Source organism: Acanthaster planci, unplaced genomic scaffold, assembly GCF_054643075.1.
Source record: "Acanthaster planci isolate LZ-2023a unplaced genomic scaffold, COTS_SCS Contig15, whole genome shotgun sequence".
Classification (NCBI taxonomy): domain Eukaryota; kingdom Metazoa; phylum Echinodermata; class Asteroidea; order Valvatida; family Acanthasteridae; genus Acanthaster; species Acanthaster planci.
In genome coordinates, this window is record NW_028257639.1 from 1 (window position 1) to 144,179 (window position 144,179).

A 144,179-nucleotide genomic window follows, 5' to 3' on the forward strand; every position below is an offset into this window, starting at 1 on the left:
GTTGCTGTGAAATTTCTACCCAAAGTTGTTAATCTTAAAGGTACAACTAAAAAAGGAGAAAGGAAGGTCTGACGTAAACAAGTCGTAAGTTTGTTTTCGTCATTTTGTGATGGGATGTGATGAATAAACTAGGACTGGTTTGTTTGGTGATTATTTGACTGTTATAGTGAGAGAGATCACCAATAATGATAATGTTGCACACCCTCAAACTCGATCATTACTGGAATTCTATAGTGTCCCCAAGTTTAACTCGTTCTCATATCATGCATTCCAGGGTTTCTTATCTAGCTTAGAATTATGCATATTCAACAGCCTAGCTGAGATGACAATTTTCTATCAATTTACTCATGCTAGAGTGTGGCGTGATTAGAATGCTCCCTTACTCCGTTGTCTTAGTGATTCCTAGGAATTTTGCGTATTTAAAATCTACCCTCCGGGTGGCTGGGCGTGGCTGGGCGTAGTAAGGTCTCCTTTGGTTGAACTTTGTAAATGTCAATCATTCTTCGAGACAACTTTTATAAGCCTAGAACTTTTATCCACTCGGCGCTGCATTCTTTTACACGTGACAAATTATTCCGTTTTTCAACTTTTTACACACAAACCTTAAACTTTTGCCCACGACCACAGGAAAGTTACGTGACTCCTTGGGATGGAAAATGCCTGTTGGTTTAGTCCATTAACCACGCTGATATTTTATTAATCTCTAAGCTCTTGCAAACCCACAATAGGGCAGAATTTCCGCAGCTCAGACTAGTCAGGGGCGGTGGATAAAAACCTTGTTCTGCGATGCCTAACCGAACGTACAGCGCGGCAGACAGATCGTTGTGCGGCTCCATATCGTTCTAATGGAGAAGTCAGTGCGTTTGAATATCCAGCTATATAGCCCAGCACCGCTACAACCCGACCATTGACCCAGACAGACACACCTGAGGCGTGCACCTCACTAGTTCTACCGGCTAGGCTAGCCTTGGTCCTTCTATTGAGTAAATGATACAGTGCCTCGATCAGATCACTGCGCTAACCACGTTCTAGTTCGGACAGTATTGGGGCTACAATTAATCCCCTCACGTTCAAAAAATTGTCAACTCTGAATGTCACTCGCCAAATAACTAAATAATAGTCATGCTACCACCAGCCTGATATTGAGGGACTGATATCGAGGGAACGCAACAGTTATTTTTAGAACTCCGTATTCTGCCAGCGGTTGACAGTTTATCGCTTTGATATTTTGGGGTTATTTTTTTACCCCGAATTGTATAGTCTAAGGTGGCGTGACGTTTAGATAAAGGATGGGTTCAGGGTTACAAAAGGAACAGTGTGTAATGTTACCAAAATACCAATCATTGGTTCAAAAGAACCACTGATATCATATCCCATAAGGAGTATTTCTGTGGTATTACGTACCCTGATGATGATGAGCACGTTTGTGGTGAGTCCAGGTGTATTTGTCGCCGCTGATGCCGAATCCCTTGGCCTGGTAGGTTTGATGTTCTGCCTGGTCATCCTCCAGATCTATCCGTACCCTCCACCTTTTCTCCGATGTTAGCTGACGAAGTTTCTCGTTTCCCAGCCAGAACTCGCCCGTCAGATTGCCGAATCCGTTCCGGTACTCGGTCCAGTTGCGAGCGAAATTCACCGACCCATCAAACCTCTTCTGAAACACCTTCAACCAAACATAGTGTTGAATGAATGACTGACAGATTTCCTTCCGTCTAAGAATGCATTGGTATAGTAATATGTGTGTTTGCAATTCCTTTCATACGCACGTTTTATTGCCTTTCAATATAAGAGTTTATCGAGCGAAGGTGGGGATTTCTTTCCACTTGTCGGCGGTGTCTTGGGTCTTTTTAACCGTCCAAGGTTAAAAGACAAAAAAAAAGAAAAGAAAAGAGGACTGAGTGCAAACAGCAGAATGCTGTTTATCTTGTTCATAGGATTTAATCACCCTTCCCATAGCCTTATTTGCCGCTATAGGGAGTAATGCATTGCAATTGCAGAAGACTTTTAAAGACTGGTTTTCTCTTATTCGGCGAGTTTATAGTTATGTAAGATCTAGATTTAGTTTCCCCATTTTCTTCAGATTCTCATGGCATGAAATTTATTTTGAGATTTTGTACTTTTTAAATCTGTTTACCAGTCTTTAGAAGAATTGCGACCGATCGAGTAGTATCAATCAGCTACTAATGTGATCGTTTTGGTAAGTTCTTTGTTAGCGAAAACCTTGGAACGAGTCACTTTCTTTGGATATTTACAATTCTTATTAGAATTAAAGTTCTTTGTTTTATGTAAAATGGAAACAAATACAGCCTTATCCACTGAACTATTCTTAAAACACTGACATAATAAAAACACATAAATGTAACTTGTCCAGCTGTTTAGTTTGCAACACGTGTTTTCTCGTAAGCGAGTTGTCAACTCTATATCTTCACAAAATTGTTTCGGCTCTGGCACTGATTACAAATCCTACATTTGAGGGAAAATTCAGCCTAACAATTGGGCTAACCTTCCCTAAAATGATAAGGCAAACTTACAATCCAGCCTCCGGATGCAGCATCCATATCACAGTAGACCTCCAGGCCGTCAGGGTATTTTGACGGGTAAATGGTGTACACACCACTCTGGCGGATACCACGAAAATGTAAATGACGACAACCTGAGAAAAAGACGTTATGTATTATAATAACAGCATGTACGCAGGTTTAGGATGGGGGAGCAAATTTCTTTTTAAAACCGAAACTTTTTTCACCCATTAAAATTTATCTCTGCCTCCTGCCAAAGTTGGTATAGTAGTAAATTGTTTAAATTAATATCGCTATCAATTCATTCCAACATTGCAACATATTTTCTGGGGGAAACTTCTACCCAGTTTCCCTCCTGGATACGCCATTGACTATTAAGGACACCATTACGTTGTAACAATTAGCTGAAAGAAACAGCTTTTTGTAAATTTAACAATATCCATTGCCGATATTGATGGATCTAAAACGTGGCCACATACACGGGCGCCAGTGAGTTTTAGAACGGAGTCCCTTGGTTTAATACAGGCTCCTTTTCCGCTGTCTTTTCACATCGTCTGAATTTCACGTGGTTTTCCTCCACTACATCCCATTAAAGGATTCGTGATTTTTATGTCCTCCTTAGGCCTCGTAGCCATGGTAATGAGAATCGTGTGTAATTGCTCTGTGTAGTCGGCCAGGTAGTTCGATGATAAGGTGAATGAAGCCTTGATTCATGCGTGCAACATATTCCACCCAACTGGGCATCATGAGTTCCTGACACTTTGGGATTACTTGCATGTCACAGGTCTGAGCTTGCTTTATTTCACTGTTGTATAAGATCAAGAAAAGGAAATTTCGGTTTCAACGAAAGGGTTGTCTTCGCAGTGTGTTCCCATGAAAATGGGTGCACATTCGCGATAGCGAGCACACTGGATAAATAAGACCTTTACACCCAACACTCTGGGATCTAATGATGTGACCGGGCAAGCTCCAATTCACTGTAATGTGAAATAAGAAAATATAAGCTTTGGTCTTACCTTCAGGTCTTCTCTGGCAGTGTTCACCTCTGAAACCGGGTGCGCATTGGCAGTATTGGCGAGACTGCCGTTGATAGCATGTTCCTCCGTTTTGACAAAGGTCAGAACTGCAAGGATCTGGACAAAATCAGACAGGAAGTAAACATTTGAATTACTTCTTGGTTGGAAGGAAATTAAAGGTCTGAGACCCCCAAAAAAATCTTCCAGTATTGAACAAACCACAAAATGTCAAACTCTGATAAGAACGTAGCAACTAGAGTTACATCTAAATACAATTTAATAGCCAAGTAAACGATTGAATGATTTAGGATATCCGTCATCGTAAAATCATGTATGGGGCCAGTAGGCTTACACTGGCAAAAACCAGTTTTGTACGCCAATCAACAATACTCAAGATTATCAGCATTTTTCCATACAGCCTTTTTTAACACACAGTGGCTAAAATTAACCAAATGAAAAATAGCGAAGATTTTGTCATTGAAAAAATACACGTCAGGCAACCGCTGAGAAAGTCTATCCTTGATAATGTTATGGCATAGCCAGCGGCGTAAATATGTGCCAGATATTGGGGTGGGGGTGACTTGCCTGGCCATGGAAATTTGAAAAGCGCCAAGAGATGTCGACGCTACGTGACACTATATAGGGGGCGGTGTTCATGATACAGGTGTATTACATTCATGCAGAAGTTCACATCAAAACGGCTTAGCATGGCTTTTTTTAATTGTTTTCCATTTCTGAGTGATAATGAATACATTTTGGTTCGTTGGAATGTCTAAAAACTTGTTCACAATCTGAGGAAATTCAATCACCGACCCCGGTTAAAAAGCAGGAGGATGCATACCTCCATTCCCCGCGGATTTACACTGATGGACATCACCATTGAAATTCGTTCACTTGACTGGTAATACATAAAACGTAGAAAGTGATTGAAGAAACTTTCTGCACGGACTACAAACTTGTACAATTTATGTGGGCACAACCGCCATGTGTAAATAAAGGTACAATATCATCACTGAGAACATCAGCAAAGCATTTAAAAATGCCGTATATGACATTGAACGTTGCGTTACCATCTGAAACTAGCAGCAACGTGGCTGGAATTTTTAAAATTTATTTCACACATCTTAAGAACATCATGTCATCGTGTTGGCACTTGTAACTAAAAGAATACCGATACTTTCGAATGTGTAAATATCAGGAATTCGGGAAAATCGGGTGAATGGAAACCGCCAAAATCTAGGAATTAGTAAAAAGGACATTCACTGAGCCAAGAGATATATGCCAAAGCAGAAAAGTGAAGTATATTGCGCGTGACTGGTTCTTCGTTACATTTGCTCCGTGCAATCCAGCCTCCAGATGTATTATCCATATCACAGTAAACCTCCAAACTGTTAGGGTAATTCCTTGGGTAGATGGTATATACACCGCCCTCACGGACACCAGACAAAAACAAGGCATCACAGTCTGAAGAAAGAAATATTGTATGCATGCACAAGTATGTTATTATTGTATGTCAAGAGATTGGTGAAGGAAACAACACTTTTAAAACAAAAACTCACAAAACTTGTCGAAGTTTGGTCTACAATAAGGCCACGTTTATTCATCATTCGTTTTGCTTATTTTTTTTGTTACAAAAACAAGCATTAAATGCCATATGATGGTCTTTGTCTGACTTCTGCTTTCCGATACCCCGCCTCTTCAGTTTCACACTATATTTTTATTTTAAAAGTTATGATTCTCGTGTCCTCGTGCCATGTAGTTTCACTACAAGGAAAACCTAACTGCAAGTTAAGTATGCTCTAGTCGGTATGACAGTCTCTTGTGGTGGAAGCTAAGAGGCGTGACCAGTAATGATAATCGTTATTTAAATTACCACTAATAGGTCACTAGGGAGACATTCCCATAAGAACGTGCACAAAATTTTCCAACTTTATTGTCCCATAATTCAATATTTCCTAATCTGATCTGAACAAAACTTTGTATGTTTTCATTTTAGACCCTAATCTATCATCTCTCAAAATTTTGGACGAAAAATTTGGCCTCCTTCGGAAGTTAGGAGACACTGAAATGTCTCCCTAAAAGCCAATGTCTAGCTACATAATGGGACAAAACAGGACTAGGGAAGCTTTACTTCAGCATCATATTATTCAATTACCCAATGGTTTGTCCTCGCAACATGTACTGTTGAAACCAGGTTCACATTGACACTGGAAAGAGCCGCCAGATGGACTGCATGTTCCTCCGTTTTGACAAGGGTTAGGACTGCAAGGATCTTGACACAATCAGACAGGAAGTTAATTCTTAGTTTACATTCAAATTACTTCTCAGTTTTGAATGAAATAAACTGACTGAGACTACGAGCCGACAGTCACACCAATCTCGAAAGTCAGAACACGTAACAGCACACCATAAATGCGTCTTGATACAGTTCAACAACAGAGTGAAAAATGATTGCAGGCTTTAATGAGACCATAGGTCGGTTCATAAACAAGCGAAAGGGGGGTGAATTTGACGTCACGACAAATGTGTACATTTCGCTGGAGTGGAATTTTTTTTTCAGTTTACTCTTATTTAGACAAATTATTTGAAATTAAAGAAAATCCAAGCGATCAATCTCTGTTTTTTGCCTAATTAAAAACTCTTTCTGCAGACTACCAAATTAGAAATTGTAGAAAGCCAAATGAAGAAAACAACGGAATGTATCTGTGGGGAGCTTTAATGCATGACATTTTGTGTATTTGGAAAACTAGCTGCGTACACATCTGTACGTCAGTTTCTTTCACTACGGTCGGAGTTTTATCTAATGAGTTTAAATAATTGAAATAAGAATACGAAAACATGCCAATTTCCTTTTTAGCAGTGTAGCCTATCTAAATCTAATGAGTTTAAATAATTGAAACAAGAATACGAAAACATGCCAATTTCATTTTTAGCACTGTAGCCTATCTAAAATAATGTTGATGAAAGGAGGGTGGAAAGTGAAATAAAAATTTCGGAACCTGAAAAACAGTTGAAGGTGCTAATTTCATCGTCTATGAAATAAACATGGTTGGGGATATAAATTTGCTTAGCATATGAGTTTACCTGGACTAAACCAGGTTAGCAACCACAATAATAATGATATGTCAAGTGTCTTGCTTATGATAGTTGAGCATTGGTTTCTGCTTTGCGGCACGAAAGCTAGAATCTTACCACGGAACGTTTTACAACTTCCACTGCTAAAATATATTCACAACGGAAACAGTTTTGACAAGGGTAAGCACTGCTTGCATCTTGACACAAAATGAAATGAATACTTGATGTTGGAAACAGACAGACGAAGAATCCCTGACCTAATTACTCTGCACCTCAGGAACAGTTTTGCCAGCAATAATATGACCCTATCGGCAAATTATTTCACCCTGCATGTCCAACACTACCCACTGTCAGATGATGTTTGCCCTCTGTTGTCTTGCTCTATGGTCAAGGCGACCGATACATTACAAGAAAACACAAGTCATGGCAGGCCCACGTTGCTGTACTGCGCGTCAGCGTCCGTTAGCAACGCGACAAAACTGTCGGCAATTTCTTTCTATTAACCGCAACACAGCATACACAGACTGAATGTTAATCGTGCCCAAAATGATTATTTCTACATGTATCTCCCTCCTTATACATCTTAACCTGTAACACATAAGCTGTAATTACAAGTGACCCCAAACATGTTCTCCCAACATTGGGCGAATCAAGAAAATTCAAACAAAGTTCAGTGGAATTCTTCGACAAACTTTAGCGAAAAGCAAAACGTGCAAACAAGAACATGGCACAACGCCCTCTAGGGTTCATAAGAAATCCCCGCTCTGACGTCACCTTCATTAGAATAAGTGATGGACGTCCGCTACACTCACCACCCTGAAAGGTTATTTGGGTAGGGGAGTCCCCTATAGCCTCAGGGGACAAAAATATATGTAGCAAAACATGCACAAAATGTATGGCCCTTGAAATCCAGTACCAAGAAATGGGCTTCGATAGGTCGGTAAAGGGTGCTGGCTGTGTATTTTATGTCAGTGCTATTATATTGAGATTTGTTTTCTCAGACCCGGGGATTGGCAAGGGAGTAGAAAATAGTGTTGAATAGAAGCCCATAAACGGTGGTTTGTTTATTTGGGGTGGGCAGAGCTTGGAAACGTCCATGTCTGAAGAATCTTGTGCTTTTATTCTTATTGTTAGAATTGTAATTGTTATTATCTATTTTGTATAATAAAAATAGTCTAGAAATTGACTGTAATCATTCTGAAACTATAGCGATAAAGGCTACATTGAAAGCTACCTACCTCAATTTGAAACAATTAATTAAAGATCTGTATTTAACCTACACGCAAGCGCATTGGTGTAACACGAAATTGACGGTGAGACTAAGGGTTTTAATTAAAATATTGATAAGCCTAAATAGTGTTTAGCCAATGAACATAGGATACAAAATGTTCAACTTTTAATCGTGCTCACAAAGTGATACGCCTAGTATAAAACTGACTAAATACAAAACACAAGAACAGACTCTTTCGTCTATCAATACTCCACCCTTCAATCACATATTGACAGAATATCTAGTACAAACGATATGAAATCGACTATAGGCCTACGTATACACAAACCGTGGCAGTCAAAGTAGTGATAAATCTTGGTCGCTGGTAAAGATTGGAGTATCAGCGTAGAACGGTTCCTGTGACCGGAAATTAAATGTCTTGATGCTTGTGACAGTAGCATCTTATTATGTACTCGGCCTCGACGGATATAATTATGCACATTATTATAATTATACCCATGTTCATTTGAATCTGTGATAGACTTCGCTCAAGGCGGTTATAACATAATTAAGTTACTGAATCAACATTTCTTACTAATATCTTAATGTCTCATCAGTTATTACTTAGTTCCGCTTTTCACAGCTGGATAGGAACAAATTTCTCTGTGACAAATCGCTCATGAAGCTGGAGCAAAATGTGGCAAATCGCTTATTATATCTGGAGTCTCTTGATATAGTTTCGGATCGAAATAAATTTATGACAATATCGCTAAAGACAATAGTAGTTCTGTGATCCAACTGCGGACCGTAACAAGAATATTTTAGAATACCGAATAAGAACTAACGCGTACCCAAGCTGCAACAAACAAAACAAATTTTAATGTTCTTTCTCTGCATCGCGTTTCTACCGTCTCCGTATTATGGTTTGATAAAAAAGCCCTCATAAAGATACAAATGATTGTACTTTTGGAAGAAAAGGGAATTTTGATCCCTGACGGGTGTGTATTAGTGTAGTGCAACCTTAACAAGATTATACTACCCCCGCCGAACAACACTCACTGCGCTGGCAAAAATTCTTACCGCCCAGTGCAATGACTCTCATTGCGCCGTGTGATGCGGCCTGAACAGATGTTTCAGGCCCAGTCTTGATTAAATGTGAGGGCTCTTTGATTCAGTCTAACACATGCAAACGGTAGCCACGGAACTGGCAGGGGGCCTGTTACGAAGACTGTTTTTTATCTATCTGTGGTGTGCTATGTTTATAAGCTGAGCAATGACGGGAAGTTTTTATCATGAAGGAATCTGGAAAGGCTTCATATGGCCCGTTCCTGATGAATTTTTGGTTTGTCTTTCGTTATAAGCCAACTTTAAGGCTATCTGTTAGCAGGCGTGTTGAATGCTTTTGTCAGCTATTGTCTGTGTGGTGGGAATTGTATTCAAATCGCAAAATCTGCATGTTTGGCCGAAACAGCTGTTATTTTCACTAACCGTGGAAGTTGTAGGCAAAGTGCTTGACCGACGTTCTGTCGTCGGTTCAAGTTGAGGCACAAAATGACAACCAGAACACTGAATCTTTGACAGCAAATATTCTTGATGATTTTTCCGAGTGAAATAACCAGATAAATTGCATATTAATAAATGATAGGCCTTTTTAAAGATGGTTGCAACACAATGAAATTGCTGAATCAACATTTTGACTGATATCTTTCATACTGTTCCACTATCCGCTCTGCGTCGGACGGAAACACACTGCTCCGTGACAAACGGCTTAATGTTACATGATCAAACTGTGACAGGATTGCAGCTAGACGAGATAGCTTCTGATTGGTACCGGTACAAAATTTGACAAGATCACGTATGATAAAGCGATTCCTGATCTAGCGTTGGACTGGAACAAGAACTTTGCTTTAAGTACTCAATAAGAATAAGCGCTCATTCAAGCCGCGAGGACCAAAACAATTTTGAATGCCTATAGGCCCTGAGTCTCGTTTCTTGGGTCCCGATGTATTGTGCAGAGATATGTAAAAATGAATAATAATACGAACGATTGTAATTTTAGAAGCAAATATGGTTTCTGTGCCCTGAAGTTTTGACCTATAAATCGCCAATTGCCAATGAATTGGCTTATTTTCTCTTTGGATCACATTCGCTCCCTCGCAATATCAGCAGAAAAAGGTTCTCTGATCAAATAATTTGAAAAAAGTACGTTCTTTGTAAAAAATGCATTTTTCAATGAATATTAACAAAACCATTAAAGGGTCTGTGTGAGCACCAGAAATGGAAACAAGATTTATGTGGACGGTTTGCATTTAGAAAGAAAAAATGAAGAAAGCACAGAAACCATTTTATGGATTTCTTTTGAAAAAATCTGAAGTTATGTTATTTTTTGGTATTCTGGAAACATGCATATTGTGTTAAGATGTTTTCGATGTTTTTCAAAGCTTTAGCTGGATTGAAAGTATGGAAATCGACAGAGAGTGACTTTTTTACAAATTAAATGCCGACATGTGCTTTAATTTAATTACAAACGAAAACATGCATCTTGGTGCGGTTTCCTATGAAGGAATGAAATTTGCTTCACAATTCTTGATTTTTTACCCAAAAGGAAAGATATATTTTATATCGTTTCTATTCTCAATTATAAATGTTATTAAAGTTATACTCAGATACGTTAACCAAGTCACAACGTCAAGGGACCCAAGAACACAGTAAAAGGGATTAGAAACTTGAAATGTATATTCATTAATTCTCGTATTGTCTGTAATAAGATGAATTGAACACAATTTTAGAATTTTAAAGACGCAAACATTGTGTGCATCAGGGAATCTCACTTGTTGGATAATATAAACTCGAGTGAAATTTTTCAAGACAACTATGGTGGTTTTAGGAAAAACAAACAGGCAAGAAGGAGGCGTCCTTGTTGCGTTCAGAAAAGGTCTCTCTGTTATACATCGGCCAGATCTTGACTCCGATTGTGAGATTTTGTGGTGTGAGGTAATGTATAAAAGTAAAGGTTCAATTTTATAAGGAGTTTTTACCGACCGCTCAGCAGTGGGGACCGAGGTCATCGATGAGCTAAGTCTTTTTAAATCACTAAATTAGAATTGGACTAATCATAAGAAAATTATTCTCACTGGCGATTTCAATTTACCAGTTTTCTTTGGGATGACGGCTACCGAGTCCCATAGTCAGTTCTGAATTGTTAGTGCTCAACACTGTTTCACTGATCGCAACTTTTTATTTCAGCATATTAATGAGCCTACTAAACATTTGACAAATTTAGCAAAATTTTAGATTATTTTCCACCAAACCGGCTAGTGTCGCTGATTCTTCTATCACACAAACTATAAAATACATCACTCTCTGTAAACGCGCGAGTGCACCCTTTAGATTGCCCTTGTTTTGTTGTCATGCGTGCGCGGCCGTGACCGATTACGCGACCGGTCCATAGCGTAAATGTGTTCACGAGTTGCCTTGGATACGAAGTGTCTTCTGTATGCAAATTGGATGAAACAAACTTTAGGCCGAAACAATGAGCCGTTGGATTATTAACATTTAAAGTTAACCATTGTTGGAACTCACAACAATTTTCTTTTTACTGTTAGAGTTTTGCCTACCGCAAGTTCGGCGGTGGCCAAACAACTCGGCTAGCCCTACCGCAAGGACAGCGGTGGGCCCATACACAAACCAATTAACGTCAGGTTTTCAAATAAGGTTACACCATATTAGATTTTTAGTAAAATACATCGCAAAGGTACATATTCTAACTCAGTCCGTATCCATGCCATCTTGCATGCATATATCGCATGCAGGGCAAGTCGTAAAATAGCCTGTTTTATTTAATACCACTGTTCACTTATGACAAGCGTGTCAGGTGTCTAGGGAGAGCGCCTTGACTATTTTGCACATGCGTGTAAGTACATTGCTAAGAGTATAATGCCTTGGTTATTATTATGGTAAGCATGCCATTTTTGCTTTTACTTTGTAATTTTTGTTCCAAGAATTGCGTTTCTTGAACTGTTATCATTTAATAATTGGGTCAGTGTGCTGATCAAGTTTGCTAGCCAATGAAGTAGCACTACTGTCCAAAAATACAATTAGCCTGTCTGCCTCTTTCGTTTTTCTGGGAGTAATGCTGATTTATTCCAGCTTTATTCCAGCTTAACACAGCTTTATTCCAAAACTGATTATTTCATAATACAAAAAGAAACTTAAGAAGTGCGGATGCTGACCAAATTGATGCAGTCCGGGAGGATAATATGCAAAAACCCTGGTTATTTTGGAAACATTTCTCGATGTTGCTGATTCCAGCATTCTACCCTTTCCTTGAGTCACGTGATATTACATTATTGATAAGAAAATGCAACAGATCCTTTCAAATTGCTAAGCATTCAAATCACTTGGCCTCACGATGAAACCTTTCCGCTGGCAGTGACTCTTTTGCGTTTGGCCAAGGAAACTCATAACCCAATTAACATATCAGGCGTGCCAAGGCCGTACTAAAGTTTCGATCGAAGAAGATCATGTCAAACTCGATCAAACGCTTTTGAAAAATCCCCAAATCTGACATCCCCAGTGAGGTCTGCATGTGAATAACTACTGCAATCGTGAACAGCGTCAATTAACTGTGTTTCACCAGACCCCTGGGGCGGTAAAAACAATGCTGGTTATCATCACGAATTTTATTGGAATCGAGAAGAGCCGTAGCTCTGCCACAAACAATTTTCTTGAGGATCTTCCTTACAGTGGACATAAGTGAAACGGGCCTGTAATTTCTGGCTTCGTTACGTTTGCCTTTCTTTAATAACGAGACATTTGCTGGCTTCCAATCATCAGGCACATCCGTGTTCTGAGAGAAGCATTAAATAATTTGGCCAGTGGGAGCAAGATATTTAGCTCCCTGCTTCAGAATTCTCGCAGGATTTCCATCAGGGACTTGCGATTTGCTGACGTCAATGTAACTGGTACACCTCAAATGAAGTAGGGGTACATTCAATGACAGGCATGATTTCAATGTCAGATTTCAGCATCTAGCTCAGGCGTCTCACTACTAGAATGGTTAATGAAAGCAGAGAAGAATTAGGTATTCAACGGTAATTAAGAGTCTTTCTCTGAGTATCTTTAAATTGTCGCTCCAGTCGCATCTTATCGTCTTACGTGTATTTTGTGTGTTTTCTTACTGTTTTGATTTTTGTGTTTGTATAGAATGTATTTTAACACCTTTTTTTTCCTGCTAATCTTTTCAGTTCGTTAGTTCCTCTCTTATTGTTATTAATCTTTACTGTTTTTAATTAATGTTTTATTTATAATATTGGTCTCTATTTTAGACCATTTTTTTGTTTTCAATGTATTTGTGCTATACACTGTAAAACCATGTGTTTAGAATCTAAACACTAATATAAACGCAAAAACGTAACACTTTATAAACACTGTGACATGTTTTTTAGTAAACTGCGTTTAGTGTTGTAACATTTAACATTTAAACCCATAAATGTTTTCTTGTAAACACAAACATATTCACAGACTAAACAATTCAACACGTTTATTATTTTCAAGAACACGTGAATGTTTATTTCATAAACTCACTGTGTTTACGTTGTAAACATTTCGACATGTTTATGAATTATTAATTTGTACCATATTTAAACGTTAATGGCATTTAGCAAGTGTTTAACAAGTATTTAGATGTTTACCTATACACACTCCGACATGTTTACAACCTGTAACACTTTTTAAACACTGTGACGTGTTTATAATCTTATAGGTGTTTATGTGCTTACTGAAAATAATACGTATTTATTCTTTAAACACTCTCAGTTTAGCTATAAAACGCTAAAACATTTCCAATTTACCGAATTGTTCCATTAAATCTAAACATAATTAGTGTTTAGACAGCTTTCATAAGTAGTTAGATGTTGACATGCTAAGGTTTGTAACACTTTTAAACATTGACTTGTTTACAGCTCCTAAAAAGTGTTAAATGTTAACCTTCAATAATCTGTAACAACAGTAGACCTTAATAGTGGCAGGCATAGACACATTGAAATGGAAATCCTTTTCAAGAAATAAAAGCAGGCCATTTTCCTCTTTGCCTCCTCTTAGTTCGATTAAAATGGAAGAAAACCAAGATGACGTCAACCACAATGTCTGATCGGTCTACGATATAACTTTAAATACTGGCGATTAATTATTGAAACTGCATAACAAACATTGAACACTAGGGACACTAAAAAGCACCCACGAGAATGGAATCTTTTGGACCTTCTTCGTTGATGTCATTTTTGTAGGTTGTTTTTGCCTTTTTACATTTTCCAGCAGTATAAAATCAAAGCAAAAGCAAAATTACCTTTATTAAGGTCAAAAACGATTTACAGAGTAGTGTCTGTTTGAAATAGCATCATAATTATCTACATCCAGAGCAAACAAGAAACTGCATCCACTAAACTACAGCTGCTCGGTACCCAGCCAATCATTCTTTTTAGATTCAGTGACCTACCTCAAACCCAATTTTTGTTTTTCTTTACATCAAAATGTGTATGAAAGAGAACAATTTAATTAACCTTTTAGAATGCATACAATAAAGAATTTAGTATGCCATGTTATGAACCATTATATGGACTCAGTTCTCGCTACTGCCCATTATATGGACTCAGTTCTCGCTACTGCACCGTTTCTGTGCCATTTTTTTGACAAGCGAGTTATTAAACGTGCGGTATTTGGCACTTTTTTTGCCTTCGAAAGGAAGTCCTCCAACAACATGAGTCTGAAGGATTCCAAGGATCTGAGAGTATATTTTGGGGTAGTCAAGGTTGAAAACATAATATACTCCCAACAAAGTGATCACTGCATTTGCCACCATACTGCCCTTGCAAGATATGTGGACCCCATCGCCAACAATGAAGATTGCAGTTATCTTGTCATCCCTCTTGATTATTACCAGCTTTGGCGGATCCTTGTCCCCAGTTTTCAGGGCCACTTCAACCTCGTTGTCTGGAATGTCCTGAGAAATATATAACAATGATATATAACGGTTACCTTGTTGTAAACATGTGTTCTCCATGTATCAAAACAACAATGTAAACATTTGATCTAATTATTGACAAAAAGATGAGTCAGGCAAATGGGTCCTTGAGCTGAGCCATTACATCTTGATCGAGTCAAAGCTACGGCAAAGATGGAGTCTAAGGTTAATCCTTTAGCATTGACAAGAGTCTGCTTGATGCAATCGAGTCAACTCGAGTCGCAGTCAATGACTACAGTGACTAAAGCACAGCTGAAGTGGTGATATGTATGGGAAAGTGTGGGCCTAGAGATGTAACAGTTTTATTACCTCTATGATGGTGATGACTCTCTTTGTTTTGACACCCTTCCCTTTGTCAAAGGCTGTTGCCTTCTCTACCTGTTCGATGATCTTAACCATTCTCTCAGGTTCCTGAAGTTAACAGATTTAAAGGGGTGAAAAATGGTCAATATAAAAACGAATGTGGTCCTGTATGTACAAATTGGAAATATTCTTTGGCTCTCCTAGGACATCTCAAGCAGTAATATCGGGGGGGGGGTCCCACTTGGGTGTCCTAAGTCTGCTTCCCCATTTCTAAATGAATTTACGATGAGCACAAAGATATAGAACAAAAAAATTACCTCTGTTGGCGGCAAACGCAAGGCCTCCTCGACGGCAGCCATAAACATCTTGGTGTTGTCCTGAAGTTTGCCGAACTGCTTCTCCCCAATAATCCTCTGAAACTCAAGAATAATCTGTTGATAAATCATAAAAGGTAACAAAACAAGGAATATGAGTAGTGGTACAAGCAAACTCCAGTTACAATTTGTCATTAAACACAACCGGTCTGAACAAGTGAAAGATTGTATGAAGCGTAGCATTTTTGTCTAACTTGAGAAAATCGTCTGGTTTGAACAAATTTATATACCTTGTGAAACACTGTTTTGAGGAAAATATTTTGGAAAATTACAAAAAAAAAATGATTTCCTCCTTCAACAAGCTGCAAATACGTATAGTTTGAGTGTCTGACTATACCTGATTTTCCATTGCAGGATTGACATCCGGGGTCATGGCAACAGACTTTGAAGGTCAAGGATCACACATTTACACCATGAATTAATTGGGTTTTGAATTTTAGTAATATATGTTAAATCGTACTTACCATCTGTCCATCTTCATAGCATGGGATCTTTTCCAAAATTGGCTTAATCTTTGAGTCTGGAAGCCCTTTGATCCACTGCTGGTTGGACTTGAAACATTCTGAGAGCAGAAGATTTAGATGAGCATCATTCTTCCTCTGCCCCTTGGCCCACTCGACTTGAATTTCAGAAAGGTGTTTCTCGTACTCTTCCGATGTTAAATCTGAAGATCCATCTGAAGTGCAGGATATATGGACTACTCGAGGTTTCTTGGTAGTAGGGGCACAGTTGTCAGTTCCACCACCTCTGTTCTCGGTTGGAGTCCTCTTCCTGTCTGTCCATCGAATGTGCCTTATTCTTTGGGAGAGGCACTTTGTGAAAAAGGACTGTATAAAATTGAAAATACAAACAAAAAGAGAAACCGAAATATATGTGAGAGTGTAACATACACCAAGGATAAAAGAATTTAAATGCTTCCATGCAACCCATCTGTCAGCAACATTTTGAAGTGAATTACATAACAAACACATTTTCACAAGGGTAAATACAGGATGTTTCAAAAGGGGGGGGGGGAATTTTCCAAGCAGCGAATTGTAAAGGCAAGTTGTTGCGCCCACACTTAGAGCGTGTCTGCCCACCCTGCTAGCGGGGTCTGGGTGTGTTTTTGTGTAAGCTACAGTAAATTTGATCCAAAATTGTGCAACAAACATATTTTTATCATACGTTTATTTTTTTTTCTGGAGGAAACCCCCCCCCATGTCTGCCCGTTTCAAACAGACTACTTAGTATGTCAAATCAGGATCCTGCAATTTGCGTTTGTACAAAGTGACAAAAAGAATTAATGTTGATTAATGACTGAAACTCCAACCATGTACATGTGATGCTGATACTTCACTCTTGGAGGGGCAAGGCAATCTTCCAAAAGCAAAGGGGCACTTGTAATATGAAATCCAATTGTTTATGGGAACATGATTTCCAAGGACATTTCAGCAAAGACCATGGGCATCGGAGACAATATGCCTTTGTTGCCTCCGTGAAGAATCAGGCCTGCACTTTCACTGATTGCAAATAACTAACATTAATCAGTTCATACCCATTCATGCTCTCCTTCCCGCTGTATGGATGGATAGGTGCAGAACATTTTACGACCAATGGCACAATATTCAGAAGTACTACTCAGCTGTGGATGTTTGCCAATGTAGTAGTTAGCTGCCTCACTTATCAGTTCTCTCCACACCATGTGCTCCTTCCCTGACCGTAGATGCTCCAACACCCGTGGGCTAAACACCGGTAGAGATGAAAACTCGGTTACTCGATGACTAGAAGACACTTGAGCTTCAGGTGAACACTGTGACTGTGGGGTTGGAGGAGTTGCGTCATCCACAGCTGGCTCTGGTATCTTGTTTTGAGGTGATGTGCTTGTGGCAGGTTTCCAGCTCTCACCATTGTTCAGTAGCATGAACGTTGTTCCACCTCCCAGCTCCTGTAAGACCTCGTCGTCTTCAATTTCTGTGCCATCATCTTCAGTCACAATTCGGTGCGAGTCAAACTCATTGCCAAGGTTGAACTTAGCTTTGACTGTGAGGATTACAAGAACAAATTACAATGAAAAGAGAAAAATTACGAGTCTCGCTGTTTTTAAGGTCATCTAAAAATGTCAAGGTCAAGAAATAAGCATAATATGCTTTTTTCTTTTCTTTGACATTGTTAAGACCCAACAATCACCATAACCATATTTGTTATTGGGCCGAATGAAAACCTGTAGAAGGCATTAGACCGGTCTTTAATGTTTTTTTTTTTTCTGGCTCGGATAACAGGATGAGCTCATAGGTTGGCCTTAACACATGTTGAATCAAATAAATTTAGCCAATCAGAGCAGTTGTGCTTTCTCTTGCCACACTGCTTCACCAATCCTATACTATATCTTGATTAGTTCATATCAATATGAGGTTTGGACACAAATAACATGCATTTTGTCTTTCTAGCACGGGAGTTGGTCCCTTTGATCTAATACTTTGTTGCTTTTTCGAGTTTTATTCTAATTATTATTCAACAAATTACACATGACACACAGATAAACTAGTACATACCTTTCACGATCATCTCTTCAATGCTGATGGCTACGACACTTTTGCGCACATTTCTGTCACAGTTCCAAATTTTATACACTGGCATGATCTCTCAAAATGTTTAACTGTGTCAACAAGTGTAAAGGCTGGATACTGCAGATAATTTACAGAACGCAAAATAGATAAACCTCATGATTTCAAACAAACGGCAAAAATGTAATCAAAAGTGCATGCAATTAATGTATGACTTAGTAAATAATAAAGTGTGTATGCATTTGGAGAGATAGCCACTGATTGCAACACAAGTGTGCCCAATCCTAACCCTAACCAAATTTCATAAAGCTGCTCAGTTGAAATAACTACTCAACAAATTTACTTGCTGAGTACAATTGAGGAGGAGACCAGTCACATTTATCATATGGCACTCTGGCTGGTAAGCCATACTCTGTTTATGTACAACCATTTAAAAACAAATTTAACTGACTGTACACCATTAGTCCTAGTAAGTAAAAATGGAAAATGCATAAAGCATTTCAACTATAAGAAGCACCCTCTGTTGGTCACCATTAGTATAATTGATGGAATTGATCTACAGAAAATCAAATCCATTGGTATTCAAATAGGGTCTGTCCAACACTGGGTACAGAAATGTCACATGTGAGAGCAGCACTGCATAAATCATTATTAAAAGAAAGTATTTGTGTACAGTCGTTACTAATTTTGCACATCCCTTTAAAAGTTATATTAGCAGAAATTCTGACAGAATTGTAAAAAGAATAGTGTACTGTTAATTAACATAAAGGCACTCTCGGTTAATGTACAACCATTTAAAAACTAATTCAACAAACTGTACACTATCAGTCCTAGTAAGTAAAAATGGAAAACGCAAAAACATTTCAGAATTCTTGTGGTTGGATCCTTATCTGTGCAGTCAAAATAGTTCATATGTGTGTGAGTATTTATTGATTACGCAATTCTTTCCTGCATACTTGTACACACTTAGTGGCCACTTTGAAAACAGCTGTGAAAAATGAACACACAAATATTCATGTTTTGACTCCAGAACGTAAGACAAAACATGAAAATTAAAGTACTGCGTTTCCATGCACTCAACGATGAAAAATTTTTCATCGTTGATGACAACAGCGGCCTCCAAAATTCCGAATTGTGGCAAGTCATCTTTATAGTCAAGAACCAGACAGCAGCCTGGTCTGTATTCATGCCCATGGATGGTTAAACTAGATGTCTTGTAAGCATGCACTCCATTCTCAGCTTGATGATCAACACCAAAATACGCACCAATACTACCAACTGCATCTGGATATTCGTCATGTAAGTTAACAGACTTTCCCTCTCGAACAGTGTCACCAGAATACAGAAATGTTTGTGTCTTTTGACCGTGTGAACCCAACTGCTTGTAGCACATGTACTTCTGATGTTTCAGGCAGATGCTCAATGGAAGGTTTTTGAAACATCTCCACTTTTTAGTTTTGAAGAAACCATGTTTTGCCTCGAAACGCATACACCAATGGTGTCTTAATGGGCCATAATTAATCATCTGCCTTGGTAGGTGGATGCAATAATGCATCTTTGGCGTAACCTTCCCCTTTGGATAGAGAGCAGTGAAGGTTGTATGATGTTCATATACAAGCTGAGCAAGTACAGAAGCTGTCATGTGGCTGCAGCAAGGACTTGTTGATATGAGCGTAATTTGCACAAGCCGCAGAAAGTTTACCCATTTTGGTTCTCCCTGAGGTACCTTTTGACTTATAATGTACGGCAATGTGCAAATTAGGGTCATAGTAGCAGCAGATGTTTGTTTTAGTTTTCCATCTCCCACAATATGAGTCTTATCCAGGATTTCAGGCTTTGCTCCCAGATGGAGGTACGAATATGAAAAGGATGTTATTCTTGCATTAAGCCACTCCAAGGTGAAGTACTTTGAAACCACAATATAGTCATAGAGCATGTATTTCAATTCGTGTGGTATTAAACCTTCCAAAAATACATGCATAGGGTCTTGAACTAAACCACTGCAGATACTGAAATCATGGATACTCTGGAGACAGCTTGCCGAATTTATGCCCCATTGTTTACTCCAGTATATCTTTGCAGCTTTAGACAAGCCATCAAGAGAAAGGCATCTTCTTCTGTGCTCTCCTTCTTCTCGCATAACAAACTCTTGTTCAACAAACTTTCGTTTCATATCAGACTGAGAAGCTTGACAACACCTGCAACCATGCAATGCAAAAGAAACACCCTCCTTGAAGCCCCCAAGCCACTGTGCTGCTGGTGTGTCACAAGGTACAATGACAAGTTTGCCTTCAAGATGCATGTTTACACCATTCACCTTAAGCTCAAGACCACCTGAACTAAGTTTATTTATGCAACTTACAAAGTCTTCTAGGAGAGCACCAGATCCATACTTTCTAATGTCCTTACTTCTGGCAACACCTAAAAGTTGTATAGTCTGTAGCTGTGACCTGTATTCAGGTGGGATGTTTGCTAATGTGTAATAGAACATAGTCAGTTTGTGCTTCTTGGTGTGAGACCCAATCGGGTTGACTATCTCAATATCATCGGTGTTAAGAATTACCTGAAGAGCTTGGGGGTTCCTTGTGAATAATGGGTCTGATCTAATGCATTCACCATCAGAAATATCATACATGTAGTGTGAAGGATCACGTGGGTTACTAATATACTTCCACACATCTGGCATTAGCACTAAGTTTGTTAAACTTTCTGTGAATGGAATGCAATAACCAACAATATCCTTCTTCTGTAGAACACCCTTGACTGTTACAAACTTTTCTCCAAGTTTTACTGCTTTTGGTGGAACATAAAAGTATATCTGTTCATACAATTTGTCTCGTTTCTTCCTTGTGCATATCTCATCAAGCAAGTGCTTGACTGAAATTTCAGTCATAAATCCACATGGGATACATTGTTCTTGGAGTTTTTCACGAATCTTGGTCTTGAACAAAGAGACATGTTGCTCAATCAAGGAGGAAACAGATTCAATCACTCTGTCAACAGAAGAGTGTGTCAAGTTATGGGAACATTCCAAGGCGAGGCTAAACGATGCATTACAATTTCTGGTCATTTGTAATTCAGACATTTGTGAAACCTCAGCATCATTGTCATCATCTTGCTCAGGCACATCAGCATAATTAGCCATATCTCCGTCAGCAGCATTATTCACATTTTGAATGGAATGTTTACGACTCATATGAGCTTTAAAGGCTCCCCAGCTCCTACTGGAATATGAACAGTTCCCAAAACTGCAGAAACAAACAAAATTGGCATCATGGCGATGTAACCTAACCACATGCGAGGTAAATTTCTCGTATGAATTACTTATGAAGCAACACAATGAACATTTAAACTGATCATTGTCGTCCATCATTGGCCTACCCAGTACTACGTCTGGCCGTGGTAACGTCACCAAATAAGGCAAAAAAAAGATAAATAAATAAATAAATAAATATGGCCCTACAAGAACAACACTATTCGACCACTAGAAATAGAGACAGGCTAGCCTAGTTCAACATTGGGAAAGATGGCATTAAAATTCTCTAATCCTGTATAACATTACTGCACTTTGCACTGTGTACATACTGTACATGACCAGCAGATGACCCAGTTCAGCTGTCTGTTAGGGCCTAATTTCTGTAAAAATGAACTAGGCCTAGGCCTCTAACCTAGGCAGAACAGGTAGGCCCTAAGAGGTCTAACGTTATGCGTACAAATTGTAGAAGAAGCCTATAGCCTAAGCTATACAGGTCTAACGTTAGTCTATCTAAGATTGCACAATCAAAGGTTTATCATTAACGTAGCCTACAAGTACAATTATGCGAGAACTCCTGTCCTATGCCTACACACGCATGTAGGCCCGTGCTACTCTAAGGCAATGCATACACACTCTACGCCCTATGCTTGCTTAATTACCGAAGCGTGAGAAGGGGAACTTGAAATCTGAACTCAAAATATCTCAGTAGTTTGGCTTATATAGCGCTGAGGCCGCTAAACCAAAAAGGAGTTCTGAAAGTATCTGCAATATACACAAGCCAGGTGAGTGGACGAATTTTATCCAATTGGGCCATGACAGAGATGCACAATACCTGCTATAAATCTGCACAGATGGAAGCTGCTTGTGTGATGTGTATCGTGTTGATTTGTCGCGTGAGCTGCTAGTGTAGATCGACCACGCAATATGGATGTGCGTACATACATGTGTATTCACCCATAAGTATACATGTACATGTACAATGCGCCACAGTGATGTTGTTCGCACGCGCTGCCTCAGCTCCACAGCCAATCACGTATCAGAAGGCTAGCGCGTGCGCTTAATTTATGCAAAATAATTGATACTTTTTGGCGGGCGAATAGCACAGGAACTTTCTGGAAATTATTAGAAAAGAGTACAGCGTTAGCGTCGCCGTTTAAATGCCGTGTTTAGCATTTCGTACTTTTAGTAAACACGACATTTGTATACTTTAAACACAGGTCATTCACCCATTACTGAACACTTAACTTTCCAATCTTTCATCTTGGCTTATTAAGGTGTACTCAGGCAGCCTAAACGGGATTTTCAGCAGCCTTGAAAACGTGTTATTGTAATGAGAAGAAGCATGAGATGCATTTCAAACAATGTTCAAAAGTTTTGAATACGTAATGAGGCGTATGTTAGACACGTTTAATATCTAAACCGACAAGCGTTAAAACAATACAAACATGTCGAACAAAGCAACCCAAATATTTGTCAGATCTAAAATGTTTAGTTACAACTTAAATACAGTGTGCTAATATCAGCCTTCTATGGAATGGCAGGGGCGGTTAGGGGCGATGGTTGCGCCGCAAGATGGTATTAAACCTCGCCTTGTTTTAAACATTTGCATTCGCTATAATGAACTTTTAACATTGAACGCATGTTTCAATGGATTGATTTCCGTTAACAAACTTTGTCAGCTCCTTCATTAAACCCGCGGATTATGTGTTCATAATAATGCAGCAATTGAATACGGTGTGTGTATCTTGGCCATGATTATTCACAACATTCACGATGTTAAACGCAACGGGTTATAATGCTTATTATCATGTGATTATTAAAACACAGAGCATACGTTCACCGGCTAGAATAATTAGGTTAAAAACGTGTCATGTTTTTATCATGTTTAGCAACTAAACATATTGTGTTTATAATACGACATGCTCAACAGTCCATCTCGGGGTCACTGTATAAACACTTGGTGTTTAACTCACGGTTTGTATTTTTGTACCTTTGTGTTTAAATTAGAACGTGTTTACAATTACTAGCGTATATGTTTAGATTAAAAACATGTCCAGTGTTTATCATGTGTATCAACTGTAAACATCATGTTTAAGATATGCAATGCTGACCAATTTGCATCGTTTCGTTAAAGGATTTGGCGTTGCTTAAACACTTAGTGTTTAGAAGATAAACGCATCATTGGTAATAAAGTGTTACGTGTTTAAATGAAAACATGTCATGTGTTTACTTACATACAAGTGTTTACATTATAAACGCGTCAAGTGTTCAAAGTTTTACAGTGTAGGCCCGGAGTGCCACAACATATTTTCTTGTTTTGCATAGCTTTATTTGTTTTTAAACTTTAGCATATGTACAGTGTTTCTCATTTTATTTATAACATTTGATCATTTTATCCGGGGAGTGATTTCAGAAGGACCATGTCATCCGACCCGACTACCCACCGCTACTTATAAGCGAGGCCTGTGCAGCAAAACAGCTATGTTCTAACTGTGATGCTTATATATTATCGTATGATGCAGTACAGTAGGCGAACTTTTAAGCGAAGCTTGTTCGAGCCGTCTGCTTGCAAATTTTCATGACGCTGACAACCACACTTGTAAGTAGCGGTGGGAAGTGAGATCGGGTGTTAATGGTCTTGTTCACGACCCTTGACATGGTCAGAAACTAAGAATGAAAATTAACAAAATCATGCTGCATTCAGCAACAAATTCACAATCACTCGTTAATTGTATCGGTATTTTGAAGGACTTCTGCACATTTTATCTGTTTGACGATTAATACATGAAATTAGCTGGAGTCCCTTCTTTGTAACAGGCCCAGTCTCGGTACAAAGTGACAGCTCTTTGGACTTTGACTCTGTCTCACTGATGCAAACAGTATAATCGTGACCACAGAGCTGGTAGGTGGCCTGTCACAGGGGTCTTTTTTATTTGTCTGTAGCTTAAAGGTATGTAACATTGCGCCATGAAAGGAAGTTTTCTCAAATCACTAGAGGAATCTGGAAAGCCCCTCTTTTCTGACATGACTTACCGGCACCTGTACAGTCATTAGTGTCATTCAGCGAGTGGCGAAGTGTGTCCTCATCTTTATCGTAGTACACAGTCCCAGGCGTCACAGTGAAGTTTCCAGGATGCTCTCGTCTTGTAGCAAGGTTCAACTCGCACCTTTTGTTGCAGTCGTTGAAGTTAAAAGACTTGCAACGTTCATCCATGTTGCAGTCCCGTCCGCAGATGACACGAGAGCGTACGGATCTACGTGCGTACACAAACCCTTGCAGCGCACGATTTTCCGCGACGTACACGGTTTTATGGAATGGATTACATTGATGGCCAAAGACAAAAGTGACCATTCCCCCAAATATCAGCAGCCAAAAAAATTCGAAACCGGCGCATGGTTTTGCCATTGTAGAACTTGCTTGTTTTACTGGAAAATTATACTGAATGTTCTTTTTCTCAATTGCAGTCGTGTAGGTTGGGAGATCATAGTGAAGCTCTAATGTAATGTTCTGGCTCCTCCCACGATGATGTCATCTTCCACCAATGATGACTGGGGTCACGATGATGACTTGTGTTACGATGTTCCATTTCTGGTCCTGACAGCTAGCTTATTCAACGCGAACACGTATTGGCATTATTGTTGCATCCCAACTTGGGATCATTGAGTCCCTTGTCATCATTTCATGATTTTTAAACACAACAAATTTTCAAAGTGAATTGAATTTATTACGTTAAACTTAACTTTGTAATCCACAGAATATATCAGGCCTGAATGGGGCGACTGAACCCCCAGTTCTGAAAAAAGGGGAACATTATCAAAAATAACTAAGGTAAGTGCATCAAAGTACCATTGCCAACAATGTTTGTAATTTTTATTGTCTGTCATCGCTTTTGCTTGTCTGCAAAATTAGACATTAAAACACTCTGGTCTCACCCCACCAGAAAAATCCTGGATTCGCTTTCTACATACATCTATAAAGTGATGTGTGAAATTATGTCTTCCATATTTGTTTGGGCGTTAGATTTTATTTACATGCATCTGAATAGAAAATACCACTTCAGACCTTGGTGCAAAACCTGTTTACTTTATTGAGACAACCTAACAAACTATTTACATTGGCTCATTATTTTCCTCGTTAATAGTGTGATTATTTACAGTAGTATTTAAATTTATTTTCATGTCTTCTGTGTTCATGTTAATTCTTTGATACATGTTACAAGTCATCGTCAGTTCACCCCTGTGGTGATGCTGACGATGCTGTTGTGAGCGACAGGTTGTTGTAGGCGGTGACTATTGGGTGATGCCAGATACAATGGCCCCTCTCAAATTACAGACAGCACTACTCATTGAGTACACTGCCTGTGAAGGCTTTGAAATAATTGATTTTTGCACTTTTACATAAGTGGTCATATAATCATCAGCGGATCTCCTTGAACCATTTTTCATGTCAGAACGCAGTTCGGTCTTTATACCCGCTTCAGATGCCCATTTCACAACATATCCAACCGATTTTTTATCGTTAACGCTGGCTTTTGACTGGCGAAGTATAATTTAGTAATGACAAAAAGAACAAGAAGCAAATTTTTCTTTTTATTGAAAACTGAATTGACATTTAGTAACGGGATGAGCCAATCAATCAATGGCTGTGTTTCTCGCTGTGCGAGGCCATCAGTATTAACGATTCACGTTATACGCACCGCGATTGAAAGGTCGACGATATTTCAAGAAATTCAGGCTTCACTGATGGAGCCCTGATGACATTTAAAGAATTCCAGTTCTCTTGTCGTCATTTTAAATGTGTTTTTTATAGCTTGTAATATTGTACGTAAGCTATGTGTACGTCAAAACGAAGTCCAACAAGCAGCCGAACATCTTTCCCAAATATTTCTTTTTAGGAGTTAGTTCGTTCGCTCCCTTCCTTCGCTTTACCATTAAGTAGAATATTGCGAACTAACTATGAAGGCATGCAATATCAACAGTAATATTTCAAACTGTAAGGATAGTTTTATCATTTTTACGTTAATGCTGTTGCTCGTCCGCACATACTTCAAACATGAACAATTGGATTTGCCAAAAGCTCACCACGTTGAATGTTTGATAAATCGCTGTTTGTGAACAACAGTTTGTGAATAAAGAAGCTGTCTACTTCTGCTTAATTCCATCATTATATTCAGACCAGAAACCCTGTTGTTTTGTTGAAATAATTTAGTTTGGACATTGAAAAATAAAAAGAAATGATCTTCAATTAAAGCCCGAGGCTAGAAAGTTGTAATACAGGAACGTCAGTTCAATGCAGTGTTTCATAAGCAACCACATTCTATAGGCGTGCGTGTTGCTGATGGTTGTAGTCATGATACAAGTTTGGTTTCGATAATGTAGGCGATAATGTGTGCTTTGATATTTATTGCGCTGGATGTGGCATCTGAAACAATCATCGATATCTTTGCAGTGAAATTCAAATTGTGACAAAATGTGACTTTCGTTTAAAATCCAATATCGATTAAAGCAGATTTTCCTTCTAAATTTGACTGTCTTTGTAGGAAACGTCTGTACGGTTACAAGATTCCCAAATGGAGATAACTTTAATTGGAAAACACTTTTTTGTCAGATAAAAACACGAGCCAAAGTACAAACTGTTTTGTTACCATGAAAAGCTGGATCAGCGCACAAGATATCCTTCATACGAGGGAGATTTTGAAGGTTGACTGAGATGGGATTAGGACCCTTAATGCCAGGCCTCCAGAGCTCTCATGCGCTAACTTCATGGGATCTGTCCAGACAACCCCCCCACCCGGGACAATCTTCATTAATTTTGGTAAAACCAACATGTTTATCAGCAAATCACATCTCATTGGATATGATAATGGCTTTATAAAAAAATGTAATAGAAATGGTCAAGATAAAAATGGTCACCTGTCATTGTCAATGTCATATCACATCTTAATCTAACGTGGCCTATTCTTACTTTCCTTTTTGTAGATATGCAATCAATCTAACAGTTAAGGCATTCAAAGCAATTACACATATAAACTGAGCAAATGGAAAAAACAAACTTAAAAGGTGAAACAAAATAGAATCAATATATTTCGGCACATACTACTTCTTCACTATCCTCTACAAATCAACTAATCATAAATATCTTGAAAATAACATATTTTCAGTGGACAGAAATACATGTCAATTTTTCATCGATTATTCCATTTTCATACATGTTTCATACACTGCAATTTTGCAATGAATTCAACAATAAATCGTGACTGTGTCTCGACCATCAGAACCTTTCCCAAAAATGAAAGCACTCGCTACGATTACTCGTTTTGTCCTCATTTTCCAGTTCAACTAAGAAATCACATGACCAAACATCCTGATCTCAATGGCCAAAATGCCGGAAATGTTTATCTCATGATGAGCCCTTTGATCAAATGTTAAGGGAAAAAGCCCAAGCGAATTCTATTTTGCCAAAAATGATACATTTTCTGCTTTCTGATGCATTAAGAAACAATATTGAAAACTGAAAGTGTAGGAGGGGAAGGGGCTTTAATAGCCAGCTTCTGCTTCGGTCCACTAACCTCTTTCTTTCTAGTTCGGAATTAAACATACACACAAGAATCTTAAATTAATCTTTAAGTATCACATTATTTCTAATTCCACTCAATGATAACAAGTACAATGCATAAGCTCAGAAATTAATCTTCCACCAAGCCTTGAACTATGACAGTTGTAAACATTGATCTGAAAAACTCTTTGGAAAAGTAAATTTTGAGATTTTAAAAAGTGTACCTATCTTCACAATGATTTCTTTGAACGGTCATTTTAAACTTATGGTCAAATTCTCACAAGATATATAATCTTATTTAACCTATTTTATATAATCGTGCACAATGAAAATTTTCCACTCCATTATTCAAATCTTGAATAACTTATTCGCTACCCCATGTTATTGTTCTTGACTCATGCGCAATTGGCTTTGAAGATCTGAAGGATTTATTTACATTGAACATTTGATTTTCTACAATTTGTACAGTTAAAATGTGTGGTTGACAAAAAGATGATCAATATTTAATCAACTGGGCACTTCAACAGTTTAATACATAAACGGACGTTCATGCATATACATGCAGATGTAAGTAAACACCTTCTGTTCGCCTTCTCAAAAATTGATGTCCGCTCAAGATTGTCAACTCTCGCTCCATATGTTTCTGTTCCCCATTTTTCAAAATATTTTCTCCATATTTATAACAGAAACGTCACGTTGTGTACATTCAAGACTGAGCACATTAGCGGCTTATACAACACTTCGAAGTTTAAACTCACATCAAACATGGAAAGTTACAAGCTCGCCAACCTAAAACCAGAATTTACAGAACCAGTGCTCTTTAGGAAGTGATTTGTATCTCTGGCAAAAGTTTGAGAATCCAGTTCACACATTCACAAAAATACACAAATTTCACAAAATACACTTCTTTCCTGTTCAAGGCGCAAGTTCTGGCCAAGTATAAAATTGTTGTTTGATTACACCATTGGCAGTGAAATCTGTTGTTGTTTTTAATTTATTCAACAGCTGCCATAATTTATCAATTTCAGCATGTAATAAATAAGGAAGGAAACACCACCACCTGGTTGCAATCATAGTAGTAACAAAGTAGACCTGAACCTGCAATCCTTAAAACGATTTGTAGTTTGGACAAAATGTACATAATTAAATCAAATGTACATCAAACTGACAGGCATCTTAATCACGAAATGTCATGTTGAACATATCATCGACCAGTATAACCACATCCACATTGATTCTTAAAATCTCAATTATCCAAAACTTACACCAGATATTTATTTTTCTTCATTCATTTATTTTCCAGTTCCTTATTAAAACTTCTTAAGTTCCAAATTCTCATAACTGACATTCTTTGCGTCTCATTGTTTGTTATTAGTTCCCCATGAAACAAAGAATGCAAGAATCACAAAGAACCTCAAGCTCAGTTTTGTGTGACACGTTTATCGAAAAAGCATTATTACAGTCACAAACAATGTTTATACCTAGCTTTATTGAGCAAGATCACACATTTCGAGATATTTGAATAAAAATTCTTGCTACAATAGGACACCTGGAATGAATACAAAATACTTCCCAATACAATGGTGCTACTTAGGGAATGAGTAGCCACCCACCTACCCAAACTGGAGTCAAATGATGTGATGCGACTCTGAAGCACTCTAAATATAGGAAAATGGCAGTTTTGATGACTTAAGAAGCAGTCCTGTGTACGATTGAAATGAGTTTCTACACCGAAAGCTGTGAAAATTCACAGTACGCTGTTTTATGCTTTATTATGAGTTTCCCACGAAACAAAGAATGCAAGAATCCCAACGCACCTCACGTTCAGTTTTATGTGTCAGGTTTGCCGCAAAAGCATTATTACATTATTTGTTCTGCGTCACAAATCGTTTCCACTGTGAGTCTCCTATTAGTTTACCACCAGCTCAGACGCAGCTTCATTTCGCTTTTGACAATTCGATGGCCTTCCCGTCCAGCCCATATTATACCGCGATCATGACCTTGTTGATATTCCCCATTAAGGCCGTACGGAGCACCAGAGGTACCACTGCATGTGCCGAGCCACCAGCCTCCCTTCAGCTCAGCTGCACAATTAGCATTGGTATCCTTATCATTGTCCATGTCGTATGTTGAGAAGCTTCGCCCGTTGAGATGAGGAGGGGCTGGATTAGAAGAGGACGCAAAAAAGGAATAAGAAAATCAGACTAAAGTTTGTCGATCCGATCTCACAAAAAGCGTGATACTGAGCAAGAATAACGAATGAAGTAAAGAGAATTGCGGTGTTGAGCATCTATGGGTGATTTCTCTCATCTTGATAAAGAACAATTGGTGAAATGAGTTCCAGGTTTTGTTTTTCAGTCGTTTCATGCGATGTTCAAGGAGCTAGGATTCTAAGGCGAGAAATGTTCAAGGGCTGACCCTCTGCAAAGACTCCCCGATGTAGCGTTATGGATCATTGTGTCCTTTAACTAATGTTTGCCAGGTTGCTGTGAAATTTCTACCCAAAGTTGTTAATCTTAAAAGGGACAACTAAAAATGGAGAAAGGGAGGCCCGACGTAAACAAGTCGTAAGTTTGTTTTCGTCATTTTGTGATGGGATGTGATGAATAAACTAGGACTGGTTTGTTTGGTGATTTTTTGACTGTTATAGTGAGAGAGATCACCAATAATGATAATGTTGCACACCCTCAAACTCGATCAGTACTGGAATTCTATAGTGTCCCCAAGTTTAACTCGTTCTCATATCATGCATTCCAGGGTTTCTTATCTAGCTTAGAATTATGCATATTCAACAGCCTAGCTGAAATGACAATTTTCTATCAATTTACTCATGCTAGAGTGTGGCGTGATTAGAATGCTCCCTTACTCCGTTGTCTTTGTGATTCCTAGGAATTTTGCGTAGTTAAAATCTACCCTCCGGGTGGCTGGGCGTGGCTGGGCGTAGTGAGGTCTCCTTTGGTTGAACTTTGTAAATGTCAATCATTCTTCGAGACAACTTTTATAAGCCTAGAACTTTTATCCACTCGGCGCTGCATTCTTTTACACGTGACAAATTATTCCGTTTTTCAACTTTTTACACACAAACCTTAAACTTTTGCCCACGACCACAGGAAAGTTACGTGACTCCTTGGGATGGAAAATGCCTGTTGGTTTAGTCCATTAACCACGCTGATATTTTATTAATCTCTAAGTTCTTGCAAACCCACAATAGGGCAGAATTTCCGCAGCTCAGACTAGTCAGGGGCGGTGGATAAAAACCTTGTTCTGCGATGCCTAACCGAACGTACAGCGCAGCAGACAGATCGTTGTGCGGCTCCATATCGTTCTAATGGAGAAGTCAGTGCGTTTGAATATCCAGCTATATAGCCCGGCACCGCTACAACCCGACCATTGACCCAGACAGACACACCTGAGGCGTGCACCTCACTAGTTCTACCGGCTAGGCTAGCCTTGGTCCTTCTATTGAGTAAATGATACAGTGCCTCGATCAGATCACTGCGCTAACCACGTTCTAGTTCGGACAGTATTGGGGCTACAATTAATCCCCTCACGTTCAAAAAATTGTCAACTCTGAATGTCACTCGCCAAATAACTAAATAATAGTCATGCTACCACCAGCCTGATATTGAGAGACTGATATCGAGGGAACGCAACAGTTATTTTTAGAACTCCGTATTCTGCCAGCGGTTGACAGTTTATCGCTTTGATATTTTGGGGTTATTTTTTTACCCCGAATTGTATAGTCTAAGGTGGCGTGACGTTTGGATAAAGGATGGGTTCAGGGTTACAAAAGGAACAGTGTGTAATGTTACCAAAATACCAATCATTGGTTCAAAAGAACCTCTGATATCATATCCCATAAGGAGTATTTCTGTGGTATTACGTACCCTGATGATGATGAGCATGTTTGCGGTGAGTCCAGGTGTATTTGTCGCCGCTGATGCTGAATTCCTTTGCCTGGTAGGTTTGATGCCTTTCCTGGTCATCCTCCAGATCTATCCGTACCCATCTTTTTTCCCGTCCCGAAGTCAGTTGGTGGAGTATCTCATTTCCCAGCCAGAACTCGCCCGTCAGATTGCCAAATCCGTTCCGGTACTCGGTCCAGTTGCGAGTGAAATTCACCGACCCGTCAAACCTCTTGTGAAACACCTTCAACCAAATATAGTTAGTGTTGAATGAATGACTGAAAGATTTCCTTCCGTCTAAGAATGCATTGGCATAGTAGTATGCGTGTTTGCAATTGCACGTTTTATTGCCTTTCAATATAAGAGTTTATCGAGCGAAGGTGGGGATTTCTTTCCACTTGTCGGCGGTGTCTTAGGTCTTTTTAACCGTCCAAGGTTAAAAGACAAAAAAAAGTATGAAAAGAGGACTGAGTGCAAACAGCAGAATGCTGTTTATCTTGTTCATAGGATTTAATCACCCTTCCCATTGCCTTATTTGCCGCTATAGGGAGTAATGCATTGCAATTGCCGAAGACTTTTAAAGACTGGTTTTCTCTTATTCGGCGAGTTTATAGTTATGTAAGATCTAGATTAAGTTTAATCTCACCGTTGGTGTAGGCATTTATCTTTCGATATAATATGTAGCAATTTTCTCATTTTCTTCGGATTCTCATTGCATGAAATTTATTTTGAGATTTTGTACTTTCTAAATTTGTTTACCAGTCTTTAGAAGAATTGCAACCGATCGAGTAGTATCAATCAGCTACTAATGTGATCGTTTTGGTAAGTTCTTTGTTGGCGAAAACCTTGGAACGAGTCACTTTCTTTGGATATTTACAATTCTTATTAGAATTAAAGTTCTTCGTTTTATGTAAAATGGAAACAAATACAGCATTATCCACTGAACTATTCTTAAAACACTGGCATAATAAAAACACATAAACGTAACTTGTCCAGCTGTTTAGTTTGCAACACGTGTTTTCTCATAAGCGAGTTGTCAACCCTATATCTCCACAAAGTTGTTTCGGCTCTGGCACTGATTGCAAATCCTACATTTGACAGAAAATTCAGCCTAACGATTGGGCTACCCTTCCCTCAAATGATAAGACAAACTTACAATCCAGCCTTTGGATGCAGCATCCATATCACAGTAGACCTCCAGGCCGTCAGGGTATTTTGACGGGTAAATGGTGTACACACCACTCTGGCGGATACCACGAAAATGTAAATGATGACAACCTGAGAAAAAGACGTTATGTATTATAATAACAGCATGTACGCAGGTTTAGGATGAGGGAGCAAAATTTTTCTGAAACCGAAACTTTTTTCACCCATTAAAATTTATCTCTGCCTCCTGCCAAAGTTGTTATAGTAGTAAATTGTTTAAATTGATATTGCTATCAATTCATTCCAACATTGCAACATATTTTCTGGGGGAAACTTCTACCCAGTTTCCCTCCTGGATACGCCACTGACTATTAAGGACACCATTACGTTGAAACAATTAGCTGAAAGAAACAGCTTTTTGTAAATTTAACAATATCCATTGCCGATATTGATGGATCTAAAACGTGGCCACATACACGGGCGCCAGTGAGTTTTAGAACAGAGTCCCTTGGTTTAATACAGGCTCCTTTTCCGCTGTCTTTTCACATCGTCTGAATTTCACGTGGTTTTCCTCCACTACATCCCATTAAAGGATTCGTGATTTTTATGTCCTCCTTAGGCCTCGTAACCATGGTAATGAGAATCGTGTGTAATTGCTCTGTGTAGTCGGTCAGGTAGTTCGATGATAAGGTGAATGAAGCTTTGATTCATGCGTGCAACATATTCCACCCAACTGGGCATTATGAGTTCCTGACACTTTGGGATTACTTGCATGTCACAGGTCTGAGCTTGCTTTATTTCACTGTTGTATGAGATCAAGAAAAGGGTTGTCTTCGCAGTGTGTTCCCATGAAAATGGGTGCACATTCGCGATAGCAAGCACTCTGGATAAATAAGACCTTACACCCAACACTCTGGGATCTAATGACGTGACTGGGCAAGCTCCAATTCACTGTAATGTGAAATAAGAAAATATAAGCTTTGGTCTTACCTTCAGGTCTTTTCTGGCAGTGTTCACCTCTGAAACCGGGTGCGCATTGGCAGTATTGGCGAGACTGCCGTTGATAGCATGTTCCTCCGTTTTGACAAAGGTCAGAACTGCAAGGATCTGGACAAAATCAGACAGGAAGTAAACATTTGAATTACTTCTTGGTTGGAAGGAAATTAAAGGTCTGAGACCCCCAAAAAAATCTTCCAGTATTGAACAAACCACAAAATGTCAAACTCTGATAAGAACGTAGCAACTAGAGTTACATCTAAATACAATTTAATAGCCAAGTAAACGATTGAATGATTTAGGATATCCGTCATCGTAAAATCATGTATGGGGCCAGTAGGCTTACACTGGCAAAAACCAGTTTTGTACGCCAATCAACAATACTCAAGATTATCAGCATTTTTCCATACAGCCTTTTTTAACACACAGTGGCTAAAATTAACCAAATGAAAAATAGCGAAGATTTTGTCATTGAAAAAATACACGTCAGGCAACCGCTGAGAAAGTCTATCCTTGATAATGTTATGCAACGCCAGCGGCGTAAATATGTGCCAGATATTGGGGTGGGGGTGACTTGCCTGGCCATGGAAATTTGAAAAGCGCCAAGAGATGTCGACGCTACGTGACACTATATAGGGGGCGGTGTTCATGATACAGGTGTATTACATTCATGCAGAAGTTCACATCAAAACGGCTTTTTTTAATTGTTTTCCATTTCTGAGTGATAATGAATACATTTTGGTTCGTTGGAATGTCTAAAAACTTGTTCACAATCTGAGGAAATTCAATCGCCGACCCCGGTTAAAAAGCTGGAGGATGCATACCTCCATTCCCCGCGGATTTACACCGATGGACATCACCATTGAAATTCGTTCACTTGACTGGTAATACATAAAACGTAGAAAGTGATTGAAGAAACTTTCTGCACGGACTACAAACTTGTACAATTTATGTGGGCAGAACCGTCATGTGTAAATAAAGGTACAATATCATCACTGAGAACATCAGCAAAGCATTTAAAAATGCCGTACATGACGTTGAACGTTGCGTTACCATCTGAAACTAGCAGCAACGTGGCTGGAATTTTTAAAATTTATTTCACACATCTTAAGAACATCATGTCATCGTGTTGGCACTTGTAACTAAAAGAATACCGATACTTTCGAATGTGTAAATATCAGGAATTCGGGAAAAGTGGGTGAATGGAAACCGCCAAAATCTAGGAATTAGTAAAAAGGACATTCACTGAGCCAAGAGATATATGCCAAAGCAGAAAAGTGAAGTATATTGCGCGTGACTGGTTCTTCGTTACATTTGCTCCGTGCAGGAAATCTACTTAGCAGTTTCTTGCTTATATAGCAGGTCTGTTAAATCACTGTTGTAACCACAGGCGTTTCACAAAGGTCACTGTGCAAACCTAATGTACAATTATAACAAACAAAAAAGGCAGGACTTGGCTACCTTTGCCTCTGATAGAGGAATCTGAATCTTTAAATTGAGTTTGAAATCGTAAGCTTTGGTCTTACCGCCAAGATGGTCCTCGCACCGTGTACGGAGGAAACCAGGTGCACATTGACAGTAGAAAGAACTGTCAGATTCAAGGCAGGTTCCTCCGTTTTCACAACGTTCGGAATTGCAAGAACCTTGACAAGAATCAAACAGAAACGAAACAGTCAAGTTATTGTTCCGAAGGAATTAAGAAAAGGGGGCTTTCCGTAGCATGGCAGTACACCCCCCCTCCCAATTCGGTCGTCGGTATAACATTGTCACAAGAAATGGCATCTTACACAATTAAGTATAGCTTTTTGCGATGTCCACTGATGAAATCAGGTACAAAATCAGAAAAAAAAAGGTTTGACGGATGATGCAACTCCCCCTCCCCAATTTCAATAATGCTTGAGCGAACTGATGGTTTCTTGGCACAGTTAAATAAATATGTAATGGATCAGTCCTTGATTCATCGAATATGAAGACAAACACAGAGTAAAATCAGAAACTGAACAAGACCATTTCCTTCCTCTCGTCCACCTGTTTCTCTTACTAGCTCCCAGTGGCATAAAACTAGGGAAGCATTTCTTTCATTAACAACGAAGTCATGTCAGAAAAATGAAAAGAAAGTCTGATAATCTTCTAAAATCTCTTAAGACAAAACCTCAAAATATCCATTGGCCCGTTTTTCTAGCTCCGGACAGATTGGGTTTGTTCGAAATGGCAACTGCGTCACTACCCGTGGAGCTCGTTCATATAGATGCACGGGGATGATAATGGGATGTTCATCAAAGATATTCTGGCGGACATCCCGCGGGCCTGACCTATAAGTTCTGGTACTATTTGTGGCAGAAACGATCTTCCTCAAGGCTAAGGGTGCTGATCCATTTTGGAGGAAGTACATCGCTAATTTTTACTGAGAGTTGAACTTGCACAATAAATCTGTGAAGAAAATAATCCTTGACAACGGAATTGCCGGTACAGGAAGCAGAATTCATTCAACAATAATCTACAAATGAAACATGCTGATTGTATGCAGTGGTAGGCTAGAATAAGTTTGTCTTCACAGCCACGTCGCATAGCCCTGTTCATACGCGAATGTCCAACCACGTATGTGTTGGATAACCTACATAAACCAATTGCTCACACTTTTTGCTGTTTTAATTAATAAACAATATTTGCCTGCTATACCGCGTTTAGTAATGCGATTGAGAATGGTTATTTTTTACCTGCGTCCTTTAGTTCATTTGGATCAGTCTCTATAATTGTCAATATATAGTTCGCGGTAGCATAGTCGAATGCATCAAGTATATGCACCACGTCAGCCATTTACCACTGTGTTGACGATGCACCAGTAGTGCCCTAAAGTATTAACAGCGTATAACTTTATGTACCACCATTGATATTATTGATAGGTCCCGTTACTTTCACCATTTCATTCTACAGTTTTGCTGGTCCTTCCAGCGATTTCATTATTCACTATGCTAATATCGATATTCAATTCGCCAATTGCATTAGTCATATTATCTCTTCACCGTTCTACCGGTAATTTCATCATTTAATCTGGCAATTTACCTTATATGAAACCTTTTGTGAAAATTGTTGTTTCTTTCGTCAAAAACGAGATTTGATTTTCTCCGTTTGTATGTATTCGATTTCATGCGTTGGCGCAGTTATTTGATTTTACGCATCATTGTTCTCGGCAAACTCGTGAAGTATGTTGCTCGTGGATTTGATTTCTGAGCATTGGTTTGCGCTTAACAGCAACATAAAATCAACAATTTTAACGAAAGACGTTGCACAGAGATCACCAATCAAAATGGATGTACAGTCACAATGAAAGGACTTGGAGGAATCGGTAGGCTACAGTAACCTCCGTTTTCACACGACTTAAAACGGTAGAAGTATTAACAAGATTCAACAGAAAAGTAAACGATGGGATCACCTCTCAGTCTAATGAAAATTAGAGATTTAAGACTCTCCACCGTCGAAAATGACGCGTGGGGTTAGTGAGCATGTACATTGTAACTACAAATTACGCGTGAAGAGTACCGTAGTAATATACAATTCATTTCAGTAGGCGATAGGCACGAGGGTATCAGTTGATGAAATCCCAAAATATATTCCAAAGTTTCCCCGATTCAGTCTTTTTAAAAATTTTACATATACTTTCTGTGGTTCACATTTCAACAGCTCAAAAACTAAACAGCAAATCGATAGCGCAGACATGTAGAAAAACCACATGAAATAAATTATTACTCCGTTAAGTTTTACTCATATTTAGACAAAAAGTAACTAAGTTTATAGTGATTACCATTTTGCAAGAAGCGACGCAGCTTCATTTCAGTTCTTCCAGCTACATTAAAGTCAGCCCAGTCATCAGCCAATCTAATACCGCGGTAATAGCTGTCTGTGGAATCCTCTGGAAGGAAATATTCACCGTTCAGATTGCTCCAAGAATCCTGCGGAGGCTCACACTGGTCAAACCACCAACCTCCTCTCGTCAGAGCAGCACAGTTGAGATGGTCCTCTCCGTCGTTGTCTTTATCGTAAGTCGAAAACGGGTGTGATGTCTGACTTGATGGCAAGGGGGAATTGCCTACAAAGATGAACAATCAGGCAAACATGCAAGAGCTTGATTGGCACAAGCAGATCAAAAAGATTGCGATGCTGAAACAAGGGTTCCCTCCGAAATATTTTCTAAGTAATACATCTCATTCTTTACTTATGTAAAAAGTAAATTAATTTTCAATCCTACAACCACAACAACGAAAACTTTCGGCTTCCACTTGAGAAATAGTATTTAACAGTATTATAAAACATCTTAAACTGGTTTTAGTTTCAGGTCCATTTGTTGCCGTTGTTTCCACTACTTTTAGCCATTTGTAGATAACTTTAGGGGTAGCTCCAATACAAATAATCAAAATGCACCTTCGTGTCGCAGTTAATTATTTTCAATTTTTGTTTACCATTTGAAAGGTTTCACTGGTTTTTTTGGCTTTGATGCTTATAAGAATTTCCTTATTTATGACCAAAACCGTGATCATTTTTTAAGATTTCATTTTTCATCCAGTTATCAAAAAGGAGCGGGGTTTATCGGGATGGTGGCAAATAGGTTTTTTCTTTTTAAAATTCTTCCCTTTACCAAGCTTCCCCAATACATGGTTTATCGTTTTTTGTACGTTCAGAACACATTTAAATATGTGCCATATGATTGTAGCTTTTCATTTAAACGGCAAAACGTTACATATCTACAATAGACAAACACTCCGCATTGACTTACGCAGTTCACACCAATGCAAAGAGTATTCGATTTACTTTTCAAAACAGGTCTTCCCTCAACCATTTGATTCTACTAGAAATATGCTTGCTTTCTAGTTTTGTCTCTCTCGCTCTCTTGCCCCTGCCTGTGATCGTGCGTGATAGTGAATCATGGGTGATTTATCGTACCTACTAATCCTTCCAAGTTCACGCTGTAATTGTAGCCTACGACACGGAATATCCACCAGTAGCTGGTTTCTGGTGTAGAGTAAGACGGGTCTTCATACGCCAGATTAATCTGTAGTAACCATTCATATTCCGATGTTAGCTGACGAAGTTTCTCGTTTCCCAACCAGAACTCGCCCGTCAGATTGCCGAATCCATCCCGGTACTCGGTCCAGTTGCGAGTGAAATTCACCAACCCATCAAACCGCTTCTGAAAAACCTATAATAAAAAAACCTTAGTTTATATTGAATGGTTTCCAATATAATTTTGTCCTCTTCTGTTCGTAAACATCTTTATTATGCGTACCCAAAGGAGTAAAACACTTACCGTGGTTTAATTTCCTTCCTTCTTGTACATCCTTTCAACAGGTGCGTATGTAAGGAAGATGGGGGCATATCCCATTCCTGACATCTTTAAGTCTTGCGATAAAATTGAACGTTTCAGCTTATTTTCTTAACTGCATGTCCAACAACCATGCGCAATATACAGCTAGCAGAAAAGTCCTCGATTTACAAATGGCGCTAAAACTGTGGAAGTATAATTTTCCTTTAAGTCAAAGACTTATGGTACATTAAATGTACAAGATGTAAGCCTTTGTCATGGACGTGGCCGCCAGTGCCGTGTTTTGGTAAAGCCCTCCGACCCTTCCACTGTCTCAGATTTCCACCCCGGGACGGTTTTAAGATATTTGTCACCTCTGTGCTCTTATTCGTTAACATATCCCACCACTGACTTTCGGAAGACTCGTAAAGACCTCTTTTCTTTTCTTTCTTTTGACAACTTTAACGTTTTGTAGCACCAGGACTTAGTCCAGTCGATCTCATCAAAAACACGAAGGAAGAATTGTTGAATCAACGTTCTGAAAATTGGGCTGGAATATTATGTATTTAACACAGACTTACAATCCAGCCTCCAGATGTATTATCCATATCACAGTAGACCTCCAAACCGTTAGGGTAATTCCTTGGGTAGATGGTATATACACCGCCCTCACGGACACCAGACGAAAACAAGGCTTCACAGTCTGAAGAAAGAAATATTGTATGCATGCACAAGTATGTTATTATTGTATGTCAAAAGATTGGTGGAGGAAATAACACTTTTATACCAAAAGCTCACAAAACTTGTCGAAGTTTGGTCTAAAATAAGGTCACGTTTATTCATCATTCATTTTGCTTATTTTTTGTTACAAAAACAAGCATTAAATGCCATATGATGGTCCTTGTCTGACTTTTCCGATGTCCCACCTCTTCAGTTTCACACTATATTTTTCCTTAGTACGTGTATGCACGAGAGTTATGATTCTCGTGTCCTCTTGCCATGTAGTTTCACTGCAAGGAAAACCTAACTGCAAGTTAAGTGTGCTCTAGTCGGTATGACAGTCTCTTAAGGTGGAAGCTAAGAGGCATGACCAGTAATGATAATCGTTATTTAAATTACCACTAATAGGTCATTAGGGAGACATTCCCATAAGAACGTGCACAATTTTTTCCAACTTTACTGTCCCATAATTCAATATTTCCTAATCTGATCTGAACAAAACTTTGTATGCTTTCATTTTAGACCCTAATCTATCATCTCGCAAAATTTGAACCAAAAAAATTCAGCCTCCTTCTGGTAGTTAGGGAGACACTGAAATTTCTCCCTAAAAGCCAATGTCTACCTAATGCTGAAAAATTTAACGCAAAATGTCTCCCAAATGACCTATTTGTAAATATTAGGGACACTTTGGAGCAACTACATAATGGGACAAAACAGGACTAGGGAAGCTTTACTTCAGCATCATATTATTCAATTACCCAATGGTTTGTCCTCGCAACTTGTACCGTTGAAACCAGGTTCACATTGACACTGGAAAGAGCCGCCAGATGGACTGCATGTTCCTCCGTTTTGACAAGGGTTAGGACTGCAAGGATCTTGACACAATCAGACAGGAAGTTAATTCTTAGTTTACATTCAAATTACTTCTCAGTTTTGAATGAAATAAACTGACTGAGACTACGAGCCGACAGTCACACCAATCTCGAAAGTCGGAACACGTAACAGCACACCATAAATGCGTCTTGATACAGATCAACTAGAGAGTGAAAAATGATTGCAGGCTTTAATGAGACCATAGGTCGGTTCATAAACAAGCGAAAGGGGGGGGTGAATTTGACGTGACGACAAATGTGTACATTTCGCTGGAGTAGAATTTTTTTTCAATTTACTCTTATTTAGAAACATTATTTCAAATTACAAAAAAATCTTCATGCAATCAATCTCTGTTTTTGCCTATTTAAAAACTCCTCTTGCAGACTATAAAATTATTGTAGAAAGCCAAACGAAGAAAACAACGGAATGTATCAGTGGGGAGCTTTAATGCATGATATTTTGTTTTATTTGAAAATCTAGCTGAGTACGGATCTGTACGTCAGTTTCTTTCACGACGGTTGGAGTTTTATCTAATGAGTTTAAACAATTGAAAGAAGAATAACATGTCAATTTTAGTGTAGGTGGTGTAGCCTATCTAAAATGATGTTGATGAAAGGAGGGTGGAAAGTGAAATAAAAACAGTTGAAGGTGCCAGTTTCATATAGATGATAAACACGGTTGGGGATATAATATTGCTTAGCATATGAGTTTACCTGGAGTAAAACAGGTTAGCAACCACAACAATAATGATATGTCAAATGTCTTGCTTATGATTGTTGAGCATTGGTTTCTGTTTGCAACATGAAAGCTAGAATCTTACCACGGAACGTTTTAAAATTTACAACTTCCACTGCTGAAATATATTCACAATAAAATAGTAATATTCTAACAGTAGTCTAAACAGTCTAGAAATTAACTATAACCATTTTGAAACCTAGAGATAGCGATAAAGGTTATATTAAATCAGAGCAAACACAATGGTGTAACACGAAATCGAAAGTGAAACTAATGATTTTAATTAAACTATTGATAAGCCTAGATAGTGTTTAGTGCATGATCACAGGACACGAAATGTTCAACTTCTAAGCGTGTTTACAAAGGGATAGGCCTCATAAAACTGTGACTAAGTATTCAAAATACAAAAATAGACACGTTCTTCTATCAATGGTATGTACTCAACCCTTAAATAACATGGCGACAGAATTTCTATCACAAACAATGTTAAATCGACTATGCGTATACAAACCATGACAGTCAAAGTAGTGATGAATCTCCTCTTGGTCGCTGGTAAAGATTGGAGTATCAGTGTAGAACGGTTCCCGTGATCTCTGGAGCGGCTTGGTGTACAAGGGACCCGGCCAGATGCTGGTACACCGACAGTGATTGCTCTTACTCCCAGGCAAGACCCAGCGAAGACGACCATTCTGGCTGGGGTCGGGCTCTTGGCTAAAGTAACACACTTTCTCAGCTAACACCGCGCCCAACAGGGTCACTTGCACAGGAAAAAAAAAAACACTAGATGAAGCCCACCCATCAAAGGTTGCCCTGAGTTCCCTGTGTCCCACTGTATAATCTGATGACTTCTACATTAAAGCTATCAGATTTCTTAAGGCTGAGTCTCAACCCAAGAACCACAAAACGCAAAAGAAGGTAAACTTCATTTGCAACACTAGCATCCTTGGGTATGCGCATCTCCATTTGACGACATTTCGTCACTTGTAATGACGTATTTTTTCCCTTTTACGACATGTCACATCTGGCTCTATCGCAGCCTTTCCTGCTCTACAAGATGACGAAAAAGATTTACATACACCACGGACTGCTATATGACAGCTGCGAAGAAATTGAAGGAGATAATCAGTTACCACACTCAAATTTCATTATTTTCTTTAGAACAACCTGGAAAAGATTGACCAAGCTAAAGCGTTTCAAAACATAAGATTACACCTAACTAGAGTTCATGCATTGCAACGGAGTATTTATCTGCAGTCTCCAGTGGCGTTGCTACATATGAAACACAAAACATTATGAAATAGTAAGGCAAAACGAAATACACATGTGGGTAATTGAGTTTTGCCTTTCTCTGGTCAGGCCCACAAACACAAAGATGCCTTTTTTCAGACTAATACAATAGTCCATGTTTTACACAATATCAATGTCAACTACATTAACAATGAGTAGCCCCAGAAGGCACAAAGGCTTCGCTTACAATTTCCACGTCTGGGCTTTTTATGATTGTAACATCCGTCAAACAGAAATTGTCAGTATTCTACGGATTTCCGACGAAACATGTACAAAGAAGCATCAAGATTGAACGTCAAAAAGGAATCAAAATGACCATAAAGGGGAAATCACAGAAACACAGTATCCTCAACGTTTTTTTTTTTACAATTTTACATTGCAAATGCAGAGGCATGCGACCAATTGGCTTTCGGTTTATAACTGCCAACCAAGGTGTCCGCGGTCCAATACCGCGTTGGGGCAAACCTTGTGATATGGGCGAGTCACTTCGATAAATTCTGAAAGTGTCCAATCGAAAGAAAACTTTTGCCCTAAGCACAAGAAATACTGGAGCTAAATAAGTCTTTGGAAAATGAGACAGTTTAAGCAAAAATGTTGAGGTAAACCTCCCAAGGCCTAGGGCTTATGAGACACCCTGACAAAAAGAAAAGCACCATATATGTTAAGAGACATTTGATCAGTCAGTCGTATTGACATAAATCTATATTTGCCGAGCAAATCGAAAGAACAAATAACTCTGATGGACAAGCCATGCAATGTCTTGTCTATCTATAATGTCTTCTATAAAAATCCGAGCTCTGTATAGATATATGTATTCGAGTGGCACACAGATATACATAAGGAAAAGCAAAAGACTCATGCGGTAATCATGACGGCAATAACTTAAATCCAGTTACAGCTACTTGTTAGAGCAAATAAATACAGTAACCAAAAATAAAAATCTAATATTTACACACAGTCAATATGGTCAATCGGCGTCAGCCCTTGCTCCTTTGCAGAGAGTCCAGCATGAGTACTCACTAATGGCAAGAAATTTGACCACGCTACTCCTGCGCTGATGCAGTTACATTGGTTGCCAGTAAAATCCAGGGTAATTGTTAAAGTGTGTCAACTGATATTTAAATGTACTCCAAGTTATTTTGACTTGCTTGATGTTAGGATTCCCAGTCGATTCCCCCGTTCCGCGTTGGACTTGTCTAGGCTTACTCTCCCCAAAACTAGGCTGTCTTCTGCTGGCGAGAGGATGTTTTCTGTGGCTGGTCCCCGTCTCTGGAACCAACTTAAAATTCAACTTAGAGAGTCTAGGAATGTGGAGAGTTTTAAGACCGGGCTGAAGACGCACTTTTTTAAACAAGCATTTTTAGTTTCTCAGGATTGATTTTAACAAAGGTACATGTAGGCTTTATTTATTTCTTATTTATTTATTCATTCATCTGGTTATGTATTTCTTTATTTATACTTATACTGATGTACAGCGCCTGGGAGCAGCTTGATGGATTGGGCGCTTTATAAATGTCAATTGTTATTATTACTTTATCGAGCTCGATAGCAGGAAGTGAAAAGTCAGGAGCTAGAAATTCAAAACTGCCTAGTTCACAGTGATTGATGAAACAACTACGTATCCGTGGTAGGCTAATTAAAGTGTAAAAACTGCTGATAATGTCTTTGACCATGCTTGCTCAGTGTTAGTGACACTTGACAAAAAAAGACTAGTTGCTTTGATTTGGATTAACCTATTTGACTGGGAGAGATGTACACAGACATTGAATTTCTGTTAATAAAAGACCAAAACCCTATGGTTGATTGATATATACTATTATAGTTTATTACTCTTCTTAACTGTCGCCTAGTTGTTAATACAGTATCAAAGTAAATTGTATGGGATGACTCCAGAAACCAAGGAAGATACAGGAGTGTCACGTGTGCTAGTAATCAAACATGACATCTATCCTCCCGTCATTTTAACTAAACTGCAAAGTACTACTTGTTTTGAAGTATTTCCCACTAAAATATTGCGCAAAAATGCTCTGAATTTATTAGATTATTCCATGAATACGACCTTAAACAGTTTTCCCTATGTCTAAAAGAAGTTAACTTAAAAAAGAAAGAAATTACAAAAATTGGCGTTTTGGCGTGTATGATCAGCGGTTGTGTTAAAAATTCAGCGAGACAGAATGGCGTCCAAGCCACCAAAATGTTTTAATAAAACATGCTCATTGCAGTGTGTGGTCGGCAGTCTGCTTTGAACGAATTTTTTCTAATTCCCCATTTTCTGGATGTTAATTATCCGGGTATTAATATATCATACTACACAGAATGAACCCCTTCATCAAGTATTCAGAACTAGAAAACCTCCTTGTCTTTCGATGGCTCAGTCCATTTGATGGATTGAACACTTCTGGAATTATTATATTTTAATGCTGATGGTTCATGCTTCACTGTTCATTTTATGCCAGTAAGCGTGCAACCTCCAGTTTATATCAGGTACGTCTAGACGAAGAAAAATGATTAATTACAGAATAGTCTTGATTCTGGTTTTGCCTTGTTACCATGGCGAGGGGGGTCGTCTTTTTAAACATTGAAAATGGGGTAGAAAGATTAATATTAAGAGGAAATAAGTAATTTGTAACTCCTGAATTTGATCTCAGTAATTGGACAAGCCTTAGATTTCTTTGTTTAGACTTAACGAACAGGTGGCAGAAATTTATAACATAAGGAAGCACTACAACCGTCAGAGTAAACTGCCTGGACAAAAGTGATCAATCATGTTCATCATGATTTCTACTTTAAAATTTCCCGTGGACCTCGAGAGTTTTCCCTTTGAAAAAGAAAAGAATAGCCAAGAAACCGAAATGCAGGGCGTAAAAACATGGCTTGGAAAAGATGGTTATAGGAAATCAACTGTTTTCCCGTTCTTTGAGATTTCGTTGATTTCAGAGAAAAAATCTAGTAAATATTTGTAGCACCTGTCTTTGCTTTGGAATTCCATATCTGCCGTCGTGCGTCGCCCGTCGTGCGTCGCCCATGTTTTTTTTTGTCACGATTGCGCAGTGGTATGTTTAACTTTGACCCTTGATCGTTTCACATGTACATGTCCTTGTTCGATCGATCCACCATGCCTGACTCTCATTTTAGCAATAGAACTAGAAGATGTACATGTATTCGTTTTTGCAGTTGCGCCAAACTCCAATTGAAAGAAGAAATAATATCCTGACATCGGTTAAGTAACGTGTATATGAAATAATACCATTTTTTGTTACATAAATAAACAAAATGGACTTTTGTTAGGGTAGATTGTTTTTCTCGATAACTTAGTTACTCTAGACGTAACTTTACTCGTTAACAGCCAGACTTTAGGCCTATAGCCTATGTAATATTTCTGTCTGTCCCTGCACGATATCCCACAGAACGGAATGTAAATAATAGATTATTTACAATATTTGATTCCTTAAATAAGAGACGAACTGATTCAACATTATTTTGAGGGCGGGTATACCTATGATGAAATCTGCTGTATACTCCAAATTAGATCATTAGATACTCAACCATCAATGCAATATTGGAGGAAAATTTGGAAGGTTGAAAAAAATACGAACTTACCAAGGGTGACAGCAACAAGTGAGCCCAAAGCTAGAGGTCGCATTCTGGTGAGGGTAGACTCATCACCTTGCAGATACAACATACAACTTTTGCTGAGTCCCCCTCTCTCAGTTTCCAGAAAATCCAAAGCGATTAAAGCAACAGGTATAGGCCTAAATTAGAACCACTCCCTGTTAATAGCCCACTTCGAATCACTAACGATGTGGGAAAGTAATACACCTCTCGCAGGTTTGCCAGATAGATGGCTTTCGTGGATATCAATTACGGCTCCTGCGTAGGCAAACTTCCATGCACCACAGTACTAGTGGGATTGTTCTTTTTTACGCAAACAGCCTGTGCAGGCAGTCACGTGACTAGTCTGGTGGACAGCGGCCAGTACCTTTCCGATGGATTTCGTGCATACTTAGAGAGGCTAACACGTCTCGTCCCTCGACTTGTTTTCATAGGTATAACTTCGCATCGGTGGCCATGTGCAATCGGTCTTAGAAGCGGCTAATAAGCATTAATGCACCGGTACAAGTGAACGAAAAAGCTGTAGTCTCCAGCCTACGGCTTTCCATAGAGCGCATTTCTTTCAGCCGCAGTGTGGCAGTCATCACTTTCACATGCGACGAATGGGCGTGTCCGTATTTGTCTGCGTGTACCTCGTCGTTGCACAAAAAGCCGTTTATCCACGTGCTTTTAGTTGGATCCGTACAATGTCATGCATTTGTTTTCCTAGTTCACTGAAAGAAATTAACACCCAGCTGCATAAGCTTCAGGTTTTATTCAACGTACGAGCGCATGTACAGGCTTAGCTTTTCTGTCAACACCGTAAAAAGTAAAAAGTAAAAAGCCAGCGCTGAAATAATTGTGTTCTTTTGTCGATATTCCTGGATGTTACTGCATTATAAATGGTATCGGCTATGAAGATAATTCCGGTGACTATAGATACTCTGTCACTGGTGATTTATGTGGACGCGGCGGCATACTGGCATTTTGATAACCACTGAGCCACTGTTCCGTGACATTCGCTCTGCTCCAAACGTTACACCTAAACACCTAACCTTGTTTTTGTTTAAATTCGTCAGAAATGCACAAGCAATCGCTTGTGAAAGATTCAAGTGTTTGGAAGGTTCATGTCAATGTTTATGATCATGACACTACTTCTGTGGTTCCCATACCTGCTTTTCCTGTTACTCAAACGCTAAGATGTGTGCTCAAACACATCAGATTTGAAGTCGCACAATTTCATTAAAACAGTGTGAAAAGACCATTTTTAAACCTTCTCGCAGACAAGCGCGGGTGGAATTGGCCTCAAAGAAATATCTTCATGTCCCAAGACAAATGCTTTGGTATTCAAGGCATAACAATCATTTTAAAGTTTGTGTTGTGTATGGAGTTCTAAGTCAGTTCACCAGGAGGTTGGTTATTTCTGTGAAGCGATTCAGTAAAGTTCATCTGGACCGAGGAAGTGCTTGAGAGCTGAATCTAATTGCAGAAGAAGATTCTAAGTGCGAACCGAGTCTGAAGTCCAGTATTTTGGGGTGTCCTATTCCCCTTTTTGACATAGAAGTCATCTGCATGGTGACCCTTGCTTCTTGTCTGTTTCCAATGTTCTTTAGAGGTAAATTCGCCCCCCCTCGTTCCAGCTGATTTACACCGTCAATGAACTGTGTCACCATCCGGGGAGTCGTTTTTCGTTGCAGAGCCTGCTCAAGTCCTCTCTCATGTCATCTTCCTATCATATCAGATGTTTAATCCAATTATACTGTGATCCAGTCATGATCATTGCCAATATTTATAAAACCCTGAGGACACACGAAGTGTTAAACATTGTCACCATTAAAACAACACTCTGTCGTTGGTTTTTTTTTATATCAGCGTGATCTCGCTTGATTTCTTCACTGCGTCTGAAACATTCAGGCTTTCTAACTAATTTACATTCATTTATAGTCGAACACTTGTCACGTTACTAAGCATACCACGATCATACTACATGAGTGCATTCTAAGCCAAATATCAAGAGGCGGTGAACTTTAAACACATTTTGAGATTAATCAAATTAGCCAATCTTAACATTAAAAGCTTTTACTGGATATTTCATGACATTTCAAATTCTCACCTTATACATAAATGTACCAGCTTACAAATTGTTCATCCCCGACCTCTGGTTCTTTTTGAGCCATGCGTTCTTAAGGTGAGCTAAGCTAAGCACCTCCATCTAAGTTTCATTTTTCAGAAGTCATCTTTCTGATTTAAGTGCAACAGTGATGTCACGCAAATATACTAAATTATGTACAATCGAGACTCAATGTCTCCTTATCTACCTAACTTAATTAATTGAATCACTTGGAGGGTCGATCTCTTATACACAAACGATAACTTTTATTCAGGGTTGTAGGCATGATGGATTTGTACCTCGGAACACTGAGCATGCGCTATCACGTGAAGAATGTTATCTTAGATTGGTAGGGAACCCTGTCATAAATTAAGTCCATTGTTTGTTAGCATAAAGCTTGTGTTTGTTCATAAAACTTGAGCTATATATACAAGCTGTTTGTTTAGCACAGATCATTCCATTGTACAATCATAATTTGTTATTCACAAGACTCAATTACTTCTTCAATAATGTACTAATTGCCGATTTATCCATCTATATGCTTTCAGTAACTCCGAATACTGCTTGTTCCCCTTCTCAATATAATGAATTTTTCTTCTTTTCTATTCAAGTCTTATTCTTATTCACTTATGTCAAATGCATACAACATCATGCAAGCACAATTGCTAAAATGGTCAGTCAAAAATGAGCATATAAACGAGTTTTCAATTCACATCTAACATCGAAATTTCGCAAGGTAGGTGGTACCCAGCAGAACTGGTTCCCTTTGGTGATTTATATCCCAGGTATTTACCTTAATTGAATGATGGTTACTTAATTAACCAAATAAAAGACTGTTGAAAAGACTGTGTACAGAATTATTTGCACACAGTTTTTTCTCCGATTCGTGAAGCCAGTTTTGGTAAAAATAAAGCCTGTGTTTGAATACACCACTGACGATTAAAGCTGTTCTTTTTTATTTCAAAATCTAACACGAAATGGTCAACTTTCAGACTACAAACTCCTGTGTCTGAGGTGTATTCTTTTCACTTTCTTTTAAAGTTAACATTGCATCGTCGGTGACAAAATACACCGTAGTACGAAGTGCAGCCACAACGTCAGAATCATATAACTAACACAAACGTTCACCTGAGGGCGGTATTCAAACTTAACGACCACGACTTGAGCGCAATGAGGTTGATTGCAAAGATTTCAGTATCAGTTTGCATATCACAAAATTATTACTGATCATCTCATCGACCAAACCACAAAAAGTTAAGTCTCATATAGATTGAAAGAAAAGAAATACCAAGACAACATCTGATTTCTATTTTCAAGATGTATTTTTTTTTTTTTTTTGCGTTGGGGAGATGTTAATTATATATAACAGTTTGCCCGTACCCAACGTATATTAACGTATATATTAGCAGGAGGTCGTGGGTTCGAGTCCCACCCGAGTAAGCTTGTGAGGTTTTTTTCGCAAGCTCTCGGACAAGCACTGAGCATACAGTGCTTATTAATATACGTTGGGTACGGGCAAACCGTTATATATAATCTGATTTCTATTTGTTAATTTCACCCTTGCTTAATTAAGTATATGTACATATTTTTTTCCATTTCCTGTTAGATTCTGTGCTTAGCTCTTCATGAAATGAGCATACAATAATTGCAATAAACCCTACATCACTTGTTTTGCGATTTTCTTGCCAAAAAACATTATTCCCGTATAAACTAGTCTGCTGTGCATGGTCATATTTTCGGCGATGGATGATTTCTATTCAATTTTATGGTCACAAATTTCAAAAAAATTAAATAAAAAAGTATGTGTCTTTGCTTCCGGACTTTTTTTTTACTGTGTAGCTTGATAAGTGGTTTCTATTATGGGTCCCCAGTTTTGGTACTAACATCGACGCAGCTTCATTTCACATTTGACTATTCGATGGCCTTCCCATCCTGCCCATATTATGCCGCGATCATTTGGACCTTGTTGATATTCTCCATTAAGGCCGTACGGAGCACCAGAGGTACCATTGCATGTGTCGAGCCACCAGCCTCCCTTCAGCTCAGCTGCACAATTAGAATTGGTATCCTCATCATTGTCCATGTCGTATGTAGAGAAGTTTCGACCGTTCAGATGTGGAGGGAGGGGATCTGATGCAGACGTTAGAAAAAAAAACAGAAAAAATGTCCAACAATCCATTTTTAATGATTTGACAATAATTGATTCTTGGTTTTAAAAAAACAACAAATAATGAGAAAGAACATACAGGCATTGTGACATGCATCTGTTTGTCGGATTCTCAATCTTACTGGGGACCAGTGGCGCCACCAAAATAATGTTACAGGTCTGACCCTAGGCAAGGTTTCCAAATTCAGTGTTGTGGATTTAGTCTTTAAACCAGTATTTGCTGAGTTGCCCTGAAAACATTTATGGCATTTTTTACACCCTAAAGTTTTGAATCTGGAAGCCCCCCTCCAAAAAAAAATCAAAGGGGGAGTCTTAGGTCTAGGAGAAATGAGTCCACGTTTTTCTCGGTCGTTAATAAATTAGCCCAAACCAGTCTGTTTCATTTTGGTGCACTGTGTCTGCAGGACTAATCCATCCTACCAGCCTTATATGATCCACCGTGAGTCCAAGTGTATTTGTCGCCGCTGATGCTGAATCCCTTGGCCTGGTAGGTTTGATGCTCTGCCTGGTCATCCTCCAGATCTATCCGTAACTTCCACCTGTTCTTTGATGTTAGCTGACGAAGTTTCTGGTTTCCCAGCCAGAACTCGCCTGTCCAATTGCCGAATCCGTCTCGGTACTTCGTCCAGCTACGAGTGAAATTCACCGAGCCATCTAACCGCCTCTGAAACACCTACAATCCAAGATTTTACTTCCCCTTTAGTGTTTTGTCGTGCTTTGAAATCTATATAATGCATACACACAGCCGTAAAAGTTTATTTTTAGGTTTTATTTCCGCGTAGTTATTAACAGAGTCCGACCCAAACCCGATCTCACCGGACAAATAAAGACAGTAAAAACCGACCCGGAATTGAACTGACCCATAATTTTTTTTTTTAAATTAATATACGAGTATTGGCTTTATCATAGTAAAAATGTGTGCGCCTTGTGCTCATGAACATATCCGCTCTACATGAAATCTTTTGGAAATCATTACGAGATGTCGAGGTGCTACAGTGTATCTTTGATACCTGTAATAATGAATAGAATTCAAGTTAACAACTACAAAATGGGTAATACTGGGCACCAGTAATACTCGGATTGCCCAGCAATCCGCACAATAAAGTAATAGTTAATATTATAAGTACACTTGCAAATCAGCATGAAGTTGGCGCGAAAATTTCACTCATTTCAATTATTCAGAAAAGCCATATATAGAATCACGCATTAGGACATCAAGAAAATACTTTACCATTCAGAAACATACTGGTTACGTATGGCGTACACGACGAAGCTAGTTTTGATTGACGCGCACCAGGGGCCGCTGTAAGTATGCCAGCCATATTGAGCAAACGAATTCAAAAGCAATTCCAAAAATCAAATGAGACAAATTTGGAAGAAAATTTAAAAACACAAACCCGTTTTCAGCGGTCGTAATATATTCTGATGTACCAGATAACAACTCATATTATTTTGTCTATCAAAACGAGTGGAAAAAGACATCGGAAAATATTCGAACAGAACAGTTCTTAGACATTCTGACTTATAGAAAAAAAATCTTAATGTCTTATTAATAAATGCTAGTCAGGCTGACTACCATGTTGGTCCAAGAAAGAAGATATTAGACCCAAATGTTTGACTGAGATAAACGAATCATTTTGGATATGTCTGCAACCAAATGACTGACTTTTGTCTATACAGGTTGGAGTAATTGTGATCGTGAAATGTTGTTTCTTTGCAGAGAAATTCCCTTTTTTGTGGCTATGTCAATTTAATACCAACTTACAATCCAGCCTCCGTAGTCAGGGTCCATATCACAGTAGTCCTCCAGACCGCTACGGTACTTAGACGGGTAGATGGTGTACACCACTTGCAGTGATATCAAAATTATACAGGGAATGGCAATCTGAAAGGAAAATAATATATCCCTTGAATGAACATTTTGGATGCATGAAAAAGAACTCACTTTCAATAAATGTATGGACAGTTAACAATTATCATGGACTAAGCCCGCTGCATCTAATCAGATTTGTGATTCAGTCACTATTTAAGAATTAAAGCAATTATTATTGCTGGTCTTCAACATGACAAGGTGCTTTTAATCATTTTATAGGGAGGGGATGGTTACTTTCGTCCCCTATGTTCTCGAGTATCCTATGATAAATCGCTTTAAAACTAAACATGAATATATATTCAGACATCCATTCAATTAAACACAGGAGGTTGGTAACACATTCATTAATAGTTGAACATTCCCATGCAGCCGATGGAATCGAAGTTGCCCGAAAAGCCTCGTAGTGGGTATGCTCTGTTGAAATACCAAACTAGCTTTTATCCAAGACTTCCTTGCGCTGATCCTAAATTTTGACCAATCGACGGGCGTGTATCCAGTGGCGTATCCAGCGGGGAGCAGGAAACACGCCCCCCCCATGTTTTTTTTTCTTTACCTTGAGTGAGACGTTTGATTTCATTCCCTCCCCGACATCATGCGGAATGAGCCCGAAGCCATTCGCTTTTGAATTTGTCTCCCCCAACACCAAAAGCTAGGTCTGCCGCTGGTACCTTCGCTGGTACCTATCGTATATATACCTTCGCTGGAAAGCATAACATTTGCAAGCAGTTGTATTGAAGTCGAGGTCCAGTACCCCCCCCATCCTCCATTATTGTTCTCGCAGGATTTGAATACTAGCATGTAAGTTTAATTCTTGTTTTGTTTGACCATAGAGCTACAAACCTGACCGACCACTTGAAGACCATGGTTTAAACTTGTTTGAAGTTGATCTGATATAACACAGGAGCACACGCCTCATTGACACCGTTTTCTGTTAATTCAGCTGACAACATTTGACCAATCGACATCCTCCATCACCTTCCGGACAGAAAATGTCTTAATAACGACTCTGATTGGCTGATACGCTGCGTTGCATAAAATGTCCATGCACGCATGTATCAAACGTGCGTACGGAGCTTAATATGGTGGAGTAGAATGGAGAAACTCAAATTGTGCGTTATACCCCCCCCCCACATAAAACGAGGCGACCCCTTCGCAGTTTGGTCAATATCGGTATGAAAAAGAAGCTTCATTTAATTGATGTTTTAAAGGATTGGTGTTGTAAGACGACCATACATGACATTTAAGACCCGTGAGAAAACAAGTATATTCTAAAAGGGATCTGATTACTTTTGTATCGTTATTTAGCATACCACGACTTACCATACGGACGGAAGCGACGCAGTTTCATTTCGCTACTCCGCGCTAACGCAAAGTTCCGCCAACCAGCCCATTTTGTACCGCTGTAATCCCCGTCGGTTGAATTCTCAGGAAGGAGATATTCGCCGTTCAAATTGTTCGAAGATTCCTGCGGAGACTCACACTGGTCAAACCACCAACCTCCTCTCGTCAGACCAGCACAGTTCAGTTGGTCCTCACCGTCGTTGTCTTTATCGTAGGTGGAGAATGGGCGTGGTGTCTGGCTTGATGGCAAGGGGGCATTACCTGTACATTAAAATGTAGGACTTCTTTCTGTGATCATCACCAGATATAAGTCAAAGATTAATGGAAATTCGTTACAATAATGTCTAACCCTTTTGAGGTAGCAGTGGCACCAGGCTGTAAATTTTTTTCTGTTTGTAAAGGGTCAACCAAAATGGCTGAGAGTATTTTGGTTGACCCTTTGCAACAGAAAAAAAATGTACAGCCTGGTGCCACTGCTACCTTAAAAGGGTTAGACATTATTGTAAATAATCGTACCGACTGGTCCTTCCACCCTCAGGGTGTAGTTGTCTCCTTCGACACGAAACGGCCATCGGTATCTGGTAGTGTTTATCCAGTTGACCTGATCGTCAAGTGACATATCAATCTGTAGTAACCATTCATTCTTCGATGTCAGCTGACGAAGTTTCTCGTTTCCCAGCCAGAACTCGCCCGTCAGATCGCCGAATCCGTCCCGGTACTCGGTCCAGTTGCGAATGAAATTGACGGACCCGTCAAACCGCTTCTGAAACACCTGAGACCACAGAATTTGCTTTGTGTTGAAAAATTTGTCTTCCCGAAAACAACATATTATCTATATGTTGAAAATCAAAATTTCTTTTGTTTTTCTTTGACTAATTTTTACCTTTCTTGTCCCTTTTTGAATTCTTGTGATGGCATATTTCTACACATTTAGCTAATTTAGTATCTTTTAGCAACTTGACAGTAGTTTAGTTGTCTGACTATCTGGTCTTTTCAAGGAAATTTACCTAACAAATAAATTTTCACACCTTTCTACCCCTCCTTTCCTTCTTTATATTATCGCGGCCATGTTTTAATAGCACATTTTTTAATTGCTGCCTAAGTTGTACGAGTTGAACTTCAAGAAGTAGAACCACATTCCAGGTAATAAATCTCACTTAGGTATTCGCTAGTTTAACCGCAATGCCTTGAGGTAGCCTTGGCCAAGGCGATTTCAGTGCTGTTTTGTCGCGCGTCGCGTATGGGGCCCACGGCAAGTGCGAATCACCATGCACTCACGACACACCAACCCTGGTATGATACGATACGGTACGACGAACCTCATACAGAAAACGGTGTGCACTAAATATCGTATGTGCCTGTGCGTATCAGGCGTTGTCTGACGAGTTACGGACTGGTATAGAATATGCTTTGTGCGTATTGTCTCTCACGTACGGGTAGTTCGCATGGACCTCCAATACGTAAAACCTGGAAAGTTCACGTTGGATCAAAACTTGAGAAACTGCAACTTTTTTGGAAGGTTTAAAATTGTGCAGTGAACATTCGCTGATATCGAAATGGACATCTTTGGAAAGCGCAAAAGTTATGCAATTGGGAATTTTTTCATGCTTGAAGATGACTAATTACACTTCTTTTGAGAGATTTACCGGATGTGATTGATCATTATTTTGTCGAGTATTCGTTGGAAGATATACATTCTGTGCGGGATACGCTTCTAAACTTTCAAACAGGCATTTGACGCACATGCACCCGTGCACGATAAAAAAAAAAATTGTCGCGTTCGCGTTCACGTTTGCGTAATCATCTAAACCTCCCTTTTGCGCCAGTCCTGGACAGGTGGTACCGTGCACGTTACATATCTCTTCGATGAATATATGTTTTGCCAATTCACGTACGCGTCAAGCTGCAGGATATGAGGGTGAGTGAGGAGGCACTTCAGTTATGGAGTACTGAAGTGAATACGTCACGCGCACAATTAGTGTGTAAAAGGCATTAGCGCGAGAACCAACGCGTGAACCAACACGCGCGTACTCCATTCGTTTGCACTGCACTTTCTGGTTCACAGTGACGTCACACTTAGTCTGTACGTGAATGCGGGTGGTGACAATGGGAAACTTTGAGACGCTTGGTGGCAGCAAACATACTGGTTCTTTTTAGCAGTTCTGGGCACGCGCGCATTGTTATGAGCACGCGCAATACTGTGAAATATTGGACTGGTATATCTGCTGCCACCAGTGTCTCAACGTCTCCCATGTGCAGACAACACATGCGAATGGTAGTCCGTCTTGACCGTCGGAAACCGGGATGCACGCACTGCATATACACAGCGGAGAGGAATTATTCGCCCAGCGCCTTGAGGCTACACACAGTACACTTGGGGAAGAAAGCAGGGCTGGACCGTAAGGGACATTGAGGCAGTCCACCAGCCTCATGAGGAAAGGCCATATTCATTGATTTGCCTTGCCCTACCCCCGAGTCCAAATGAACCAAACATGTTCATTCTTGTGGTATGAATATCAAAAGATTAGTAGCAGTCCCTAAAAAGGCAAGAAAAATTGGAATGTTCATTACATGCATAAAAACCCAATGAGATCTAGCATTCAGGCAGAGAGTCGCACATCGAACCAGCCGAATAAACCACATGAGCTACAGCTCAAGTTTGTCTCAATTCGTCTCAGGCCTTGTGTCGATTCATAATTATACGCCGAATCTGTCGGGTAATAGTAGTCGCCGTTTATCCTGGGCAAGGATGGAATTAAGTCACTTGTTTCTTCTTTTCATGTAGGTAAAATAAGAAAGCCTCCGCTCTTTTGCATTTTTCAGGAACGTATTCCACTTATCATACTTTTTAGATGTAGTGAAATCACTCGATTAAGAGTCAAGTTAATTTGCCTCTTGACATCTATTTATTCGTTTTTCATCAGGATTATTACCATCAAAAACAGTCCATGCCTTGGTTTTGCATGTGGATGTACGAGTAAAATCCTTTCAGTGAAATCCAACCCTGCGCTGCATATATGTTTTTTTTCCCATGGGGACTGTGGTGATGCCGGTATTATAAATCCCGTTATTATCAATTTTTGAACATAGATTTTCTTCTAAATGGTTTAAGCTCCTAAATGGATGTCCCCTGCACCTTCAAACCAATAAACCCGAAAAAAAGGAAAAGGTAGTGAGCGTTGACCCTACAGCAGTTCTATGTTTGCTTTCAGTAACTGCTCCGGAGGGTAACAAGACACAGTAAAGGTGACATATTTCAGGCTGTTTAGCATGAACAGAGGTAGGATTACATGGGAGGTGATTGCATTTGGCCGTTTTTTTCAATTAATTAGCAAAAACGGCGTACACAGGAGACGTCATTGACTCTTCACAGAGTTTAAAAAAAGAACTATAAACCACGCCCTTCATAGCAACAATCGTCCCGAGATAGTGGTAGAGAAAGATTTCCCGCGAAAATCCAAGCATCGAGTAAACGGTTGCTTACTATTACTTCCAACATTATAGCAATAAAATAAAAAAAACAACTTTTACAAGATCCCCTTTACCTCTCATAGACTGAACCTTTGTTTCATATTAACTAAAAAATATCTCACTTGTCATGACTAGTTCCCCTCCCCCCCCAAAAAAAATTTTTCAATTAGTTATGCATGAACTATTTCCACAACGGGCAATTCCGGCCCCAGTAGACTCGCGAATTGTCTACTAGTAAAATGATGGAGCGCCCTCTGTAGGCTGAAAAGGAATATCAAGGGGAGGTTCTCCTACTGCTACACAGAAAAGCAAAGAATCAGACGAATTTTAGAAAAGACTGTTTTTTTTTCTTTTTCAATGTCCTTCCTCTACCAATTCATCGAGGCACACTTACAATCCAGCCGTATGGGCGAGGCTTCATATCACATTAGACCTCCAGGCCGTCAGTATACATCGACGGGTAGATGGTATACACACCACTCTGGCGGATACCACGGTTATTCAAGACTTCGCAATCTGAAAGCAAGAAAATTTCAGGCGTGGAAAACGCCGTCCTTTTTTTCTCCGAGATCTGTGGGAAGAATGACCCTCCTAGAAGTAAAGTGAAACGTATTCATGAACACGCAGTGCAGTACATTTAAGTAAACGTATTTTTTATAAACGGTGGGTGCACATGACCATGGTTGGCTCATAACTATGTTTGAGCATCGCGTTCCAATCCCACATGGATCTGCCTTACTACCATTGCAGCTCTGTTGTATACTTCTGATGACTTGAGGAGAATACTCAGGATTCTAATAGTCCCATCACAATATCGCTGATATCACTATATAGGCCAGCTACGTTTTTGGTAATTTGCTTCATACTTGGTCGGGTAGTCACGTAAAATAAGGCCATGGAGTGAATGTTCAACGTTGTGGATTTATTTTGGGTCATGCATAAGCTAGAGCAACTATGAGTAGACACTTTTTAAAATTAGCTGAAGACTTACCTGAAGGCTTTTGATCGCAATGATTACCCTTGAATCCGGGTGCACATTGGCAACGGAAAGACTCGCCATATTGTGAGCGTGTTCCTCCGTTTTGACAAGGGTTTGGACTGCAAGGATCTTGACAAAATCAAATGGGATTAAAACATTCAAATTATTTCTGGAAATCACAAAACATGGAGGGCCTGGAAATGAAATAAAATGACTGAGACAAAGGGCTTACATTAGCACAAAAAAGTAAGATCTCGTGAACAAGACACGGTCTTGACACAGTTTAACGACAGTAAACGACTGGATCAATTCTGTGTCAGAATATTGAGGCTAAACCTTGCATGAGGCTTAAGTTGTGGAGAGCAGTTGTGTAAATTTGTGCTGGAAACTAGGGGAGGGGCGGGAGTTGAGGGGAGGGATGATAGCTTGCTCGGCCAATTTCAAAAGAGGGAGGGGCGATACTGACATATCATGTGATACTGGGGTGGGGGTGATTTTCAGATGTATATCTGTAATAAATATTACACTCCTGCAGAACCTTACACCAAAACGGCGCATTCATGACTTTTCAGAAACTGTTCGGACGGAACAAATTTGACTCGGCAAATTGATTTCGGAACGGCAGAGGATTTTGGCTCCACGGGGTCTGCCATGCTCATTTCATTAAGTACGGGAGAATCACAGTGTGGTATCAAACGCCGTGCTACTGCCGAGTGGAATGTAATTACTATCAGAAGTTGGTCCTAAACTTTGTTGATAATTTGGAATGTGCATGTTCACAATGAGTGGTAGAGTTGAGAAATAATCATCAGCAAACAAACAACATAGACAAATATGGCGATTGAAAATGGAAATTTCTCAAAACGCACGGGGCAGCTTGCTAGACTTTCCATTGCAAGTGACCCAAAGGGTCACTTGCAATGGAAAGATAAGGCACACTAGAAAAAACACACCCGTCAAAGGTTGTCGTGAGAAATCTATGTGGGTTCTGTGAGTCCTGCTGTACAACCTGATGACTTGCCATATTTAAGGCATAGCAATTTATGTATATACAAATGCAAAAGAAGGCAAACTTTATTTGTAACAGTGATGGGATGGAGGCCACAACTCTCTTGGACAACATTTTGTCAGTTGCTCTAGGGCCCTAATAACGTAAGTTTATTTCTTTTCATATAAATGGCACCTTACATTAAGTTTTATAGAAGCTTCACATAACCACAAAATGTCCAAATAAATCTTACATACACCCCCGATTGCCATAAAACGATTGCAAAAAATCACAGGAAATATTCAGTTATCGCACTGAAACATGTCCCCTCTTTACATCAGCCTGAAAAAATAGACGAAAATATGGCTTCGGAAATATGAGTATGCGTTTCTACAATTTATCCAACGTGAGGAACATTTTATGCTGTTGTCTCCAGTAGCGTTGCTTTACAGTATAGAAAAATTATAATTTATCATGGCAGAAAAGGCGAAGTATAAGTAATTGAGCGTCGACCTCTCTTGTATCAGGCTCATTAACACAAACACACTTTCCTTAGACTGGCACAATTGCCCATGTTTTTACAGAAAATTATTGACAATTACATTAACATTAAACAGCCCACCCCAGACAACACAAAGGTTTCGTCTGCCATTTCCCACGTTTGGGCTTGATAGTGTAGAACAGAAATTTTCCGTATTATACGTATTTGCAAATTAAACATGTATGGATGCTTCAAATCAAACCTAAAAACAGAACAAAATGTCAAGTCGGAGGCAAATTTTGCCTACAGCAAGAGAAACTTTGAAAGTAGATCAGTACAGGAAGCAAAATGGAAAACGATGACGTGCGGCGTACTAAGGCATAAAGGTAAAAGGCGTAAGCCTTATAAAGAGACGACACAGCAAAAAGGAACACGATACAGAACGACAATCGGAGAAATTGATCAAACCGATAATGCCAAGTATGGGTCAGTCATGAAACCATTCATTCAAATCAGAGCTGAGCATAAATGTACATGTTTAAACATCAAAAAGAAATCGAGTGGTGGACAGATACACTTGACTACAATTTATGTACAAATGACGCTGTCAATTTTTTAAAAAGTAAACCAAACAATTAGTCAGCGGTTGAAGCGCCTTAGAGTTATTAGAAGCAAATCGCCATTTAAAAGTATTTTAAAATCAATCTGATCTTCATATGAAATGACAGACAATGTGACAAACAGAAGTGGAAGAAATATAAATCAGAGCGTAATTAAACAATGTTTACAACTACATGTACAAATAAGAGTCTTTGACACGTAATAAAATGTGCAGTACACTGCAAATGCGCTACATGAAGTTAAGTGGAAATTTTTTGAAGCCAGCTATAAATGTACCTGAAAATCCTATTGTTTGGTAGTTTGTGAATATCAGTGTAATAATAATTATTCGGGTTTTTGTTTATAGGTAAAATAGAGATGCAGTGATTTGTATCCGCGCTGGTGCGAAGTCTGATGGTCAGTCATAATTAGCATTGAAGGCAGTCAGAAAATTAACCAGCATCCGAAACTGTTTGAAGTGTACGGATGAAAATCTCCTGACAACTAGATATCCTCGAATTTGCAATTTTCTGATTTGGCTAAATTATTCAAACACAAATGGATTTTACCCCAGCATAATGACTCCAAACATGAAATATTGAGGACCAAATTCCTTTTTGTCTTTCATGGCCGATTCATAATGCGGCATTTACAAATCCGAATTAGCAATGCTGGCATCCATTAGATTTAAATGTACTTGAAGGTTTTGTGCTCTTTTGTCGAGTGAGATGCTACCAGATTGGTTTTCAGTGTGTGTTTAATTTTGGGAAAAACAATTAGGAGATGATCATGTTTGTAGCTGAATGTTCATATCGAAGTGGAAACAATATGAAAGAAATAATATGTATTACGACTGTAAAGTCCACCCAAACACGAAATTTCCAAACTTCGTCGGACTTCGCAACCGCCACTGCTACGAAAACAACAGCCAAACTAAGGTTGGAGGTCTTGAGGCCGGCTTCGGTGACCTCAAGACCGAGGTTTAAAGCTTTGGTCTCGCCATCCTTTGTCCAAATGGAGAAGACATTGACGATCCTATTGACATTGCTGATATATTTAACGAACACTTTTCTACAATTGGGAAACGTGGTAATGATCCCTTGTACGAGCCTGGAAAAAACGATAATGCTGATGCTCCTGTCCATGACTCCTTCCGACGATGAATGCATGATACCTCACATTACAGAAGAATTTGTTCGAAAGCAAATATCATCAATGTCATTAGGGATATCAACAGGTCCGGATGAGAGAAGTGTAAAATGATCAAAATGGCCATGTATTACCAAATGTCCAACACATTTGTAACCTCTCCGTCACATGTGGGAGATATCCCAAAGACTGGTAACATGCTGTGGTGACACCAAATCACAAGGGAGGAGACAAATGTAGTGTAAGCAATTATCTCTATACTGCCAATTGTCTCTAAGATTTTGGAAAGGTGGGTGCACTCCTCAGTATATTTTTACCTTGAAGAAAATAATCTCATTCCTAGTTGCCAGTCAGGATTTAGACCCCTGCACTCAACTGAAACCACCCTACATGATTTGAAATAGGTGTTTCCTGGCTATGGAGCATTGGGAAGTTACAGATATAGTGTATTTATAGATCACAGTAAAGCATTTGATCGTGTTGACCATGAAATTCTTCAGGAAAAACTGAAAAGGCTTAACATGTCTACTTCACTAATCGGTTGGTTTAAATCATACCTAAGTGATCGTAGTCAGTCGGTAAATATTGAGGTTAAGGTATATAAGGTTCTGCCACAAACCGTTGCTGTCCCACGGGGTTCGATATTAGGACCGCTTTTATTCATTATTTACACAAGTGATCTGGCATCCTATATCCCACCAAATTGTAACTTGTATATGTATATGTATGCAGATGACTCCACTCTAACGTACAGCTCTTCCAATATTAATGAAATAGAAAGAAATCTGAATGTAGCTCTTGACAGAATTCTACATTGGTGCTCAAAAAACAAACTTGAACTAAATACAAACAAAACCCAATGCATGCTTATTGGCTCAAGGCAGAAAACCGCCAATACAGAATTGAACCTCTACATTGCTGATAACTGACTGCTAATTGTCAAAGAAAAATCTTGCAAACGCTTGGGAGTTATTATTGACGAAACACTAAGTTGGGGTCCACATGTTGATTACGTAAGAAAAACAGTCTCATCTAAATTAGGTATGTTAAACAGAATCCGGAACTACGTCGGACAAAGTAGCCTGCACACACTTTTCATTAGCATAGTTATACCAACTTTAGAATACCTTTGCACGGTATGGGGAGAAAGATACATATCCCACAATACCATTCTTAACAAATGTCTAAAAAGAGCTGCACGGATAATCCTCAAATACACCTCTCTCACCCCCTCAGGGAAAATGTTTGCTACACTGAACTGGGTACCATATTCCGAGAGAGTTGGATCTAAAAAGACTGTTCTTGTTTTTAAATGTCTAAACAAATTAGCTCCTATGTATATGACAAATCTGTTTATGCCACTCACACAGATTCGTGAAACAAGATACTCAGTTAACAAGACACTTAAAGTCCCTTTAGCCAAAAAAGAATGCTACGCTCAAAATATGGAACAATTTGCCAGAGCAACTCAGAAATATAGACTCCTTAGGGACAGAACTACGCAAATCAGAACTACAGAAAACCATAACCAGTGCCCTGTAGTCCAAAATGCTGATCTATGGAGTTGTTAACTTGGTTACCGATTTTCATTGGAGCTGGATGGGGAATTTCCCCGTGTTTTTTCCATAGGGTTTTTTGTGCGGGGTTTTCGCCCATCCCGTGATCAGTGTTTAATTAATGCCTTGATTATTTAAATGTTCACATGTGTATGATGTTGTAGTGGTCGGTATTTGTAAATATTAATGTTTGTCGTATTTGTCCGTTTTACTTTCATCATGAGTTTCTAACTATTGTGTTAATTTATGATGGCAGGGCCCAAATGGAAACCACTTTGAAACTGTTTGGGCATACCCTGAGTAAAGAAATGGAATAAATAAATAAACAAATAAATGCTGGCTATTATTTGGTTATTTGAAAGATTTAATTTCACGTCATAACTATCTTCGCGTAATTGATATTCTCTGCTAAATTATATTCAAGTCCAGGCAACTTTTCTTCCCTTCCTTTTGGTACTTAACCATAAATTATGCAATATCGGAGAGGCTAAAATAAAATGTAGACTTACCAAGGGTGACAGCAACAAGTGAGGTCAAAGCTAGAGGCCGCATTCTAGTGACTGTAGACTCATCGCCTTGCAGATGCAACTTACAACCTTTGCTGAATCCCCCTTCCTCAGATTACAGAAAATCCAACGCGAAAAGAAACAGATGGATTTGAAACACAGTGCCTTCGAAGCTCTGAGATCACTTACGATGTTGTGTGAAAGTAATACATACACAGCACGCAGGTTTACACGATTGGTGGCTTTCGTGATATTGATAACCAGTACCAATGGGATCATTTTTGAGCAAATAGTCTGGCATAATAGACCTTTTCACTAATAAATTCATAGTTATGGACACATGGGCACAAATGGCCTTGGGGCACGAAGTGTGAGCGGGCCATTGAAAATGTACACGGGTGCGATTTTGATAATTTTCTCTAAGGTTTTCAGGCTTTGCTCAGTTTTTTCCCTTCTTCAGAAAATCCCATTAAATCCTTTTTGCTATTAGTTTCTAATCTAAACCGAATTTTTAGTGCACAGGCTGCAAAAAGACTTCACAATCGTGAGTTTTCCTGTGCGCACGAGATTGCCGTATCTAAACCAGTCTCGCCTTTACGATTAAATCGGAGCAAGATTAAAGAGGTTTCCGTTGCTGCGGATGTGAAGGCATTGGATAGCAGCAAGGAGAAGAAGACGCCGAAGAGTGCTGGGCGGGTACACGGCCTTGTGTCCCTCTGTTCGTTATTGGGAAAGGGTTCGAGGATGAGCCATCATACTGGACAGTGCCCTCCATGTCTTCAGGAGCTTGGGGGGGGACATCCAATCCGTTGTGAAAAGACCCTTCCTGCTGACTAAGTCAAAGGCCTTTGTTAGGTTTACGAAGGCAATGTAAAGTGGGCGTCTCCGCTCCCGCTACTACTTTTCTTGCAGTTGTCGCAGTGAGCAAACGATGTCGATTGTTGAAATGCCAACCCTGAATCTTCACTGCGCTTCTGGGTAGACGCGTTCGGCGAGTGCCTGCAATCTGTTCAGAATCACTTGGGCACCGTAAAGATGCATGTTCGCTTCAACAGGGCGAAGCTTTAGATCAAACGCCTCCGCACCATACAACGTTACCCATAGCCTGAACATCGCTAAGGGAAACTACTAATTAACACTATTTTCCTTCCCTCTTTTGTCTGCAAATGATATCCCCCTCCAACTTGGGGTCCATTTCAATCTGTTGTATTTTTTCTTTGATCTCTTCCCACCTTACATTCCTTTGTTGTTCAACCATGCCTTTCATGCAGTCCCCTTTATCCACCTGCAGCTTTCTTGACCTTTCCTTTTATCCTCCTGCATTCATCCATGCTTGGTTGATTCTCCGTTTGCTTGTTTGTTCTGTGCACTTTTGCCGTTGAGAAAGATTCTGCTAGGATCGAAACGTCAGGCCCTCCAAATTTTGTGATTTGTATTTTAGGTCACTCTAGTCAGCAAGCAGTTTGCAGCAGTTTTATATTTATATCGTGGTTAAACATGTTTTAAAAAGTGGGCACAAAAAGGTGTTTCTAAATTAGTTAGCAACTTTTTAGAGCGTAGGCATGACAGATTTGTACCTCGGAATACTGAGCATGCGCTGTCGCGAAAAATGTTATTTGACGAAATGAAAGAATGACAGAAACACATTTTTTCATTGCTTCATTTTTTACCAGCATAAAGCTTGTGCTCGGTCTTAACACTGGAACTAAAAGCTGTGTTTTACATCAATTACTTAGTTGCACAATTATGGTGCGCTATTCACAAGACATGCTCATTATCTAATACACTAATTGTCGATTTAACATTTTTTTAATAAATCCTAAAAAGTATCATTTGTGAAAAGTTATTGAATGTTTGATATGACATTTTATGTATGTCTAAATGTTCATGTTCACCTGTTTTATACATAATCCTTTTTCATTTTTCTTTCAGCATATTACCTCTTTTATATTCAGATTCATTAATGCCAAATATATGTAACGTTAAACATACGTTCAGTCAAAAATAAGCATATAATCGCCTTCTTAAAATGTATGATTTCTCAACTCACATTCAAGATCAAAATCTAATAGACTAGCTGGTGCCTATAATCTTCAGAATTGGTGCTCTTTGTTCGGTAATTGTATCCCGGCATTTACTATGCGTGAATGATGGTAACTTAACCGAATCAATTCACCAAAAAAGACCCCCTCCCCAATTTCCCAAAAATGGCGCTACGCACGAAAAGGCCCACCTGAAAAAGGAAAAACATGTATACATGTAAATGATGACAAGTAAAACTGAAGCAGTGTAATAAACGACAGAAAGTTACACCTCTGGTGTCTAAAAGCAGTTAAGCTTCAATTAACATGAGTAGTCAGCTCGAAGGCTATGAAAGATCAACATGATGCCGGTTTGTTTTGACACGTTATCCCTGTGTATGGTTTTCACTGGGGGTCTCCGATGAGTTTTATGACCAGCTACGACGCAGCTTCATTTCACTTTTTACTATTCGATGGCCTGCCCATCCATCCGATGTTATACCGCGATCATTTGGACCTTGTTGATATTCTCCATTAAGGCCGTACGGAGCACCAGAGGTACCATTGCATGTGTCAAGCCACCAGCCTCCCTTCAGCTCAGCTGCACAATTAGCATTGGTATCCTCATCATTGTCCATGTCGTATGTAGAGAAGCTTCGACCACTGAGATGTGGAGGGAGGGGATCTGATGCAGACATAAGAAAGAAATCATTTGACAATCAACTCCAACTGAAAATTGTAACTCTGAGAAAAACGAGTAAATTGAGAAAGAGTATGCCGCCATTGCATTGTTATAATGGAGCAATGTTGCCGGTGAGACTAGGGCTAACCGTGGGCTCAGATTTTCAGACTTAGTGTTGGGGTTCTGTGCTTAAACGAACTTAAAAGTATGTTGGTTCGGACTTAAAAACCTCTCAAGAATTTACTACATCCCAAAGTCCTCCATGTGGTAGATGAAGAACTTTTGTCTACATGGAAAATAATCTGATAATGACAAAGACGAAAGACGGGAAAGTCATCCGATGTTTCCATTTGTAACAAACTTTAGTCAGCATAAAATTGAAGAGAAAAATACAAGTAGGTGACAATATAAGCAATTGACTATTTGTAATTATTGGGTAAGTTTTTCTTTAAGCTGTAAAAGTGGGAGACAAATGACGCCATAAGGAATGATGAAGGGCTGCCTTTGGGCTAAGATTTCTGAGTTAAGGAGTTGGGTCTGGGTCATGTATCCTTTATTCAGTGTTCGCTTTATTTATCTCACAACTTTGGTAAAGCCAGCTGTATTGTAAAATTTTGAATCTGGAAGTCCAGATAGGAGAGGGAGATGGGAAATCAGAGGGAGGATCTACCTCTCCTTATGTGACTTTGCCTCCATCATTTTGCAAAATGCACGAACAAAACAAGACAAGTTTTTGTCAGTTATTGCCATACTGTATCTACCGGGCTATCTGTGGCATCACATACTTGACCGAACTGATTCATCAAAAGTCAGTTTGTAATCGTTGCCCTCTATGCGAAAATGCTCTGCGTGGAAGGTCTTGTGCTTTCCCGTATGATCCTTCAGATCTATCTGTAGTCTCCACCTCCAATCCGAAGTCAGTTGACGAAGTTTTTCGTTTCCAAGCCAGAACTCGCCCGTCAGATCGCCGAATCCGTCCTGGTACTCGGTCCAGTTGCGAGTGAAATTCACCGACCCGTTAAATCGCCTCTGAAACAACTGTAACAAAATAATTTAATTAACTTGTATTGAACAATCTGTAAGTACCAGGCATTCCAAAACCATAATCTATGACATCTCGACATAATGGTGCGCACAGTCAGTCTGCTGAACGACCCATACTGTGACTGGATTCAGTCGAGCTGTTCGTATTAACTGGCGACTTTTCTTCAACAACTTTTCAAACACAATAGAATCATTTTTAATGCTTGAGACACGGCGTAAACATCTGATGGAGGTAGAACTAACTAACCGCTTGATTAAATCAGTTCCATTCAGGATAATCCGCCACCTGGCCACTTGAAAATATCAAAGCGGTGTAACAAACTTACGGTCCAGCCGCCAGGTGTAGCATCCATATCACAGTAGACCTCTAGACCGTCAGGGTACTTCCTCGGGTAGATGGTGTACACACCACTCTGACGGATACCATGGTTGTACAAAGTGTAGCAATCTGAAAAATTAAAGAAATTCTCTGAAATTTGCATGCAAAACATAACACATCATTATTGATGGTCTTTGAAGGGTGCAATCTTGTGACGTCACGCCTCCAGTGGCGACGGTTTGGACAACTGCGCCCTCCTATACTTGGGGCCAGAGCTGTGTATAGAGAAACTGGCGCCGGCTTCAGATTTTAGAGCAAAATGGTTGATCCTTATGAGTGCAGTAGAGCGTGCGCCTATTGCACGGCACGTCCGTGTGCACTGCCGCATACACCTGTCAGTTTGTTTTCAACAATCGTCACACCCATGGCAAAATTCTCTCTATTCAAGGCTGCTCGGGGTGAGGTACGGACGCCCGCATGGGACTTTCCGGGCCATTTGAGGCGATCAACCCTTTGAATCAACCGTGAGCTCCTACAACTTCTCAAGCCCCTCAACGACGCATGCAGTACTCAGGCAAAGTCCGCTAAGCCAGAACTTTGATTTTTTTGGGGGGGGGGGGTTTCTTGTGGTTTGGTTTAGTTTGCCAAGCTCGTAGCTCAGGTAAAACTTATAAACATATTTGCCTCGCAACCTCTCAAAAGAGAAATCTGAGCACCAACCGCACATGGTGAGGCACATGCAGAGTAAATAGTAACAAATGCCTTCTTTGCTGAGAAGAAATCTCATAAGAGCGGCGGGCTCCAATTACTTAAATTTACAAACTTCTGTTAGTTGATTGTTGTATTCTTTAACCTATTGTATTGAGAACTGATTAGATGTTTTATTAAAAGTAATAATCTGGTATCCTATTTACTTCAATTTAGCTATGCTATGTCGAGCTTCAGGATTTACCCTTTTATCTTGAAGCGACTCAGCTTCATTTCGCGACTCCGCGCTAACGCAAGGTTCCCCCGATCAGCCCATCTAATACTGCGGTAATCCCGTCGGTCGAATTCTCAGGAAGGAGATATTTGCCGTTCAGATTGCTCTAAGATTCCTGCGGAGACTCACACTGGTCAAACCACCAACCTCCTCTCGCCAGAGAGTGCGTTCCCCCCCCCCAAAAAAAAAGGCTCGGCCGATGTTCTGCAGTTGTGCAAAAGTCAAAATTAATGAGGCGCTCTAATTATTGGCATTTTATCGGTAAAACGTGAATGGAAATAAGACCTGTAAGGTAACAAGCACGTTCTAATGAGATTTGGTTGTGTCAAAAAGATTCTGAGTCTTAATGACTTACCATAGGGGCGGAAGCGATGCAGCTTCATTTCAACACCAAGAACTACTGAAACGTTCCGTCCATCCACCCATCTAATACCACGGTATTCCAAGTCAGTGGAATTCGTGGAATTCTCAGGAAGGAAATATTCGCCGTTCAGATTGCTCCAAGAATCCTGCGGAGACTCACACTGGCCAAACCACCAACCTCCTCTCGTCAGAGCAGCACAGTTGAGATGGTCCTCGCCGTCGTTGTCTTTATCGTAGGTGGAGAATGGGCGTGGTGTCTTGCTTGATGGCAAGGGGGAATCACCTATACAGTGAAAAAAAAGTTAGGAAGATGCAAACATTGTTTTTGTGTTCAACAGAGATCAAAATGTCGTGGTTTTCAAACTCTAGAACCATTGAAACCGGAATACATGAAACCCAAAATGGGATACCTTGTAGAGAAGCCACTCTATTATGACCTTTGCAATGTATCAAGAAAAGTCCAAGAGATTTACTTTAACCAACTTTATATTTGAGATCATTTTCATAACATACTTAACACAACGCTTGGGAAAAGATTGGAAGGTCATGGTAAATGACATTGCCGTGACTGAACTACTACTAGCTAGCCCTGTTTGCCAGTGGCTGCAACTTTTTCTTTTAGACGTCTGAGTCCTAGCCAGCCGCAACCTTTAGAACAAGGCCAAAATGTCTGTCAGCCAAGTAGAGGACTCTGGTTGAGCGCCAAGTAGGGACAGCCTACTATAACCAGCTGAGATCGTGAAAACACATGTTATTAAGAAGGCAGACATAATTTTGCTGTGGGTGACGTCATACCTTCCCTTTCGTCTTGCTTAGGCTGTAATGCGACACATAATCTTTCGGCTCCGTAGACTTTTTCTTAATTGAAATTTCCAGCTCGACCGTTTATGGAGTTTGCTTCCATTCATAGCATCGTTTGCCCCGTCTTCCTCCCTGGACACAACTGTTTTCATCTTGATAAATTTCTTCTATTCTTTTGGATGATCTGAATAAGCATTCAGACTTCAAAAGTGGGATACAACTTTCAAAGGTAAATTATCTTATTCAAAATGAAAGTGGTTGCTCAGGGGACAAGTGAACGGCTTTGGTCAAGGTAATGTTCCCACCTTCCAAATACCAAAGAAAGACCATACCTGTAGATCCGTTAATAAACAGGGCGTAGTTGTCGCCCTCTACACGGAATAGCCATCGGTACGTCTTATGGATCTGATGGTCAAACGTCACATCAATCTGTAGCAACCATTCTTTCTGCGATGTTAACTGACGAAGTTTCTCGTTTCCCAGCCAGAACTCCCCCGTCAGATCGCCGAATCCGTCCCGGTACTCGGTCCAGTTGCGATTGAAATTTACAGACCCGTTAAACCGCCTCTGAAACACCTACAATGAAAACAACCGTGTTGGTGTTGAACCATTATGCTTGTGGGAAGCAACTTTCGTAACAAGCAATTTAAATCAATGTCCATCAAAAGTACATTCTAATGAGGGCAAGATTTAGGTTGTCTGGTTTGTTTCATTTGTAAAAATGTTTATTAACAATACCAAATTGGGCATACGTTTTTTTCGGGGGGGCGGCGGGAGATAGCATTCACTCAACCTTTGAAAATCAAAGGCGAGTCGTTTTAAGCGTGAAATTTCCGTTCGCTAAGGAGAAAGTTGCCATTACTGCTGTCAATTTATCAAAACAAACTTACATTCCAGCCTCCGTATTTAGCATCCATATCACAGTAGACCTCAAAGCTGTCAGAGTATTTCGACGCGTAGATGGTGTACACACCACTCGTGGTGATACCAATATTAAACAAGGAAAGGCAATCTGAAAAGAAAAGATGTCTGGAATGAACATTGTGCTGTGAATTAATGTAGAGGCCTATGGTCGGTTAAATATATAACAGACAAGAAATAATAACATAACTCATTTAGGGGAGTGTGGGGCAAGTGGGTCATCGGGGCAACTGGCCCACTCTTAGACAAATTAAATTAAAAGATTATAATACTGACCACGTGCGTTTAAACAACTATATTTATTTTTTTTCAGAGATTAAGCTGAACATAAATTGAGGCCGTAATGAAAAAGATAGATAAATGCCCAAACCAACCAGCTCCATACTTAGCTTAACATCCCAAAAACCAGAAATCACCTAACTGGAGGAAAGGTATAGGAATTTTCTACTTAATATTTTAAATTGTACTCTTTTGGTGGCAAATTTTAAGGTTTTAAGGATATGGTCCACTTGCCCCAGGTGTGGGGCCAGTGGTCCACTTTTGCATGAAATTTTAGGGAGTTAATATTCATAGCCTAAGTTTTATTAATGTAGTTGATTTCAGCTGTTTGCAAAAAGCAAACAAGTGTTTTGGTCATGTTTTAAGGTTAGTTTTACCCTTTTCCTGGATTATTGAATATGGTTAGAATCAAGAATGTGCTTAAGTGGTCCAATAGCCCCACTTTCCCTTATAGCTCTGAATTTAAAGCCTATTTTTAACATAAAAATAAAAGCAAATATTATCAATGGTCCTTAACCCTAAAAGATGCTTTTTATTATTTATAGTCGGGGAAATTCCGTCTGTAGCGATACCATTTCTCCAATGACTGCTTGCCTTGAAACATGACGTACTAATTATGGTATCCGTTTAACCCAACAGCATAGCATTATAAATATTGTGCGCGAGCGTATAGGTCTTACACGCTAAAGAGGTAGAAAAAAGTGTTAACTTTTCCACTGGCTAAGATCAGTGAGAAAGTTAACATTGTTATATACCTCTTTTGGAAAAATTGAGGTTTGAGCACTTTGTCTAGTTTACTATATCGGTTTAAAATGACTGTAAGAAAACTCATGAAGGCTCGGCAAGGGAAGGAAACGAGATGCGTTGCGAAGATATCTGAATCAAAACTTCGGAGGAGGTCTTCCCCATCAACAGTTAATTCATCATACATGTAATGCATAATGCTTATTTTTTATTACAAAAACAAGCATTAAATGCCATATGATGGTCCTTGTCTGACTTCTGCTTTCCGATACCCCACCTCTTCAGTTTCACACTATATTTTTCCTTAGTACGTGTATGCACGAGAGTTATGATTCTCGTGTCCTCGTGCCATGTAATTTCACTACAGGGAAAACCTAACTGCAAGTTAAGTGTGTTATAGTCGGTATGACAGTCTCGTGAGATAGAAGCTAAGAGGCGTGACCATTAATGATAATCGTTATTTAAATTACCACTAATGGGTCATTAGGGATACATTCCCATAAGAACGTGCACAAAATTTTCCAACTTTACTGTCCCATAATTCAATATTCCCTAATCTGATTTGAACAAAACTTTTTATGTTTTCATTTTAGACCCTAATCTATCAAGTCTCAAAATTTTGGAGAAAAAAAATTCGGCCTCCTTCTGGTAGTTGGGGAGACACTGAAATGTCTCCCTAGAAGCCAATGTCTAGCTATATAATGGGACAAAAAAGGACTACGGAAGCTTTACTTCAGCATCATATTATTCAATTACCCAATGATTTGTCCTCGCAACTTGTACCGTAGAAACCAGGTTCACATTGACACTGGAAAGAGCCGCCAGATGGACTGCATGTTCCTCCGTTTTGACAAGGGTTAGGACTGCAAGGATCTTGACACAATCAGACAGGAAGTTAATTCTTAGTTTACATTCAAATTACTTCTCAGTTTTGAATGAAATAAACTGACTGAGACTACGAGCCAACAGTCACACAAATCTGGAAGGTCAGAACACGTAACAGCACACCGTAAATGCGTCTTGATACAGATCAACGAGAGAGTGATAAATGATTGCAGGCCATAGTGAGACTATCGGCCGGTTCATACAAAAGCGAAAGGGAAGTGAATTTGGCGTGACGACAAATGTGTACATTTCGCCGGAGTGGATTTTTTTCAGTTTACTCTTATTTAGACAAATTATTTGAAATTTAAAAAAATCCAAGCAATCAATCTCTGTTTTTGCCTAATTAAAAACTCTTTCTGCAGACTACAAAATTATAAATTGTAGAAAGCCAAACGAAGAAAACAACGGAGTATATCAGTGGAGAGCTGTAATGCATGACATTTTGTTTTATAGGGAAAACTAGCTGCGTACGCGTCTGTAGGTCAGTTTCTTTCACCACGGTTGGAGTTTTATCTGATGAGTTCAAATAATTGAAATAAGAATACCAATACATGCCAATTTTATTGTTAGCGGTGTAGTCATCTGAAATGATGTTGATGAAAGGAGGGTGGAAAGTGAAATAAAAATTTCGGAACCTGAAAAACAGTTAAAGGTGACAATTTCATAGTTTATGAAATAAGCATGGTTGGGGATATAATATTGCTTAGCACATGAGTTTACCTGGACTAAAAAAAGTTAGCAACTACAATAGTAATGATATGTCAAGTGTATTGCTTATGATAGTTGAGCATTGGTTTCTGCTTTGCAACACGAAAGCTAGAATCTTACCACGGAACGTTTTACAACTTCCACTGCTGAAATATATTCACAACGGAAACAGTTTTGACAAGGGTTAGCACTGCTGGCATCTTGACACAAAATGAAATAAATACTTGATGTTGGAAACAGACAGACGAAGACCTGACCAAATTACTCTGCACCCCAGGAACAGTTTTGCTAGCAATGATAGCCCTGTCGGCAAATTATTTCACCCTGCATGTCCAACACTACCCACCGTCAGATGATGCCCTCTGTTGTCTTGCTCTATGGTCAAGGCGACCGATACATTACAAGAAAACACAAGTCATGGCAGGCCCACGTTGCTGTACTGCGCGTCAGCGTCCGATAGCAACGCGACAAAACTGTCGGCAATTTCTTTCTATTAACCGCAACACAGCATACACAGACTGAATGTTTATCGTGCACAAAATGATTATTTCTATATGTATCTCCCTCCTTATACATCTTAACCTGTAACACATAAGCTGTAATTACAAGTGACGCCAAACATGTTCTCCCAACATTGGGCGTATCAAGAAAATTCAAACAAAGTTCAGTGGAATTCTTCGACAAACTTTAGCGAAAAGCAAAACGTGCAAACAAGAACATGGCACAACGCCCTCTAGGGTTCATAAGAAATCCCCGCTCTGACGTCACCTTCATTAGAATAAGTGATGGACGTCCGCTGCACTCACCACCCTGAAAGGTTATTTGGGTAGGGGAGTCCCCTATAGCCTCAGGGGACAAAAATATATGTAGCAAAACATGCACAAAAAGTATGGCCCTTGAAATCCAGTACCAAGAAATGGGCTTCGATAGGTCGGTAAAGGGTGCTGGCTGTGTATTTTATGTCAGTGCTATTATATTGAGATTTGTTTTCTCAGACCTGGGGATTGGCAAGGGAGTAGAAAATAGTGTTGAATAGAAGCCCATAAACGGTGGGGTGGGCGGAGCTTGGAAACGTCCATGTCTGAAGAATCTTGTGCTTTTATTCTTATTGTTAGAATTGTAATTGTTATCTATTTTGTATAATAAAAGTAGTCTAGAAATTAACTGTAACCATATCGAAACTATAGCGATAAAGGCTACATTGAAAGCTACCTACCTCAATTTGAAACAATTAATTAAAGATCTGTATTTAACCTACACGCAAGCGCATTGGTGTAACACGAAATTGACGGTGAGACTAAGGGTTTTAATTAAAATATTGATAGGCCTAAATAGTGTTTAGCCAATGAACATAGGATACAAAATGTTCAACTTTTAATCGTGCTCACAAAGTGATACGCCTAGTATAAAACTGACTAAATACAAAACACAAGAACAGACTCTTTCGTCTATCAATACTCCACCCTTCAATCACATAGCGACAGAATTTCCAGTACAAACGATATTAAATCGACTATAGGCCTGCGTATGTACAAACCGTGGCAATCAAAGTAGTGATAAATCTTGGTCGCTGGTAAAGATTGGAGTATCAGCGTAGAACGGTTCCTGTGACCGGAAATTAAATGTCTTGATGCTTGTGACAGTAGCATCTTATTATGTACTCGGCCTCGACGGATATAATTATGCACATTATTATAATTATACCCATGTTCATTTGAATCTGTGATAGACTTCGCTCAAGGCGGTTATAACATAATTAAGTTACTGAATCAACATTTTTTACTAATATCTTAATGTCTCATCAGTTATTACTTAGTTCCGCTTTTCACAGCTGGACAGGAACAAATTTCTCTGTGACAAATCGCTCATGAAGCTGGAGCAAAATGTGGCAAATCGCTTATTATATCTGGAGTCTCTTGATATAGTTTTGGATCGAAATACATTTATGACAATATCGCTAAAGACAATAGTAGTTCTGTGATCCAACTGCGGACCGTAACAAGAATATTTTAGAATACCGAATAAGAATTAACGCGTACCCAAGCTGCAACAAACAAAACAAATTTTAATGTTCTTTCTCTGCATCGCGTTTCTACAGTCTCCGTATAATGGTTTGATAAAAAAGCCCTCATAAAGATACAAATGATTGTACTTTTGGAAGAAAAGGGAATTTTGATCCCTGACGGGTGTGTATTAGTGTAGTGCAACCTTAACAAGATTATACTGCCCCCGCTGAACAACACTCACTGCGCTGGCAAAAACTCTTACCGCTTAGTGCAATGACTCTCATCGCGCCGTGTAATGCGGGCCTGAACAGATGTTTCACGCCCAGTCTTGATTAAATGTGAGAGCTCTTTGATTCAGTCTCACACATGCAAACGGTAGCCACGGAACTGGCAGGGGGCCTGTTACGAAGACTGTTTTTTATCTGTCTGTGGTGTGCTATGTTTATAAGCTGAGCAATGACGGGAAGTTTTTATCATGAAGGAATCTGGAAAGGCTTCATGTGGCCCGTTCCTGATGAATTTTTGGTTTGTCTTTCGTTATAAGCCAACTTTAAAGCTGTCTGTTAGCAGGCATGTTGAATGCTTTTGTCAGCTTTTGTCTGTTTGGTGGGAATTGCAGTCAAATCGCAAAATCTGCATGTTTGGCCGAAACAATTGTTATTTACATTAACCGTGGAAGTTGCAGGCAAAGTGCTTGACCGACGTTCTGTCGTCGGTTCAAGTTGAGGCACAAAATGACAACCAGAACACTGAATCTTTGACAGCAAATATTCTTGATGATTTTGCCGACTGAAGTAACCAGATAAATTGCATATTAATAAATGATAGGCCTTTTTAAAGATGGTTGCAACATAATGAAATTGCTGAATCAACATTTTGACTGATATCTTTTATACTGTTCCCCTATCCGCTCTGCGTCGGACGGAAACACACTGCTCCGTGACAAACGGCTTAATGTTACATGGTCAAACTGTGACAGGATTGCAGCTAGACGAGATAGCTTCTAATTGGTACCGGTACAAAATTTGACAAGATCGCGTATGATAAAGTGATTCCTGATCTAGTTTTGGACAGAAACAAGAACTTTGCTAAGTATTCGATAAGATTAAGCGCTCATTCAAGCCGCGAGGAGCGAAACAATTTTGAATGCCTATAGGCCCTGAGTCTCGTTTCTTGGGTCCCGATGTATTGTGCAGAGATGTGTAAAAATAAATAATGATAAATACGAACGATTGTAATTTTAGAAGCAAAAATGGGTTCTGCGCCCAAATGTTTTGACCTATAAATTGCCAATTGCCTATGAATTGGCTTATTTATCTTTGGATCACATTCGCTCCGTCGCAATATCAGCAGAAAAAGGTTCTCTGATCAAAGAATTTGAAAAAATACGTTCTTTGTAAAAGTGCATTGTTCAATGAATATCAACAAAAGCATTAAAGGGTCTGTGTGAGCACCAGAAATGGAAACAAGATTTATGTGGACGGTTTGCATTTAGAAAGAAAAAATGAAGAAAGCTCAGAAACCATTTTATGGATTTCTTTTGAAAAAATCTGAAGTTATGTTATTTTTTGGTATTCTGGAAACATGCATATTGTGTTAAGATGTTTTCGATGTTTTTCAAAGCTTTAGCTGGATTGAAAGTATGAAAATCGACAGAGAGTGACTTTTTTACAAATTAAATGCCGACATGTGCTTTAATTTAATTACAAACGAAAACATGCATCTTGGTGCGGTTTCCTATGAAGGAATGAAATTTGCTTCACAATTCTTGATTTTTTACCCAAAAGGAAAGATATATTTTATATCGTTTCTATTCTCAATTATAAATGTTATTAAAGTTATACTCAGATACGTTAACCAAGTCACAACGTCAAGGGACCCAAGAACACAGTAAAAGGGATTAGAAACTTGAAATGTATATTCATTAATTCTCGTATTGTCTGTAATAAGATGAATTGAACACAATTTTAGAATTTTAAAGACGCAAACATTGTGTGCATCAGGGAATCTCACTTGTTGGATAATATAAACTCGAGTGAAATTTTTCAAGACAACTATGGTGGTTTTAGGAAAAACAAACAGGCAAGAAGGAGGCGTCCTTGTTGCGTTCAGAAAAGGTCTCTCTGTTATGCATCGGCCAGATCTTGACTCCGATTGTGAGATTTTGTGGTGTGAGGTAATGTATAAAAGTAAAGGTTCAATTTTATAAGGAGTTTTTACCGACCGCTCAGCAGTGGGGACCGAGGTCATCGATGAGCTAAGTCTTTTTAAATCACTAAATTAGAGAATTGGACTAATCATAAGAAAATTATTCTCACTGGCGATTTCAATTTACCAGTTTTCTTTGGGATGACGGCTACCGAGTCCCATAGTCAGTTCCGAATTGTTAGTGCTCAACACTGTTTCACTGATCGCAACTTTTTATTTCAGCATATTAATGAGCCTACTAAACATTTGACAAATTTAGCAAAATTTTAGATTATTTTCCACCAAACCGGCTAGTGTCGCTGATTCTTCTATCACACAAACTATAAAATACATCACTCTCTGTAAACGCGCGAGTGCGCCCTTTAGATTGCCCTTGTTTTGTTGTCATACGTGCGCGGCCGTGACCGATTACGCGACCGGTCCATAGCGTAAATGTGTTCACGAGTTGCCTTGGATACGAAGTGTCTTCTGTATGCAAATTGGATGAAACAAACTTTAGGCCGAAACAATGAGCCGTTGGATTATTAACATTTAAAGTTAACCATTGTTGGAACTCACAACAATTTTCTTTTTACTGTTAGAGTTTTGCCTACCGCAAGTTCGGCGGTGGCCAAACAACTCGGCTAGCCCTACCGCAAGGACAGCGGTGGGCCCATACACAAACCAATTAACGTCAGGTTTTCAAATAAGGTTACACCATATTAGATTTTTAGTAAAATACATCGCAAAGGTACATATTCTAACTCAGTCCGTATCCATGCCATCTTGCATGCATATATCGCATGCAGGGCAAGTCGTAAAATAGCCTGTTTTATTTAATACCACTGTTCACTTATGACAAGCGTGTCAGGTGTCTAGGGAGAGCGCCTTGACTATTTTGCACATGCGTGTAAGTACATTGCTAAGAGTATAATGCCTTGGTTATTATTATGGTAAGCATGCCATTTTTGCTTTTACTTTGTAATTTTTGTTCCAAGAATTGCGTTTCTTGAACTGTTATCATTTAATAATTGGGTCAGTGTGCTGATCAAGTTTGCTAGCCAATGAAGTAGCACTACTGTCCAAAAATACAATTAGCCTGTCTGCCTCTTTCGTTTTTCTGGGAGTAATGCTGATTTATTCCAGCTTTATTCCAGCTTAACACAGCTTTATTCCAAAACTGATTATTTCATAATACAAAAAGAAACTTAAGAAGTGCGGATGCTGACCAAATTGATGCAGTCCGGGAGGATAATATGCAAAAACCCTGGTTATTTTGGAAACATTTCTCGATGTTGCTGATTCCAGCATTCTACCCTTTCCTTGAGTCACGTGATATTACATTATTGATAAGAAAATGCAACAGATCCTTTCAAATTGCTAAGCATTCAAATCACTTGGCCTCACGATGAAACCTTTCCGCTGGCAGTGACTCTTTTGCGTTTGGCCAAGGAAACTCATAACCCAATTAACATATCAGGCGTGCCAAGGCCGTAATAAAATTTTGATCGAAGAAGATCATGTCAAACTCGATCAAACGCTTTTGAAAAATCCCAAAATCTGACATCCCCAGTGAGGTCTGCATGTGAATAACTACTGCAATCGTGAACAGCGTCAATTAACTGTGTTTCACCAGACCCCTGGGGCGGTAAAAACAATGCTGGTTATCATCACGAATTTTATTGGAATCGAGAAGAGCCGTAGCTCTGCCACAAACAATTTTCTTGAGGATCTTCCTTACAGTGGACATAAGTGAAACGGGCCTGTAATTTCTGGCTTCGTTACGTTTGCCTTTCTTAAATAACGAGACATTTGCTGGCTTCCAATCATCAGGCACATCCGTGTTCTGAGAGAAGCATTAAATAATTTGGCCAGTGGGAGCAAGATATTTAGCTCCCTGCTTCAGAATTCTCAAAGGATTTCCATCAGGGACTTGCGATTTGCTGACGTCAGTGTAACTGGTACACCTCAAATGAGGTACCGGTACATTCAATGACAGGCATGATTTCAATGTCAGATTTCAGGATCTAGCTCAGGCGTGTCACTACTAGAATGGTTAATGAAAGCAGAGAAGAATTAGGTATTAAACGGTAATTAAGAGTCTTTCTCTGAGTATCTTTAAATTGTCGCTCCATTCGCATCTTATCGTCTTACGTGTATTTTGTGTTTTCTTATTGTTTTGATTTTGTGTTTGTATAAAATGTATTTTAACACCTTTTTTTCTGCTAATCTTTTTATTGTTATTAATCTTTACTGTTTTTAATTAATGTTTTATTTATAATATTGGTCTCTATTTTATGTTCTCTATGTTCTAACTGTGATGCTTATATATTATCGTATGATGCAGTACAGTAGGCGAACTTTTAAGCGAAGCTTGTTCGAGCCGTCTGCTTGCAAATTTTCATGACGCTGACAACCACACTTGTAAGTAGCGGTGGGAAGTGAGATCGGGTGTTAATGGTCTTGTTCACGACCCTTGACATGGTCAGAAACTAATAATGAAAATTAACAAAATCATGCTGCATTCAGCAACAAATTCACAATCACTCGTTAATTGTATCGGTATTTTGAAGGACTTCTGCACATTTTATCTGTTTGACGATAAATACATGAAATTAGCTGGAGTCCCTTCTTTGTAACAGGCCCAGTCTCGGTACAAAGTGACAGCTCTTTGGACTTTGACTCTGTCTCACTGATGCAAACAGTATAATCGTGACCACAGAGCTGGTAGGTGGCCTGTCACAGGGGTCTTTTTTATTTGTCTGTAGCTTAAAGGTATGTAACATTGCGCCACGAAAGGAAGTTTTCTCAAATCACTAGAGGAATCTAGAAAGCCCCTCTTTTCTGACATGACTTACCGGCACCTGTACAGTCATTAGTGTCATTCAGCGAGTGGCGAAGTGTGTCCTCATCTTTATCGTAGTACACAGTCCCAGGCGTCACAGTGAAGTTTCCAGGATGCTCCCGTCTTGTAGCAAGGTTCAACTCGCACCTTTTGTTGCAGTCGTTGAAGTTAAAAGACTTGCAACGTTCATCCATGTTGCAGTCCCGTCCGCAGATGACACGAGAGCGTACGGATCTACGTGCGTACACAAACCCTTGCAGCGCACGATTTTCCGAGACGTACACGGTTTTATGGAATGGATTACATTGATGGCCAAAGACAAAAGTGACCATTCCCCCAAATATCAGCAGCCAAAAAAATTCGAAACCAGCGCATGGTTTTGCCATTGTAGAACTTGCTTGTTTTACTGGAAAATGTTACTGAATGTTCTTTTTCTCAATTGCAGTCGTGTAGGTTGGGAGATCATAGTGAAGCTCTAATGTAATGTTCTGGCTCCTCCCACGATGATGTCATCTTCCACCAATGACGACTTGCTTATTCAATGCTTATTCAATGCGACCACATATTTGCATTATTGTTGCATCCCAACTTGGGATCATTGAGTCCCTTGTCATTACTTCATGATTTTTAAACACAACAAATTTTCAAAGTGAATGGAATTTATTACGTTAAACTTAACTTTGTAATCCACAGAATATATCAGGCCTGAATGGGGCGACTGAACCCCCAGTTCTGAAAAAAGGGGAACATTATCAAAAAATAACTAAGGTAAGTGCATCAAAGTACCATTGCCAACAAAGTATGTAATTTTCATTGTCTGCCATCGCTTTCGCTTGTCTGTAAAATTAGACATTAAAAACTCTGGTCTCACCCCACCAGAAAAATCCTGGATTCGCTTTCTATATACATCTATAAAGTGGTGTGTGAAATTATGTCTTCCATATTTGTTTGGGCGTTAGATTTTATTTACATGCATCTGAATAGAAAATACCACTTCAGACCTTGGTGCAAAACCTGTTTAATTTATTGAGACAACCTGACAAGCTATTTACATTGGCTCATTATTTTCCTCGTTAATTGTGTGATTATTTACAGTAGTATTTAAATTTATTTTCATGTCTTCTGTGTTCATGTTAATGCTTTGCTACATGTTACAAGTCATCGTCAGTTCACCCCTGTGGTGATGCTGACGATGCTGTTGTGAGCGACAGGTTGTTGTAGGCGGTGACTATTGGGTGATACCAGATACAATGGCCCCTCTCAAACTACAGACAGCACTACTCATTGAGTACACTGCCTGTGAAGACTTTGAAATAATTGATTTAATGCACTTTTACATAAGGTCATATAATCATCAGCGGATCTCCTTGAACCATTTTTCATGTCAGAACGCAGTTCGGTCTTTATACCCGCTTCAGATGCCCATTTCACAACATATCCAACCGATTTTTTATCGTTAACGATGGCTTTTGACTGGCGAAGTATAATTTAGTAATGACAAAAAGAACAAGAAGCAATTGCTTTTTTATTGAAAACTGAACTGACATTAGCAACGGGATGAGGCAATCAATCAATGGCTGTGTTTGTTTCTCGCTGTGCTTGGCCATCAGTATTAATGATTCATGTTATACGTACCGCAATTGAAAGGTCGACGATATTTCAAGAAATTAAGGCTTCACTGATGAAGCCCTGACGACATTTAACGAATTCCAGTTCTTTTGTCGTCATTTTAAATGTGTTTTTATAGCTTGTAATATTGTACGTAAGCTATGTGCACAAGTCCAACAAGCAGCCGAACATCTTTCCCAAATATTTCTTTTTAGGAATTAGTTCGTATTAAAAAAAGACTTCCTGCGCTCCCTTCCTTCGCTTTACCATTAAGTAGAATATTGCAAACTAACTATGAAGGCAATATTAACAGTAATATTTCAAACTGTAAGGATGGTTTTATCATTTTATGTTAATGCTGTTGCTCGTCCGCACATACTTCAAACATGAACAATTGGATTTGCCAAAAGCTCACCACGTGGAATGTTTGATAAATCGCTGTTTGTGAACAACAGTTTGTGAATAAAGAAGCTGTCTACTTCTGCTTAATTCCATCATTTTATTCAGACGAGAAACCCTGTTGTTTTGTTGAAATAATTTAGTTTGGACATTGAAAAATAAAAAGAAATGATCTTCAATTAAAGCCCGAGGCTAGAAAGTTGTAATACAGGAACGTCAGTTCAATGCAGTGTTTCATAAGCAACCACATTCTATAGGCGTGCGTGTTGCTGATGGTTGCAGTCATGATAAAAGTTTGGTTTCGATAATGTAGGCCTATTGTGCTTTGATATTTATTGCGCTGGATGTGGCATCTGAAATAATCATCGATATCTTTGCAGTGAAATTCAAATTGTGACAAAATGTAACTTTCGTTTAAAATCCAATATCGATTAAAGCAGATTTTCCTTCTAAATTTGACTGTCTTTGTAGGAAACATCTGTACGGTTACAAGATTTCCAAATGGAGATAACTTTAATTGGAAAACACCATTTTGCCAGATAAAAACACGAGCCAAAGTACAAACTGCTTTGTTACCATGAAAAGCTGGATCAGCGCACAAGATATCCTTCATACGAGGGAGATTTTGAAGGTTGACCGAGATGGGATTAGGACCCTTAATGCCGGGCCTCCATAGTTCTCATGCGCTAACCTTATGGGATCTGTCCAGACAACCCCCCCCGGACAAAAGTAGGGACCTCAGGACATCTTCATTAATTTTTGTAAAACCAACATGTGTATCAGCGAATCACATCTCATTGGATATGATAATGGCTTTGTAAAAATGCAATAGAAATGGTCAAGAAATAAATGGTCACCTGTCATTGTCAGTGTCATATTACATCTTAAATTAACGTGGCCTATTCTTACTTTCCTTTTCGTAGATATGCAATCAATCTAACAGTTAAGGCATTCAAAGCAATTACACATATAAACTGAGCAAATGGAAAAAACAAACTTAACAGATGAAACAAAATAGAATCAATGTATTTCGCCACATACTACTTCTTCACTGATTTATACCTCTACAAATCAACTAATCATAAATGTCTTGAAAATAACATATTTTCAGTGGACAGAAATACATGTCAATTTTTCATCAATTATTCTATTTTTATCCAGTTATTCTAAAATATGACGACAACATCCACCAATTCATTGATAAGTTTTCCCCTTCATCCGTCGTTGTTGTAGCTGTGGATGTCACAGTTTGTCTGCAGACATCCAGATATTCCTGGAAAGTTTACCTCAAAAATGCATGTTTCAGACACTGCAATTTTGCAATGAATTCAACAATAAATCGTGACTGTGTCTCGACCATCAGAACCTTTCCCAAAAATGAAAGCACTCGCTACGATTACTCGTTTTGTCCTCATTTTCCAGTTCAACTAAGAAATCACATGACCAAACATCCTGATCTCAATGGCCAAAATGCCGGAAATGTTTATCTCATGTTCAGCCCTTTGATCAAATGTTAAGGGAAAAAGCCCAAGCGAATTCTATTTTGCCAAAAATGATACATTTTCTGCTTTTCTGATGCATTAAGAAACAATATTGAAAACTGAAAGTGTAGGAGGGGAAGGGGCTTTAATAGCCAGCTTCTGCTTCGGTCCACTAACCTCTTTCTTTCTAGTTCGGAATTAAACATACACACAAGAATCTTAAATTAATCTTTAAATATCACATTATTTCTAATTCCACTCAATGATAACAAGCACAATGCATAAGCTCAGAAATTAATCTTCCACCAAGCCTTGAACTATGACAGTTGTAAACATTGATCTGAAAAGCTCTTTGGAAAAATAAATTTTGAGATTTTAAAGAGTGTACCTATCTTCACAATGATTTCTTTGAATGGTCATTTTAAACTTATGGTCAAATTCTCACAAGATATATAATCTTATTTAACCTATTTTATATAATCGTGCACAATGAAAATTTTCCACTCCATTATTCAAATCTTGAATAACTTATTCACTACCCCATCACATTGAACATTTCATTTTCTACAATTTGTATAGTTATAATGTGTGATTTACAAAAAGATGATCAATATTTAATCAACTGGGCACTTCAGCAGTTTAATACATAAACGGACGTTCATGCATATACATGCAGATGTAAGTAAACACCTTCTGTTCTCAAAAAATGATGTCCGCTCAAGATTTTCAACTCTCGCTCCATATGTCTCTGTTCCCCATTTTTCAAAATATTTTCTCCATATTTATAACAGAAACGTCACATTGTGTACATTCAAGACTGAGCACATTAGCGGCTTATACAACACTTCGAAGTTTCAACTCACATCAAACATCGAAAGTTAAAAGCTCGCCAACCTAAAACCAGAATTTACAGAACCAGTGCTCTTTAGGAAGTGATTTGTATATCTGGCAAAAGTTTGAGAATCCAGTTCACACATTCACAAAATACACAAATTTCACAAAATACACTTCTTTCCTGTTCACGGCGCAAGTTCTAGCCAAGTATAAACTTGTTGTTTGATTACACCATTGGCAGTGAAATCTGTTATTGTTTTTAATTTATTCAACAGCTGCCATAATTTATCAATTGTAATAAGTAAGGAAGGAAACACCACCACAAGGTTGCAATCATAGTAGTAACAAAGTAGACCTGAACCCGCAATTCTTAAAACGACTTGTAGTTTGGGCAAAATGTACATATTAAATCAAATGTACATCAAACTGACAGGCATCTTAATCACGAAATGTCATGTTGAACATATCATCGACCAGTATAACCACATCCACATTGATTCTTGAAATCTCTATCATCCAAAACGCACACCAGGTATTTATTTTTCTTTATTCATTTATTTTCCAGTTCCTTATTAAAACTTCTTAAGTTCCAAATTCTCATAACTCACATTCTTTGCGTCTCATTGTTTGTTATTAGTTCCCCATGAAACAAAGAATGCAAGAATCACAAAGAACCTCAAGCTCAGTTTTGTGTGACACGTTTATCGAAAAAGCATTATTACAGTCACAAACAATGTTTATACCTAGCTTTATTGAGCAAGATCACACATTTCAAGATATTTGAATAAAAACTCTTGCTACAATAGCATACCTGGAATGAATACAAATTACTTCCCAATACGATGGTGCTACTTAAGGAATGAGTAGCCACCCACCTGCCCAAACTGGAGTGAAATGATGACGATGCGACTCTGAAGCAGTCTAAATATAGGAAAATGACAATTTTGATGATTAAAGAAACAGTTCTGTGTACGATTGAAATGAGTTTCCACACCGAAAGCTGCGAAAATTCAAAGTACGCTGTTTTATGCTTTATTATGAGTCTGCCATGAAACTAAGAATGCAAGAATCACAACGAACCTCACGTTCGGTTTGATGTGACAGGTTTGCCGAAAAAGCATTATTACATTATTTGTTCTGCGTCACAAATCGTTTCCACTGTGAGTCTCCGATTAGTTTACCGATTTGTACAGACGCAGCTTCATTTCGCTTTTGACTATTCGATGGCCTTCCCATCCAGCCCATATTATACCGCGATCATGACCTTGTTGATATTCTCCATTAAGCCCGTACAGAGCACCAGGGGTACCATTGCATGTGTCGAGCCACCAGCCTCCCTTCAGCTCAGCTGCACAATTAGCATTGGTATCCTCATCATTGTCCATGTCGTATGTTGAGAAGCTTCGCCCGTCTAGTTGAGACAGGGCTTGATGAGAAGAGGACGCAAAAAAGGAATAAGAAAATCAGACTAAAGTTTGTCAATCCGATCTCACAAAAAGCGTGATACTGAGCAAGAATAACGAATGAAGTAAAGGGAATTGCGGTGTTGAGCATCTATGGGTGATTTCTCTCATCTTGATAAAGAACAATTGGTGAAATGAGTTCCAGGTTTTGTTTTCCAGTCGTTTCGTGCGATGTTCAAGGAGCTAGGGTTCTAAGGCGAGAAATGTTCAAGGGCTGACCCTCTGCAAAGACTCCCCGATGTAGCGTTATGGATCATTGTGTCCTTTAACTAATGTTTGCCAGGTTGCTGTGAAATTTCTACCCAAAGTTGTTAATCTTAAAAGGGACAACTAAAAATGGAGAAAGGGAGGCCCGACGTAAACAAGTCGTAAGTTTGTTTTCGTCATTTTGTGATGGGATGTGATGAATAAACTAGGACTGGTTTGTTTGGTGATTATTTGACTGTTATAGTGAGAGAGATCACCACTAATGATAATTTTGCACACCCTCAAACTCGATCAGTACTGGAATTCTATAGTGTCCCCAAGTTGAACTCGTTCTCATATCATGCATTCCAGGGTTTCTTATCTAGCTTAGAATTATGCATATTCAACAGCCTAGCTGAGATGACAATTTTCTATCAATTTACTTATGCTAGAGTGTGGCGTGATTAGAATGCTCCCTTACTCCGTTGTCTTTGTGATTCCTAGGAATTTTGCGTAGTTAAAATCTACCCTCCAGGTGGCTGGGCGTGGCTGGGCGTAGTAAGGTCGCCTTTGGTTGAACTTTGTAAATGTCAATCATTCTTCGAGACAACTTTTATAAGCCTAGAACTTTTATCCACTCGGCGCTGCATTCTTTTACACGTGACAAATTATTCCGTTTTTCAACTTTTTACACACAAACCTTAAACTTTTGCCCACGACCACAGGAAAGTTACGTGACTCCTGGGGATGGAAAATGCCTGTTGGTTGAGTTCATTAACCACGCTGATATTTTATTAATCTCTAAGCTCTTTTAAACCCATACTAGGACAGAACTTCCGCAGCTCAGACTAGTCAGGGGCGGTGGATAAAAACCTTGTTCTGCGATGCCTAACCAAACGTACAGCGCGGCAGACAGATCGTTGTGCGGCTCCATATCGTTCTAATGGAGAAGTCAGTGCGTTTGAATATCCAGCTATATAGCCCAGCACCGCTACAACCCGACCATTGACCCAGACAGACACACCTGAGGCGTGCACCTCACTAGTTCTACCGGCTAGGCTAGCCTTGGTCCTTCTATTGAGTAAATGATACAGTGCCTCATCAGATCACTGCGCTAACCACGTTCTAGTTCGGACAGTATTGGGGCTACAATTAATCCACTCACGTTCAGTAAATTGTCAACTCTGAATGTCACTCGCCAAATAACTAAATAATAGTCATGCTACCACCAGCCTGATATTGAGGGACTGATATCGAGGGAACGCAACAGTTATTTTTAGAACTCCGTATTCTGCCAGCGGTTGACAGTTTATCGCTTTGATATTTTGGGGTTATTTGTTACCCCGAATTGTATAGTCTAAGGTGGCGTGACGTTTGGATAAAGGATGGGTTCAGGGTTACAAAAGGAACAGTGTGTAATGTTACCAAAATACCAATCATTGGTTCAAAAGAACCTCTGATATTATATCCCATAAGGAGTATTTCTGTGGTATTACGTACCCTGATGATGATGAGCACGTTTGCGGTGAGTCCAGGTGTATTTGTCGCCGCTGATGCCGAATCTCTTGGCCTGGTAGGTTTGATGCTCTGCCAGGTCATCCTCCAGATCTATCCGTACCTTCCACCTTTTCTCCGATGTTAGCTGACGAAGTTTCTCGTTTCCCAGCCAGAACTCGCCCGTCAGATTGCCGAATCCGTTCCGGTACTCGGTCCAGTTGCGAGTGAAATTCACCGACCCATCAAACCTCTTCTGAAACACCTTCAACCAAACATAGTTAGTGTTGAATGAATGACTGACAGATTTTCTTCCGTCTAAGAATGCATTGGTATAGTAATATGTGTGTTTGCAATTCCTTTCATACGCACGTTTTATTGCCTTTCAATATAAGAGTTTATTGAGCGAAGGTGGGGATTTCTTTCCACTTGTCGGCGGTGTCTTTGGTCTTTTTAACCGTCCAAGGTTAAAAGACAAAAAAAAAAAGATGAAAAGAGGACTGAGTGTAAACAGCAGAATGCTGTTTACCTTGTTCATAGGATTTAATCACCCTTCCCATTGCCTTATTTGCCGCTATAGGGAGTAATGCATTGCAATTGCAGAAGACTTTTAAAGACTGGTTTTCTCTTATTCGGCGAGTTTATAGTGATGTAAGATCTAGATTTAGTTTAATCTCACCGTTGGTGAAGGCATTTATCTTTCGATATAATATGTAGCAATTTTCTCGTTTTCTTCAGATTCTCATGGCATGAAATTTAGTTTGAGATTTTGTACTTTTTAAATCTGTTTACTAGTCTTTAGAAGAATTGTGACCGATCGAGTAGTATTAATCATCTACTAATGTGATTGTTTTGGTAAGTTCTTTGTTGGCGAAAACCCTGGAACAAGTCACTTTCTTTGGATATTTACAATTCTTATTAGAATTAAAGTTTTTTGTTTTATGTAAAATAGAAACAAATACAGCCTTATCCACTGAACTATTCTTAAAACACTGGCATAATAAAAACACATAAACGTAACTTGTTCAGCTGTTTAGTTTGCAACACGTGTTTTCTCGTAAGTGAGTTGTCAACTCTATATCTCTACAAAATTGTTTCAGCTCTGACATTGATTGCAAATCCTACATTTGAGGGAAAATTCAGCCTAACGATTGGGCTACCCTTCCTTAAAATGATAAGACAAACTTACAATCCAGCCTCCGGATGCAGCATCCATATCACAGTAGACCTCCAGGCCGTCAGGGTATTTTGACGGGTAAATGGTGTACACACCACTCTGGCGGATACCACGAAAATCAAAACTACGACAACCTGAGAAAAAGACGTTATGTATTATAATAACAGCATGTACGCAGGTTTAGGAAGGGGGAGCAAATTTCTTTTTAAAACCGAAACTTTTTTCACCCATTAAAATTTATCTCTGCCTCCTGCCAAAGTTGGTATAGTAGTAAATTGTTTAAATTAATATCGCTATCAATTCATTCCAACATTGCAACATATTTTCTGGGGGAAACTTCTACCCAGTTTCCCTCCTTGACTATTAAGGACACCATTACGTTGTAACAATTAGCTGAAAGAAACAGCTTTTTGTAAATTTAACAATATCCATTGCCGATATTGATGGATCTAAAACGTGGCCACATACACGGGCGCCAGTGAGTTTTAGAACAGAGTCCCTTGGTTTAATACAGGCTCCTTTTCCACTCTCTTTTCACATCGTCTGAATTTCACGTGGTTTTCCTCCACTACATCCCATTAAAGGATTCGTGATTTTTATGTCCTCCTTAGGCCTCGTTGCCATGGTAATGAGAATCGTGTGTAATTGCTCTGTGTAGTCGGCCAGGTAGTTCGATGATAAGGTAGATGAAGCCTTGATTCATGCGTGCAACATACTCCACCCAACTGGGCATCATGAGTTCCTGACACTTTGGGATTACTTGCATGTCACAGGTCTGAGCTTGCTTTATTTCACTGTTGTATAAGATCAAGAAAAGGAAATTTCGGTTTCAACGAAAGGGTTGTCTTCGCAGTGTGTTCGTATGAAAATGGGTGCACATTCGCGATAGCGAGCACGCTGGATAAATAAGACCTTACACCCAACACTCTGGGATCTAATGACGTGACTGGGCAAGCTCCAATTCACTGTAATGTGAAATAAGAAAATATAAGCTTTGGTCTTACCTTCAGGTCTTTTCTGGCAGTGTTCACCTCTGAAACCGGGTGCGCATTGGCAGTATTGGCGAGACTGCCGTTGATAGCATGTTCCTCCGTTTTGACAAAGGTCAGAACTGCAAGGATCTGGACAAAATCAGACAGGAAGTAAACATTTGAATTACTTCTTGGTTGGAAGGAAATTAAAGGTCTGAGACCCCCAAAAAAATCTTTCAGTATTGAACAAACCACAAAATGTCAAACTCTGATAAGAACGTAGCAACTACAGTTACATCTAAATACAATTTAATAGCCAAGTAAACGATTGAATGATTTAGGATATCCATCATCGTAAAATCATGTATGGGGCCAGTAGGCTTACACTGGCAAAAACCAGTTTTGTGCGCCAATCAACAATACTCAAGATTATCAGCATTTTTCCATACAGCCTTTTTTTAACACACAGTGGCTAAAATTAACCAAATGAAAAATAGCGAAGATTTTGTCATTGAAAAAATACACGTCAGGCAACTGCTGAGAAAGTCTATCCTTGATAATGTTATGCAACGCCAGCGGCGTAAATATGTGCCAGATATTGGGGTGGGGGTGACTTGCCTGGCCATGGAAATTTGAAAAGCGCCAAGAGATGTCGACGCTACGTGACACTATATAGGGGGCGGTGTTCATGATACAGGTGTATTACATTCATGCAGAAGTTCACATCAAAACGGCTTAGCATGGCTTTTTTTAATTGTTTTCCATTTCTGAGTGATAATGAATACATTTTGGTTCGTTGGAATGTCTAAAAACTTGTTCACAATCTAAGGAAATTCAATAGCCGACCCCGGTTAAAAAGCTGGAGGATGCATACCCCCATTCCCCGCGGATTTACACCGATGGACATCACCATTGAAATTCGTTCACTTGACTGGTAATACATAAAACGTAGAAAGTGATTGAAGAAACTTTCTGCACGGACTACAAACTTGTACAATGTATGTGGGCAGAACCGTCATGTGTAAATAAAGGTACAATATCATCACTGAGAACATCAGCAAAGCATTTAAAAATGCCGTATATGACGTTGAACGTTGCGTTACCATCTGAAACTAGCAGCAATGTGGCTGGAATTTTTAAAATTTATTTCACACATCTTAAGAACATCATGTCATCGTGTTGGCACTTGTAACTAAAAGAATACCGATACTTTCGAATGTGTAAATATCAGGAATTCGGGAAAATTGGGTGAATGGAAACCGCCAAAATCTAGGAATTAGTAAAAAGGACATTCACTGAGCCAAGAGATATATGCCAAAGCAGAAAAGTGAAGTATATTGCGCGTGACTGGTTCTTCGTTACATTTGCTCCGTGCAGGAAATCTACTTAGCAGTTTCTTGCTTATATAGCAGGTCTGTTAAATCACTGTTGTAACCACAGGCGTTTCACAAAGGTCACTGTGCAAACCTAATGTACAATTATAACAAACAAAAAAGGCAGGACTTGGCTACCTTTGCCTCTGATAGAGGAATCTGAATCTTGAAATTGAGTTTGAAATCGTAAGCTTTGGTCTTACCGCCAAGATGGTCCTCGCACCGTGTACGGAGGAAACCAGGTGCACATTGACAGTAGAAAGAACTGTCAGATTCAAGGCAGGTTCCTCCGTTTTCACAAGGTTCGGAATTGCAAGAACCTTGACAAGAATCAAACAGAAACGAAACAGTCAAGTTATTGTTCCGAAGGAATAAAGAAAAGGGGGCTTTCCGTAGCAGTGCAAAACCCAAATTCGGTCGTCGGTATAACATTGTCACAAGAAATGGCATCTTACACAATTAAGTATAGCTTTTTGCGATGTCCACTGATGAAATCAGGTACAAAATCAGAAAAAAAAAAGGTTTGACGGATGATGCAACTCCCCCTCCCCAATTTCAATAATGCTTGAGCGAACTGATGGTTTCTTGGCACAGTTAAATAAATATGTAATGGATCAGTCCTTGATTCATCGAATATGAAGACAAACACAGAGTAAAATCAGAAACTGAACAAGACCATTTCCTTCCTCTCGTCCACCTGTTTCTCTTACTAGCTCCCAGTGGCATAAAACTAGGGAAGCATTTCTTTCATTAACAACGAAGTCATGTCAGAAAAATGAAAAGAAAGTCTGATAATCTTCTAAAATCTCTTAAGACAAAACCTCAAAATATCCATTGGCCCGTTTTTCTAGCTCCGGACAGATTGGGTTTGTTCGAAATGGCAACTGCGTCACTACCCGTGGAGCTCGTTCATATAGATGCACGGGGATGATAATGGGATGTTCATCAAAGATATTCTGGCGGACATCCCGCGGGCCTGACCTATAAGTTCTGGTACTATTTGTGGCAGAAACGATCTTCCTCAAGGCTAAGGGTGCTGATCCATTTTGGAGGAAGTACATCGCTAATTTTTACTGAGAGTTGAACTTGCACAATAAATCTGTGAAGAAAATAATCCTTGACAACGGAATTGCCGGTACAGGAAGCAGAATTCATTCAACAATAATCTACAAATGAAACATGCTGATTGTATGCAGTGGTAGGCTAGAATAAGTTTGTCTTCACAGCCACGTCGCATAGCCCTGTTCATACGCGAATGTCCAACCACGTATGTGTTGGATAACCTGCATAAACCAATTGCTCACACTTTTTGCTGTTTAATTAATAAACAATATTTGCCTGCTATACCGCGTTTAGTAATGCGATTGAGAAGGGTTATTTTTTACCTGCGTCCTTTAGTTCATTTGGATCAGTCTCTATAATTGTCAATATATAGTTCGCGGTAGCATAGTCGAATGCATCAAGTATATGCACCACGTCAGCCATTTACCACTGTGTTGACGATGCACCAGTAGTGCCCTAAAGTATTAACAGCGTATAACTTTATGTAACACCATTGATATTATTGATAGGTCCCGTTGCTTTCACCATTTCATTCTACAGTTTTGCTGGTCCTTCCAGCGATTTCATTATTCACTATGCTAATATCGATATTCAATTCGCCAATTGCATTAGTCATATTATCTCTTCACCGTTCTACCGGTAATTCCATCATTTAATCTGGCAATTTACCTTATATGAAACCTTTTGTGAAAATTGTTGTTTCTTTCGTCAAAAACGAGATTTGATTTTCTCCGTTTGTATGTATTCGATTTCATGCGTTGGCGCAGTTATTTGATTTTACGCATCATTGTTCTCGGCAAACTCGTGAAGTATGTTGCTCGTGGATTTGATTTCTGAGCATTGGTTTGTGCTTAACAGCAACATAAAATCAACAATTTTAACGAAAGACGTTGGACAGAGATCACCAATCAAAATGGATGTACAGTCACAATGAAAGGACTTGGAGGAATCGGTAGGCTACAGCAACCTCCGTTTTCACACGACTTAAAACGGTGGAAGTATTAACAAGATTCAACAGAAAAGTAAACGATGGGATCACCTCTCAGTCTAATGAAAATTAGAGATTTAAGACTCTCCACCGTCGAAAATGACGCGTGGGGTTAGTGAGCATGTACATTGTAACTACAAATTACGCGTGAAGAGTACCATAGTAATATACAATTCATTTCAGTAGGCGATAGGCACGAGGGTATCAGTTGATGAAATCCCAAAGTATATTCCAAATTTTCCCCGATTCAGTCTTTTAAAAATGTTGCATATAATTTCTGTGGTACACATTTCAACAGCTCAAAAGCTAAACAGCAAATCGATAGTGCAGACATATAGAAAAACCACATGAAATAAATTATTACTCCGTTAAGTTTTACTCATATTTAGACAAAAAGTAACTAAGTTTATAGTGATTACCATTTGGCAAGAAGCGACGCAGCTTCATTTCAGTTCTTCCAGCTACTTCAAAGTCAGCCCAGTCATCAGCCAATCTAATACCGCGGTAATAGCTGTCTGTGGAATCCTCTGGAAGGAAATATTCACCGTTCAGATTGCTCCAAGAATCCTGCGGAGACTCACACTGGTCAAACCACCAACCTCCTCTCGTCAGAGCAGCACAGTTGAGATGGTCCTCACCGTCGTTGTCTTTATCGTAAGTCGAAAACGGGTGTGATGTCTGACTTGATGGCAAGGGGGAATTGCCTACAAAGATGAACAATCAGGCAAACATGCAAGAGCTTGATTGGCACAAGCAGATCAAAAAGATTGCGATGCTGAAACAAGGGTTCCCTCCGAAATATTTTCTAAGTAATACATCCCATTCTTTACTTATGTAAAAAGTAAATTAATTTTCAATCCTACAACCACAACAACGAAAACTTTCGGCTTCCATTTAAGAAACAGTATTTAACAGTATTATAAAACATCTTAAACTGGTTTTAGTTTCAGGTCCATTTGTTGCCGTTGTTTCCACTACTTTTAGCCATTTGTAGATAACTTTAAGGGTAGCTCCAATACAAATAATCAAAATGCACCTTTGTGTAGCAGTTAATTATTTTCAACTTTTGTTTACCATTTGAAAGGTTTTACTGGGTTTTTTTGGCTTTGATGCTCATAAGAATTTCTATATTTATGACTAAAACCGTGATCATTTTTTAAGATTTCATTTTTCATTCAGTTATCAAAAAGGAGCGGGGTTTATCGGGATGATGGTAAAGAGGTTCTTTCTTTTTGAAATTCTTCCCTTTACCAAGCTTCCCCAATACATGGTTTATCGTTTTTTGTACGTTCAGAACACATTTAAGTATGTGCCATATGATTGTAGCTTTTTATTTAAACGGCAAAACGTTACATATCTACCATAGACAAACACTCCGCATTGACTTGCGCAGTTCACACCAATGCAAAGGGTATTTGATTTACTTTTCAAAAACAGGTCTTCCCTCAACCATTTGATTCTACTAGAAATATGCTTGCTTTCTAGTTTTGTCTCTCTCGCTCTCTTGCCCCTGCCTGTGATCGTGCGTGATAGTGAATCATCGATGATTTATCGTACCTACTAATCCTTCCAAGTTCACGCTGTAATTGTAGCCTACGACACGGAATAGCCACCAGTAGCTGGTTTCTGGTGTAAAGTAAGACGTGTCTTCAGACGCCAGATTAATCTGTAGTAACCATTCATATTCCGATGTTAGCTGACGAAGTTTCTCGTTTCCCAACCAGAACTCGCCCGTCAGATCGCCGAATCCATCCCGGTACTCGGTCCAGTTGCGAGTGAAATTCACCAACCCATCAAACCGCTTCTGAAAAACCTATAATAAAAAAACCTTAGTTTATATTGAATGGTTTCCAATATAATTTTGTCCTCTGCTGTTCGTAAACATCTTTATTATGCGTACCCAAAGGAGTAAAACACTTACCGTGGTTTAATTCCCTTCCTTCTTGTACATCCTTTCAACAGGTGCGTATGTAAGGAAGATGGGGGCATATCCCATTACTAATATCTTTAGGTCTTGCGATAAAATTGAACGTGTCAACTTATTTTCTTAACTGCATGTCCAACAACCACGCGCAATACACAGCTAGCAGAAATGTCCTCGATTTACAAATGGCGCTAAAACTGTGCAAGTATAATTTTCCTTTAAGTCAAAGACTTATGGTACATTAAATGTACAAGATGTAAGCCTTTATCGTGGACGTGGCCGCCAGTGCCGTGTTTTGATAAGCCCTCCGACCCTTCCACTTTCTCAGATTTCCACCCCGGGACGGTTTTAAGATATTTATCACCTCCGTGCTCTTATTCGTTAACATATCCCACCGCTGACTTTCGGAGGACTCGTAAAGACCTCTTTTCTTTTCTTTCTTTTGACAACTTTAACGTTTTGTAGCACCAGGACTTAGTTAGAATGATTTTCATTACTGTTGCACGTACACTTACCCTTTCATCAATATGCTACATCACACCATCTTCCCTTGTGTCTTGTCAGTTTGGGAAATTGATATTTGATTATCTTTTGCCCGTCATTAAATATAAAAAACCGATGAAATTTGTTTCATAATATTACATATTTGTTTCATTGATAAATTCTTTATTGCTGATCTTTTCGTAATTTCTGTGGCTGCCAACACTTTGGATTAACTGTTTTCTGCATGGATTTATCATTTAGTTTTAATTTATTTTAGGTATATTTCCTTAATATTTAATAGAAACTTACACACCGCCTTTCTTCGTTCCACTTGGCTGCAAACACCAAAGAAATTTTTTTCGAGTCCAGTCGATTTCAGCAAAAACACGAAGGAAGAATTGTTGAATCAACGTTTTGAAAATTAGACTGGAGTATTTTATATTTAATACAGACTTACAATCCAGCCTCCGGATGTAGTATCCATATCACAGAAGACCTCCAAACCGTTAGGGTAATTCCTTGGGTAGATGGTATAGACACCGCCCTCACGGACACCAGACGAAAACAAGGCTTCACAGTCTGAAGAAAGAAATATTGTATGCATGCACAGGTATGTTATTATTGTATGTCAAAAGATTGGTGGAGGAAACAACACTTTTATAACAAAAGCTCACGAAACTTGTCGAAGTTTGGTCTAAAATAAGGTCAAGGTATTCATCATTCATTTTGCTTATTTTTTTTTTACAAAAACAAGCATTAAATGCCATATGATGGTCCTTGTCTGACTTTTGCTTTTCCGATGTCCCACCTCTTCAGTTTCACACTATATTTTTCCTTAGTACGTGTATGCTACCTAATGCTGAAAAATTTAACACAAAATGTCTCCCAAATGACCTATTTGTAAATATTAGGGACACTTTGGAGCAACTACATAATGGGAAAAAACAGGACTAGGGAAGCTTTACTTCAGCATCATATTATTCAATTACCCAATGGTTTGTCCTCGCAACTTGTACCGTTGAAACCAGGTTCACATTGACACTGGAAAGAGCCGCCAGACGGACTGCATATTCCTCCGTTTTGACAAGGGTTAGGACTGCAAGGATCTTGACACAATCAGACAGGAAGTTAATTCTTAGTTTACATTCAAATTACTTCTCAGTTTTGAATGAAATAAACTGACTGAGACTACGAGCCGACAGTCACACCAATCTCGACAGTCGGAACACGTAACAGCACACCGTAAATGTGTCTTGATACAGTTCAACAACAGAGTGAAAAATGATTGCAGGCTTTAATGAGACCATAGGTCGGTTCATAAACAAGCGAAAGGGGGGTGAATTCGACGTGACGACAAATGTGTACATTTCGCTGGAGTGGAATTTTTTTTCAGTTTACTCTTATTTAGAAACATTATTTCAAATTACAAAAAATCTTCATGCAATCAATCTCTGTTTTTGCCTATTTAAAAACTCCTTCTGCAGACTACAAAATTAGAAATTGTAGAAAGCCAAACGAAGAAAACAACGGAATGTATCAGTGGGGAGCTTTAATGCATGATATTTTGTTTTATTTGAAAAACTAGCTGAGTACGGATCTGTACGTCAGTTTCTTTCACGACGGTTGGAGTTTTATCTGATGAGTTTAAACAATTGAAAGAAGAATATCAAAACGTCAATTTTAGTGTAGGTAGTGTAGCCTATCTAAAATGATGTTGATGAAAGGAGGGTGGAAAGTGAAATAAAAACAGTTGAAGGTGCCAGTTTCATATAGATGATAAACACGGTTGGGGATATAATATTGCTTAGCATATGAGTTTACCTGGAGTAAAACAGGTTAGCAACCACAACAATAATTATATGTCAAGTGTCTTGCTTATGATTGTTGAGCATTGGTTTCTGTTTGCAACATGAAAGCTAGAATCTTACCACGGAACGTTTTAAAATTTACAACTTCCACTGCTGAAATATATTCACAACGGAAACAGTTTTGACAAGGGTAAGCACTGCTGGCATCTTGAAACAAAATGAAATGAATACCCCTTATGTTGGGAACAGACGGACGAAGAATCCCTGACCAAATTACTCTGCACCCCAGGAACAGTTTTGCCAGCAATAATATGGCCCTGTCGGCAAATTATTTCACCATGCATGTCCAACACTACCCACTGTCAGATGATGATTGCCCCTCGTTGTTCATCAAGGCAACCGATACGTTTCAAGAAAACACAAGTCATAACAGGCCCACGTCTAAAGAATCTTGTGCTTTGTATTCTTATTATTAGAATTTTAATTGTTATTTTATTTTCTAATAGTAGTCTAAACAGTTTAGAAATTAACTCTAACCATTTTGAAACCTACAGATAGCGATAAAGGTTATATTAAATCAGAGCAAACACAATGGTGTAACACGAAATCGAAAGTGAAACTTATGATTTTAATTAAACTATTGATAAGCCTAGATAGTGTTTAGTGCATGATCACAGGGCACGAAATGTTCAACTTCTAAGCGTGTTTACAAAGGGATAGGCCTCATAAAACTGTGACTAAGTATTCAAAATACAAAAATAGACACGTTCTTCTATCAATGGTATGTACTCCACCCTTAAATAACATGGCGACAGAATTTCTATCACAAACAATGTTAAATCGACTATGCGTATACAAACCATGACAGTCAAAGTAGTGATGAATCTCCTCTTGGTCGCTGGTAAAGATTGGGGTATCAGTGTAGAACGGTTCCCGTGATCTCTGGAGCGGCTTGGTGTACAAGGGACCCGGCCAGATGCTGGTACACCGACAGTAATCGCTCTTACTCCCAGGCAAGACCCAGCGAAGACGACCATTCTGGCTGGGGTCGGGCTCTTGGCTAAAGTAACACACTTTCTCAGCTAACACCGCGCCCAACAGGGTCACTTGCACAGGGAAAAAAAAACGCACTAGATGAAGCCTACCCATCAAAGGTTGCCCTGAGTTCCCTGTGTCCCACTGTATAATCTGATGACTTCTACATTAAAGCTATCAGATTTTTTAAGGCTGAGTCTCAACCCAAGAACCACAAAACGCAAAAGAAGGTAAACTTCATTTGCAACACTAGCATCCTTGGGTATGCACATCTCCATTTGACGACATTTCGTCACTTGTAATGACGTATTTTTTCCCTTTTACGACATGTCACATCTGGCTCTATCGCAGCCTTTCCTGCTCTACAAGATGACGAAAAAGATTTACATACACCACGGACTGCTATATGACAGCTGCGAAGAAATTGAAGGAGATAATCAGTTACCACACTCAAATTTCATTATTTTCTTTAGAACAACCTGGAAAAGATTGACCAAGCTAAAGCGTTTCAAAACATAAGATTACACCTAACTAGAGTTCATGCATTGCAACGGAGTATTTATCTGCAGTCTCCAGTGGCGTTGCTACATATGAAATACATTATGAAAAACATTATGAAATAGTAAGGCAAAACGAAATACACATGTGGGTAATTAAGTTTTGCCTTTCTCTGGTCAGGCCCACAAACACAAAGATGCCTTTTTTCAGACTGATACACTAGTCCATGTTTTACACAATATTAATGTCAACTACATTAACAATGAGTAGCCTCAGACGGCACAAAGGCTTCGCCTACAATTTCCACGTCTGGGCTTTTTATGATTGTAACATCCGTCAAACAGAAATTGTCAGTATTCTACGGATTTCCGACGAAGCACGTACAAAGAAGCAGCAAAATTGAACGTCAAAAAGGAATCAAAATGACCATAAAGGGGAAATCACAGAAACACAGTATCCTCAACGTTTTTTTATAATTTTACATTGCAAATGCAGAGGTATGCGACCAATTGGCTTTCGGTTTATAACTGCCAACCAAGGTGTCCGCGGTCCAATACCGCGTTCGGGCAAACCTTGTGATATGGGCGAGTCCCTTCGATAAATTCTGAAAGTGTCCAATCGAAAGAAAACGTTTGCCCTAAGCACAAGAAATACTGGAGCTAAATCAATTTTTGGAAAATGAAACAGTTTAAGCAAAAATGTTGAGGTAAACCTCCCAAGACCTAGGGCTTATGAGACACCCTGAAAAAAAGAAAAGCACCATATACGTTAACAGACATTTGATCACAGTCAGTCGTATTGACATAAATCTATATTTGCCGAACAAATCGACAGAACAAATAACTCTGATGGACAAGCCATGCAATGTCTTGTCTATCTATAATGTCTTCTATAAAAATCCGAGCTCTGTATAAATATATGTATTCGAGTGGCATACAGATATACATAAGGAAAAGCAAAAGACTCATGCGGTAATCATGACGGAAATAACTTAAATCCAGTTACAGCTACTTGTTAGAGCAAATAAATACAGTAACCAAAAATAAAAATCTAATATTTACACACAGTCAATATGATTGATATAAAAGGTAAAGAAATCAAAATCATTGTACAGAGAAATATTTGCTACAACTAGCAAAATGACTGATGCGCGTAAGGGATACTGATTACATGCAGTTAGAAGCAAGCTCACAGATGATGATTATGCTGGATTGTTATTTTCCTGACGTTTCTATGCTTACTTTTTATAGTTTTTTGAGAAAGCGCAAAATCGAAAGCAACATTTTCCCTTTTCCCTATTTGTCAGCTCAGCCAACTGCCAGTAACATACAGCAACAAGTGTCAGTTTTAGAAAAATGCTGTGATGACATCAGATGTTGGATGGCGATTAATTTTTTGACGCTAAATGATGATAAAAAAGATCCTCTTATCATTGGATTGCATATTTCGTTGAGAAGAATTCCTACACTGTAAAATTGCACGCACTTCGTGCACTTGCATGTGCATGTGACTTAATACTTATTGCACTTGAGGCGATTAAGTGAGAACATGCGGACACCTGACTCATGTGAGGTGAAAGTAAACATTTCAACCAAAACACTTCAAATGCTTGAAGCATACTTTTAGTGCCTGAAGTGCATTTGATCTCACCTCATGCACCTATACGTCCTCACCAGCATAAACTCGCTGCACCTGAATCGTTCCAGTGGTCCATTCAATGGCACCTAACGTGCTTGAAGCACACTTTTAGGTCCCTGAAGTGCATTTGATCTCACCTCATGCACCTGCATTTTAGCACCAATATAAACTCACTGCACCTCAATCGTTCAAGTGGCAATATATTGACACCTGAGGTTTATTCAGTGGCACCTAATGTGCTTGAATCACACTTTTAGGTACCTGAAGTGCATTTGACCTCACCTCATGCACCTGCATTTGGGCACCAACATAAACTCACTACACCTCATTCGTTCAAGTGGCAATATATTGACACCTGAGGTTCATTCAATGGCACCTAACGTGCTTGAAGCACATTTTTAGTTACCTGAAGTGCATTTGATCTAATCTCATGCACCTGTATTTGCGCACCAATATAAACTTGCTGAACCTGAATCGTTCAAGTGGCAATATGTTGACACTTGAGGTTCATTCAATGGCACATAACATGCTTGAAGCACTCTTGTAGGTACCAGAAGTGCATCTGATCTTATTTCATGTACCTGTATTTGCGCACCAATATAAACTCACTGCACCTCAATCGTTCAAGTGGCAATATATTGACACCTGAGGTTCATTCAATGGCACCTAACGTGCTTGAAGCACATTTTTAGTTACCTGAAGTGCATTTGATCTAATCTCATGCACCTGTATTTGCGCACCAATATAAACTTGCTGCACCTGAATCGTTCAAGTGGCAATATGTTGACACCTGAGGTTCATTCAATGGCACCTAACGTGCTTGAAGCACATTTTTGATTACCTGTAGTGCATTTGATCTAATCTCATGCACCTGTATTTGCGCACCAATATAAACTTGCTGAACCTGAATCGTTCAAGTGGCAATATGTTGACACTTGAGGTTCATTCAATGGCACATAACATGCTTGAAGCACTCTTGTAGGTACCAGAAGTGCATCTGATCTTATTTCATGTACCTGTATTTGCGCACCAATATAAACTCACTGCACCTCAATCGTTCAAGTGGCAATATATTGACACCTGAGGTTCATTCAATGGCACATAACATGCTTGAAGCACTCTTGTTGGTACCAGAAGTGCACCAGTATAAACTCGCTGCACCTGAAAAGTAGCAATTGACACATGATGGGATTCATATGCTTGAAGCACTGCAGCACCAACGTACTTGAAGCATATTAGTTACCTGTAGTGAATTTGATCTAACATGAGGCACCAGTATATGTTCATACATGTACGTAATGCGTAGGCCTACCTGGTAAACATAATATGTTTTATAACTCGACGTGCCGACGTCCCTGCCTGTGGCTTTGGCTTTGCATGTGTTGGAAACAATAGGATTTAGAACCTTAAGTGAATATGCCACCCATACATCCATGATGCTCTTAAATTGTCTAAGTAATAAAACAAGGTACGTGATACTTAACAACTACAAGACTTGGCTTCCTCCACATGAAGCAGTGGTTCGATGCCTGTAGCTAGTGAGTCTGCTCTTACCTAATGGGGCACGTATTTCCAGCTCTTGAATGGTTAATTATGCACCGGAATTGATAAAGAATAATATTGTGCAAGTAACACTACATATTTCTCCACTGCGGCGATCGCGGCCGGTGAACCCTCATTTATTAGCCCACCGAAGAAAAGCTGAGCTGTATTTTGGCAAGCCATCTTCATTATGCGATTAGCCCAAGCCTAACCTCAGCAGCAGGGCACATCATCAAAGGCTAAAGTGGGGGAATTTCATCACCTGAGACACCTGATGTATCACGTGCCGCCCTTTTGATCACGTGACAGGAAACACTTCGCGTATTAATTTATACTTTTTTCCCCTTTTATTAGTACTTTCTAGTCCAGTATTTTTCATATAAATCCATCTTGCATTGGTCATGTGAAGGAGGCTCTAGACTGTTCGTTTCTTTTGCCAAGTAACAAAGTGCCGTTTTGTATTTCAAGAGTATAGCCTTTAACCGGATTATTTTTCCTGCTGCGTATGAAAAACAGTCCTGGCATGAAATATGACACAGGTACGCGGGCGCGTATGTACACGTACGTTCATGTACGTTATAGCATACTACATGCACCGGCGGCCGTTTGTATGTTGTTGACACGATTGCACACATGCGAGTGACATGGCGTCGTTGATCGGAGAACTGAAGACGAAGACAACAGAAGAATTGTGTGCTTTCCGTCGGGAACAGGACATGTCCGATGATGTCATCGAGAAATTTGAGAGTAAGTATTCAAGCAGTTTGCATTAGTTTCAACTGTTTCTTACTGTGGGAGAAACAGATTTTACTTGCTGGGATTCACTGTGACCCTAACGTTAGGTCTTATGACCGATCCCAACGCTATGTTTACCCGTGCACGGCTGCACGTATGCAAAGGTCATGCAGGGAAAGAATGGAACTGTTCCCATGTATAGACCTAGCCTAGATCAGATATTGGTAGGTATGAGCCCAAACGTTTGTTAAACACCTTCTGTCGAAGGATAAACGACACAGGTCGTTTATAAACAAGTATATGTAGGCTAGGTTGCCCAGGTTGAGGCCCCCTCCATTGTATGTGGCCACCGCTGTAGAAAGTGTTTTTTTGGGGGGGGGGGCTTATAATTGTTCCCTGTAACAAATTGTTCATTATAGATCCCGTGCTGAATTTCTCAGGAGGCTGTTCAAATACAGAGTGGCACAGAATGAAATAGGACAGCTATTATTACAAGTTTACATTTGTAATTTTGTGAGCCATCCCCCTTTATTTTATTGTTCCATTTCCTTTTAAGTTTCTCAAAATTCTCTGCATATGTTCATTGTCATTACGCACGCATTTTCCTTGACAAGCAGGGGGATTTCAAACAGAAGGAACTGGAAAAGTGTAGATTTTTTCATGCAATAATTTTCCTCTGATTTCATAATTTAAAGCCACTTGATATTTGTTACATGAAATACAGATCTTTACACATTTTCTTCAATAGAATTAGATTAAATGTAAATCAAGTGCGACAGTTTCTCTTTTGAGTAAACTGTTTCATACCTATGATGAGCAACACAATTTGCATAGGATGGAAAAAATCCCACACCTTCTTGTTCCATAGTTGAGGAAGCAATATGGGTGTCTATACAGGTGTTTGTTTGCTGAAACCAAAGTGGCTGTGCTGACAACAGTGGACAGTAAAAAAATTCCCTGTAAACTGCTTGACAATCCAAATGCACATTTCATAAATTAATTTTCTTGGTAATAACGCAGGTTGGTGAGAAAATTGACAACACACAAAATTCCCCGACCCTCGTGATCAGCATGGACGACAAGGTACCAACTGGAGCACACGTTGTAAGCTTTCAAAGAACCATGGTTGAAGTGTATGGACAAAAACCAGTCAAGCGGAGGATACTCACTTTACTGGGTGGATACTACATCCTTGACTTCGAATATCCACATGGATACTCCGTCATGCTCAAATTCCTGCAGCATTTTCTGCTGGGCAGAATGGTGAAAGACATGCCAAAGTCTGGAGTAACCTATACTGTTAATTAGGATTGACCATACAGGTAGCAGGGTCAGATCTTTATCGTTAGATAAACGACTTTTTCCAAAGTTGCATGTCAATCAGGAGAGACTCAGTGCATGACTTTTAACAGATTTTTTCGTGTTGGCAAATTGTGATTACAACATTTGCTTCTTTATTAAGTGTGAGGATTTCATGCAATATGAAACTGAATTGGACACAGAAAAATCAACATTGAAATGCAGAGATTTTTTTCAGGGGAATGGATGTTAGGTGTATTTCTCATCTGTGACAAATGCATTTCCATGAACACAAAACAAGATACTTAAAACCTGTTTTGGGTTTCTGTGCAGTGGTTTGCTTTATGGTTAACGTGACATTTAAACAGCCACAACTTGTCAGTTGAATGTTTGGTGGGAATGGTGGACACTATTGTGAGACATATCCCTACCCTTTTGTGACACTGACAAACCCTCAAATTATACTGACCCTCATTTTGGTTTCAATTCAGTTTTAATTTGCCAGAAAGACTCACTACCTTGATCTCTTCTAATTCATAATTCATGTCTGTTATTACGCATTTAGAAAACAAGAACAAGTTAACTGGACAAATCAAAATTTTCTAATAAATAATGTAATGAAAGGGTATATAACATTTAAAAATATTTTAGAGGGTCTTCCAAACAAAGAGGAAGGGATCCATATTCAGTAATGAGAAAATATTAACCAATGCCAACTAATAGTTTTTTAATAAGTGTTTCATGAAAAGTTAAGTGTTGAAAAGTTTCAAAATTTTTGAGAAGTTGTGTAATATTTTATATCGAATACGTCAAGTGAAACTGATAATTTCAACTGTTAATTTAACTGGGAGTGTTAAGGGAATGTACATGGGCAAGCAAAACTACAAACAAAACTACAGTCATTTCACGTAGTACCTCATTGAAATGTTGGAAATTTACATTCAAAATTTGATCCTGTAAAATAATAGCACCAGAAAAGTATAGTATTTTTTGTCAGTTTCCAACACTGGTCGGCCGACTTTTGTTTGAAAAACCTGATTGTTTCAACTTTAACCTCTCAGTCACCCAATTTATTCAGTCAAATTTGCTTGTGTTTTAACCCATTTGTGACCGAATGCAATCCAGCTAAGTGTGTTTCCCTACAGCCTTACATTTGATTCATGTCTACTGGGATTGAAACACTACAGGAAAATAATCCATTATCTTGGATTCTTCAGGCAGTTTGGAGCATTTTGTGCCAAGTTTGTTTTTTTAAGTCTGTAATTGAGATACAAAGTGGTAGTTATATTAATCAATCATGTTCTGTACCATTTCAAATACCACATTTTATCCAGATCTTTTATAGCTACTACATGCATAAATAAGAAATAAATCATGTGATTGAATGTATATTAGAAATGTTCCTAACACTGCTTTTAATATACTCACATTTTATGCTTGCAACTGCCACCCAGTGATAATAATCATGTCAATGCATAAAATGTATAATCTTTATGTGAATAGAAGCCAACTAAGATTTACTTTATGTGGTCCGTGCGCATCGCATACATGTCAAACATTGCGGTGTTAGGCGTTAGTCTGCGGGTGCCTAAACTTTTCCTAAGAATGTCACCTCTGTCACTTGTTTCGTTGCTTGATGTACATGAAGTAATGGAAATGCCGTGTCATCTCAGGTGCATGAATGTGAATGTATCAATGCTTGAAATACAGGAGGTAATGGACGTGCCTCAGGTAAATGCTGTGCTGCAAGTAGCGCGTTAACTAGCACCTGAGGCACAAAGTGTCTCAGGTGCAATTGGTGCTAGTAAGTGCTATTTAAGAAACTGGCACCTGAAGTGCAATGGTGCCTCAGGTGTTCATGATTCTGGGACAAATACGTGCTAGTCTTTATGTGCTAGGAAAATAACACCTGAAGTGCAATGGTGCCTCAGGTATTCATGATTCTGGGACAAATACGTGCTAGTCTTTATGTGCTAGGAAAATAGCACCTGAAGTGCAATGGTGCCTCAGGTGTTCATGATTCTGGGACAAATACGTGCTAGTCGTTATGTGCTAGGAAAATAGCACCTGAAGTGCAATGGTGCCTCAGGTGTTCATGATTCTGGGACAAATACGTGCTAGTCGTTATGTGCTAGGAAAATAGCACCTGAAGTGCAATAGTGCCTCAGGTGTTCATGATTCTGGGACAAATACGTGCTAGTCAGTATGTGCTAGTAAACGTGCACTAGTTGGCCGTCTAACACCTAAGGTGCATAAAACTAAGTGCATGAGGTGTTCACGATTCTGGGACAAATAGCTGCTAGTCTACAAGTGCATCATGTGCAGCGCATTTTTACAGTGTAGGACTGTTGTGAATATTGGTAATCGCAATATTACTGCAGTCTCTGAAGCCAAGAGTCTGGGTGTGATTTTTGACAACAAAATGAATATGCAATCCCACATTAAGAATGTCTCTCGCACTGTAATGTATCACCTGTACAATATAAGCAAAATTAAATGCTTTTTGGGTCAATCAGCCACGGAGCAGATTATTCATGCACTTGTTACGTCTGGCATTGACTATTGTAACTCTGTTTTAATTGGTCAATCGGCGTCAGCCCTTGCTCCTTTGCAGAGAGTCCAGCATGAGTACTCACTAATGGCAAGAAATTTGACCACGCTACTCCTGCGCTGATGCAGTTACATTGCTTGCCAGTAAAATCCAGGGTAATTGTTAAAGTGTGTCAACTGATATTTAAATGTACTCCAAGTTATTTTGATTTGCTTGATGTTAGGATTCCCAGTCGATTCCCCCGTTCCGCGTTGGACTTGTCTAGGCTTACTCTCCCCAAAACTAGGCTGTCTTCTGCTGGCGAGAGGATGTTTTCTGTGGCTGGTCCCCGTCTCTGGAACCAACTTAAAATTCAACTTAGAGAGTCTAGGAATGTGGAGAGTTTTAAGACCGGGCTGAAGACGCACTTTTTTAAACAAGCATTTTTAGTTTCTCAGGATTGATTTTAACAAAGGTACATGTAGGCTTTATTTATTTCTTATTTTTTTATTCATTCATCTGGTTATGTATTTCTTTATTTATACTTATACTGATGTACAGCGCCTGGGAGCAGCTTGATGGATTGGGCGTTTTATAAATGTCAATTGTTATTATTACTTTATCGAGCTCGATAGCAGGAAGTGAAAAGTCAGGAGCTAGAAATTAAAAACTGCCTAGTTCACAGTGATTGATAAAACAACTACGTACCCGTGGTAATTAAAGTGTAAAAACTGCTGATAATGTCTTTGACCATGCTTGCTCAGTGTTAGTGACACTTGACAAAAAAAGACTAGTTGCTTTGATTTGGATTAACCTATTTGACTGGGAGAGATGTACACAGACATTGAATTTCTGTTAATAAAAGACCAAAACCCTATGGTTGATTGATATATACTATTATAGTTTATTACTCTTCTTAACTGTCGCCTAGTTGTTAATACAGTATCAAAGTAAATTGTATGGGATGACTCCAGAAACCAAGGAAGATACAGGAGTGTCACGTGTGCTAGTAATCAAACATGACATCTATCCTCCCGTCATTTTAACTAAACTGCAAAGTACTACTTGTTTTGAAGTATTTCCCACTAAAATATTGCGCAAAAATGCTCTGAATTTATTAGATTATTCCATGAATACGACCTTAAACAGATTTCCCTATGTCTAAAAGAAGTTAACTTAAAAAAGAAAGAAATTACAAAAAAATGGCGTTTTGGCGTGTATGATCAGCGGTTGTGTTGATAAATTCAGCGAGACAGAATGGCGTCCAAGCCACCAAAATGTTTTAATAAAACATGCTCATTGCAGTGTGTGGTCGGCAGTCTGCTTTGAACGAATATTTTCTAATTCCCCATTTTCTAAATGTTAAGTATCCGGGTATTAATATATCATACTACACAGAATGAACCCCTTCATCAAGTATTCAGAACTAGAAAACCTCCTTGTCTTTCGATGGCTCAGTCCATTTGATGGATTGAACACTTCTGGAATTATTATATTGTAATGCTGATGGTTCATGCTTCACTGTTCATTTTATGCCAGTAAGCGTGCAACCTCCAGTTTATATCAGGTACGTCTAGACGAAAATAAATGATTAATTACAGAATAGTCATGATTCTGGTTTTGCCTTGTTACCATGGCGAGGGGGGTCGTCTTTTTAAACATTCAAAATGGGGTAGAAAGATTAATATTAAGAGGAAATAAGTAATTTGTAACTCCTGAATTTGATCTCGGTAATTGGACAAGCCTTAGATTTCTTTGTTTAGACTTAACGAACAGGTGGCAGAAATTCATAACATAAGGAAGCACTACAACCGTCAGACTAAACTGCCTGGACAAAAGTGATCAATCATGTTCATCATGATTTCTACTTTAAAATTTCCCGTGGACCTCGAGAGTTTTCCCTTTGGAAAAGAAAAGAATAGCCAAGAAACCGAAATTCAGGGCGTAAAAAAATGGCTTGGAAAAGATGGTTATAGGAAATCAACTGTTTTCCCGTTCTTTGAGATTTCGTTGATTTCAGAGAAAAAATCTAGTAAATATTTGTAGCACCTGTCTTTGCTTTGGAATTCCATATCTGCCGTCGTGCGTCGCCCGTCGTGCGTCGCCCGTAGTGCGTCGCCCATGTTTTTTTTTGTCACGATAACGCAGTGGTATGTTTAACTTTGACCCTTGATCGTTTCACATGTACATGTCCTTGTCCGATCGATCCACAATGCCTGACTCTCATTTTAGCAATAGAACTAGAAGATGTACATGTATTCGTTTTTGCAGTTGCGCCAAACTCTAATTGAAAGAAGAAATAATATCCTGACATCGGTTAAGTAACGTGTATATGAAATAATACCATTTTTTGTTACATAAATAAACAAAATGGACTTTTGTTAGGGTAGATTGTTTTTCTCGATAACTTAGTTACTCTAGACGTAACTTTACTCGTTAACAGCCAGACTTTAGGCCTATAGCCTATGTAATATTTCTGTCTGTCCCTGCACGATATCCCACAGAACGGAATGTAAATAATAGATTATTTACAATATTTGATTCCTTAAATAAGAGACGAACTGATTCAACATTATTTTGAGGGCGGGTATACCTATGATGAAATCTGCTGTATACTCCAAATTAGACCATTAGATACTCATTAGACCATTAGATACTCATTAGATACATCAATGCAATATTGGAGGAAAATTTGGAAGGTTGAAAACAATATGAACTTACCAAGGGTGACAGCAACAAGTGAGCCCAAAGCTAGAGGTCGCATTCTGATGAGGGTAGACTCATCACCTTGCAGATACAACATACAACTTTTGCTGAGTCCCCCTCTCTCAGTTTCCAGAAAATCCAAAGCGATTAAGGCAACAGGTATAGGCCTAAATTAGAACCACTCCCTGTTAATAGCCCACTTCGAATCACTTACGATGTGGGAAAGTAATACACCTCTCGCAGGTTTGCCAGATAGGTGGCTTTCGTGGATTTCAATAACGGCTCCTTCGTAGGCAAACTTCCATGCACCACAGTACCAGTGGGATTGGTTTTTTTTTACGCAAACATTCTGTGCAGGCAGACACGTGACTAGTGTGATGGACAGTGGCCAGTACCTTTCCGATGGATTTCGTGCGTACTTAGTGAGGCTAACACGTCTCGTCCCTCGACTTGTTTTCATAGGTATAAATTCGCATCTGTGGCCATGTGCAATCGGTTTTGGAAGCGATTAATAAGCATTAATGCACCGGTGCAAGTGAACGAGAAAGCTGTAGTCTCCAGCCTACGGCTTTTAATAGAGCTCATTCCTTTCAGCCGCAGTCTGGCAGTCATCACTTTCACATGCGACGAATGGGCGTGTCCGTATTTGTCTGCGTGTACAGTCGTTGCGTTCCGGTTCCATACTGGAGTTACTGTCTTCCAACCTATCAGGGACCCATCTCTTAACAGCAGTTTGTTATCTGAGGCTGCATCCGAATCTCTTGTCTAAAGCTAGGTCTAGGTCTTTGCTCCATTGGAAAGGAGTGGAGACACGAGGAAAATAGACCTAGCCGTAGCTCTGGAAGCCCTTTCTGGACACAGCCCGAGTCGATATATGAATCTTGATAATCATGTTCCCAATGTCTCGAATGTGCCTTGACTTTTTCTGGTGTCTCGTATGGTTCAACAGTCTTACGTTCTTGTGTGAACGACTATGACAAGGCCCGAAGTCGGGCCGACGTGTCCAATATTCCACGTCCAGGTAAGGCGGTGGCGTGGTGTATTATTTACTAGTGATGTCCTAAAGAACAGATAGGACAAAAATCTGAGGAGCTGAACTTAACTTTGGAGTTGAGTACAACGGCAAAACAATTTGCACGAGAAGATTGCCGCTTGGGCTTTAATTAATTACCTGGATACGTTGGGACGATGGGGTCTTTGTTTTTCAGTATTAGTAGAAGTTACTGAATCTAAAATGCAAAAGCACACATTATTTTAATGCACTGATGGAATGAATAGTGTTTTTCTAGATCTTTTTATAGAACATTTTATGAATATTTTCAATCAACGACATGACAATAAGTAACTTTGGTATTCCAAAGAAGCACGTGCGAGTCTACGTATGGGTCCTGCTGATAGGGTCGACCCAACACTTGCATCCGAATTGCCTCGGATGGGCTTCATTTTGATATGCGCTGTTTGAATACCGACTGACCCATTTGAAAACAACTGCCGTTGCTGCCCAAAGATTCCCAGACGATTCTCAGTAACAAAATCTTTGGTCAGGTATTACCAACGGATATAAATAGATATGACGCGAGGGTCAGGGGTCACAAGTTGAGAGCCTCGGTGTTTTCGATGTCATTACAGTGGTGCACCGTTTGTGTGGGCATTTAGCATTCGTCGTCAGGTCCTGATTCTTCCTAGATTCTCCTCTAGGGAGATTACCGAGGAGACCTTCTTGGTTCAAGAAAGTTTCATCCAGCATGTCGCCTAGCTGGCATTGATTTCAGCAAAGGCGACCTTCGATTTTAGTGTAAAGTCAAATATTGTAGGATCAACAGCTGTCATTTGGATATGAGAGTTTAGGTAAAGCAGCTAGCCTAACTATCCGGCTGGGAATAACCGATATCAACGGTACCATCCGAACATGCCGAATATAGATTAGACGACTTATGAATATTCGGCTATTTCCGGAAAACTGGAGGAATCCCTCCAGTCATTGGTTGATACCGGACCCTTAATTCGTGAGAAGTCAGAATCATCGGGTCTGGTATCCAGACTAGTTGGTGCTCTGTCAGTATAATGTAAACACAAAAGCCGTTTATCCACATGCTTTTAGTTGGATCCGTACAATGTCATGCATTTGTTTTCCTAGTTCACTGAAAGAAATTAATACCCAGCGGCAAAGCTTCAGTTTTTATTCAACGTACGAGCGCATATACAGGCTTAGCTTTTCTGTGAAGCAGCCAGCGCCGTAATCAGTTAATAAGTCTTGGTATTTTCCTCCCAGATGCCTTTTTTCAGACTGATACAATAGTCCATGTTTTACGCAATATCAATGTCAACTACATTAACAATGAGTAGCCCCAGAAGGCACAAAGGCTTCGCCTACAATTTCCACGTCTGGGCTTTTTATGATTGTAACATCCGTCAAACAGAAATTGTCAGTATTCTACGGATTTCCGACGAAACATGTACAAAGAAGCATCAAGATTGAACGTCAAAAAGGAATCAAAATGACCATAAAGGGGAAATCACAGAAACACAGTATCCTCAACGTTTTTTTTATAATTTTACATTGCAAATGCAGAGGCATGCGACCAATTGGCTTTCGGTTTATAACTGCCAACCAAGGTGTCCGCGGTCCAATACCGCGTTGGGGCAAACCTTGTGATATGGGCGAGTCCCTTCGATAAATTCTGAAAGTGTCCAATCGAAAGAAAACGTTTGCCCTAAGCACAAGAAATACTGGAGCTAAATAAGTCTTTGGAAAATGAGACAGTTTAAGCAAAAATGTTGAGGTAAACCTCCCAAGGCCTAGGGCTTATGAGACACCCTGACAAAAAGAAAAGCACCATATATGTTAAGAGACATTTGATCAGTCAGTCGTATTGACATAAATCTATATTTGCCGAGCAAATCGAAAGAACAAATAACTCTGATGGACAAGCCATGCAATGTCTTGTCTATCTATAATGTCTTCTATAAAAATCCGAGCTCTGTATAAATATATGTATTCGAGTGGCATACAGATATACATAAGGAAAAGCAAAAGACTCATGCGGTAATCATGACGGAAATAACTTAAATCCAGTTACAGCTACTTGCTAGAGCAAATAAATACAGTAACCAAAAATAAAAATCTAATATTTACACACAGTCAATATGATTGATATAAAAGGTAAAGAAATCAAAATCATTGTACAGAGAAATATTTGCTACAACTAGCAAAATGACTGATGCGCGTAAGGGATACTGATTACATGCAGTTAGAAGCAAGCTCACAGATGATGATTATGCTGGATTGTTATTTTCCTGACGTTTCTATGCTTACTTTTTAGTTTTTTGAGAAAGCGCAAAATCGAAAGCAACATTTTCCCTTTTCCCTATTTGTCAGCTCAGCCAACTGCCAGTAACATACAGCAACAAGTGTCAGTTTTAGAAAAATGCTGTGATGACATCAGATGTTGGATGGCGATTAATTTTTTGACGCTAAATGATGATAAAAAAGATCCTCTTATCATTGGATTGCATATTTCGTTGAGAAGAATTCCTAGGACTGTTGTGAATATTGGTAATCGCAATATTACTGCAGTCTCTGAAGCCAAGAGTCTGGGTGTGATTTTTGACAACAAAATGAATATGCAATCCCACATTAAGAATGTCTCTCGCACTGTAATGTATCACCTGTACAATATAAGCAAAATTAAATGCTTTTTGGGTCAATCAGCCACGGAGCAGATTATTCATGCACTTGTTACGTCTGGCATTGACTATTGTAACTCTGTTTTAATTGGTCAATCGGCGTCAGCCCTTGCTCCTTTGCAGAGAGTCCAGCATGAGTACTCACTAATGGCAAGAAATTTGACCACGCTACTCCTGCGCTGATGCAGTTACATTGCTTGCCAGTAAAATCCAGGGTAATTGTTAAAGTGTGTCAACTGATATTTAAATGTACTCCAAGTTATTTTGATTTGCTTGATGTTAGGATTCCCAGTCGATTCCCCCGTTCCGCGTTGGACTTGTCTAGGCTTACTCTCCCCAAAACTAGGCTGTCTTCTGCTGGCGAGAGGATGTTTTCTGTGGCTGGTCCCCGTCTCTGGAACCAACTTAAAATTCAACTTAGAGAGTCTAGGAATGTGGAGAGTTTTAAGACCGGGCTGAAGACGCACTTTTTTAAACAAGCATTTTTAGTTTCTCAGGATTGATTTTAACAAAGGTACATGTAGGCTTTATTTATTTCTTATTTTTTTATTCATTCATCTGGTTATGTATTTCTTTATTTATACTTATACTGATGTACAGCGCCTGGGAGCAGCTTGAAGGATTTGGGCGCTTTATAAATGTCAATTATTATTATTACTTTATCGAGCTCGATAGCAGGAAGTGAAAAGTCAGGAGCTAGAAATTAAAAACTGCCTAGTTCACAGTGATTGATAAAACAACTACGTACCCGTGGTAATTAAAGTGTAAAAACTGCTGATAATGTCTTTGACCATGCTTGCTCAGTGTTAGTGACACTTGACAAAAAAAGACTAGTTGCTTTGATTTGGATTAACCTATTTGACTGGGAGAGATGTACACAGACATTGAATTTCTGTTAATAAAAGACCAAAACCCTATGGTTGATTGATATATACTATTATAGTTTATTACTCTTCTTAACTGTCGCCTAGTTGTTAATACAGTATCAAAGTAAATTGTATGGGATGACTCCAGAAACCAAGGAAGATACAGGAGTGTCACGTGTGCTAGTAATCAAACATGACATCTATCCTCCCGTCATTTTAACTAAACTGCAAAGTACTACTTGTTTTGAAGTATTTCCCACTAAAATATTGCGCAAAAATGCTCTGAATTTATTAGATTATTCCATGAATACGACCTTAAACAGATTTCCCTATGTCTAAAAGAAGTTAACTTAAAAAAGAAAGAAATTACAAACAAATTGGCGTTTTGGCGTGTATGATCAGCGGTTGTGTTAAAAATTCAGCGAGACAGAATGGCGTCCAAGCCACCAAAATGTTTTAATAAAACATGCTCATTGCAGTGTGTGGTCGGCAGTCTGCTTTGAACGAATTTTTTCTAATTCCCCATTTTCTGGATGTTAATTATCCGGGTATTAATATATCATACTACACAGAATGAACCCCTTCATCAAGTATTCAGAACTAGAAAACCTCCTTGTCTTTCGATGGCTCAGTCCATTTGATGGATTGAACACTTCTGGAATTATTATATTTTAATGCTGATGGTTCATGCTTCACTGTTCATTTTATGCCAGTAAGCGTGCAACCTCCAGTTTATATCAGGTACGTCTAGACGAAGAAAAATGATTAATTACAGAATAGTCTTGATTCTGGTTTTGCCTTGTTACCATGGCGAGGGGGGTCGTCTTTTTAAACATTCAAAATGGGGTAGAAAGATTAATATTAAGAGGAAATAAGTAATTTGTAACTCCTGAATTTGATCTCGGTAATTGGACAAGCCTTAGATTTCTTTGTTTAGACTTAACGAACAGGTGGCAGAAATTTATAACATGAGGAAGCACTACAACCGTCAGACTAAACAGCCTGGACAAAAGTGATCAATCATGTTCATCATGATTTCTACTTTAAAATTTCCCGTGGACCTCGAGAGTTTTCCCTTTGAAAAAGAAAAGAATAGCCAAGAAACCGAAATGCAGGGCGTAAAAACATGGCTTGGAAAAGATGGTTATAGGAAATCAACTGTTTTCCCGTTCTTTGAGATTTCGTTGATTTCAGAGAAAAAATCTAGTAAATATTTGTAGCACCTGTCTTTGCTTTGGAATTCCATATCTGCCGTCGTGCGTCGCCCGTCGTGCGTCGCCCATGTTTTTTTTTTGTCACGATTGCGCAGTGGTATGTTTAACTTTGACCCTTGATCGTTTCACATGTACATGTCCTTGTTCGATCGATCCACCATGCCTGACTCTCATTTTAGCAATAGAACTAGAAGATGTACATGTATTCGTTTTTGCAGTTGCGCCAAACTCCAATTGAAAGAAGAAATAATATCCTGACATCGGTTAAGTAACGTGTATATGAAGTAATACCATTTTTTGTTACATAAATAAACAAAATGGACTTTTGTTAGGGTAGATTGTTTTTCTCGATAACTTAGTTACTCTAGACGTAACTTTACTCGTTAACAGCCAGACTTTAGGCCTATAGCCTATGTAATATTTCTGTCTGTCCCTGCACGATATCCCACAGAACGGAATGTAAATAATAGATTATTTACAATATTTGATTCCTTAAATAAGAGACGAACTGATTCAACATTATTTTGAGGGCGGGTATACCTATGATGAAATCTGCTGTATACTCCAAATTAGACCATTAGATACTCAACCATCAATGCAATATTGGAGGAAAATTTGGAAGGTTGAAAAAAATACGAACTTACCAAGGGTGACAGCAACAAGTGAGCCCAAAGCTAGAGGTCGCATTCTGGTGAGGGTAGACTCATCACCTTGCAGATACAACATACAACTTTTGCTGAGTCCCCCTCTCTCAGTTTCCAGAAAATCCAAAGCGATTAAAGCAACAGGTATAGGCCTAAATTAGAACCACTCCCTGTTAATAGCCCACTTCGAATCACTAACGATGTGGGAAAGTAATACACCTCTCGCAGGTTTGCCAGATAGATGGCTTTCGTGGATATCAATTACGTCTCCTGCGTAGGCAAACTTCCATGCACCACAGTACTAGTGGGATTGTTCTTTTTTACGCAAACAGCCTGTGCAGGCAGTCACGTGACTAGTCTGGTGGACAGCGGCCAGTACCTTTCCGATGGATTTCGTGCATACTTAGAGAGGCTAACACGTCTCGTCCCTCGACTTGTTTTCATAGGTATAACTTCGCATCGGTGGCCATGTGCAATCGGTCTTAGAAGCGGCTAATAAGCATTAATGCACCGGTACAAGTGAACGAAAAAGCTGTAGTCTCCAGACTACGGCTTTCCATAGAGCGCATTTCTTTCAGCCGCAGTGTGGCAGTCATCACTTTCACATGCGACGAATGGGCGTGTCCGTATTTGTCTGCGTGTACCTCGTCGTTGCACAAAAAGCCGTTTATCCACGTGCTTTTAGTTGGATCCGTACAATGTCATGCATTTGTTTTCCTAGTTCACTGAAAGAAATTAACACCCAGCTGCATAAGCTTCAGGTTTTATTCAACGTACGAGCGCATGTACAGGCTTAGCTTTTCTGTCAACACCGTAAAAAGTAAAAAGCCAGCGCTGAAATAATTGTGTTCTTTTGTCGATATTCCTGGATGTTACTGCATTATAAATGGTATCGGCTATGAAGATAATTCCGGTGACTATAGATACTCTGTCACTGGTGATTTATGTGGACGCGGCGGCATACTGGCATTTTGATAACCACTGAGCCACTGTTCCGTGACATTCGCTCTGCTCCAAACGTTACACCTAAACACCTAACCTTGTTTTTGTTTAAATTCGTCAGAAATGCACAAGCAATCGCTTGTGAAAGATTCAAGTGTTTGGAAGGTTCATGTCAATGTTTATGATCATGACACTACTTCTGTGGTTCCCATACCTGCTTTTCCTGTTACTCAAACGCTAAGATGTGTGCTCAAACACATCAGATTTGAAGTCGCACAATTTCATAAAATAGTGTGAAAAGACCATTTTTAAACCTTCTCGCAGACAAGCGCGGGTGGAATTGGCCTCAAAGAAATATCTTCATGTCCCAAGACAAATGCTTTGGTATTCAAGGCATAACAATCATTTTAAAGTTTGTGTTGTGTATGAAATTCTAAGTCAGTTCACCAGGAGGTTGGTTATTTCTGTGAAGCGATTCAGTAAAGTTCATCTGGACCGAGGAAGTGCTTGAGAGCTGAATCTAATTGCAGAAGAAGATTCTAAGTGCGAACCGAGTCTGAAGTCCAGTATTTTGGGGTGTCCTATTCCCCTTTTTTGAGATAGAAGTCATCTGCATGGTGACCCTTGCTTCTTGTCTGTTTCCAATGTTCTTTAGAGGTAAATTCGCCCCCCCCCCCTCGTTCCAGCTGATTTACACCGTCAATGAACTGTGTCACCATCCGGGGAGTCGTTTTTCGTTGCAGAGCCTGCTCAAGTCCTCTCTCATGTCATCTTCCTATCATATCAGATGTTTAATCCAATTATACTGTGATCCAGTCATGATCATTGCCAATATTTATAAAACCCTGAGGACACACGAAGTGTTAAACATTGTCACCATTAAAACAACACTCTGTCGTTGGTTTTTTTTTATATCAGCGTGATCTCGCTTGATTTCTTCACTGCGTCTGAAACATTCAGGCTTTCTAACTAATTTACATTCATTTATAGTCGAACACTTGTCACGTTACTAAGCATACCACGATCATACTACATGAGTGCATTCTAAGCCAAATATCAAGAGGCGGTGAACTTTAAACACATTTTGAGATTAATCAAATTAGCCAATCTTAACATTAAAAGCTTTTACTGGATATTTCATGACATTTCAAATTCTCACCTTATACATAAATGTACCAGCTTACAAATTGTTCATCCCCGACCTCTGGTTCTTTTTGAGCCATGCGTTCTTAAGGTGAGCTAAGCTAAGCACCTCCATCTAAGTTTCATTTTTCAGAAGTCATCTTTCTGATTTAAGTGCAACAGTGATGTCACGCAAATATACTAAATTATGTACAATCGAGACTCAATGTCTCCTTATCTACCTAACTTAATTAATTGAATCACTTGGAGGGTCGATCTCTTATACACAAACGATAACTTTTATTCAGGGTTGTAGGCATGATGGATTTGTACCTCGGAACACTGAGCATGCGCTATCACGTGAAGAATGTTATCTTAGATTGGTAGGGAACCCTGTCATAAATTAAGTCCATTGTTTGTTAGCATAAAGCTTGTGTTTGTTCATAAAACTTGAGCTATATATACAAGCTGTTTGTTTAGCACAGATCATTCCATTGTACAATCATAATTTGTTATTCACAAGACTCAATTACTTCTTCAATAATGTACTAATTGCCGATTTATCCATCTATATGCTTTCAGTAACTCCGAATACTGCTTGTTCCCCTTCTCAATATAATGAATTTTTCTTCTTTTCTATTCAAGTCTTATTCTTATTCACTTATGTCAAATGCATACAACATCATGCAAGCACAATTGCTAAAATGATCAGTCAAAAATGAGCATATAAACGAGTTTTCAATTCACATCTAACATCGAAATTTCGCAAGGTAGGTGGTACCCAGCAGAACTGGTTCCCTTTGGTGATTTATATCCCAGGTATTTACCTTAATTGAATGATGGTTACTTAATTAACCAAATAAAAGACTGTTGAAAAGACTGTGTACAGAATTATTTGCACACAGTTTTTTCTCCGATTCGTGAAGCCAGTTTTGGTAAAAATAAAGCCTGTGTTTGAATACACCACTGACGATTAAAGCTGTTCTTTTTTATTTCAAAATCTAACACGAAATGGTCAACTTTCAGACTACAAACTCCTGTGTCTGAGGTGTATTCTTTTCACTTTCTTTTAAAGTTAACATTGCATCGTCGGTGACAAAATACACCGTAGTACGAAGTGCAGCCACGTCAGAATCGTATAACTAACACAAACGTTCACCTGAGGGCGGTATTCAAACTTAACGACCACGACTTGAGCGCAATGCGGTTGATTGCAAAGATTTCAGTATCAGTTTGCATATCACAAAATTATTACTGATCATCTCATCGACCAAACCACAAAAAGTTAAGTCTCATATAGATTGAAAGAAAAGAAATACCAAGACAACATCTGATTTCTATTTATTAATTTCACCCTTGCTTAATTAAGTATATGTACATATTTTTTTTCCATTCCCTGTTAGATTCTGTGTTAGCTCTTCATGAAATGAGCATACAATAATTGCAATGAACCCTACATCACTTGTTTTGCGATTTTCTTGCCAAAAAACATTATTCCCGTATAAACTAGTTTGCTGTGCATGGTCATGTTTTCGGCAATGGATGATTTCTATTCAATTTTATGGTCACAAATTTCAAAAAAATTAAATAAAAAAGTATGCGTCTTTGCTTCTGGCCTTTTTTTTTACTGCGTAGCTTGATAAGTGGTTTCTATTATGGGTCCCCAGTTTTGGTACTAACATCGACGCAGCTTCATTTCACATTTGACTATTCGATGGCCTTCCCATCCATCCCATGTTATACCGCGATCATTTGGACCTTGTTGATATTCCCCATTCAGGCCGTACGGAGCACCAGAGGTACCATTGCATGTGCCGAGCCACCAACCTCCCTTCAGCTCAGCTGCACAATTAGCATTGGTATCCTCATCATTGTCCATGTCGTATGTAGAGAAGCTTCGACCACTGAGATGTGGAGGGAGGGGACCTGATGCAGACGTTAGAAAGAAAAGCATAAAAGATGTCCAACAATCCATTTTTACTGATTTGACAATAATTGATTCTTGGTTTTAAAAAACAGTAAATAATGAGAAAGAACATACAGGCATTGTGATATGCATCTGTTGGTCGCACTCTTAATCTTACTGGGGACCAGTGGCGCCACCAAAATAATGTTACAGGTCTGACCCTAGGCAAGGTTTCCAAATTCAGTGTTGTGGATTTAGTCTTTAAACCAGTATTTGCTGAGTTGCCCTGAAAACATTTATGGCATTTTTTACACCCTAAAGTTTTGAATCTGGAAGCCCCCCCCCAAAAAAAAATCAAAGGGGGAGTCTTAGGTCTAGGAGAAATGAGTCCACGTTTTTCTCGGTCGTTAATAAATTAGCCCAAACCAGTCTGTTTCATTTTGGTGCACTGTGTCTGCAGGACTAATCCATCCTACCAGCCTTATATGATCCACCGTGAGTCCAAGTGTATTTGTCGCCGCTGATGCTGAATCCCTTGGCCTGGTAGGTTTGATGCTCTGCCTGGTCATCCTCCAGATCTATCCGTAACTTCCACCTGTTCTTTGATGTTAGCTGACGAAGTTTCTGGTTTCCCAGCCAGAACTCGCCTGTCCAATTGCCGAATCCGTCTCGGTACTTCGTCCAGCTACGAGTGAAATTCACCGAGCCATCTAACCGCCTCTGAAACACCTACAACCCAAGATTTTACTTCCCCTTTAGTGTTTTGTCGTGCTTTGAAATCTATATAATGCATACACACAGCCGTAAAAGTTTATTTTTAGGTTTTATTTCCGCGTAGTTATTAACAGAGTCCGACCCAAACCCGATCTCACCGGACAAATAAAGACAGTAAAACCGACCCGGAATTGAACTGACCCATAATTTTTTTTTAAATTAATATACGAGTATTGGCTTTATCATAGTAAAAATGTGTGCGCCTTGTGCTCATGAACATATCCGCTCTACATGAAATCTTTTGGAAATCATTACGAGATGTCGAGGTGCTACAGTGTATCTTTGATACCTGTAATAATGAATAGAATTCAAGTTAACAACTACAAAATGGGTAATACTGGGCACCAGTAATACTCGTATTGCCCAGCAATCCGCACAATACAGTAATAGTTAATATTATAAGTACACTTGCAAATCAGCATGAAGTTGGCGCGAAAATTTCACTCATTTCAATTATTCAGAAAAGCCATATATAGAATCACGCATTAGGACATCAAGAAAATACTTTACCATTCAGAAACATGCTGGTTACGTATGGCGTACACGACGAAGCTAGTTTTGATTGACGCGCACCAGGGGCCGCTGTAAGTATGCCAGCCATATTGAGCAAACGAATTCAAAAGCAATTCCAAAAATCAAATGAGACAAATTTGGAAGAAAATTTAAAAACACAAACCCGTTTTCAGCGGTCGTAATATATTCTGATGTACCAGATAACAACTCATATTATTTTGTCTATCAAAACGAGTGGAAAAAGACATCGGAAAATATTCGAACAGAACAGTTCTTAGACATTCTGACTTATAGAAAAAAAAATCTTAATGTCTTATTAATAAATGCTAGTCAGGCTGACTACCATGTTGGTCCAAGAAAGAAGATATTAGACCCAAATGTTTGACTGAGATAAACGAATCATTTTGGATATGTCTGCAACCAAATGACTGACTTTTGTCTATACAGGTTGGAGTAATTGTGATCGTGAAATGTTGTTTCTTTGCAGAGAAATTCCCTTTTTTGTGGCTATGTCAATTTAATACCAACTTACAATCCAGCCTCCGTAGTCAGGGTCCATATCACAGTAGACCTCCAGACCGCTACGGTACTTAGACGGGTAGATGGTGTACACCACTTGCAGTGATATCAAAATTATACAGGGAATGGCAATCTGAAAGGAAAATAATATATCCCTTGAATGGACATTTTGGATGCATGAAAAAGAACTCACTTTCAATAAATGTATGGACAGTTAACAATTATCATGGACTAAGCCCGCTGCATCTAATCAGATTTGTGATTCAGTCACTATTTAAGAATTAAAGCAATTATTATTGCTGGTCTTCAACATGACAAGGTGCTTTTAATCATTTTATAGGGAGGGGATGGTTACTTTCGTCCCCTATGTTCTCGAGTATCCTATGATAAATCGCTTTAAAACTAAACATACATATATATTCAGACATCCATTCAATTAAACACACGAGGTTGGTAACACATCCATTAATAGTTGAACATTTACACGCAGCCGATGGAATCGAAGTTGCCCGAAAAGCCTCGTAGTGGGTATGCTCTGTTGAAATACCAAACTAGCTTTTATCCAAGACTTCCTTGCGCTGATCCTAAATTTTGACCAATCGACGGGCGTGTATCCAGTGGCGTATCCAGCGGGGAGCAGGAAACACGCCCCCCCCCATGTTTTTTTTTTTTACCTTGAGTGAGACGTTTGATTTCATTCCCTCCCCGACATCATGCGGAATGAGCCCGAAGCCATTCGCTTTTGAATTTGTCTCCCCCAACACCAAAAGCTAGGTCTGCCGCTGGTACCTTCGCTGGTACCTATCGTATATATACCTTCGCTGGAAAGCATAACATTTGCAAGCAGTTGTATTGAAGTCGAGGTCCAGTAACCCCCCCCCCATCCTCCATTATTGTTCTCGCAGGATTTGAATACTGGCATGTAAGTTTAATTCTTGTTTTGTCTGACCATAGAGCTACAAACCTGACCGACCACTTGAAGACCATGGTTTAAACTTGTTTGAAGTTGATCTGATATAACACAGGAGCACACGCCTCATTGACACCGTTTTCTGTTAATTCAGCTGACAACATTTGACCAATCGACATCCTCCATCACCTTCCGGACAGAAAATGTCTTAATAACGACTCTGATTGGCTGATACGCTGCGTTGCATAAAATGTCCATGCACGCATGTATCAAACGTGCGTACGGAGCTTAATATAGTGGAGTAGAATGGAGAAACTCAAATTGTGCGTTATACCCCCCCCCCCACATAAAACGAGGCGACCCCTTCGCAGTTTGGTCAATATCGGTACGAAAAAGAAGCTTCATTTACTTGATATTTTAAAGGATTGGTATTGTAAGACGAACATACATGACATTTAAGACCCGTGAGAAAACAAGTATATTCTAAAAGGGATCTGATTGCTTTTGTATCGTTATTTAGCATACCTAGACTTACCATACGGACGGAAGCGACGCAGTTTCATTTTGCTACTCCGCGCTAACGCAAAGTTCCCCCCACCAACCCATCTCATACTGCTGTAATTCCCGTCGGTCGAATTCTCAGGAAGGAGATATTCGCCGTTCAAATTGTTCGAAGATTCCTGCGGAGACTCGCACTCGCCAAACCACCAACCTCCTCTCGTCAGAGCAGCACAGTTGAGATGGTCCTCACCATCGTTGTCTTTATCGTAGGTGGAGAATGGGCGTGGTGTCTGGCTTGATGGCAAGGGGGCATTACCTGTACATTAAAATGTAGGACTTCTTTCTGTGATCGTCATCAGATATGAATCAAAGATTAACTGAAATTGGAAGAACGACGTATAGGTAAGAGTTAGTCGGGGACCTGATAGAAAATGGCTGAGAGTATTTTGGTTGACCCTTTGCAAAAAAAAAAAAAAGTGCAGCCCGGTGCCACTGCTACCTCAAAAAGGTTAGACATTATTGTAAATAATCGTACCGACTAGTCCCTCCACCCTCAGGGTGTAGTTGTCTCCTTCGACACGAAACGGCCATCGGTATCTGGTAGTGTTTATCCAGTTGACCTGATCGTCAAATGACAGATCAATCTGTAGTAACCATTTATGCTTCGATGTCAGCTGACGAAGTTTCTCGTTTCCCAGCCAGAACTCGCCCGTCAGATCGCCGAATCCGTCCCGGTACTCGGTCCAGTTGCGAATGAAATTGACCGACCCGTCAAACCGCTTCTGAAACACCTGAGACCACAGAATTTGCTTTGTGTTGAAAAATTTGTCTTCCCGAAGTCAACATATTATCTATATGTTGAAAATCAAAATTTCTTTTGTTTTTCTTTGACTAATTTTTACCTTTCTTGTCCCTTTTTTGTAATGGCATATTTCTACACATTTAGCAAATTTAGAATCTTTTAGGAACTTGACAGTAGTTTAGTTGTCTGACTATCGGGTCTTTTCAAGGAAATTTACCTAACAAATAAATTTTCACACCTTTCTACCCCTCCTTTCCTTCTTTATATTATCGGCATGTTTTAATAGCACATTTTTTAATTGCTGCCTAAGTTGTACGAGTTGAACTTCAAGAAGTAGAACCACATTCCAGGTAATAAATCTCACTTAGGTATTCGCTAGTTTAACCGCAATGCCCTTGAGGTAGCCTTGGCCAAGGCGATTTCAGCGCTGTTTTGTCGCGCGTCGCGTATGGGGCCCACGGCAAGTGCGTATCACCATGTATTCACGACACACCAACGCCGGTACGATACGATACGGTACGACGAACCTCATACAGAAAACGGTGTGCACTAAATATCATATACACGTACGTGTGTTTGTGCGTATCAGGCGTTGTCTGACGAGTTACGGACTGGTATAGAATATGCTTTGTGCGTATTGTCTCTCACGTACGGGTAGTTCGCATGGACCTCGGACAAGTACGTAAAACCTGGAAAGTTCCCGTTGGATCTAAACGTGAGAAACTGCAACTTTTTTGGAAGGTTTAAAATTATGCAGTGAACATTCGCTGATTTCGAAATGGACATCTTTGGAAAGTGCAAAAGTTATGCAATTGGAAATTTTTTCATGCTTGAAGATGACTAATTACACTTCTTTTGAGAGATTTACCGGATGTGATTGATCATTATTTTGTCGAGTATTCGTTGGAAGATATACATTCTGTGCGGGATACGCTTCTAAACTTTCAAACAGGCATTTGACGCACATGCACCCGTGCACGATAAAAAAAAAATTGTCGCGTTCGCGTTCACGTTTGCGTAATCATCTAAACCTCCCTTTTGCTCCTGGACAGGTGGTACCGTGCACGTTACATATCTCTTCGATGAATATATGTTTTGCCAATTCACGTACGCGTCAAGCTGCAGGATATGAGGGTGAGTGAGGAGGCACTTCAGTTATGGAGTACTGAAGTGAATACGTCACGCGCACAATTAGTGTGTAAAAGGCATTAGCGCGAGAACCAACGTGTGAACCAACACGCGCGTACTCCATTCGTTTGCACTGCACTTTCTGGTTCACAGTGACGTCACACTTAGTCTGTACGTGAATGCGGGTGGTGACAATGGGAAACTTTGAGACGCTTGGTGGCAGCAAACATACTGGTTCTTTTTAGCAGTTCTTGGCACGCGCGCATTGTTATGAGCACGCGCAATACTGTGAAATATTGGACTGGTATGTCTGCTGCCACCAGTGTCTCAACGTCTCCCATGTGCAGACAACACATAAGAACGGTAGACCGTCTTGACCGTCGGAAACCGGGATGCACGCACTGCATATACACAGCGGACAGGAATTATTCGCCCAGCGCCTTGAGGCTACACACAGTACACTTGGGGAAGAAAGCAGGGCTGGACCGTAAGGGACATTGAGGCAGTCCACCAGCCTCATGAGGAAAGGCCAATTCATTGATTTGCCTTGCCCTACCCCCCAGTCCAAATGAACCAAACATGTTCATTCTTGTGGTATGAATATCAAAAGATTAATAGCAGTCCCTAAAAAGGCAAGAAAAATTGGAATGTCCATTACATGCATAAAAACCCAATGAGATCTGGCATTCAGGCAGAGAGTCGCACATCGAAACCAGCCGAATAAACCACATGAGCTACAGTTCAACTTTGTCTCAATTCATCTCGGGCCTTGTGTCGATTCATAATTATACGTCGAACCTGTCGGGTAATAGTAGTCGCCGTTTATCCTGGGCAAGGATGGAATTAAGTCACTTGTTTCTTTTTTTCAAAGAGGTAAAATAAGAAAGCCTCCGCTCTTTTGCACTTTTTAGATGTGGTGAAATCACTCAATTAAGAGTCAAGTTAATTTGCCTCTTGACATCTATTTATTCGTTTTCATCAGAATTATTTCCATCAAGACACAGTTCATGCCTTTGTCTTGCATATGGATGTACGAGTAAAATCCTTTCAGTGAAATCCAACCCTGCGCTGCATATATGTTTTTTTTCCCATGGGGACTGTGGTGATGCTGGTCTTATAATCCCGTTATTATCAATTTCTGAACATAGATTTTCTTCTAAATGGTTTAAGTTCCTAGTTGGATGTCCCCGGCACCCTCAAACCAATAAATCCGAAAAAAAAACAGGAAAAGGTAGTGAGCGTTGACCCTATAGCAGTTCTATGTTTGCTTTCAGTAACTGCTCCGGAGGGTAACAAGGCACAGTAAAGGTGACATATTTCAGGCTGTTTAGCATAAACAGAGGTAGGATTACATGGGAGGTGATTGCAGTTGGCCGTTTTTTTTCAATTAATTAGCAAAAACGGCGTACACAGGAGACGTCAGTGACTCTTCACAGAGTTTAAAAAAAGAACTATAAACCACGCCCTTCACAACAACAATCGTCCCGAGATAAAGGTAGAGAAAGATTTCCCGCAAAAACCCGAGCACAGAGTAAACGGTTGTTTACGATTACTTCCAGCATTATAGCAATAAAATAAAAAAGCAACTTTTACAAGATCCCCTTTACCTCTCATAGACTGAACCTTTGTTTCATTTTAACTAAAAGTACCTCACTTGTCATGACTAGTTCCCCCCCCCAAAAAAAATCTTCAATTAATTATGCAAGAATCAGACGAATCTTTGAAAAGACTGGGTTTTTTTTCTTTTTCAATGTCCTTCCTCTTCCAATTCATCGAGGCACACTTACAATTCAGCCGTATGGGCGAGGCTTCATATCACAGTAGACCTCCAGGCCGTCAGGATACATCGACGGGTAGATGGTGTACACACCACTCTGGCGGATACCACGGTTATTCAAGACTTCGCAATCTGAAAGCAAGAAAAATTCTGTCGTGGAAAACACCGTCCTTTTTTTCTCCGAGATCTGTGGGAGGAATGATCCTGAGGCTCCTAGAAGTAAAGTAAAACGTACCCATGAACACGCAGAGCAGTACATTTACGTAAACGTATATTTTATAAACGGTGGGTGCACCATGTCCATGGCTGGCTCATAACTATGTTTGAGCATCGCGTTCCAATCCCACTATGGATCTGCCTTACTACCATTGCAGCTCTGTTATATACTTCTGATGACTTGAGGAGAATGCTCAGGATTCTAATAGTCCCATCACAATATCGCTGATATCACTATATAGGCCAGCTACGTTTTCGGTAATTTGCTTCATACTTGGTCGGGTAGTCACGTAAAAGAAGGCCATGGAGTGAATGTTCAACATCGTGGATTAATTTTGGGTCATGCATAAGCTAGAGCAACTATGAGTAGACACTTTTTAAATTAGCTGAAGACTTACCAAGAGGCTTTTGATCGCAATGATTACCGTTGAATCCGGGTGCACATTGACAACAGAAAGACTCGCCAGATTGTGAGCATGTTCCTCCGTTTTGACAAGGGTTAGAACTGCAAGGATCTTGACAAAATCAAACAGGGGAAAAAATTCAAATTATTTCTGGAAATGACATAATATGGAGGGCCTGGAAATGAAATAAAATGACTGAGACAAAGAGCTTACAATAGCACAAATCTTAAAGTAAGACCTCGTGAACAAGACACGGTCTTGACACAGTTTAACGACAGTAAACGACTGGATCAGTTCTATGTCAGAATATTGAGGCTATTAGAAAGAACCTTGCATAAGCGCGTAAGCTGTGGAGAGCAGTTGCGTCAATTTGTGCCGGAAACTGGGGGAGGGGTGATGGCTTGCTCGGCCAATTTCAAAAGAGGGAGGGGCGATACTGACATATCATGTGATACTGGGGTGGGGGTGATTGTCAGATATATATCTGTAATAAATATTACACTCCTGCAGAACCTTACACCAAAACGGCGCATTCATGACTTTTCAGAAACTGTTCGGACGGAACAAATTTGACTCGGCGAATTGATTTCGGAACGGCAGAGGATTTTGGCTCCACGGGGTCTGCCATGCTCATTTCATTAAGTGCGGGAGAATCACAGTGTGGTATTAAACGTCGTGCTACTGCCGGGTGGAATGTAATTACTATCTGAAGTTGGTCCTAAACTTTGTTGATAATTTGGAATGTGCATGTTCACAATGAGTGGTAGAGTTGAGAAATAATCATCAGCAAACAAACACATAGACATATATGGCAATTAAAAATGGAAATTTCTCAAAACGCACGGGGCAGCTTGCTAGACGGAGATCGGGGGAGATGGGCTTTCAGTTATACCATTCCTCTTTCCTATTTTTGTTTGTTATGAGATAAGATAAACTCAAAGGTAACCTTTGAAACTAAAAATCCTGTCCGGATGTCGGAATAAGACTACCAAATGATATCGAACTGTTCACTTGGGTGATATTTCATTGAGATGTCATTGGAATATAGTCGGAACCTTATCGTAGGGCCTTGGGCCTAGTCATCGATTTATTTCTAGAAATAAAAAGCAGTGCTCACCAAAGCTAAATTCGTTTTGTTTACATTACATTTTCGTACTTTAACAATAGGGTCTAGTATACAAACCATGACAGTCAAAGAAGTGATGAATCTCCTCCTGGTCGCTGGTAAAGATTGGAGTATCAGTGTAGAACGGTTCCTGTGATCTCTGGAGCGGCTTGGTGTACAAGGGACCCGGCCAGATGCTGGTACACCGACAGTGATCGCTCTTACTCCCAGGCAAGACCCAGCGAAGACGTCCATTCTGGCGTAGGTCTGGCTCTTGGCTAAAGTAACACTCCTCACCCAGAACCACGACCCAAAGGGTCACTTGCAATGGAAAGATAAGGCACACTAGAAAAAGCACACCCGTCAAAGGTTGTCGTGAGAAATCTATGTGGGTTCTGTGAGTCCTGCTGTACAACCTGATGACTTGCCATATTTAAGGCATAGCAATTTATGTATATACAAATGCAAAAGAAGGCAAACTTTATTTGTAACAGTGATGGGATGGAGGCCACAACTCTCTTGGACAACATTTTGTTAGTTGCTCTAGGGCCCTAATAACGTCAGTTTATTTCTTTTCATATAAATGGCACCTTACATTAAGTTTTATAGAAGCTTCACATAACCACAAAATGTCCAAATAAATCTTACATACACCCCCGATTGCCATACGACGATTGTAAAAAATCACAGGAAATATTCAGTTATCGCACTGAAACATGTCCCCTCTTTACATCAGCCTGAAAAAATAGACGAAAATATGGCTTCGGAAATATGAGTATGCGTTTCTACAATTTATCCAACGTGAGGAACATTTTATGCTGTTGTCTCCAATAGCGTTGCTTTACAGTATAGAAAAATTATAATTTATCATGGCAGAAAAGGCGAAGTATAAGTAATTGAGCGTCGACCTCTCTTGTATCAGGCTCATTAACACAAACAAACTTTCCTTAGACTGGCACAATTGCCCATGTTTTTACAGAATATTATTGACAATTACATTAACATTAAACAGCCCACCCCAGACTACACAAAGGTTTCGTCTGCCTTTTCCCACGTTTGGGCTTGATAGTGTAGAACAGAAATTGTCCGTATTATACGTATTTGCAAATTAAACATGTATGGATGCTTCAAATCAAACCTAAAAACAGAACAAAATGTCAAGTCGGAAGCAAAATTTTGCCTACAGCAAGAGAAACTTTGAAACTAGATCAGTACAGGAAGCAAAATGGAAAACGATGACGTGCAGTGTACTGAGGCATAAAGGTAAAAGGCGTAAGCCTTATAAAGAGACGACACAGCAAAAAGGAACACGATACAGAACGACAGTCGGAGAAATTGATCAAACCGATAATGCCAAGTATGGGTCAGTCATGAAACCATTCATTCAAATCAGAGCTGAGCATAAATGTACATGTTTACACATCAAAAAGAAATCGAGTGGCGGACAGATACACTTGACTACAATTTATGTACAAATGACGCTGTCATTTTTTTAAAAAGTAAACCAGACAATTAGTCAGCGGTTGAAGCGCCTTAGAGTTATTAGAAGCAAATCGCCATTTAAAAGTATTTTAAAATCAATCTGATCTTCATATGAAATGACAGACAATGTGACAAACAGAAGTGGAAGAAATATAAATCAGAGCGTAATTAAACAATGTTTACAACTACATGTACAAATAAGAGTCTTTGACACGTAATAAAATGTGCAGTACACTGCAAATGCGCTACATGAAGTTAAGTGGAAATTTTTTGAAGCCAGCTATAAATGTACCTGAAAATCCTATTGTTTGGTAGTTTGTGAATATCAGTGTAATAATAATTATTTGGGTTTTTGTTTATAGGTAAAATAGAGATGCAGTGATTTGTATCCGCGCTGGTGCGAAGTCTGATGGTCAGTCATAATTAGCATTGAAGGCAGTCAGAAAATTAACCAGCATCCGAAACTGTTTGAAGTGTACGGATGAAAATCTCCTAACAACTAGATATCCTCGAATTTGCAATTTTCTGATTTGGCTAAATTATTCAAACACAAATGGATTTTACCCCAGCATAATGACTCTAAACATGAAATATTGAGGACCAAAATCCTTTTTGTCTTTCATGGCCGATTTATAATGCAGCATTTGCAATTCAGAATTAGCAATGCTGGCATCCATTAGATTTAAATGTACTTGAAGGTTTTGTGCTCTTTTGTCGAGTGAGACTCTAGCAGATTGCTTTTCAGTGTGTGTTTAATTTTGGGAAAAACAAGTAGGAGATGATCATGTTTGTAGCTGAATGTTCATATCGAAGTGGAAACAATATGAAAGAAATAATATGTATTACGACGATTTGCTGCCTTCACACTGTAAAGCCCACCCAAACACGAAATTTCCAACTTCGTCGGACTTCGCAACCGCCACTGCTACGAAAACAACAGCCAAACTAAGGTTGAAGGTCTTGAGGCCGGCTTTAAGGTGACCTCAAGGCCGAGGTTTAAAGCTTTGGTCTCGCCATCCTTTGTCCAAATGGAGAAGACATTGACGATCCTATTGACATTGCTGATTTATTTAACGAACACTTTTCTACAATTGGGAAACGTGGTAATGGTCCCTTGTACGAGCCTGGAAAAAACGATAATGCTGATGCTCCTGTCCATGACTCCTTCCGACGATGAATGCATGATACCTCACATTACAGAAGAATTTGTTCGAAAGCAAATATCATCAATGTCATTAGGGAAATCAACAGGTCCGGATGAGATAAGTGTAAAATGATCAAAATGGCCATGTATTACCAAATGTCCAACACATTTGTAACCTCTCTATCACATGTGGGAGATATCCCAAAGACTGGCAACATGCTGTGGCGACACCAAATCACAAGGGAGGAGACAAATGTAGTGTAAGCAATTATCTCTATACTGCCAATTGTCTCTAAGATTTTGGAAAGGTGGGTGCACTCCTCAGTATACTTTTACCTTGAAGAAAATAAGTTGTTAACTTGGTTACCGATTTTCATTGGAGCTGGATGGGGAATTTCCCCGTGTTTTTTTCCATAGGATTTTTTTGTGCGGGGTTTTCGCCCACCCCGTGATCAGTGTTTAATTAATGCCTTGATTATTTAAATGTTCACATGTGTATGATGTTGTAGTGGTCGGTATTTGTAAATATTAATGTTTGTCGTATTTGTCCGTTTTACTTTCATCATGAGTTTCTAACTATTGTGTTAATTTATGATGGCAGGGCCCAAATGGAAACCACTTTGAAACTGTTTGGGCATACCCTGAGTAAAGAAATGGAATAAATAAATAAACAAATAAATGCTGGCTATTATTTGGTTATTTGAAAGATTTAATTTCACGTCATAACTACCTTAACGTAATTGATATTCTCTGTTAAATTATATTCAAGTCCAGGCAACTTTTCTTCCCTTCCGATTGGTACTTAACCATAAATTATGCAATATCGGAGAGGCTAAAATAAAATGTAGACTTACCAAGGGTGACAGCAACAAGTGAGGTCAAAGCTAGAGGCCGCATTCTAGTGACTGTAGACTCATCGCCTTGCAGATGCAACTTACAACCTTTGCTGAATCCCCCTTCCTCAGATTACAGAAAATCCAGCGCGAAAAGAAACAGATGGATTTGAAACAGAGTGCCTTCGAAGCTCTGAGATCACTTACGATGTTGTGTGAAAGTAATACATACACAGCACGCAGGTTTACACGATCGGTGGCTTTCTTGATATTGATAACAGCTCCTTCGTATGCAAATTTCGACCACAGTACCAATGGGATCATTTTTGAGCGAATAGTCTGGCATAAAAGACCTTTCCACTAATAAATAAATAGTTATGGACACACGGGCACAAATGGCCTTGGGGCACGAAGTGTGAGCGGGCCATTGAAAATGTACACGGGTGCGATTTTGATAATTTTCTCTAAGGTTTTCAGGCTTTGCTCAGTTTATTTCCTTCTTCAGAAAATCCCATTAAATCCTTTTTGCTATTAGTTTCTAATCTAAACCGAAATTTTAGTGCACAGGCTGCAAAAAGACTTCACAATCGTGAGTTTTCCTGTGCGCACGAGATTGCCGTATCTAAACCAGTCTCGCCTTTACGATTAAATCGGAGCAAGATTAAAGAGGTTTCCGTTGCTGCGGATGTGAAGGCATTGGATAGCAGCAAGGAGAAGAAGACGCCGAAGAGTGCTGGGCGGGTACACAGCCTTGTGTCCCTCTGTTCGTTATTGGGAAAGGGTTCGAGGATGAGCCATCATACTGGACAGTGCCCTCCATGTCTTCAGGAGCTTGGGGGGGGGACATCCAATCCGTTGAAGCAGTGTGAAAAGACCCTTCCTGCTGACTAAGTCAAAGGCCTTTGTTAGGTCTACGAAGGCAATGTAAAGTGGGCGTCTCTGCTCCCGGCACTACTTTTCTTGCAGTTGTCGCAGTGAGCAAACGATGTCGATTGTTGAAATGCCAACCCTGAATCTTCACTGCGCTTCTCGGTAGACGCGTTCGGCGAGTGCGTGCAATCTGTTCAGAATCACTTGGGCACCGTAAAGATGCATGTTCGCTTCAACAGGGCGAAGCTTTGGATCAAACGCCTCCGCACCATACAACGTTACCCATAGCCTGAACATCGCTAAGGGAAACTACTAATTAACACTATTTTCCTTCCCTCTTTTGTCTGCAAATGATATCCCCCTCCAACTTGGGGTCCATTTCAATCTGTTGTATTTTTTCTTTGATCTCTTCCCACCTTATATTCCTTTGTTGTTCAACTATGCCTTTCATGCAGACCCCTTTATCCACCTGCAGCTATCTTGACCTTTCCTTTTATCCTCCTGCATTCATCCATGCTTGGTTGATTCTCCGTTTGCTTGTTTGTTCTGTGCACTTTTGCCGTTGAGAAAGATTCTGCTAGGATCGAAACGTCAGGCCCTCCAAATTTTGTGATTTGTATTTTAGGTCACTCTAGTCAGCAAGCAGTTTGCAGCAGTTTTATATTTATATCGTGGTTAAACATGTTTTAAAAAGTGGGCACAAAAAGGTGTTTCTAAATTAGTTAGCAACTTTTTAGAGCGTAGGCATGACAGATTTGTACCTCGGAATACTGAGCATGCGCTGTCGCGAAAAATGTTATTTGACGAAACGAAAGAATGACAGAAACACATTTTTTCATTGCTTCATTTTTTACCAGCATAAAGCTTGTGCTCGGTCTTAACACTGGAACTAAAAGCTGTGTTTTACATCAATTACTTAGTTGCACAATTATGGTGCGCTATTCACAAGACATGCTCATTATCTAATACACTAATTGTCGATTTAACATTTTTTTAATAAATCCTAAAAAGTATCATTTTTGAAAAGTTATTGAATGTTTGATATGACATTTTATGTATTTATAAATGTTCATTCATGGGATGATATTTTGTTCACCTGTTTTATACATAATCCTTTTTCATTTTTCTTTCAGCACATTACCTCTTTTATATTCAGATTCATTAATGCCAAATATATGTAACGTTAAACATACGTTCAGTCAAAAATAAGCATATAATCGCCTTCTTAAAATGTATGATTTCTCAACTCACATTCAAGATCAAAATCTAATAAACTAGCTGGTGCCTATAATCTTCAGAACTGGTGCTCTTTGTTCGGTAATTGCATCCCGGCATTTACTATGCGTGAATGATGGTAACTTAACCAAATCAATTCACCAAAAAAGACCCCCCTCCCCAATTTCCCAAAAATGGTGCTACGCACGAAAAGGCCCACCTGAAAAAGGAAAAACATGTATACATGTAAATGATGACAATGTAAATCTGAAGCAGTGTAATAAACGACAGAAAGTTACACCTCTGGTGTCTAAAAGCAGTTAAACTTCAATTAACATGAGCAGTCAGCTCGAAGGCTATGAAAGATCAACATGATGCCGGTTTGTTTTGACACGTTATCCCTGTGTATGGTTTTCACTGGGGGTCTCCGATGAGTTTTATGACCAGCTACGACGCAGCTTCATTTCACTTTTTACTATTCGATGGCCTGCCCATCCATCCCATGTTATACCGCGATCATCTGGACCTTGTTGGTATTCCCCATTAAGGCCGTACGGAGCACCATTGCATGTGTCGAGCCACCAGCCTCCCTTCAGCTCAGCTGCACAATTAGAATTAGTATTCTCATCATTGTCCCTGTCGTAGGTAGAGAAGCTTCGACCTCTGAGATGTGGAGGGAGGGGATCTGATGCAGACATAAGAAAGAAATCGTTTGACAATCAATTCCAACTGAAAATTGTAACACTGAGAAAAACGAGTAAATTGAGAAAGAGTATGCCGCCATTGCATTGTTATAATGGAGCAATGTTGCCGGTGAGACTAGGGCTAACCTTGGGCTCAGATTTTCAGACTTAGTGTTGGGGTTCTGTGCTTAAACGAACTTAAAAGTATGTTGGTTCGGACTTAAAAACCTCTCAAGAATTTACTACATCCCAAAGTCCTCCATGTGGTAGATGAAGAACTTTTGTCTACATGGAAAAGAATCTGATAATGACAAAGACGAAAGACGGGAAAGTCATCCGATGTTTCCATTTGTAAAAAACTTTAGTCAGCATAAAATTGAAGAGAAAAATACAAGTAGGTGACAATATAAGCAATTGACTATTTGTAATTATTGGGTAAGTTTTTCTTTAAGCTGTAAAAGTGGGAGACAAATGACGCCATAAGGAATGATGAAGGGCTGCCTTTGGGCTAAGATTTCTGAGTTAAGGAGTTGGGTCTGGGTCATGTATCCTTTATTCAGTGTTCGCTTTATTTATCTCACAACTTTGGTAAAGCCAGCTGTATTGTAAAATTTTGAATCTGGAAGTCCAGATAGGAGAGGGAGATGGGAAATCAGAGGGAGGATCTACCTCTCCTTATGTGACTTTGCCTCCATCATTTTGCAAAATGCACGAACAAAACAAGACAAGTTTTTGTCAGTTATTGCCATGCTGTATCGACCGGGCTATCTGTGGCATCACATACTTGACCGAACTGATTCATCAAAAGTCAGTTTGTAATCGTTGCCCTCTATGCGAAAATGCTCTGCGTGGAAGGTCTTGTGCTTTCCCGTATGATCCTTCAGATCTATCCGTAGTCTCCACCTCCAATCCGAAGTCAGTTGACGAAGTTTTTCGTTTCCAAGCCAGAACTCGCCCGTCAGATCGCCGAATCCGTCCTGGTACTCGGTCCAGTTGCGAGTGAAATTCACCGACCCGTTAAATCGCCTCTGAAACAACTGTAACAAAATAATTTAATTAACTTGTATTGAACAATCTGTAAGTACCAGGCATTCCAAAACCATAATCTATGACATCTCGACTTAATTGTGCGCACAGTCAGTCTACTGAACGACCCATACTGTGACTGGATTCAGTCGAGCTGTTCGTATTAACTGGCGACTTTTCTTCAACAACTTTTCAAACACAATAGAATCATTTTTAATGCTTGAGACACGGTGTAAACATCTGATGGAGGTAGAACTAACTAACCGCTTGATTAAATCAGTTCCATTCAGGATAATCCGCCACCTGGCCACTTGAAAATATCAAAGCGGTGTAACAAACTTACGGTCCAGCCGACAGGTGTAGCATCCATATCACAGTAGACCTCTAGACCGTCAGGGTACTTCGTCGGGTAGATGGTGTACACACCACTCTGACGGATACCACGGTAGTAAAAAGTGTAGCAATCTGAAAAATTAAAGAAATTCTCTGAAATTTGCATGCACGACATAACACCTCATTATTGATGGTCTTTGAGAGGTGCAAAATCTTGTGACGTCACGCCTCCAGTGGCGACGGTTTGGACAACTGCGCCCTCCTATACTTGGGGCCAGAGCTGTGTATAGAGAAACTAGCGCCGGCTTCAGATTTTAGAGCAAAATGGTTGATCCTTATGAGTGCAGTAGAGCGTGCGCCTATTGCACGGCACGTCCGTGTGCACTGCCGCATACACCTGTCAGTTTGTTTTCAACAATCGTCACACCCATGTCGAAATTCTCTCTATTCAAGGCTGTGCTCAGGGTGAGGTACGGACGCCCGCATGGGACTTTCCGGGCCATTTGAGGCGATCAACCCTTTGAATCGACTGTGAGCTCCTACAACTCTCAAGCCCCTCAACGACGCATGCAGTACTCGGGCAAAGTCCGCTAAGCCAGAACTTTGATTTTTTGGGTGTGTGTGTTTTTTTTCTTGTGGTTTGGTTTGGTTTGCCAAGCTCGTAGCTCAGGTAAAACTCACCGCATATTTGCCTCGCAACCTCTCAAAAGAGAAATCTGAGCACCAACCGCACATTGTGAGGTACGTGAAGAGTAAACAGTAACAAATGCCTTCTTTGCTGAGAAGAAATCTCATAAGAGCGGCGGGCTCCAATTACTTAAATTTACAAACTTCTGTTAGTTGATTGTTGTATTCTTTAACCTATTGTATTGAGAACTGATTAGATGTTTTATCAAAAGTAATAATCTGGTATCCTATTTACTTCAATTTAGCTATGCTATGTCGAGCTTCAGGATTTACCCTTTTATCTTGAAGCGACACAGCTTCATTTCGCGACTCCACGCTAACGCAAGGTTCCCCCGATCAGCCCATCTAATACTGCGGTAATCCCGTCGGTCGAATTCTCAGGAAGGAGATATTTGCCGTTCAGATTGCTCTAAGATTCCTGCGGAGACTCACACTGGTCAAACCACCAACCTCCTCTCGCCAGAGAGTACGTTCCCCCCCCCCAAAAAAAGGCTCGGCCGATGTTCTGCAGTTGTGCAAAAGTCAAAATTAACGAGTCGCTCTAATTAACTTGATATCCTAATTATTGGCATTTTGTCGGTAAACATGAATGGAAATAAGACCTGTAAGGTGACAAGCACGTTTTAATGAGATTTGGTTGTGTCAAAAAGATTCTGAGTCTTAATGACTTACCATAGGGGTGGAAGCGACGCAGCTTCATTTCAACACCAAGAACTACTGGAACGTTCCGTCCATCCACCCATCTAATACCACGGTATTCCAAGTCAGTGGAACTCGTGGAATTCTCAGGAAGGAAATATTCGCCGTTCAGATTGCTCCAAGGATCCTGCAGAGACTCACACTGGTCAAACCACCAACCTCCTCTCGTCAGAGCAGCACAGTTGAGATGGTCCTCACCGTCGTTGTCTTTATCATAGGTGGAGAATGGGCGTGGTGTCTTGCTTGATGGCAAGGGGGAATCACCTATACAGTGAAAAAAAAGTTAGGAAGATGCAAACATTGTTTTTGTGTTCAACAGAGATCAAAATGTCGTGGTTTTCAAACTCTAGAACCATTGAAACCGGAATACATGAAACCCAAAATGGGATACCTTGTAGAGAAGCCACTCTATTATGACCTTTGCAATGTATCAAGAAAAGTCCAAGAGATTTACTTTAACCGACTTTATATTTGAGATCATTTTCATAACATACTTAACACAACGCTTGGGAAAAGATTGGAAGGTCATGGTAAATGACATTGCCGTGACTGAACTACTACTAGCTAGCCCTGTTTGCCAGCGGCTGCAACTTTTTCTTTTAGACCTCTGAGTCCTAGCCAGCCGCAACCTTTAGAACCAGGCCAAAATGTCTGTCAGCCAAGTAGAGGACTCTGGTTGAGCGCCAAGTAGGGACAGCCTACTATAACCAGCTGAGATCGTGAAAACACATGTTATTAAGAAGGCAGACATAATTTTGCTCTGGGTGACGTCATACCTTCCCTTTCGTCTTGCTTAGGCTGTAATGCGACACATAATCTTTCGGCTCCGTAGACTTTTTCTTAATTGAAATTTCCAGCTCGACCGTTTATGGAGTTTGCTTCCATTCATAGCATCGTTTGCCCCGTCTGCCTCCCTGGACACAACTGTTTTCATCTTGATAAATTTCTTCTATTCTTTTGGATGATCTGAATAAGCATTCAGACTTCAAAAGTGGGATACAACTTTCAAAGGTAAATTCTCTTATTCAAAATGAAAGTGGTCGCTCAGGGGACAAGTGAACGGCTTTGGTCAAGGTAATGTTCCCACCTTCCAAACACCCAAGAAAGACCATACCTGTAGATCCGTTAACAAACAGGGTATAGTTGTCGCCCTCTACACGGAATGGCCATCGGTACGTCTTATGGATCTGATGGTCAAACGTCACATCAATCTGTAGCAACCATTCTTTCTGCGATGTTAACTGACGAAGTTTCTCGTTTCCCAGCCAGAACTCGCCCGTCAGATTGCCGAATCCGTCCCGGTACTCGGCCCAATTGCGATTGAAATTTACAGACCCGTTAAACCGCCTCTGAAACACCTACAATGAAAACAACCGTGTTGGTGTTGAACCATTATGCTTGTGGGAAGCAACTTTCGTAACAAGCAATTTAAATCAATGTCCATCAAAAGTACATTCTAATGAGGGCAAGATTTAGGTTGTCTGGTTTGTTTCATTTGTAAAATAGTTTATTAACAATACCAAATTGGGCATACGTTTTTTTTCGGGGGGGCGGGAGATAGCATTCACTCAACCTTTGAAAATCAAAGGCGAGTCGTTTTAAGCGTGAAATTTCCGTTCGCTAAGGAGAAAGTTGCCATTACTCCTGTCAATTTATCAAAACCAACTTACATTCCAGCCTCCGTCTTTAGCATCCATATCACAGTAGACCTCAAGGCTGCCAGAGTATTGCGACGGGTAAATGGTGAACACACCACTTGTGGTGATACCAATTTTAAACAAGGAAAGGCAATCTGAAAAGAAAAGATGTCTGGAATGAACATTGTGCTGTGAATTGATGTAGAGGCCTATGGTCGGTTAACGATATAACAGACAAGAAATAATAATATAACTCATTTAGGGGAGTGTGGGGCAAGTGGGTCATCGGGGCAACTGGCCCACTCTTAGACCAAATTAAATTAAAAGATTAAAATACTGACCACATGCGTTTAAACAACTATATTTATTTTTTTCAGAGATTAAGCCGAACATAAATTGAGGCCGTAATGAAAAATATAAATAAATGCCCAAACCAACCAACTCCATACTTAGCTTAACATCCCAAAAACCAGAAGTCACCTAACTGGAGGAAAGGTATAGGAATTTTCTACTTAATATTTTAAATTGAACTCTGGTGCTTCTGAGATAATTACAATTGCCAATTTCAGTGTTTTTATTACTAATTCCAACATTCATTTTGTACTCTTTTGGTGGCAAATTTTAAGGTTTTGAGGATATGGTCCACTTGCCCCAGGTGTGGGGCTAGTGGTCCACTTTTGCATGAAATTTTAGGGAGTTAATATTCATAGCCTAAGTTTTATTAATGTAATTGATTTCAGCTGTTTGCGAAAAGCAAACAAGTGTTTTGGTCATGTTTTGAGGGTAGTTTTACCCTTTTCCTGGATTATTGAATATGGTTAGAATCAAGAATGTGCTTAAGTGGTCCAGTAGCCCCACCTTCTGCTATAGCTCTGAATTTAAAGGCCATTTTTAACATAAAAATAAAAGCAAATATTATCAATGGTCCTGAACCCTAAAAGATGCTTTTTATTATCTACAGTCGGGGAAATTCCGTCTGTAGCGATACCATTTCTCCAATAACTGCTTGCCTTGAAACATGACGTACTAATTAAGGTATCCGTTTAACCCAACAGCATGGCATTATAATTATTGTTCGCGAGCGTATAGGTCTTACACGCTAAAGAGGTAGAAAAAAAGTGTTAACTTTTCCACTGGCTAAGATCAGTGAGAAAGTTACATTAGTATATACCTCTTTTGGAAAAATTGAGGTTTTGTGTCAGCACTTTGTCTAGTTTACTACATCGGTTTAAAATGACTGTAAGAAAACTCATGAAGGCTCGGCAAGGGAAGGAAACGAGATGCGTTGCGAAGATATCTGAGTCAATACTTCGGAGGAGGTCCTCCCCATCAACAGTTACGCATGGACGTCGCAATAGAGATGGGGGCGAGGTGGCGCTCTCCTCCACCCCGCGGAAAAAATGAAAAGAACTAAAAACAGAAGAAAACCGTATACAAATCACCAATAATCTTAAATACTTTGTAATTGACCATCTTCCACCGTTATTGATTTGTCAGTTTGTTGCTAATGAGAATCTCCATAAAAGAAGTCCTGGTTGCGCCCTTGAAGTCACAGCTAAAGAAATTTTCAGATTCAATTCATTTTTTTTAATTGTTAGTGTTGTAAGAATAAAAATGTATGGCACTGAGACATAAATTTGATTACTGCTGTTGCGATATTTCAAAGCCCATATGACTTACCGTACGGGTGGAAGCGACGCAGCTTCATTTCACTACTCCGAACAACTGCAAAGCTCTCTCCTTCAGGCCATCTAATACCAAAGTAATTCCCATCGGTTGAATTCTCAGGAAGGAAATATTCGCCGTTCAGATTGCCCCAAGAATCCTGCGGAGACTCACACTGGTCAAACCACCAACCTCCTCTCGTCAGAGCAGCACAGTTGAGATGGTCCTCACCGTCGTTGTCTTTATCGTAGGTGGAGAATGGCCGTGGTGTCTGGCTTAATGGCAAGGGTGAAGTGCCTATATAGAAAAACGTAGATCCAAAATCGTTGTCGTCATTAGCTCCAAGTATCGAACCGTTAAAATTCTTTAGGTTTAAACCCTGTGAAAAATCTGCTTCAAAAATAAATAAAATAACACTTGAAGTTTGTGTGCACGATATAGGTAGGTGTCGGGAAGTTCTGTATTATTATGTCATATGACTTGTCGTGAATACACTTCCACAAAAATTCACCCAAAATAATATGGCAAAGTTTGGTTGACCCTTGGGCCACAAAACAACGTGCTAGTATGCATTCTGGTGTCATTGTTGCCTAAAAGGGAAATGTTATTGTGAATAACCATACCTATTGATCCCTCCAAGAGGGTGTAGTTGTCGCCCTCAATACGGAATGGCCATCGGTAACTTATAAAATTCGCCCCATTGATCTGATCGTCAAATGTCAGATTAATCTGTAGTAACCATTTATGCTTCGATGTTAGCTGACGAAGTTTCTCGTTTCCTAACCAGAACTCGCCCGTCAGATTGCCGAATCCGTCCATGTACTGTGACCAATTGTGAGTGAAATTCACTGACCCGTCAAGCCGCCTCTGAAATACCTAAGACCACAGAATTTGCTTTGTTTATGTTGAGGAATTATTCTCCTTAATCAAACATATTATACATATGTAAAAGATTAAAATTCTACTTAATTGGTTCTCTTTTTTTTGTCTAGTTTTGTGGTAACATATTGTCTCACATATTTAGCAAATTTCATATCTTTTAGCATCTTGATGAAAGTTTAGACCAAGTTTATCTAAGAATTAAGGTTTAACCCTGTCTACCCCTCCTTTCCTTCCTGGTATCGACCGTTTATCCTGCGCAAGATCCTGCACGGGCGGAATTAAGTCACTTTTTTATTTTCTTCTTCCTTTCGTACAGTTAGAATATTGTCAGCTCTGTTGTATTTTCCACAGATTTATTTCGTTTATTGTGCTTAACAGGAAAAGAGAAGCAGGCAAATCTTTTTAAAAAAGTTCTCAAGCCAATGCAATGACTTTTCTCTTCGAATTCGCGAAGACAGACTCACAATCCAGCCGTATGGGTATCCAGGCTTCATATCACAGTAGACCTCCAGGCCGTCAGGGTACATCGACGGGTAGATGGTGTATACACCGCTCTGGCGGATACCATGAGAATGCAAGGCAGCACAATCTGAAAACAAGAAAACTTCAGGATTGGAAAATGCGCCATCGTTTGTTCCTAAATCTGTGTCAGGAATGACTCTATTCAAAGTAACATGAAATAAATCTATGAACAAGAACTATATAGATTTTGGACAAAGGTTTATGAACGGCGGCCATGTTTGGGTCAAAACTACATGTTGTCGCATCCTACTTCCACTGCAATTATTCCGTTATATCCTTCCATCACAAATACCACTGTTGTTAACTATATTTAAGCCAACTACATGGTGGGTAATTTGCCTTATATTCGGCCAGGTAGTCTCGTGAGACAAACACTTGAACGTTCAACATCCCGGAGTTAATTTTGGGCCATGAATAAGCTAGAGCAACAAAGGTAGGAGTAAACACTTTTTAAAATTAGCTGAAGACTTACCCAAAGGCTTTTTATCGCAATTATTACCCTCAAATCCGGGTGCAAATTGACAAAGGAAAGACTCGCCATATTGTGAGCATGTTCCTCCGTTTTGACAAGGGTTTGGACTGCAAGGATCTTGACAACACAAATAGAAAGCAGGGTAAACAGAGGAATCAATTAACTAATGTTCTGGGGAGTGGCGGACAGAGACGAGTAAAGATGCGAATTCAAAGCCTCCTGAAACACTGGGAAACTCTGTGCAGACTCAAGTTAGACAGTTTACGCTTTCCAAGCGGTTGAGAGCCTATCAGGTCGATGGTTTATAAAATGTGAGATTAAACTACCATTTTTGTTAATTTCATATGAAAAAATGGTCTCGTAAACACCCTTTGACAAGACATGTATTTATGATGGGAAGTTCATTGTTGAGCTGTTTTAGTTTAAAATTGGCGCCGACAATGGACCTCGCAATGTACCGTCTGTTTCAAACGCCTAGGCCTACAAGTTTAAAACCGATCCAACACATCTTAATTCCCTCATTAGAACCGAGAACAAATAAGATTCGGGTATACATGCACAAACCATGGCATTCAAAGAAGTGATGAATCTCCTCTTGGTCGCTGGTAAAGATTGGAGTATCAGTGTAGAACGGTTCCTGTGATCTCCGGAGCGGCTTGGTATACAAGGGACCCGGCCAGATGCTGGTACACCGACAGTGATCGCTCTTACTCCCAGGCAAGACCCAGCGAAGACGACCATTCTGGCGTCGGTCGGGTTCTTGGCTAAAGTAGCACACCTTCTCAGCCCGAACCACACCCAAGAGGGCCACTTGCGCAAAGAAAGCAAACAGTAGGCTATGCTTGAAATCCCACACAGGAAATGTGATTTTCCTGAACTGACTGGGTTCAGTCAACCTCGGTGAAAAGAGGCAGCTACATTGGACAATGCCTTGGTACACTACCAACCTGTGGGTAGGCCTTCCTCGCGTTCAGGGGACAATTACTGACTCCAGTAAAGTCGAAACTGCGGAAGCGGTCGGGAAGAGTTACTATCTCGCCGCAGCGAGTTACTACCGGTATTTTGCTCTGGTGAGATCGGAAATTTTTTTTTCAAGGGGCCCTTATACGCTTCCGTACGTACGAAACTGCGTTATGGGGACAAAAAATTGACTTAGCGGCATTCTCTACTGTAATGTAAATACGATGAATATGCCACTTTCAAGCAAAACTCGGGCTACGCGCTTAATTGCACCCGTATAAAATACCTAATGATTATTCTGACCCCCCAAGTCAGGGTACCGACAAGATTTTTTTTACCATACTGTTACCTTTACATCCTGCTGCTTGTAATGAA

The 144,179-nt window shown here is 39.5% G+C and overlaps 7 protein-coding genes and 1 long non-coding RNA gene across 10 annotated transcripts in view; 1 reads left to right on the forward strand and 7 right to left on the reverse strand.

Moving 5' to 3' along the window:
• Positions 1-1,348: 1,348 nt before the first annotated feature.
• LOC147795484 (uncharacterized) lies at positions 1,349-25,142 on the reverse strand. The gene is made up of 4 exons (XM_087131802.1): positions 24,351-25,142; positions 3,536-3,652; positions 2,532-2,653; positions 1,349-1,663 (listed from the first exon to the last, which is right to left on the reverse strand). Exons 1-4 carry the CDS (start codon positions 24,721-24,723, stop codon positions 1,397-1,399), a joined length of 879 nt encoding a protein of 292 aa, XP_086987928.1. The 5' UTR covers positions 24,724-25,142; the 3' UTR covers positions 1,349-1,396.
• LOC147795485 (uncharacterized) lies at positions 13,362-22,644 on the reverse strand. Of its 3 annotated transcripts, XM_087131808.1 has the most exons (7): positions 22,150-22,638; positions 18,050-18,181; positions 17,053-17,537; positions 15,983-16,345; positions 15,462-15,575; positions 15,151-15,252; positions 13,362-14,820 (listed from the first exon to the last, which is right to left on the reverse strand). In XM_087131808.1, the coding sequence occupies exons 2-7, from the start codon at positions 18,132-18,134 to the stop codon at positions 14,470-14,472; spliced, it is 1,500 nt and encodes a 499-aa protein (XP_086987934.1). In that variant the 5' UTR covers positions 18,135-18,181; positions 22,150-22,638; the 3' UTR covers positions 13,362-14,469. The 3 variants fall into 3 exon arrangements, with proteins under 3 accessions (XP_086987934.1, XP_086987935.1, XP_086987933.1); XM_087131809.1 differs by having other exon boundaries at positions 15,462-15,557; positions 18,050-22,644; XM_087131807.1 differs by having other exon boundaries at positions 18,050-22,638.
• A 2,228-nt stretch (positions 25,143-27,370) lies between the features above and the next one.
• Positions 27,371-47,295, reverse strand: LOC147795486 (uncharacterized). The gene is made up of 11 exons (XM_087131801.1): positions 46,432-47,295; positions 42,056-42,301; positions 40,695-40,811; positions 39,798-39,919; positions 38,859-39,114; positions 37,723-38,007; positions 35,447-35,563; positions 33,915-34,031; positions 32,935-33,056; positions 31,761-32,022; positions 27,371-30,035 (listed from the first exon to the last, which is right to left on the reverse strand). The coding sequence occupies exons 1-11, from the start codon at positions 46,511-46,513 to the stop codon at positions 29,788-29,790; spliced, it is 1,974 nt and encodes a 657-aa protein (XP_086987927.1). The 5' UTR covers positions 46,514-47,295; the 3' UTR covers positions 27,371-29,787.
• A 3,116-nt stretch (positions 47,296-50,411) lies between these two features.
• Positions 50,412-58,444, reverse strand: LOC110986393 (uncharacterized). The gene is made up of 7 exons (XM_087131806.1): positions 58,376-58,444; positions 54,430-54,685; positions 53,893-54,174; positions 53,268-53,272; positions 52,465-52,584; positions 51,120-51,372; positions 50,412-50,662 (listed from the first exon to the last, which is right to left on the reverse strand). The coding sequence occupies exons 1-7, from the start codon at positions 58,442-58,444 to the stop codon at positions 50,412-50,414; spliced, it is 1,236 nt and encodes a 411-aa protein (XP_086987932.1).
• Positions 58,445-65,302: 6,858 nt separating this feature from the next.
• On the reverse strand, positions 65,303-80,874 carry LOC147795487 (uncharacterized). Its single transcript, XM_087131810.1, has 8 exons — positions 80,444-80,874; positions 72,556-72,672; positions 70,746-70,867; positions 70,188-70,431; positions 69,047-69,337; positions 67,717-67,838; positions 67,132-67,384; positions 65,303-66,349 (listed from the first exon to the last, which is right to left on the reverse strand). The coding sequence occupies exons 1-8, from the start codon at positions 80,814-80,816 to the stop codon at positions 66,093-66,095; spliced, it is 1,779 nt and encodes a 592-aa protein (XP_086987936.1). The 5' UTR covers positions 80,817-80,874; the 3' UTR covers positions 65,303-66,092.
• Positions 80,875-83,189: 2,315 nt separating this feature from the next.
• Positions 83,190-112,294, reverse strand: LOC147795488 (uncharacterized). Its single transcript, XM_087131800.1, has 11 exons — positions 109,680-112,294; positions 98,542-98,787; positions 96,863-96,979; positions 96,331-96,452; positions 95,024-95,279; positions 93,886-94,170; positions 91,620-91,736; positions 90,077-90,193; positions 89,085-89,206; positions 87,902-88,160; positions 83,190-86,178 (listed from the first exon to the last, which is right to left on the reverse strand). Exons 1-11 carry the CDS (start codon positions 109,759-109,761, stop codon positions 85,925-85,927), a joined length of 1,977 nt encoding a protein of 658 aa, XP_086987926.1. The 5' UTR covers positions 109,762-112,294; the 3' UTR covers positions 83,190-85,924.
• On the forward strand, positions 102,672-105,835 carry LOC147795489 (uncharacterized). Its single transcript, XR_015423843.1, has 2 exons — positions 102,672-103,141; positions 104,150-105,835. It is a non-coding gene; the product is annotated as an uncharacterized LOC147795489 (long non-coding RNA).
• A 21,578-nt stretch (positions 112,295-133,872) lies between the features above and the next one.
• The window catches only part of LOC110986398 (uncharacterized), a 16,247-nt gene continuing 5,940 nt past the window's right edge, over positions 133,873-144,179 (reverse strand). The window contains exons 2-12 of the mRNA XM_022248245.2: positions 143,409-143,654; positions 142,845-142,961; positions 142,315-142,439; positions 141,592-141,844; positions 140,984-141,265; positions 139,337-139,458; positions 138,781-139,024; positions 137,640-137,930; positions 136,291-136,412; positions 135,706-135,958; positions 133,873-134,923 (exon numbers count right to left, since the gene is read on the reverse strand). Coding sequence (XP_022103937.2) covers positions 134,676-134,923; positions 135,706-135,958; positions 136,291-136,412; positions 137,640-137,930; positions 138,781-139,024; positions 139,337-139,458; positions 140,984-141,265; positions 141,592-141,844; positions 142,315-142,439; positions 142,845-142,961; positions 143,409-143,654 — 2,303 coding nt within the window. The 3' untranslated portion in view covers positions 133,873-134,675. The remainder of the gene's footprint in view (positions 134,924-135,705; positions 135,959-136,290; positions 136,413-137,639; positions 137,931-138,780; positions 139,025-139,336; positions 139,459-140,983; positions 141,266-141,591; positions 141,845-142,314; positions 142,440-142,844; positions 142,962-143,408; positions 143,655-144,179) is intronic.

What these genes read in the sequence shown, in the direction of transcription:
- LOC147795485 (XM_087131808.1), bottom strand. Translation starts at nt 18,134, where the DNA reads ATGCCAGTGTATAAAATTTGGAACTGTGACAGAAATGTGCGCAAAAGT. An exon ending in GGGAAGGAGAGCATGAATGG is followed by an intron (nt 16,346 to 17,052) that starts GTATGAACTGAT and finishes AATTTTATACAG; the next exon opens with TCCTTTTTCACAAAGTGCCT. An exon ending in GCTATGAAGATGGACAGATG is followed by an intron (nt 15,576 to 15,982) that starts GTAAGTACGATT and finishes ATTTATCAACAG; the next exon opens with ATTATTCTTGAGTTTCAGAG.
- LOC147795484 (XM_087131802.1), bottom strand. Translation starts at nt 24,723, where the DNA reads ATGGCAAAACCATGCGCCGGTTTCGAATTTTTTTGGCTGCTGATATTT. An exon ending in TAATGACTGTACAGGTGCCG is followed by an intron (nt 3,653 to 24,350) that starts GTAAGTCATGTC and finishes GATTTTGTCCAG; the next exon opens with ATCCTTGCAGTTCTGACCTT. An exon ending in CTGCATCCGGAGGCTGGATT is followed by an intron (nt 1,664 to 2,531) that starts GTAAGTTTGCCT and finishes GTTTGGTTGAAG; the next exon opens with GTGTTTCAGAAGAGGTTTGA.
- LOC147795486 (XM_087131801.1), bottom strand. Translation starts at nt 46,513, where the DNA reads ATGTTGTATCTGCAAGGTGATGAGTCTACCCTCACCAGAATGCGACCT. An exon ending in ACTTGTTGCTGTCACCCTTG is followed by an intron (nt 42,302 to 46,431) that starts GTAAGTTCGTAT and finishes TTCCTGTGCAAG; the next exon opens with TGACCCTGTTGGGCGCGGTG. An exon ending in TTGCGAGGACAAACCATTGG is followed by an intron (nt 39,920 to 40,694) that starts GTAATTGAATAA and finishes TTCTTTCTTCAG; the next exon opens with ACTGTGAAGCCTTGTTTTCG.
- LOC110986393 (XM_087131806.1), bottom strand. Translation starts at nt 58,444, where the DNA reads ATGGCGAGTCTTTCCGTTGCCAATGTGCACCCGGATTCAAGGGTAATC. An exon ending in CTGACTACGGAGGCTGGATT is followed by an intron (nt 51,373 to 52,464) that starts GTAAGTTGGTAT and finishes CTTGGATTGTAG; the next exon opens with GTGTTTCAGAGGCGGTTAGA. An exon ending in CGGTGGATCATATAAGGCTG is followed by an intron (nt 50,663 to 51,119) that starts GTAGGATGGATT and finishes CGTCTGCATCAG; the next exon opens with ATCCCCTCCCTCCACATCTG.
- LOC147795487 (XM_087131810.1), bottom strand. Translation starts at nt 80,816, where the DNA reads ATGGCAAAACCATGCGCTGGTTTCGAATTTTTTTGGCTGCTGATATTT. An exon ending in GCATCGCTTCCGCCCCTATG is followed by an intron (nt 67,839 to 69,046) that starts GTAAGTCATTAA and finishes TTAATTTTTCAG; the next exon opens with ATTGCTACACTTTGTACAAC. An exon ending in TGATGAATCAGTTCGGTCAA is followed by an intron (nt 66,350 to 67,131) that starts GTATGTGATGCC and finishes TGTCTGCATCAG; the next exon opens with ATCCCCTCCCTCCACATCTC.
- LOC147795488 (XM_087131800.1), bottom strand. Translation starts at nt 109,761, where the DNA reads ATGTTGTATCTGCAAGGTGATGAGTCTACCCTCATCAGAATGCGACCT. An exon ending in TTGCGAGGACAAACCATTGG is followed by an intron (nt 96,453 to 96,862) that starts GTAATTGAATAA and finishes TTCTTTCTTCAG; the next exon opens with ACTGTGAAGCCTTGTTTTCG. An exon ending in GCGTCGCTTCTTGCCAAATG is followed by an intron (nt 91,737 to 93,885) that starts GTAATCACTATA and finishes ATTCTTGTCAAG; the next exon opens with GTTCTTGCAATTCCGAACCT.